Raw genomic sequence first — 144179 nt, forward strand, 5'->3', positions numbered from 1 at the left:
TGTATACATTAAAACCGATTCCTTCCTTCCTCCATCTCCTACGCACTCTTTTATTTACAATTGTCAAACGATCCTTCACACTACTGCCACTCTCCCCGCTCGCCCGTCTCTCTCTCTCTCTCTCTCTCTCTCTCTCTCTCTCTCTCTCTCTCTCTCTCTGTCTGTCTCGTCGACCCGTCCCAGACACGTCCCTCCAGCCGGGCCTCGCAACACCGTCTGAATGTCAACCTCGGTGCAGTAATTAGTCTCGTACATTCTCATGCATTTTTTTAGTCGTCTCCCTCTCCCTCGCACTCCCTTTTTTTTCGCGTTTTTTTTTTTTTTTACACTTCAGCTACCTTACTCCTCTTCTTCCTTGTCTTCTTCTTCTCCTTCTTCGTCCGTCTCTTCCTCCTCTTCCTTTAACTCCTCTTTTTCGTTCTCCTCCTCTTCCTCTTCTCTGTCTGTTCATCCTGTCTCCTCTTTCTCGTCCACTCTCACCATAACTAACACCACCATCACCATCACCACAAACTCCTCCTCCCTTACCGCAACCACCATCATCACCACCACCACCACCATCATCACCACCTTCACCACCAATACTAACACTGCTTTGCCTCAATTCCGATTCACCACCACCTCTACTGCTATTATCACGGCCACAACCACCACCACCATCACCACTACTACCATCACCACCACCACCACATCTTGCATCACAATCATCACCACCACCACTACCATCGTCATCACCATAACCACCACCACCACCAAACCCGACACCAAAACCACAGAAAACTTGCATTACACATAAAAAAAAAAGCGTAAAAAAGAGGCCAGTTTTAAGAGGTAGGAGAAGAGGAAGAAGAGGAGAAGTAGGACAAGAGGAGAGAAGAAGATAAAAGAAGAAAAAAGAAGAGGACAGAGAGAAAAAAAAACAGAAAGAGCAATAATGGTACATAATGATGATCGTAATAACAACAACAACAACAACAACAACGAAACTACGCACGATAAAGACAGCAGTAAAGAAAAAAAACGAAGCACAAAACAAATACAATAAAACGAAACAAAACAAAGGCGTGAGCAGTGTTGAATTAAAGCAGACGATTACGCGCTCCGTTGTGGCGTCCGCGGAATTGAAATGGCAGCGCCGGGCCATAGACGGCGGCTTCGACTGAATTAGCAAAAGAATGTGTTTCATGAAAGTCCACGCGCGAGGGAGACGAAGGGGAGGGAGGGAGAGGAAGGGAGGAGGGGAGGAAGGGTGAGGAGTAATGAGGGAAGGAAGGAAAGAGGGAGAAGGGGAGGGAAGTAAAGAGATGGGAAGGAAAAAAGAAAGTAGAGAGATAATAGAGAGGAGAATAAGGAAAGGGAAGGAGGGAGGGAGAGGTGTGAGGAGGGGAAAAAAGACGGGAAAAGGGAGAGAGAGGGAAGAAGGTAAAAAAAAGGAGAGTGAGGGAGGGAGAGGAATAATGAGGGAAGGAAGGAGGGAGTTTGAAGGGAAAGGAGGGAAGACGTTGAGGAAGGAAGGAGAGGAAAAAAGGGGAGAGAGTAGAGGAAGGAGAAGAGAAGGGCGTGAAGAAGGAAGGAAGGAGAGAGGGAAAGGTGGTGGAAGGGAAGATGGTGATGAAGAGGGAAGGAGAGATACAGGGAGAGGGAAAACAAACAGTAGAGTAGAGGAGGGAGGGGGAGGTGTGAGGAGGGAAGGAAGGAGAGAGGGAAAGGTGGAGGGAGGGAACAAAGTGAGGAAAAAGGAAGGGAGAGAGACACGGGGAGTGGAAGAAGGGGAGAGTAGAGTAGGGATGAAAACAGGCATAAAAAATAAGGCAGACGGGGAGAGGACTCATGGATACAGAAGTAGAGTACGGAGTTGGGGGGGGAGAATGCAATATGTACACACACACACACACACACACACACACACACACACACACACACACGTCTAAGGATGCTTCATAATGCTTGTAAAAAAAAAAAAAAAAAAAAAAAAAAAAAAAAACCTTAACAAAAAAAAAAATAACTCACACACACACACACATAATGCTTAACATGAATAAAAGGAATAAAAGAGGAAGAAACAAAAAAATTAGGCTATAGCTTGTTAAATGTGCTGTGTTATTGGTAAGGAGCGGCGGCAGGGCTGCGTTGGGGGCTGCCGCTCCGCCCACCAACAACACAGTGATATCTCAACGCAAGTAGCAGTGAGGCGAGGTGAGGTGAAGATTAGCGCGTTCCGTTACTTCAGAGCGTGTCACGGAGCTTCAAGGGACAAGGAACACAGCCGCTGAAGGTCCATATTCTTTACGTATCGGGTTCCCATCATGACTATTTTCCAAGGCCATAGAGAAGGTTAACCGGGTTTTCAAGGGTAATTTTTCCCGTTCAAGGTGCAGAAGTCGGGTAAAACTATCACTATCATCACAAAACAGTCCATGAATATCCCAGGAACTTCTTTTTTTTTTTTTTTACAACAAAGGAGACAACTCAAGGGCACACAAAAAAAGGAAACAATAATAAAAAAAAAAGCCCGCTACTCGCTGCTCCTAAAAAGAATCCAAAGAGATGGCCGAGTGGCTTTTCAAACAGGCGAGCTGAGGTAGTAGTGGTAGTAGTAGTAGTAGTAGTAGTAGTAGTAGTATCATTATCCTCCTCATTATCATTTTTAGGGTCTTATCAATGATCGAGTACAGCGCTGAGGTGACACAGTTCAATAATCACAGGGCGCACGGTTAGAGGAGGCTCTGAACACACACACACCTGCCCATCGCGGCGTAGCGCTGAGGGAAGGGGACAGCACAGGTACGCGTCACCCCTCACACGAGAACCACTCACTCCCTGCACGCCGCGACGAAGGTACAGAAAAGCACACCCAGAGAGCTGCTACAACGGCGCGGCATGAAGGAAGAGCCCATTCACCAGATTATCCAACTCTTTATCCCACCTTTTCGACGTCAAAGCCTTTACGTTACATCAGCAAAAAGGTTTCTACTTCCAAACATGTCTTTCCTATGGCTCAGTTGACTTGTATTACTTCCTATATGGGCTGTAATTACCAATGTAGTTATGTAGATCTTAATGTTTTCTTTATTCAGTATTTAAATAGCTTCATATGATTATGTATTAAATGTGTTTCTGCAATATTACTTTTATTATTAGAATTTCTGGTCTGTAAATTTCTCTCTCTATCTCTATCTATCTATCCTTCTATTTATCTATATCTTTATCTATCTATCTGTGTGCGCTAAAAAATGTTGCATGTGTCATCGTATTTTCGTTGCGATGACTACATGAAAGAAAAAAAGAAAGAAAAACATAGCAAGAAAGATAAAGAAAGAAAGAAAGAAAACATAGAATTAAAGATAGATAGAAAGAAGGAAAGAAAAGAGAGAGAATCTGATAAAAAAAAACAAAGGCAGGCTGTTGGATAAAGAAGAAAAGAAGGAATAAAAAAAACGAGAAAAAACATCACCAGAAAGAGATAGGATGGAAGAATACAGGAGATATCGTACAAACAAACACACACACAAAAAAAAACACACCTATAGCGCTACTGTTTTTTTTTCTCTCTCTCTCCTCGATCTCTCCTCTGTCGATCTTTCTTTCCATTTCTCTGTTTCCATACCATTTTCCAGCGCCAGGAGCGTCACACGAAGAACGGGAATTCAGGCCAAGCTGAAAGACACTGAATTAAGCCGTGTCCATCTTCATACAGGCCAGTTTCTTTCCACTTATTCGTTCCTGCCTTTTTTTCCCTCTAAGTCAATCTATTTTTCTCTCCTGCAAAAGCTTATTCTCTCTCTTCCATTTCCTTCTTCCCCCCTTTTCAATTACGGTGCTGGTGTTTTTTTCTTCCTGCGCTGTGCTCCTTTTTCCCCCCCATTCCTTTTTTTCCCCTTTCTTTCTCTAAGTCACTTTAGGCGTATCAATTTCCGTTTTCCTTTCTTTTATGATGCAATGCCCAAGTTTTTGCTGCTGCGATGTTTTACTGGTATGAGAAAAAAGTGAAAAGGAAGGAGTCTAGTCTTTTTTTTATTTTTATGTTCCTTTTATGGTTCGCTTTTTTTTTCTTTGTTTACTCTTCACACTCTCTCCATTTTAGCTATCATCATCACCATCATCATCATCATCATCATCATCACCATCATCATCATCATCACCCAATATTAATTCCCACTTATCACTATCATCACCATTATCATCACCACCATTCACGATTTCCAACACTTTCATCACAACCACCACCCACCATCACCACCACCCACCATCACTTGATATCAGGATCACCACCACCACCACCACCATCATCACCACCACCACCATCACCACCACACACCATCACTTGACATCAGGATCACCACCACCACCACCACCATCATCACCACCACCACCATCACTACCCACCCACCTTACCTACGTGCATCACCACACCCCAATACGAAGAAGAACAGTTTCACCACCATTACGATATCATCACCACAACCTTCATCACCACTCACACACAGACTTCATAACCTACTCACCACCACCACCACCACCTACACCACTATCCACCACCACCACCACCAATCTTCATCAGTCAATGGACGGGGCCCTCCCATCACTCTATCATCCACCTCCACCACCACCACCACCACCAGCTTTATCTCTCCCAACCTCAACAGAAACGCATTAATCGTAATTTGCCAACACCTTTCGCGTCATCCCTTAATCTGGAGCCACACCCTTCCCCTTCCCCTCCACCGTTACGTCCATTCCCTTCCCCTCCTTGGACCCCTTCCCATTCCCCACTTCCCTCCTTCCCTGCCTCCAAGCTTACCTGTCCCTCCCTCTTCCCCTCCTTCTCCTCCTTCCCCTTTCCTTTTCCTCCTTACGCCCATTCCCCTCTCCCTTCCCCTCCTTCCCTGCCTCCAAGCTTACCTGTCCCTCCCTCTTCCCCTTCTCCTTTCCCTTCTCCTTCCCCTTCCCTTCCCTGCCTCCAAGTTTACCTGTCCCCCCTCTTCCTTTCGTGTTCCTGCCTTCCTCTCTCAGTATTAGGAAGTTAAGTGAGCAGGGCTTTGGTTGGCTGGTTGCAGGGAACTGGGTGTTATCTGGCTGTAGGCGTGGGTGGAGGTGTTGTTGGTGATGGTGGTATTGCGGTGGTGGTGGTGGTGATGGTGGTGTTCGAAAGGGCGGTAGGCAAATAGCGATAGTCATGGTGTGTTCAGAGCAAAGGTCTTAGAGGCAAGGAGGAGAGTTGGGAGGGTAGTGATGATTTAGAGGTAAAAAGCAAAGATGTTATGGTGGTAAGGGGAGGGGTGAGAGGGACAAACTGGTTATGATGGTAGCATGAGAGATGGGTTGCTGGTTGAGGTGATGATGGGGTTTTCGAGGATGGAGAAAGTCGAAAGAAAGATAATAGAGGTCAAAAAAAGAAGAGGAATTGGCGGTGGTGGTTGCGTATGAGGGAAGAAAGCAAGCGTACATACACGGAGAATGGAGCCAAAGGAAGGGAAAGGCAAGCGCATAGAATAAAGCAAGCATAAGGAAAAGCAAGAGACGATAAAGGATAGGGGAGGCAAATGATGGAAAGGAAAGGAAAGCGTAAAGAGATAGAACAATCATAAGGAAAAGCAAGAGGCGATAGGGAATAGGGAAGGCAAGTGATGGAAAGGGTTAGGCAACGGGATAAGGATAAAGCAACCATAAAGAAAGGCGAGAGATTACAAAGAAGACAAACAAAGGAAAGAAAAGGCAAGGTCAGGGAAAAGCAAGAGGCGATAGGGAATAGGGAAGGTGAATGATGGAGGGGAAGGCAAGCGTGGAGGCCCAATAGAGCAAGGGAAGGAGGGTAAGGAGAGACACTGAAGGGGATGGTCGATGGTTGTTGGCGCGGTGTGAACGGACGAGGGTGTGCCGACAGACAGCAAGCAGACGCGTATTTGGATCGGCACACTAGATCAGGCCACCCACGCCCCTCTAGAGTGAAACACGGCGCCGGGGCGAGCACGCGAGACTACACAGGTTATACAAACGAGCGGACAGACGGACCTGACCTAAACTATAGTCTTCCAAATATGTCGAGGCCGGTCTGGCGTTGGCTCCCGCGGGTCCTTTCCTCCCCTCTGCTCTGCCACACAGTCCCAACACCTATCTCTACCTCTCATATGTAAGCTATAGGTAACATATGAGAGGAAAAAATAGGTGTTGGGACTGTGTGGCAGAGCAGAGGGGAGAAATGGACCCGCGGGAGCCAACGCCAAAACGGACTCGACAATTTAGTTTCGGTATAGTCCAGCCCAACCTATTCCATCCTGCCCTAGACCAAACCAGACCAGCCCAGTCCAGTTGAGTCCAGTCCATGCAAGCCCAAGCAAAGCAAAGCCATGCCCAGCTAAATCAAGCCCAGCTCAGCCCAAACCAGTCAAGACCAGTCCAATCTAGCCCACCTCAGGTCAGCCCCTCATAGCCTTCCCTAGCCCAGCTTATCCAAGCCCATATTATTCAAGACAAGCCCAATCAAGTTCAGCCTAGTTAAGCCCGGACCAACCCAGCCCAGTCTAGTTAGTTTAGTCCAGACGAAGAGAGGCGAGGCACAGGAAGACCAAGGCTGCTTTAAAACGAGCCTCCCCTTACAAGGCCATATATAAAAAAGGGGAAGAAAACAGGAATGGCCCCCAATTTTCTTAATGTATTTCAAGGTGGAGTGAGAATGGCCCATTGTTCTTGGTAGGCCAGTGGGAAGTAGCGACTGGCCGGCTCTCTCTCTCTCTCTCTCTCTCTCTCTCTCTCTCTCTCTCTCTCTCTCTCTCTCTCTCTCTCTCTCTCTCTCTCTCTCTCTCTCTCTCTCTCTCTCTCTCTCTCTCTCTCTCTCTCTCTCTCTCTCTCTCTCTCTCTCTCTCTCTCTCTCTCTCTCAGGCATCCTAACTCCTGGCGTGTTTTATGGTACGGCTGTAGTGCGTGGCGACCTCCCCCTTCCCTTCCCCTCCTCTTCTACCACCTACCTACCCTCCACTACCTTAGTCTCCCATCCCTTAATTCCCTACCTGCCTTAGACCATTCCTCTCTCCACCTCCACCTTCCCCTCCTCTTCTACCATCTACCTCCCACCCTCTCTTTCCCTTCCTGCCTTGGACCGTTCCTCTCTCCACCTCCACCTTCCCCTCCCCTTCTACCACCTACTTACCCTCTTCTGCCTTACACTCCCCTTCCTTCCCTACCTACGTTGGACAACTCCCCCCCCCTAGTCCGTTCTCACCTTCCATCTACAAACACCACACACGCAACTGGTGACTGCCTGCCTGCCTGCCTGCTTGCGAGAGGCTGCATTGCTTCTGTATCCTCAACGTTACCTCTCCTCACATAAGTAATAAAAACCCTCTAAAAATGATAAAACAAATAGCAAGAAATAAGTATAGACGGACATAATTATATCTAGGCTAGTTATAATATCCTGCTGTTTGTTCATGAAAAGTTCGCCTGCCTCAATCCCCTGCTCGCCGGCCAGATACCTTCGCTCCTCCTCCGCGGCGCCACGCTCGCCACGGACACGAAGCCCAAGAGTTAAACTGGCAGGCGAAGGCGGAGCGAGAGACTACGAGATGCCACGCACCCAACTCCCGCGCTAACTTTTCGAGTGGTCCTCTTGAGAGCGTGAGCGGGGAAGGGCGGGGGGTGGGGGAGAAGGGAAGAAAAAAGGAGGGCATTCAAACACCACCTTCCCCACTACGTATTACTTTTCCAAAACCCAGAGCCTGTTGAAAAACCTGTCTTAAAAGTTGCTGGGATTTTCATGGACTGTTTTGAGATCCTAGTGATAGTTTTATCCGATTATCCGACTCCTGCTTCTTGAAGAGGAAAATCACCCATGAAATCCGGTCAGTCTTCTCTGTGTCTTTGAAAAATAGTCGTAATGGGAGCTTGACGCGTTTAAGAATATGGACCCAGGGCGCTGACAGGACCATCACCCCCAACGCACTCACCAAAAGGCTATATACAACACGTTACAACATGTTACAAGGCCACACCGTTTCTCCCTCCCTCTATTCGTCCATCCTTTCCCTCTGTCATCCCCGGAGATATGGCGAGAAAGGGAGGTAACAACATTACGAGATTAGACGGTCAATAAAACACACCTTTCTCTTTCGGCTTCGCGTGAGCTTCTAAGGCGTGTTAATCCGCCTCCACGTCTTCCTTTCTCCATCTCTTGTCCTCTTCCTTTCATCCCTGAGTCTTCCTCCTCCTCCTCCTCCTTGTCCTCTTCCTCCTCTACTTCAGCCTCGAAGGGAGTCTGTTGGCAGAAAGAAGCTTTACGGCAACCGTTTCATCATCGCCTAAACTGGAGCACATTTTATAAGTGGATGTAACTTCTTCGTCTCTCTTGTAATCAAATAATCCAATTTAGTGATAACCTTCGGCGTAGGGAGAGACTCACGAGGCAGAGAGACGGACACGCCGAGCTACGCCTTCACCCCAACCCACGCCGGCGACAGAGGTGGGAGTCCCGCCTCGACCCTGCCTCCTCCTGCGTCTTTGTGGCCCAGGACGCGAAACTTGGTAAAGGTAGTGGGTAAGTTTCCCGGCGACACCTGAGACGCAAGACTTAATAATTATACAGTACTGATATTTGTTGCGCGCCCTCCACATGGCGAAGTTTGTTCCTCAAGACTGCTCGCTTTCCCTAATTATCGCCAGAACTTGCAGGCCAGGAGCGGCGGCGGAGGCGGGGAGTCTGCCAGATGGTTTTGAGAGTAGCGAGGCATGGCGGAGGCGGAGGAGGAGAAGGAGGAGGAAATTGAATACGAGAAGAAAAGACGGTCAAGTAAAGGGAGTGTGGGAAAGATGTTAAGGAGAAAAAAGACAGAAAGGAAATGATATGGCGGAGGAGGAGAGGAGGGAGGTTACGACTAACTTATAAAGGAAAAAAAAGACCCAAGAAGAGAGAGAGAGAGAGAGAGAGAGAGAGAGAGAGAGAGAGAGAGAGAGAGAGAGAGAGAGAGAGAGAGAGAGAGATTTGAGGATGGATATACTTGCAACACAGAGCACAAAGATGAATAACAAAATAAATAACAAGACATTAAACAGGAAGATAAAATACATGCCAGTGATCCGAGAGCAAAATAAAGAGAAGAAAAATAGAAAACAACCCCCCCAAAAAAAACTGAAAATTGAGGAATAAAAATAAACATAAACTGAGAACGACTCCTACTACCCAAAAGAACAACAACAAAAAAAAGAGAGAGAAAAAAACAAAAACGCACAAACACCAACTCTATTAACATTCACCAACACAAACGACGCAACAACAACAACAAAAACGCACAAACACCAACTCTATTAACATTCACCAACACAAACGACGCAACAACAACAACAAAAACAACAAAAACGCACAAACACCAACTCTATTAACACACATCAACACAAACGACGCAACAACAACAACAACAACAACAATGATGCACAAACACCAACTCTATTAACACAGATCAACACAAACAACAACAACAACATCAACAAGAAGACATCTACACTTAGATAAGCAGACAGGATGATAGTCAAACGTGCATCCGGGATTTGATATTTCTCCTCCCCTCCATCTCAGGTGAATCAAATTTACATTTACACCTGTGCCGGAGGTATGTGCGCAGGTGTACCGGAAGACTCATCCAGCCCGCAGGTGAGATTGACTCTGCGTAATAAGGAACATCTCACTTTCCGCCCTCCAGAGTTGTTGTGTGTCCGTGTGTGAGTGTGCGTTTATGTGTGTGTGTGTGTGTGGGGGGGGGAGTATGAGGTAATTTTTTTTTTGTGTGTGTGTGGGGGGGGGTAGTATGAGGTAATTGTGTGTGTGGGGGAGATAAGTATATGGTTTAAGCAACGCCACTTTCACTTATAAACAATAATCTTCCTAGTATATATTTCAATTTCCTGTGCAACTTAAATATCTCTGGGAGGATTCTGTGCCATAAACTAAGCGAGTTGTTTTGACCTGATACCTAAAATAAGGCGTGAATCAAAGAAACGTATAAGTTGATAGAGTAACAAGTGAATGAAGTAACAACCCAACTAAATAATGAGAAACAATAACGGACACACACACACACACACACACACACACACACACACACACACACACACACACACACACACCGTACAAACAAAACTGCATCATGAGAAGGAGACACGCACAAAACGCATCCCTTCACACCCTGTCATCAATATTTTTCAACAAGCGCTTCAAAAAAATGGACGCACAAAATACAGAGTGATGGAACGGGCGATCAATTAGCAGACGAATGAACATTACAGCGCCACACTGCACGCTGGTTAATTTTGATACGCGTTGAACATACTCTTCAAACCTCATGCAACAAGAGAGATCGTGACAGAGGCAGACAGACAGGCAGGGACACACACACACACACACACACACACACACACACACACACACACACACACACACACACACACACACACACACACACACACAAAAGTTATTATTTTCTATTATCACTAAAAATAAATCAAAATGATCTATGTACTAAAAGTTATATGGTGGAAAGGGTTATGTATAGAATGTAATAATGTACGGAAATATTAAGAAATCAAGATAGAGATAGAAAGAAAAGAAGAAAAGTTGATAAAAAGATAAATCTTTACACACAAAAAAAAAAAAAAAGATAAAGGAGTGATTCTGCTCTTCCTCCTCCTCCTCCTCCTCCTTTGTCTTCATTCTCCTCCACTTCTCTTCCTTTTTTTTATGCTTCTCACGTTTTGCTCTATTCTATTATTTTCCTTCTCTTTTGTAATTTTCTTCTCTCTGTAAAGTGACGTTAGATCTGCAATACCTTCTGTCTGTCTGTGTGTCTGTGTGTGTGTGTGTGTGTCTGTGTGTGTGTCTGTCTGTCTGTCTGTCTGTGTGTCTGCCTGTCTCTGTCTTGATTCGCAGAGGGAGAGCGAAAAAGACGAAGTGGAAAAGATAGCGAGAGAGAAACAAAGATAAAAGGGAAGCAAACGCACGAATAATAGAAGAGAAGGGAAAATAAAAGGAGAGACGAACAGAATGGAGGAAGAGAAGGGAGGGAATACGACAGCAGCGAGAAGACAGGAAGAGAGGGAAGAAAGAGAAGGAAAATGCGACCGTGAAAAGTAGGGGAGAGAGAGAGAGAGAGAGAGAGAGAGAGAGAGAAAGGAAGAAGACGAGTGAAACAAGAAAAAAAAGAGAATGATGAGAGGAAAAAGCAGAGACGGAGGCAGCAAAGGGTGGAAAAGTAAAATGAGGACATGAGAGGAAAATTATTCATGACAGTGCTCGTGGGGGGAGGGAGGGAAGGAAGGAAGGAAGGAGGGAGGGAGGGAAGGAAGGAAGGAGGGGTAGAGGGAGGGAGGAAGGGAGTGGAGTAAGAGAGAAAACGTTATATCTCTCTTTCACTCCTACTTCGTTCAACGGGTGACTTTAAAAAGTACGTGAACTGTGGCTTTTTCCTACTTAACATTGCGATTACGGCGGCCAGGTGAATCTACGTCAAACTAGTGAATAAAAGAGGAGAAATAGCACAGAAGGAGGCTAAAATAAAACCATCACCACCACCACCAACAACAACAACAACAAAAAGAGGAGGGTATCTGGACACCTCTCCTCCCGAAACTGACCTCTCTTTCGGCCACTTCTTTGGATTCTTTTTGGGAGCAGTGAGTAACGGTTTTTTTTTTATTACCGTTTCCTTTTTTTGTGCCCTTGAGCTGTCTCCTTTGCTGTAAAAAAATAATAACAAGGAAAACAAACCCTCGTCGTACTATTATTTTTTAAAGTAGTAAAATCTGAGACAACGAAACACAGACATTACTCGATCAATTTCACGCAGCACCAGCAACAACAAGAACAACAATCATCTCGACAATCAGTTGTAAAGAGCGAAAGCATTTTAAAGTCTATAATGGCATAATGGCCGGAAAAATATGCTCGCTGACTTTTTGAATGATATTTTGAGACTTCGAATTCAAGTCTATATCAGGGACAAGTATCATCACTCTGAAAACAAGGAAAGAGTTCAGCATTACCATAAGTCATAAGCTCCTTGTTGTTAGTCCTAAACTGGCTCACTGCAACGTTCCGGAAATCATATTGAAACGCATCCGTATGAAATGAATTTGGACACACGACGCCGTTATCCGTTAAGTCCGTAAGATATAGGAGGAGCAAGACAAGATTAGCCATTGTGCCGAGCCGTTACGAGCGTCATGAACACAAACAGACGGCTTGATCGCTGACAGGCCCGCCGAGGAGTCACCGTGGGAAGAGACGACGCCAACCCTTCACGCCTCGCCTAGTGTCTTCCCGGCCTCTTTCCTCTTCTTTTCGTCTCTTCCTCAGAATGGCGTCGTTGTGATTCGGGGCGTCACGGAGGATCTAGGAGTGTTTATTTCTTTCCCGGAATTTGCTTTTCGCTGGAATGGTTTAGTTTTCCATTTGTTGCAAGTGTTCCCTCGCATTCCTCCGTTTTACTGCCTCCACTGTGAGCATTGCCCCTTCTATCCCCTCTGTTCCGCTCTCTCCTTCTCCTCCTCCTCTTCCTCCTCTTTCTCCCGGGTCTCCTTCCTCTCCTCTTCCTGACTCGTCTCTGTTTCCCTCTCCTACTCGTATGTTGCCTCCGTCGTGTTTTCTCTCTCTCTCTCTCTCTCTCTCTCTCTCTCTCTCTCTCTCTCTCTCTCTCTCTCTCTCTCTCTCTCTTATTCCCTTTCATCCCTCCCTCCTTCTCTATCCTTCCCCCTCTCTCTCTCTTCCTCTCTAAACACCGAAGTAGCTTTTCTTTCTACCTTGCTCCCGTCACCAACACCTGTTTCAGTATCTCTTCCATCCATACACATCTCTCTCTCTCTCTCTCTCTCTCTCTCTCTCTCTCTCTCTCTCTCTCTCTCAGCATCAACTTGCCGACAAAACTATTCAAAATCACTAACCGGAAACTCGACAACTCCCGACAAGTAAGTTTTAAGGCAGAAAGTAAGGATAGGCGTCTCCCGAAACTCTCTCTCTCTCTCTCTCTCTCTCTCTCTCTCTCTCTCTCTCTCTCTCTCTCTCTCTCTCGTGGGGTCGTTTTCGAGACTTATTTTTACACTTTGCGACCCTCTTGGTGTCTCTCAATGCTTCATCAGGTTCTTTCCACACACTTTCTTGCTAATTGCAGGCGACATGCGTGACGAAACTCCCTCCTTGCTAAAATTCTCCGCAACTCTCCATCTCCTCCTTTACCCTGCAACTTTCCCTTTTCTTTCTCCTTTTCCTGCCATTGGTTCTCGTCCTTCTCCTCCTCCTTCATGCAAGTGACATCTGCTAGAGGGGACAGAAAAGATCGTTTCCAAGTGCATTAACTGAGGACGGAGTGTGTAGGTACAGCGTCGGTCTTCCTGCTTCTCCCGCCACGGCCCTCGCACCTCCAGACCCGCGGCGGCTTCCCCGTCATATTAAGCGTCACAGCTGTCGCACGGGGGCACAAGGCGGCTCTTCTAAGTGACACGGCGGCCGTCAGAAGCACCCCGCGGCACCCGACGTTATGGACGCTCAGTCCGGATGGGTAGGACGAGTGAGACCGCTGGACTCCGCCTCGACCATCATCCCCACACGCTATATGACGTCCTCTCGCTACCTCCTCCTTCTGCCGTCTCTGCCGCCGCCCTCTGCTCCACCTTTATCTTCCACTCTTTCCTTTCTAACAACGCCATAAACATCGCCCACACCAGTGCAAACTTTCAGCTTCGCCTCCACTCCTCTTTCGTAATTCACTTGCCTCCCTCCAACGCGGCCATGTCCATATAAAAAAAGCACCATCGGCTTCCCCTCCACTGTCTTCTATTAGTCTGTTCAAACGTAGGGTTCCTCTGGCGCTTAGGTGGCATTCGTCAAGCCTCTCCATATTGACTAGATTCCTCTCTTGCTCTCATGGAGATTGTTTGTCAACTTCCCATCTGTCTGGCTACGTGTTCCGATATCCTTTGCCTTAGCTCACCTCTTACACGAGATGACCCGTTATGGTTGGCAGCACCGTTAAACTCAGGAGTTATTGTGCGGCTCACGTATGCTTGTCGAAATTCAGTAAAAAAAAAAAAAAAAAAAAAAAAAAAAAAAAAAAAAAATGAGCTCAGAAATATTTATATTACATTTTACGTAGTTATTGAAACAGTAATAAAATAAAACACTTCACCGTTCGTATTCAATAGGAAACAACATTTTAGTTCGCTACGCAAGGTTTTCAACATTTATCTGGAGGCTACACAATACATTTTGTGCTATATATATTGAAAATGTTGTAATTTAATTCAACAACATTGTCTCTGGAAATGTCCTGTCACTTTTAACACGAATAGATTGATCAGCATATTTTTTTTTTCTCTTCCAGCAAGACTTCCTCCTGAACCTCATCAACTTTCCAAGACTCACAAGACAAACAGCGGGTGTTACCTTGGTTACGCGGTGTACTCTAAGGACAAACCCAGCCACGTCCATATTATCCATTGCTTCCGTGATGGACAATTCGAGCACATCGGATATATTCCCCCCAAGAACAGATTTAGTCTACATCACTAAATCAGTCACATGTTAGCAAGAGTGCCTTAACAAACACTGCCAAGGGACCAGAGGAACACTTCGTTTGAATAGACTAAACTCCTCTACCCTTGCTTTCCCCTTTGTTTCCTGAAAAAATCTTACCCTCATAGACTATAGTTTCTTTTTTTTCGACTTTCCTCCACCTAACATCACACATTCCCCATCACTGTTCTCAAGTTAAAGTCATTCGTTCCACTGCCTACCTCTCGCCTCCTCTGATCACCTACCGTTATCTCCACCAGTTCCACCATTAAAGAAACATTCCTCATCGCCATCACCATCTTTACCAGTCCGATCCATCACCTACATACTATACCTAACCATCACCACCATCACTACCCTCGGCTATCTTCTACTATCAGGCACTACCTCATCTGTACCTTTACCTTTCTCAATGTTCTCCTCTATCATATCCTCTCTTAATAACAATACACGTGGTAACTCTGCTCTCCTTTATCACCCCCGCCCCCAAACGTTTCCTTCTATCTGCCATTACGCATACACACACCTAATCAATACCTGACAACAGCCCCCATCCACCTCCTTACCCTTAACATCTAGCAACCTATCTCAACATCAGCTCTCAACCCCTCTTTCACTTCCAACACCATCCTCCTACTTCCCCACGAGTCCCACAACCTCAGATACACGGGACACAACTAATCTCTCCCACTCAACTCTCGTTCGCCCTCCATAGCCAACGACTGTTTCATTCTTCCTGGAAACTTTCATAAGCTAAGTTCCCTTCGGCCCCTCTCTAATACCATAACGGTTGGTGCCTCTGCTCCTTCTGTTTCCATCCCCACTCCTCTCTCCGTTAATGTACAGTCTCCCGCCACTACTAGATTGTTAACTCGTGATACAGACACTCAATCTCACTCATCATCTCATGTAAACACTCGCGCAAACAAACACACAACAATGGTGACGCTCGCATACACACACACAATAATAAGTATATGTATCCTTCAGTCAATATATGCTCTCCGAACGTAAGACATAGGCATAGATGGGATTTTGTATTCGAGTGAAGAAAAAAAGTAGGGTAAACTAAGAAAAAGGGTATCATAAGGGAAGCTAAATATACGTTTTTTTCTATCAAAATATAGAAGAAAATGGGAAGGGTGTTTAATTTATTTGGTAGGGAAGAAAAAAAATAAGGAAGGGGAGGAAGAGGAGGAGGAGGAGGAGGAGGAGGAGGAGGAGGAGAAACATGTTTATTACCCCTGTTCCCCTCTATGCATTATTCTTTTTATCTATATTTATTCCTCTCTATTATCTTTCTAAACTTTTTACTTTTTCGTCCTGCTATATTTTTCTTTACTCTATGCTTGTGTAATTCTCCCTTCTCTCTCCAATTTCTTTACTTATCTTCCCCTATCCCCGTCTCCCTCTTTTAGACATTCATTTATCTTAATCCCATCCCGCTTAAATCTCTCCCGTCTGTTAAATCTCACTCTTCCTATGCCCTTCCCAGCCCTTTAACTCTCCCTTCCCTATTCCTTTCCCTTCTTTTTTAAATGTCTACGCATTCTTCTACGGCTCACCCGCTTCCCACATTCCATTCCAATTAAACATTTTCACTTAACTTCTTAAACTCCACTCTCTTTAATCCCGCTCCTCGTTAGCTCTTTAAATTTCCCTTCCCCCATTCAGTATATCCTTTTCCCTTTCCATTATCCTCAATATCCTACGTATTCTTCTGCGCTTCACCCCTTCCCTATATTCCCATCCTAGTAAGACCCTTCCCTTCACTCTTTTCCTTTAACTTCTTGTCCCTTTACCTCGCGTATCTCCTTCGAACGTAATCCTTTTCATTCCCTGTCCTCCCTCGCTGTTTCTCTTCGTCCGTGCCCACTCGATGCGTTTCACCTCTTCCCTACATTCCTATCCCAGTAAAACCTTTCCCCGCCACTCTCCTCTTTATCGACTTGCTCCGTCTTATCCCCCCCAACAGCACTCTCGACACTTTTCACCTTTTCCCTACATTCCTATCCTAATAAAACCTCTCTCCTTAACTCTCCAAAGCTTCTTATTCCCCCCCTTTTTTCCCCTTTACCACTCCCATCTCTTTCTAACGCTTTCCTTTTCATTCCCCATACTCCCTCGCCCCCCACCCCCATCCTCCCTCTGTTTCTCCTCGGATGGGCCCACTAACAGCCCCCTCGATCGCTGTTTACGGGAAGGGGCTGCTGCATGGGTAGTTCGAAGCGTCCTTGCAGGTAAAGCCGCGATTATTGGATATTATGGTGGCTAACGGGACCCGAGGAAACAATAACACTAGATTCTCAGGTAACGAGCCTGCTTCATTATAGGTGATGTGCTAAGGGAAGGGGAGGAGGAAGGAGAAGGGAGGGAAAGGGGAAGGAAGAGGAGGTGGAGGAGGGAGAGGGAGAGTGGAGGGTAAGGAAGAGGAGGAGGAGAAAGGAGGAGGAGGAGGGTCTCTGTCTTGTTTTATTCTTTCCTGTTTCTCTATTTTCAGTCGATAATAAAATCCCACCAACTTAATCTTCTCCTACGTTCGAAAAGTATTTGATGAATGACGGACACAAACACTCTGTGGTACCACACATTAAAAAAAAATCTTTAAAAAATTATATAGCCCCCCCCAAAATATATTCGTTACAGTCAGTTTGGTTTAACTTAAAATATAGTTCATCAGGTAACATTACTGTAATTTCACGTGCAAAATGGTCGAGTGGTCAGTGTACTAGCAATAACTGTGCCTCTAATGATTTTCGCGGCTAATATCACTCCTCTTGCTTCAGCAGCTGGCGACATTTCATTACGGGGCAAGAGAACGAACGCACTTGGGAGGTTAGTGGAAGGAATTTAACGAAAAAAAAAATAATTGAAAGAAACATGCGGAAACAACTTGTAGAAAATAAAATGAAAACGTCAGGATAAAAACAGACTGAAAATGGAAAAAAATACAAATGAAAATCTGAATAATTAATAACCGGAAAAAAACTGGTATATATAAAACGAACTTGTAGAAAATAAAATGAAAATGTCAGCATAATAAAAGATAAAAAGGGTAAAAATTAACAAAAAACAAACAAATGAAAAACTAATAAAAGCTACAACCTGAAAAATCAATATCAAAACCTCACCATAACGAAAAAAAGGTGAAAAAAAAAACAAATGACAAGGAAAAAAAAAACACTAAAACCTAAAAAATTCAATAACAAAAGATAAAAAAAAACCATTACACACAAAGTATCAGACCTGTAAAGACACGGGAAGAGAAAAAAAATTACCCCACAATCAGATAAAAAAAGAAGCGTGACGAGACTCAAGTATGTATTCACGATTCCATTCTCGGGGCGAAAAAAAAAAAAATATAAAAAAAAACAAGGGCGGTGAACTGATAGGCCCCCTTAACACTGTGCCGACTCAGCATCCGTCGATCGTTTCTAGACCTCTTTCCGACCTTCTGCGACCCTTTCCCATCAATATTTCACACCCAAGAGTCGCTGGGTTGTCGTGGCCCAGAGTCGGCACAGTGTGAACGGGGGTATAAACCTTTCAGGGCGGTACACACACTGCCTCGACCGGCCGGAACAAAGCGGCTCTGGAGGTTGTTCCGTGAGGGGAGAAATAACGACTCTCGCAATCCAGGGAAGGTCAGATCAAATATATATAACTGCCATACTGATGTTCACTTGATCTCTCTAGACCGGGAATAAGAATGCATTTAAAAGTTTAGAGTCATATTTTTATACATTTCGGCGCCACAAGCTCACATATATTTGACAAGGCTTTCACAGGAGTTTTGAGCACTTCCAGGGGTAGTTTTGTGACCCTTCTTCTGTATCTTGAGCCTAAAAAGAACACTCCTTAGAATCTGACTGAACTCCCTTTTGGCCTCTGGAAATAGTTGATGTGAGAGGCGGAAGAATCTAAGAATACCGACATAAAAGCCTACAGTGTGCTTATCGAGGGGACCAGCAGAATATCGGTTCCAGCTATTCTCGAGGCTGTAGTTGGAGCATTCCCATTCCCACATTCTCTTCCTTTTATCTTCCTTCACTTGTATATAGCATTAAATTTTATCGTAAGCTACAGCGGTGGTTAATCATGAACGTTAAGAACAAAAAAAACGAACCTCACGTTGCCAATATCACTTGGTTCAGGTATAGAGCTTGTGTTCTCGTGCCTGAAAATTACGGCCAAGTAAATAAAGATGTTTTTTAAAGTCAGTTTAATGAAGGAACCTTTTTTTCCACCTTCAACTCAAATAAATAAAGGCTGATGTGGCTTAAATAACTTACGACCTCATTTTAACCTCCTTCAGCCCCTCCCCCCCCTTCCCGCCACACACATAAACACACACACAAAAAAAATAATGTACCGATTCTTTCGTGTGTGATTACTTCCCATTCTAAGAACTAATTCCGAAGTATAACACCGTGTTTTTGTAACCACTCGATCCAAACATACAGTCTTATAAAATTCATAACGGCTAGATTTTCAATGCAGAACAAAGAACTTATGAAATTTCGCGTCTACCTTCCGCAAACGTCTCAATGATGAATTTTCGAAGTCTTTGGTATTGGTTTGTGAGCTTATTATTAACCCATCGTGTCGAACTGGGAAATTGGCACTTAAAACGGTGATCCTTTTCGTGTGCGTTGTTTCCGTCCACAGACAGGAGCAACAGGGGGTCACGACTTCCCAGCATTGCTTTTAGCCCTCCCAGCACGCCTCCACCCGAGAATTCCCGCAGCCTCATCAGAAGCGGACGTGTTGACTAAGCGAGACTCATTTTACCACATGAGGGCAGCGGTCTCTAGACTTTCCCTGTCGCTCATACCAAGTGGAGAGTTCTGTAGCCTCTCGTCCTCCCCTCCATCCCAGTCTCCGTCGTCGTCGTCGTCGTCGTCGTCGTCTCTCTCTCTCTCTCTCTCTCTCTCTCTCTCTCTCTCTCTCTCTCTCTCTCTCTCTCTCTCTCTCTCTCTCTCTCTCAGTTCTCAGATTAACAATAGGAAACGCAAAGGAGAAAGTAACGCAAGGATGGAAATGAATGTCAGGAGAAATATTATTATCTTCGACCTCTGTAACGTAAGAGAGTGCAAGCAATCTCCGTACGAGAAAGAGAGAGAGAGAGAGAGAGAGAGAGAGAGAGAGAGAGAGAGAGAGAGAGAGAATTTGCACTTTAACCTGAAATCGTCGTAAATGAACGAATACCTTTTACTTGCAATGGTCTCTCTCTCTCTCTCTCTCTCTCTCTCTCTCTCTCTCTCTCTCTCTCTCTCTCTCTCTCTCTCATTTCAAACACGGCAGGTGTGCCCCGTACCCTCGCTGCACAGATTGCCACCTACACAAGTTTAACTGTTGTCTAATAGCCAAGGGGTGTTGTATTATATCTAAATAAATTATCCCGCCTCCGAGCCACAGTGACCAATCTGCGACGCCCCACTCGTGGAGGAGTCTCGCCTCGTGACAAGGAGGCCGAACGGTTGGGATTCCTGCGTTGCGTTACACGGCCGGTGTGCCTGCCTATGTTTAATTAGTGGTTTCAGGTGTGGAGTCGAGGTTGTGTGGCTCGCCGACCGACTGACCTCGGCAGCTAGTCTCCATCCTGCTCCACGATGCCATCCCGGAGTAAGCTACGGCCCTCAGGCAGGCCACACAAGTAGCATTCTGGTTTTAATAGATAAATAATTGAATTTATATAAGAAAAATGAAGAGAAAATTAAAAAAATAATTAATAATTCCACGATTACGTTGTGGCTACCATCAAGTAAGGCTAGTTTGCGGATTGTAAGTTTAATTAATATCGGTCTTAGTTAAAGGCCCCAGAGCCAGTAAGATGAATATGAGTACCTGGGTCAACTTTCCCTTTTGAAGAGGTGGGTTTTATTTTTTTCGATTCCGATACCCCAAAAGCTCATCTTCAACATTTAATGTGACATATACTTTTCCTTACTATCAGCATATTACTACAGACTTTTTTTAACAAAAAAAAGTATGGTTATGAACACACACACACACACACACACACACACACACACACACACACACACACACACTAGGATGATCCAGGTTACCCCCGGCTATCTATAAACACCACCAATCCGATGATGGATTCTTGTCAGTGACCCCAATTCGTAGTTGTCAGTCACTCACTTCTTGAAGCAACTGGCTAGAATTACCAAACAGTTCAGCGATTGTATTTATTACGCCTTTTTGGATAAAATAACCCGTTCTGATACCCAATGCGGTTATAGAGGTAATATTTTAAAAACATCGGATTAGGAACATTAACATGAACTATACATCATGCAGAGATGAAAAAATGGAAAAATGGTTCGGCTTTCAAGATTCAAGATTTTACGTGATTAAAAGAGTTGACATCAAGAATCTAATCAAAGCACTGGAAAAACAAATTACAGTCAAACTGAAATGGAATGATATCATATTACATATATATATATATATATATATATATATATATATATATATATATATATATATATATATATATATATATATATATATATATATATATATATATATATATATATATATATATATATATATATATATATATATATATATATATATATATATATATATATATATATATATATATATATATATATATATATATATATATATATATATATATATATATATATATATATATATATATATATATATATATATATATATATATATATATATATATATATATATATATATATATATATATATATATATATATATATATATATATATATATATATATATATATATGGTGAGGTGGACATAACCAGTGGTGGGATTCAATTTTTTTAAGAACAGGTTCTCTCTATGAGGGGTTACCAATATAAGTTATAATTAAAATGTGTTCATGGGAGAAAAATTGAGAACCCCTGATTTAAGCTAACAGTAACAACCGGTTCTCGGGATTAAAGAAATTCCAAGGACAGGTTCTTGCGAACCGGTGCGAACCGGCTGCATCCCATCACTGGACAAGTGGACATAACTCGTACACGGGCACGAGACGTACAAAGGTCGTCTTGTCCAAGATCTACAGTACCAGGTCTCCTCATTTCCGACGTATTTTCGCAGATGCTGGCGCACTGACGTCACCAGGCTGTTCGAGGGTAGGTTCAGCGGGGCCGATGGGGTCAGTCGCTCTTCCAACCTCCGTGCAGTAACAGCTAGCTGGCAGTCGCTCCCAGTTTCTCACACACACACACACACACACACACACACACACACACATGTAAGCTAGTAATAAGAATGGAGTAGAGGGTGTCTACTCATAGCCATTGACAAGGCACATTATAAGAATTACATATAGAAAAAATATGAAGTAGGGAGATATACAAAATATTATAGCTGTTATGCGTACATTTGAGTTTGTGAGTAAACACACACCACACACACAATACTACTGCTACTAATAATAATAATGACAGCATCAACATCTGGGGGCAAATATGGGGTATTCTTGAGAGAGAGAGAGAGAGAGAGAGAGAGAGAGAGAGAGAGAGAGAGAGAGAGAGAGAGAGAGAGAGAGAGAGAGAGAACGGCAGCGCAAGGAGAGAACGGGGAATATAGAATAGTTTCCCGTCTTCCTCACTGTCTCACAGCCAGCTGACGTCACAGGCTGCGCAGTGGAGGTAAAGTGAGGAGACCTGTTACTATAGATCTTGGTCTTGTCGAAGCAAAACATCGAGGAAAGTCTCGCTTCCTACAGAAGAAAGAAAACGGGACACCAACAGCTGACACAGCCATGAGCCATCTTGTCCCGCAAGCCTCACGCCTGAAAATGCTAGACGAGTATTTTTTTAAAATTTTTGAGTTGTTTCATGCAATTTTCTCGCCTCATAGTATAGTGTACGGTGATTGTGATATGTCTTGACTTTGCTGGTGAAGATTTCCATGGCGAATATGATCATATTGAAAAGATATTGTTGTGCCGAGTTTTTGTGTTCGTGGGACAAGGCCAAAACACAACTGCACTGGCTAGCTGTCCAGCAGTCCCAGACGTCTGTACTGGTCACACACACACACACACACACACACACACACACACGGCCCAGGAGCTCAGCTGTTTGAGCGCTGGCTTCACAAGCCAGAGGACCGGGGTTCGAGGATCTGTGACCATGCTGTCCCGGTGTGTGGTGTGTGAGTGGTCTCACACTTACCCAAAGATCGGAAATAACAAGCTCTGAGTTCATTCCGTAGGAAAACTGGCCAATTACCCATACCAGGATTTATTTTAGTCAATATTGTAATGCTGACTTGCCTGATGGGCGAGCCTCCCATAACCCACTTTGCCAGGGGGGTACCTTTTTGGCCGACTGGTAAAGTGTCACCTTGCTCCTCAGTGTTTCGACGCTTTGGCTCCTTATCTGCTACCCAGCGGTTCCTGAGGCTGTTCTGTTGCTGTAGTGTGCTGCAGTGACTGAACAACAACTACTACTACCCAACACTCTACTTCTACCCAACACTCTGCTCTGCTAAGTGTTATTTCTGATTCATTACATTCCATCACCCTCACCTTAACACACTTGCTTTCCTTCGCTGTACTAACCCCATACATCTCACAACCTCACAGTGGTGTATACAAGCTCCTTCTAAACGTTCTACACGTATTTTTTTTTTTTCCTATTCATTTTCCAGGAAGTGTTCATATTAGGTGCTGTTTCAGGCTGTGATTTTCCTTGTTAAACGGAAATTTCCAGGCCACCAGATACCCCGCTCGCCGGCCGTATTCCCAGGGGACCCTTTGTTTCACCCGGGACCCTCTGTCTCACTACGCTCCGCGGAAGGATCAGCCAATATGCCCTCAAAATTGAAACGTTGTTCTAACTGTGGCCTTCGCCAAGCTCCGCAGTACTTTAGGACAAGTAACGGGGCAAGCGAGACTTGCCGTTTCTGCATCAAGGCAGAGCAAGATGAAAGAAAAATCAAGCACCTGGAATCCACGATCCACTCGTTAACGTAGGACATGAAATATTTGGCGGAGCGAGTCACAGCGTGTAGCAGGTGTTCCTGCTCATCTACTCGCGGGGGTACCTCACCCCCCCTTCCTTCCACCCCTGTTTCTCCCCATAGAGCAGCCTCCCTTCTCCTGCCTGCCTCCCCCTCCTCGCTAGTGCCTTCTCCCTTCACTTCCCCCTCCTGCATCTCCCTCTTCCCTTCCTCCTCCAACCGCTTCTCTCCTCTCCTCCCTCTCCCTCACCCGCCATCTCCCCACTCCACACCAACCATACTTCCCTTCCCTTCTGCCGCCGTTGACTCTCATTCATCACCCCCCTCTCCCCTTTCCTCCACCTCTTCCCTCCCTTCCGTCTCTTCCTGCTCTTCCTCGCATTCTCTCTCCTTGTCCTCCCCACATCACCTCCCCCTCTCTGCTACCACTACCTCCCTGCCTCCTCCTCCTCCTCCCCTGCATCCTCTCTCCCCTCCTCCCCTGCCTCCACCACCACCTCCGCCACCACCTCAGCCACCTCCTCCTCCCCCCCTCCCCCTTCGACGTCATCCCCTTCCTCTCTCTCCTTCCACTCATCGTCCTCTTCCCCCTCCTCCTCCTCCTCCTTCTCCTCCTCCTCCTCCTCCTCCCCCTCCTCTTCCTCCTCCTCCTCCTCCTCCCACTCCCCTGCTGCCGCCCCTCCCTCTCCTTCTGTAGCGGCTTCCCTTCCGTCTACTGACAAAGTTAATAAGAGGAAAGTACTGGTGGTTGGGGACTCTCAAGTCAGGTTCATTGACAGGTACTTTTGTTCAAGGGATAAGGAAAATAGGCTTCGAGTGTGCTTTCCCGGGGCAGGCATCCAGCACGTATCTGACAGAATGGAGGAAATTTTAGCAGGGGAGGGGACACAGCCAATCGTCTTCTGCAGTTACGGTGGTAATGACATCGGTAAGGTGGGTAGCGAAGAGATATTTCGGCGCTTCAGGGAATCGTTTGCTAAAGTGAGGGACTTCGGGGGGGTGCCGGCTGTTTGTGGGGTTTTGCCGAGGAGGGGGTTGGGAGAGGGATGGCTTTCCAGAGCCTTAGCAGTAAACAGCAGGCTGGCGGCCCACTGTAAGCGAAATGGTTGGCTTTTCCTTGACAATTGGGACCTCTTCTACAATAAAGGCACCTTGTATGCCAAGGATGGCGTGCACCTGTCACTCCAGGGGGTGGAGGTTCTCGCAGACTCCCTCGAGCGATCACTTAGCACCCTACAGGATTTTTTAGAGTAGGCGAGGGGGAGGGCCTATCAGTGCATCGCAGACTGGGACTAAGGGGCGCAGGAGAAATCGAAAGGATATAAGAAAGGATGGGCTAACGGCTTATTACACCAACAGTAGGAGTCTCAGGAACAAGATAGATCTACTGAGGGGGAAAGCTTGTGTCGAGAAATTAGACATTATAGCTATCACGTAAACATGGGTGGATACTGCCAACAAAAACTTCATGTCTGAGTATGAAATAGAGGGTTACCATATGTTTCACAAAGATAGAAAGGAAGAAGGGAGGGGGTGGCACTTTATGTTAAAGACACACTTAAATGTTCCGCTAACTCTATTCAAACAAATGGCGAATCAGAATCAGTTTGGGTGGACGTCCACAAAGGGAAGGACAAACTAATTCTAGGGGTTCTTTACAGGCCACCCAACCTCAGCAGGCAGGACACTGATATATTACTACAAGAGGTAGGCAGGGCGAGCAGGAGCAAAAATGTCTGCATAATGGGGGATTTTAACTATAGGAATATAGATTGGGAAGGCGTGGTGGGTGATCTAGAGTCTGAGGATTTTCTGAAAGTAATACAAGATAATTTTCTCAAGCAGACAGTAACAGAGCCCACCAGGGGTAACAACATTCTGGACTTGGTCTTAACTAACACCGAGTATATGATCAGCGAGCTAGATGTTGGGGGAGAATTAGGTGGCAGTGATCACAAGGAAATTAGGTTTAAATTAGACTGGGCGGTGACCCATGAACTCAACCCGGTGTTGGTGCCCGACTTTAGAAGAGCTGATTATGAGGGGCTCAGAAAACACCTTGAGGAGGTAAATTGGGAAACCTTAGGACTGGATGAGGGCCAGATCTCAGGGCTGGAACCGGAAAGACAGGGGAACCATGTAGAAATGACCTACAATAATTTAGTTAGAGAAATTGCAGAGGATCCCTTACCAAGCACGTAGGAAGGAAAATAACGACCCCAAATGGATGACCCGCAGACTCAAGCATGAAATAGGCTTGAAGAGAGGAATTTATAGGAAAATAAAGAACGGAGAGATCCACCTCAGGGGTAGGTATGTTGAGCTAGCCAGGTCGGTGAAGAAGAACACCCGCCTTGCAAAAAGAAATTATGAGATTAGGGTAGCCAACGAGGCCAAGAGCGATCCCAAGGGCTTCTTCAAATTGTACAGGACGAAAACAAGGGACAGAATTGGACCGTTGAAAAAACAAACACGGGCGAGCTCGTTGAGAATGGAGAAGATATGAGCCAAATGATGAATGACTATTTCCTCTCAGTTTTCACGCAGGAAAATCTAACAACCATTCCGGAGAGAGTTCAGGTATATGAGGGTGACGAGAACGACAAGTTGAGGGATGTGATCATCACTAGGCAAGTAGTCCAGGATGAGATTGGTAGGTTGAAGAAAAACAAATCGCCGGGCCCAGACGAAGTATTCCCAAGGGTTCTGAAAGAGTGCAAGGAAGTCCTTAGTGGCCCTCTTGCCGATATCTTTAGAATGTCGGTAAATTCTGGGTATGTGCCCAATCAATGGAAAGTAGCTAATGTGACGCCGATTTTCAAAAAGGGAGACAAGTCAGCCACCTCAAACTATCGCCCAATTAGCTTAACATCAGTTGTGGGAAAGATGTTAGAGTCGATTATAGCCAGGAGCATTCGGGACCATCTAGAAAAGCATAATTTAATTCATGACTCACAACATGGGTTCACAAAGGGTAGGTCATGCCTTACTAACCTGTTGTCCTTCTACACTAAAGTAATCGAGGCGGTTGACAGAGATGAAAACTATGACATATTATATCTAGATTTCAGTAAAGCGTTCGACAAAGTCCCTCATCACCGGCTATTACTAAAATTACAGGCTCACGGCGTAGATGGGAAAGTTTTGAGCTGGATCAGGGCGTGGCTTAGTGGTAGGAAGCAGAGAGTGCAAATCAATGGTAGGAAATCTGAATGGGGCAGTGTTACGAGTGGAGTCCCACAGGGGTCGGTGCTGGGTCCTCTGCTTGTTATTATTTACATCAATGACTTGGACACAGGAATCAGTAGCGATGTCAGTAAGTTCGCAGATGATACCAAGATCGGTAGAGTAATCCAATCAGACAGCGACGCTACCGTTCTCCAGGATGAGCTTGACAGACTATATGATTGGGCGAGGAAGTGGCAGATGGAATTCAATGTCGGGAAGTGTAGCATTTTGAGTGTAGGTAGGAATAACCCCTTACACAATTACTCCTTAAATGACACTCCTCTAAGCAGGTCTGGGCGGGAGAGAGACTTAGGAGTCCTAGTGAGCGCTGACCTCCGTCCTAGGGCTCAATGCATTCAGGCTAAAAATCGGGCAAACAGAGTACTAGGTTTCATCTCAAGGAGCGTGAGCAATAGGAGCGCTGAAGTCATCCTCAAACTTTACTTAGCACTAATTCGACCTCATCTCGATTATGCAGTTCAGTTCTGGTCCCCCTATTATAGAATGGATATCAAGATGTTAGAATCAGTACAGAGGAGGATGACGAAGATGATTCAGGGGGTGAGGAACTTGCCTTATGAAGACAGGCTAAAGCAGTTAAATCTACACTCTCTAGAAAGGCGAAGGGTGCGAGGAGACTTGATCGAAGTTTATAAATGGATGAAGGGATTTAATAAAGGGGATGTCAATAAAATTTTGAGAGTGAAAGAGCCAGGTAGGACGCGTGGCAATGGTTTTAAGTTAGACAAATTCAGATTCAACAAAGACATAGGCAAGAATTGGTTCACTAATAGAGTGGTGGACGAATGGAACAGGCTTGGGAGCCATGTTGTGGGTGCCAATACCATAGATACATTCAAGAAGAGGTTAGATAAAGCCATGGATGGTGAGGTAAGGTGGGGTTGAGTGTACAGGAGCTGCCTTGTATAGGCCAACCGGCCTCTTGCAGACTCCTTACGTTCTTATGTTCTTATGTTCTTATCCTCTCCTGTGGTTCTGTTGTGTCTCCCCGAAGGGGTAACAGGTAGTGTGATGGCCCATGCTCTCCGAAGTTCATAGAAAACGGGAACTCAATACACAGAAATTAATCTAAATGGAAATGGGGAGACGTGTAATGCTGATTTGCCTGATGGGCGAGCCTCCCATAACCCACTTAGCCAGGGGGGTACCTCTTTGGCCGACTGATAAAGGAGTGGTTCTCCCGTTACGCTGGTCGCGGGTTCGATCCCCGGCGCAGGCAAACCTTTCCTTGTCTGGATTAATTTCTCGTGTGTTTCGTTACACGCAGTGGCGGTGTGGGAGTGTAGTAAAGAGCAAATTCTGGCATTTCAATATGCCAAGAAAATCTATCAAAATTTTAGTCACTTTGGAAACTGTCTGCAATTTTGAGATGATTTCTAAATTGACTGGGTGAACCAGGCAATTTACATACTGCCTAAAATGTTCAGTCACTTTACAAATTGTCCGGATTTAGATATTGACTGTAACATAATACATATATCACCTGCATAATACATTAAAATATAAATGCAGAGTAAAAAGAATTGAGGAGGAAGAACAACTCTCATGTGTCATGATGGAGAGGTGAGGTTCCTTTTCATGCATATTTACTGTATTTTTTTTGTTTATTTTATAATTTAAACATAATACAAGCATATGATTTTTAGTAGCCATGTTCAGAAAGCAAACGTTCCCTGCAAACGATTATTCAAATATTAAAAGAGAGAGAGAGAGAGAGAGAGAGAGAGAGAGAGAGAGAGAGAGAGAGAGAGAGAGAGAGAGAGAGAGAGAGAGAGAGAGAGAGAGAGAGAGAGAGAGAGAGAGAGAGAGAGAGAGAGAGAGAGAGAGAGAGAGAGAGAGAGAGAGAATGTGTATATGTATAAGATATAAAAAAAAAATAGAACCATATAAATATATATATATATATATATATATATATATATATATATATATATATATATATATATATATATATATATATATATATATATATATATATATATATATATATATATATATATATATATATATATATATATATATATATATATATATATATATATATATATATATATATATATATATATATATATATATATATATATATATATATATATATATATATATATATATATATATATATATATATATATATATATATATATATATATATATATATATATATATATATATATATATATATATATATATATATATATATATATATATATATATATATATATATATATATATATATATATCATCCTACACTTTATTTTTAGACATTATGTGATGAAAAAATGCCTGAGCATGGTGATGGAAATCATAAATAATTAAAGCGACAGGATATAAAAGAGTGTTGTAAAAACTGCTAGTTAGTGCAATTTAGCAACAAAAGCTCCCTTCTATATCTTATGTTTCATACCTTTGATGGAACTGTTGTACAGAACGTCAGTGTACTGTACTCTGAGTCTGGGGAAAAAAGAACTTAGTTGTACAATCTCGATGTTTCAAAATATCTAGAAATCCTGACATTGCATTGCAAAAAACTTTTGAAAGTCTCGGCCAATTGTAATACAAGTAGTATAGTGATGAAGCTGTTTATTAAAAACATCTAATGTTCACTCCATTTTTGGTTTGGGGAGAATTAGTTGCTCACCTTCATCAAGGCCATTAGACTTCCAGGCATCTGTTATCATTACTGGCTCATCATATGTTGGTTCACAGCTTGGCCTTGTAGATTCTGTATTTCGGTATGTGTGCACATTTGAAATCAGGGAGGATTGAGGGACTTGAGCTGCTGCTTGTAATTCCTGTGGATTAACACAGAAAAAACATGAATTTGCTTAATACATAATAAAATGTCAATTAAACATGAATAAATTTATCCCAAGACCCTGCTTTAGGAGTCTTTAATTAAATACTGGCACTACACTTTCATGGATTTAGAAAAAGCTTATGACAGAGTCGATTGGATGGCATTGTGGGATGTTTTAAAGATATATGGTGTGGGAGGAAAACTGCTTAGTGCAATAAAGTCTTTCTATGAGGATGCATCTGCATGTGTCAAAATTAGTGGAGAAACAAGTGAACATTTTGAGATAAAAGTGGGCTTAATGCAGGGGTGTGTCATGTCACCATGGTTGTTCAATATTTATATGGATGGTGTTATGAGAGAAATAAAGGGCAAAGTTGGGGAAGTTGGAGCAAAAATGGTGAAGAAATGGAGGAGGTTAATGAGTTTAATTACCTTGGATCAGTTATGTGTAAGCATGGTGGTATGGAGGGAGAGACAAGAGAAAGGGCATTGCAAGGAAGAAGGGTGGTAGGGTCTTTGGGATGTATCATGAATGGTAGAAGTGTGAGCATGGAGGTAAAGAGAGATTTGAGAAATACAATAATAGTACCAACCCTCACATATGCAAGTGAAACATAGGCCTGGAATGAGAGTCAGAGGTCTAGAGTGCAGGCAGTGGAAATGAGTTATTTGAGGAGTGCTTGTGGTGTGAGTAGAATGGATGGAATGAGTAATGATAGTGTGTATGAGTGTATTGGAATGTGTCACGGGGGTGAAGGGAAGAAGTGTGGATTGGTGGAAGAAGTGAAGCGACAGACTTTAAAGTGGTTTGGTCACATGGAGTGAATGGCGGAGAGTAAGATGACCAGAAGGGTGTATGTGAGTGAAATAGAGGGAGGGAATGTTAGAGGATGACCTCCAGTGAAATGGAGAGATAGGGTGCAGGAGTACGTTAGGGAGAGGGGTGAAAGATCCTTGAGAAACTTTGAGCAGGTAAGGAGGGAATGTATGAATAAAGAGAAATGGAAACTCTTCTGCTGTGGCCATCCACTGGTGGGAGGTCCTAGGAGCAGGCGTTGATGAAATGATGATGATTATGATGAGCTTGTAATAAAACACAATAAAAGGAACAATACTGAAAGTGGGGATTATTGCAAGAGGAGGGTGCTCCAGATGAAGTATATGTATTAACATTTTGACTGTAAATGCTGCCATATCATTCTAAATTTTCATTCCATGCGCATTATAGTATTATCACACTTCAAAAAAGACTTAACTTTTGTTTTTCATGACTTGAAAAGCATCCAGTCACCTTAAGGTTCTATTACACTGCATCAGATATCATCTTTACCCTGACAAAAATCATCCTCAACATCAACTACATCACATTTTACACACACACCTGAGTCCCCTGGGGCTTGTTGGTGTTGGCAGCAGGCAGCATATCAAACTCTTCATATAAGGGATCATTTATATGTTGTGCAGGCTGCATCTTGGCAATTAGGGATTGTGGGGCAGAATTAAAGACCTTTGAAGTGGGAGAATGCCCAGGTCCATCCATTGTTTCCTTCTTATTTTGGACAGTCTTGATTGCCTGCAGTATGCCTTCTGCCTGATAACAAGATAAAATGATAAAATGAGTTAAAATAATAAAACTGGGAACATTAGCAACTAATTGCAATAGCATGGCTAATTTCTCAAGATCTGACATAGGAAATTAAAAAAAGAATATCTTTGAAGTTGAATAAAGGAGAGAACTGGGTGAAAGCAATTAGTAGTACCTATGACCTGCTATGCTCCACGTCAGGTGTGTTAAGGACATAAGAAGTTGGCCTCTCACAATGCACTGCATGCATCTCTCAACTTTATACTATTGTTGGAACTATAAGGCATTGTAACGCAAAGTAAAAGGAGCAGCAAAGTGACACTGGTAGTGAATGAAGTTTATACTGTGTGTAGGTCTATAGCACTGGTGGGCCATAATCTTAAATGAGTACTGGTGGTGGGCTTAAGCTTGTTGGTGGCACAGACAGATTAGTAGTATACAGTGAACAGTATATATATATATATATATATATATATATATATATATATATATATATATATATATATATATATATATATATATATATATATATATATATGTATGTATGTGTGTGTGTGTGTGTGTGTGTGTGTGTGTGTGTGTGTATGTATATATATATATATATATATATATATATATATATATATATATATATATATATATATATATATCTATATATATATATATATATATATATATATATATATATATATATCTATATATATATATATATATATATCTATATATATATTTATATGCTTTACATGTAAAAAGTGCATTTTAACTAAAAAATAATTTATGCCAGAGGCTCACATTGTCAATGTGCTGCCATTCATACTGCACCATCTACTTCAGCATTGCACCAAATGACATTCCAATACATAATTTGTACATAATGCTTATATCATTATGCAACGGATTACTTTCGAAACTTGCCCATCACCAAAGTCGACAGTAGTTGAGTTGCATAAATACAAATAATTAAGTCCACTCTTACAGGAACCCAAAGAAATAAATGCCACTTACCCGAAAGGAATATAATTGAAAGTTTTTTCCATCATCTCTTTTTATACTTTGATGCACACTAAGAACCGTGCCAAGCAACAAAGTTGAGTCTAGTGGCAAATATTGTGTAAAAGTATTCACATTACAATGACTGTATTGCAACACTCAAGCAACTCTTCCAAGGTGCCTCCTTTGCAGTAAAAAATAAATAAATAAGAAGACACCAAAATATCAAAGCATTGATGCTGGCATATCAAACAAGGAGCAAGTGAGCTAAGTACGTACCTTGAACAGCTTTTTCCACAGTCAAGTTAACTTTAAGGGAATTATAAACAAATGTACAATATATATATATATATATATATATATATATATATATATATATATATATATATATATATATATATATATATATATATATATATATATTTCAGACTTTATTATGTGACATTCTCTTGTCCCACACCTCTCTGAGATATACGTAATTCATCGTAATTATGGGACTTGACTAAATTCTGGGCTCACACAAAGCTCACACAAAGTGAAATGGAAGACAAAATGAGATAATTTTCTCACATTCATTACCTTGCTTGAAAGATTACCTGTTCAGTGACAAATCTAAAAGTGCCTTCTTTTCTGCTCTGCCTGCCAGCCTCCAAGAAAAAGATGTTTTTATCTTCCCGACCAAAACGTCTTATGTGAGTTAGGGTCCAGGCCGTGAGCATCTTGCCCGGAATACTGCTGATGATGATGCTGCCATTCTCCACCTTCAACTTCACAGTCCCTTTGCACTTCAGCTTGTCTTTTGTGTCTTCATGAATTTTCACAATGAACTCAGTATTCTGCAGTATAACTAAAATATGATTTTGTGAGTATTTTTCTAAATTATACATTTTATATGGTGAGAGAGAGAGAGAGAGAGAGAGGATATATATATATATATATATATATATATATATATATATATATATATATATATATATATATATATATATATATATATATATATATATATATATATATATATATATATATATATATATATATATATATATATATATATATATATATATATATATATATATATATATATATATATATATATATATATATATATATATATATATATATATATATATATATATATATATATATATATATATATATATATATATATATATATATATATATATATATATATATATATATATATATATATATATATATTATATATTCGCACGTCGTCCATGATGCGGGTTCGAATCCACCGCTAACCACCTGGGATTTTTCAGTCACCGCCTAGCGGCCTAGGACTACCCACATGCTGTCCTGAAGACCACCTACAGTATACGTATGTGTACATATCAACCTGGACTCTAGAAGAAGCTGTGCAAGTGAAATCAAGAATGAGCTACGGGGGGCAGCATGAGGCAACAATAATGGCGCCACTATAAACAATTGCCTGCGCCATGATGGGCTCAGGCCGACCATCAGGCCCCTATAGAATAGCCTACCGTCGCTATAGGCCATGTGTAAAAACAAAACAAAACAAACTTTATATATATATATATATATATATATATATATATATATATATATATATATATATATATATATATATATATATATATATATATATATATATATATATATATATATATATATATATATATATATATATGCTTCAGAAAACATGAGCACTACTAGTCAGAGAGGAAAAGATTGCCCATTGAAGTGAGCCATACCAATCATTCACACACCTTTCAACCAATTTTACATTAGCTACGGAAAATGGCTATGGCTCTGCATGTCTCAAATTAAACTGAAAGTTTAAGTAGTGACTAACAAATAAAACCAAAGAGTAACTCTGGTTCATATATTCTTCATCCTCAAATTCTATTCTATCTAGCCAACATTTTAATAGTTCTGCCTTCTCAAATAATGCATTTCCTTCTAGAGTCTTACCAACCAACCTTGATGGTATGAATTCTTCTCATCATTCTAGTCCTCTCCATTTTTTAAATAACATTATACTATCTCAATACATTTCTATTATGTCTTTTACAAGATTTCAACATACTAAATTGATCTCAGAGTACAGTAGTGTTGCCTACTATGCAAGAAAATGGGTGATAGGAACCCTTGCATATGAGAAATTCACATATCAAGTGCCTAAGTAATCCATGTTATAAATGGTATATGGTACAGTATGATAAAGCTCTGTGCCTTACTTCCATCACTGGATTCACAGATGTCATTTTTTGCCTCTTGTGCTCCCAGGAGTAGTATGTTCTGGATATTCTGTGATAAGTAAAAGGGCATCAGTTGATTGGCTTTGGTAAGTGCCTGCATGTTTATGTGCATGATTTTCAAGCTGATGCATCTGCTAGTTAATTGAATAGTATCTAAAGAAGCAGCTCTTGATCATTTAGAGATCAGATAAGTCATTATTTGTCTTCTTAATGGAGATGACAAATAAAATAAACTAACTGAATTGCTGTTTTCTTATTTTCTCCTTAATTTTTCTCAGTGTTCATTACAAGAGGCCGTAGATAGGAACTCACACACACACACTCTCTCTCTCTCTCTCTCTCTCTCTCTCTCTCTCTCTCTCTCTCTCACACACACACACACACACCATAATTTACCTCCACCCATATGGAACAATCAAAAGGACTTTTGGTTAAGAACGTGTAATGGTGATCCTTGGTACTGATCTGTAAGGAGAAGAAAACACGTTTTCACAACAAATAGGCATAATAACTGTGGTGATTACAAGGTGTAATACATGGCAGAAGTGAAGCTAAAGGGCATAAAATATAAAAACATACAAATTTATAATAAACTAATAACTGTTACTTCAAAGTTATGCATTGCCACCTAAAGCTCCAGTTACTTTCTCAAGTGACTTTTTTTTTTTTTTGTCTGAAAACATAGGTACAGAAATCTTGTCATGTGTTCATGCTCTCGTACTCATATGCTATCAAGTAATTTGGATAACTAATTTGGGAATTTAGAGCAGAATGTGTCGATAGTCTGTCAAGTCTCAAGTGTGCAAAATAAAGTATTGCTTTTTTTTTAAGGATTTCACTTTTAACGTATCAAAGTACAGTAATTCTTTGATTTAAAGATAGATTTCCTGAACTGTTCTCCACCTTGTCTAAGAATGACTCACAAAAACGTGCATCTATATACACAAACAAAAGTATGCATACATATGTATCCAGAGTTGGGCACAGACGGTGTTAAATTGTTGATTTCGTCTTGAGATTTTGGGAGTAATGTTATTCATTGGGAAATTTTTAAAAACTAATACTAAACATCAACCCCTTTGACCCGGGGTTATATGTTTATAGGCGCAGTACTGGATCCGGAAGAGATAAATCTCTCTCTCTCTCTCTCTCTCTCTCTCTCTCTCTCTCTCTCTCTCTGCTTCAATCTACATTTCTGTATGCAGAGAGAGAGAGAGAGAGAGAGAGAGAGAGAGAGAGAGAGAGAGAGAGAGAGAGAGAGAGAGAGAGAGAGAGAGAGAGAGAGAGAGAGAGAGAGAGAGAGAGAGAGAGAGAGAGAGAGAGAGAGAGAGAGAGAGAGAATCTTATCTCCCATCCGCATCGTGTAATGATTCGATCCACACAACACTCGCCTCCCGTCATTCCCTAAATCTTGATCTTGATCATTAATGCGCAGGGCACCTATACAGGTGCAGGTTTGTTTAGTCAAGGTGACTAGACCTTGGCTTTTCCCAAAGTCTTGATATTTCACACCTCATCTTGGGATCCTGGGATTCTATTATTATTATTTTTTTGAAGAAATGACACTGGGTTAATGATATGTTTTTAAAGGATAGTGGCATACAAAACAGTTAACATGATATTGGAATTCGAGGTTAACGATATATCAGTTTTAACGAAAGCGGCTGTTAATTGACCTGTAAAATTAACGGTCTAACGTAAAGACCGTTAAGCTATCTGTAAACGATTTAACGGTTAATGGAAGTAATGTTTCAGTTAACGATGCCCAACACTGTATATATCCATGGATGTAGTGCACACACACACACACACACACACACTGCTTTAAAATTGTAATATCTGGGAGACTGCGATTCCCGAGTTTTCCGTGACCATACAAACAATAATGAAATAAATTTGGAAGGGTTTTCTCACTAGGAAGGCATTTTCTTTCCCCTTGTAGTTGACCTTCTCCACTTTGATCACATCCTTGCCTACCACCATGAGTGAGGGCTGCAGGGCAAGGGAGTGATCGTAGTTGTCGTAGAGCTCCAGCCGTGCCACGCCACTCTTCGAGGTAGACATCAGGACGGAGTGATAGGTCTTCACCTGAGAGGTAAAGAAAGTAGTTAGTTGTTCCGTGTAGTTAGTTACTTCAGTAACGGGGTATATTCAGAGTTACCAGCTAGCGGGTGTCGCCAGCGAATGGGTTATTGTGCCCCCAAAAGCTTGAAATGTTCTTTCAGTTATTGTAAATTACCTGAGTTTCTCTGAGACTTGTAACAATTACACCTCAGTACAAGAAGTGACACTAAAAGAAATGTAGCTGATTATTCTCGTTGTTTTATTTATTGGAAAACGAGAAAAATAAATGCCGTCCGGAAGCCTATCCTCATCAAAAATCGTTTTTGCATGAAAAACCTGCAAAATCAAGCAGAAATGGGCTTTTTATTTATTTAATTTTATTTTTTACCAATGTTCCTATTTATTTATTTTTAGATTATTTTAATTTACTTCTTTATTAATATATATTTTTTTATTATTATTTTTAATCTATATTATTTTTTTACTTTATTTATTTATATAATTTTTTTTATCTATTCGTTTATTTATTTATTATTTATTTTTTATGTTTAGATTCCTTTATTTGTTTATTTTAATTTTTATTTTTTTTAGTTAGTTTTATTATTAGTTATTGTTTATTTACTTATATATATTTTTCTTTCTTTCTTTATATATTTATTTCTTTATTTATACATGTATTATTATTATTTTTTCTTCCTGACACTTCTGACTATACTTGGGTGGCTTGAACGACCCACTTTAAATAAATGGTCCCTCTGCTGTACAAAGGTCTCTTCCCTCTGTCACTGCACTGTCTAATTATAATGTTTTACCCTCTTAGAATCCCCTCCGTTCCGCTAGCGTTTCTACTCTTATCCCGGCTGGAACGGACGGGGCCTGCTCAACCAAAATCGTTCCTGTGAAATACCGGATTCAGGCAGCCCGCTTACATTAGCCCGGGTGCCTCACTTCACCCTGATTCGCCGGCTAGTTCTTATGCTTCTCCCACCTAAATGACGTCATCAGCCTCAAACACACACACTTTTTTTTTTATTTTTTTTTTTACATCTTACATATTGTAAATGGGTACATATATGTCGATGAGCGGGCAACGGCCCGCCGCTGGGGGGAGTGTCAGGGCCACCCTGGTGGCTGGTCGGGTCACATCACACACCCTACTCCCTACAGGGGCACACACTCTCTCTCTCTCTCTCTCTCTCTCTCTCTCTCTCTACTTTTTTGTACTACTTTGCATTTCTATATGTAGCTTCAAAGATAGACGAATGTAGACAGATCAACATTGTTGATGATCGATGACACTTTGCGTACGAGGAACAATGCCGTAAAACTCAAATGTAGATGTGGTGCACACACAGACACACACACACACACACACACACACACACACACACACACACACACACACATATTCAATGGCTGACGTGACTCCTACACCAGGTGTGGACTTCACCTGACCGACACACCCAGGCCGGCCACGTGTTCTCCCGGAGGAACAAGACCAGGTGTGGGGATTAGCGCGACCTCACCTGACCGACACACCCAGGCCGAATGGTCAGGACAGCCAGTCAACCTCCAGACACGACGCCGTACACATCTTGCTCCTGTACTTTCTCGCGTCCCGTGTCTGTGTACATATTAGTATTACCACAATAAACCCCAAGACCAGCGCTGCGTATCTTATCCCCGCAATCCCTGGAGCTGGAGCTGGCCCAAAGGCAGTATAGTGCCTTTGACAGAGTTGCTGGCCATCTACGAGGCCATCCGCCACTTTCGTCACTTCTTGGAGGGGCGGGAGTTCTTCGTCTTGACGGATCACAAGCCCCTCACACACGCCATGTCGCAGCCTGGTGACAACCACTCTCCACGGGTAGCCAGGCACCTCGCTTACATCTCTGAGTTCACATCGGACATCCGACATATTAAGGGGGAAAAGAATGCGGTGGCAGACACCCTCTCTAGCGGCGTGCCCACTGTCAGCAGCGTGTTCGTCATCAACATCGACGGCCCCCTTGACCCTGAGTCCATAGCGGCGGCGCAGGAACGCGACGACGAGCTCAAAGCACCGAGAAGGGGACCCACCGCCCTCAAGTTTGTGCAGCACGCCCTGCCAAACTCCCGCCGGGAGTTGTGGTGCGACGTCTCTTCCCCCCCCCCGTCTGTACATCCCGCTACCACTCTGTCGCCGCATCTTCGAGCACTACCATGGCCTTGCTCATCCAGGCATCCGGGTCACACAACGCCTTCTTACTCGTCGTGTCGTGCGGGCAGGTATTAAGCGTGACATCAAGATGTGGACGCGTGCCTGTGCAGCCTGCCAAACGGCCAAAGTTGTCCGCCACACTCGGACCCCTATACAACCTATCCCGATGCCTACCGGTGACCCGGCCGCTTTTCCTTCTGTCGCTGAAAGGGGGGAAGGGGGAGTACTGTGGTGCACACACGCACACACACACACACACACACACACCCCTGACCGACACACCCAGGCCGGCCACGTGTTCTCCCGGAGGAACAAGACCAGGTGTGGGGATTAGCGCGACCTCACCTGACCGACACACCCAGGCCGGATGGTCAGGACTGCCAGTCAACCTGGAGACACGACACCGTACACACCTCGCTCCTGTACTCTCTCGCGTCCCGTGTCTGTGTACATATTATAGTCTGTTCAGAGCATGAAGGCGGTTCAGGGTGGAGCTGGTATCGTCGTTTACCTCTACCCATTCTGCCAAATCAGCCTTCGTACATGCGTCTCTCTCTTATTTCCCATCCATGTGCTATTTGAAAGCGATATTTTATATATTCTGTATATAGTAAAGGAAGCTACATAGTGGCCGAAATCGTGCCAAATCTATTCTCCGACTAACCAAAAATTCTTTCATTTATAGAAAATGTCAAAACCTTGCTTTCTCTAACTCTTCCCGTGACTTCTGGCATCTAGCCAAAAACATCTCCAACTTCACTTCTTCATCTTTCCCTCCACTCCTCAGTCCTGACGGCAACACTGCCGTCTCATCTATCTCTAAGGCTGAACTCTTCTCAAACTTTTTCTAAAAACTCCACTCTGGACGATTCTGGGCATATTCCTCCTACTCATCCCCCCTCTGACTCCTTTATGCCTGTTATAAAGATTCTTCAAAATGATGTTTTCTATGCCCTCTCTGGCCTCAATCCTCAGAAGGCTTATGGACCTGATGGAGTGCCTCCTATTGCCCTTAAAAACTGTGCATCCGTGCTGTCACCCTGCCTGGTCAAACTCTTTCGCCTCTGCCTGTCAACATCTACCTTTCCTTCTTGCTGGAAGTATGCCTTCATACAGCCTGTACCTAAGAAGGGTGACCGCTCCAATCCCTCAAACTACCGTCCTATTGCTTTACTTTCTTGTCTATCTAAAGCTTTTGAATCAATCCTTAACCGGAAGATTCAAAAGCACCTTTCCACTTCTGACCTATCTGATCGCCAGTATGGGTTCCGCAAGGGGCGTTCTACTGGTGATCTCCTAGCCTTCTTAACTGACTCTTGGTCATCCTCTCTTAGCCGTTTCGGTGAAACTTTTGCTATTGCGCTGGACATATCAAAAGCTTTTGATAGGGTCTGGCACAAATCTTTGCTTTCTAAACTACCCTCCTACGGTTTCTATCCTTCTCTCTGTACCTTTATCTCGTTTCCTTTCTGACCGTTCTATTTCTGCCGTGGTAGACGGTCACTGTTCTTCCTCTAAATCTATTAACAGTGGTGTCCCACAGGGTTCTGTCCTATCTCCCACTCTTTTTCTGTTGTTCATTGATGATCTTCTTTCCAAAACGAACTGTCCTATCCATTCCTACGCCGATGATTCCACTCTGCATTATTCAACTTCTTTTAATAGAAGACCCACCCTTCAGGAACTTAACGACTCAAGGCTGGAGGCTGCAGAACGCTTAGCCTCAGACCTTACTATTATTTCCGATTGGGGCAAGAAGAACCTGGTGTCCTTCAACGCCTTAAAAACACAGTTTCTCCACCTATCCACTCGACACAATCTTCCAAACAACTATCCCCTATTCTTTGACAACACCCAGCTATCACCTTCCTCAACACTAAACATCCTCGGTCTATCCTTAACTCAAAATCTCAACTGGAAACTTCATATCTCATCTCTTACTAAATCAGCTTCCTCGAGGCTGGGCGTTCTGTACCGTCTCCGCCAGTTCTTCTCCCCTGCACAGTTGCTGTCCATATACAGGGGCCTTGTCCGCCCTCGTATGGAGTATGCATCTCATGTGTGGGGGCTCCACCACACAGCTCTTCTGGACAGAGTGGAGGCTAAGGCTCTTCGTCTCATCAGCTCTCCTCCTCATACTGATAGTCTTCTACCTCTTAAATTCCACCGCAATGTTGCCTCTCTTTCTATCTTCTATCGATATTTCCACGCTGACTGCTCTTCTGAACTTGCTAACTGCATGCCTCCCCCCCTCCCGCGGCCCCGCTGCACTCGACTTTCTACTCATGCTCATCCCTATACTGTCCAAACCCCTTATGCAAGAGTTAACCAGCATCTTCACTCTTTCATCCCTCACGCTGGTAAACTCTGGAACAATCTTCCTTCATCTGTATTTCCTCCTGCCTACGACTTGAACTCTTTCAAGAGGAGGGTATCAGGACACCTCTCCTCCCGAAACTGACCTATCTTTCGGCCACCTCTTTGGATTCTTTTAGGAGCAGCAAGTAGCGGGCTTTTTTTTTTATTATTAATGTTTACTTTTTTTTGTGCCCTTGAACTGTCTCCTTTGCTGTAAAAAAAAATAAAAATGAGTGTCGATGTTTAGGATTATAACAAGGATTTGTATAAACTCTATGACATGTGGCAGAGATTTTTTCCCATGTTGCCACGTTGTGGTGGTGGTGGTGGTGGTCGGTGTGTCCCCCTAGGTCCCTCCCCCGGGTCGAGAGGGAGAGAGAGAGAGAGATAAACAGGTGGGTTGTGGGTGGGTAGGCCGGGAGAGAGTGCTAATCTGATAATTGGCGGTCGAACTGGCAGCGCTGCACTCATGGGAATTGTGGAATCTGCCACACCTTGAACCGCCTTCATGCTCCGAACAGACTATAGTATTACCACAATAAACCCCAAGACCAGCGCTGCGTATCTTATCCCCGGAATCCCTGAACACCAAACACCACAGTAGACAAGTAAATTCAGACTGCACCAAATTTTTCTTCACTAACGTTGTAGTGCGAGAATGGAATAAGCTCCCACCGTCAGTGGTCCAGTGTAACACGATTGACTCATAAGAACATAAAAAAAAAAACTCGACAAAAACAAGCTCGACCGTCACTTCCATCAACTTGATATCAACTAGAGCTGAAATGCATCGTTTCGGAGCCTTCTGATTAATGTAGAATCATTTAGGTTTAAGGACAGACCACCTAGTCTGGACCATGGGGTCTGTGTGGTCTGATTCTCTCTCTCCTTATTTTTATACTACTTTGAATATTTATATGTAGGGACTTTGCATACATCTTATTTATTCCTAGTTGAGTTATGATTAAGTTTTTTGCAATCAAGTGTTTTCGATCCACAATACTACTCGTGAACACTTGTTAGTCATTCATTTTCTGCCTTTCCTGTATTTAAAACTGTTTAACATTACATTTAAACCTCCAACCGTATCTGTATCAACTCATCTCATTCAACGGGGTGAGGGAGTTAGGGTGAGGTGTGTATTTATTGTAAATGCATTTTTGTTTTTCGATGTAAAAATAACTATTAAAACATAATATGGCGAACAGAAATTAATCAACATACATTTCTGCTTGAAAGTAGGTACCCGGCCCTGAAAGTCAAGATCAAGACCAAGATTGCCCAATGTCCTTCAAACGTAGCATCCCCGTGTGATTAGTGCATGTCATGTTCCCTCAGCAACTCGGCAAAAGTTACCGCCCGAAGGTCTGGGTCCCGAGCAAAGTCGTTCCCATGAAATATACCGGCTTTAATGTAATTTCTCCTTCTGAGTTGCTTTGGAAGGCTGATCAATGTCTCAATGTCGTTTTGAGCTTCAGGCAGGACTACAGGATTGTATAATTTAATCGCCTGCGTAGTTTTTTTTTATGAAATTCATGCTAGAAAACACTTGCTCACACAAATGTTTTTTTTTTTTTTTTTAGGTGCTGCCTGTAGCGCCGGTAGGCTCTCTTGAGGGGCCTTTTGGACGGCCCCAGCCTGATAGTGGTTCAGGCGAATTTTAATTTAGTGGCTGCCGTTATATATGACTCTTGCTTGGCCCATGCAGCCCCCTGGAGCTCCACATGAATGATTAGTGTTGACAGAAGATCTAGGCAGCATGTGGGTAATCTTCCGCCACTCTTTTTTTTTTTCTTTCTTTATTTTTACATCTTACATATTGTAAATGTGTACATATATGTTGATGAGGGCGATGGGTAGGAAAATCAGCGTGTTTTGGTGGGATTCAAACCTGGGTCCACGGGCTCACCACGCCCGTACGCTGACTACTTGGTCACCGTCCTGTATAGAGAGAATGCCAAAAGCATATATTCATGTGTGTGTAAGTGTCTGCTAAGGAATTCCACACTTCATACATAATCTGATTTCGTTTTTGTAGCTCAAGCAGTTCAATCCGTTTGTGTTGGAATACCAGTGCGTGTAGCTTGTTGCTTCTCCAGATTTTCAAGATCGGAAAGCATACCTCTGAATTTTGAAGTCCACAAGTCTTTTTCCTGTAAATCAGCTAATACAAGTTTTAATTATGCTTGTTTCACTCCCGTATAAGCTGAAAAGTTGAATGGAGCTGTAGCTGTGTCAAGCGAGTTAATCACAAATGACAAAGTGGCCTTTTCTTTTCTGAATTCATGGAAACGTCCTTCAAATTAATATTGCATTTTCACCTGTGCAATAATAATTTATCATATCACTACCCAGCTCGAAACCTGCTCCTTCTTCGAATTTCTTTAAAGGGAAATGAAGCAGCGAGCCTCTCTCAAGATCTGACAAACATTGATAACTTTCGTTCAAATGAAAGCACTTCTTCCAAAGGCAACAAAGCAGTGTTTTCCCTTCCTTGTAGTTTCCTGCTAAGTTCATTTAAATGTGAAGTGATATTATATATATATATATATATATATATATATATATATATATAGATATATATATATATATATATATATTTTTTTTTTTTTTACGTTATTGCCTATTGCGCCGGTAGGCATCTTCCCGGTGGGGCCTGATGGTCGGCCCAAGGCTTCTTCCAGGTGGGGCCTGATGGTCGGCCCAAGGCTTCTTCCCGGTGGGGCCTGATGGTCGGCCCAAGGCTTCTTCCCGGTGGGGCCTGATGGTCGGCCCAGCCCGTTCTGGCGCAGGCGAGTGTTTATAGTGGCGCCATATATATATATATATATATATATATATATATATATATATATATATATATATATATATATATATATATATATATATATATATATATATACACACACACACACACACACACACACACACACACACATATATATATATATATATATATATATATATATATATATATATATATATATATATATATATATATATATATATATATGGCAGCCTATTACTTAAAGTTGTGGCCCTTTCTTGCAATAACTTGGGTCTTTGGTGTCTCACATGCACTTGTTTTCTCTTAACATAACACATACAGATGCTATATCATCTCTTGACCAACCAACATCAGCCATTTCTCTTAATTTCACTGAAAGTTACAGGACAAGTTTTGTCCGTTCGGTGGTGTGTGGCGTCGCCTTCTCCATAGTAAACAAAATGCCCTTATACTGGCGTCAAAAGGACGGTCATGAGCGACTTCCCGTTTGCAACGAAGAGATGCCCGTACCGGCATCAGATGGTATGAAAATATTAAAAGATGCCGGAAAAAGTGTCCGCGTTACACGAGCTTAAAGAGGATCCGGGGAGGAGGGGCAAAGGTGCACAAAAAATTAATTATACGTTTCACCGTGGGAGAGAGACAAAAGCAGAAAAAAAGGGGATCAGGGACAGGAAGGGATACGAGGAGGCGGAGAAAATAATGCCGAAAAGGAAAGGAATAGCAGTCAAGTGAGCGGGCATAAAGGAGCGGGACTCCATGTCCGAGTAGTGACCACAAGAACTTATCGCTCATTACGTCCCTTGCGTCAGAAGGAGAACTACAACCATCACATCCTTGGGGGGGAAAGATCACATCCGCTGGGGACAGATACGACTAACACAATTTATCTTCGAGAGTGACGGCTTCGGAAAAGTTACACTGTTAAGTTGTTGTTTTTATTCAACTTCAGTAATGGAAAATCACTGCTACCTATTACATTAAATTTTGGGATATTGGCATAAAACACTGTGATGTCATCTAACTTTCTTTTTGTTGCAACCATTTCTAAACGAATTATGAAACTATATCTTTGCATTAAAAAAGAAATATAAAAAGCAGTCACAATGCTCGGCGATCACACAGGAAAAATCAAAATGACCCAGTAGGCCTATATATATATTTTCAGTAACCAGAGATCAAGCAATCACTTGTGTCCCTTGCAATGTCCAGCCTGCAGGCTAAATGTACTTTTAAAACGCCTATTATAATTTGAATCTCATTATAATTATTTTCCTAAAGCTGAACAATGCCGTAGGGTTGGCAACAGTGTGCCTGGAGCAGAAATGGCTGACAATCCTTGGAGGAGTAGTAATACATGGAGTGGCCCTCAGCGGGCCGCTCTTCACTGTGAGGTGATGCTCAGTTCACTCGCCTCCTATATAATGTTTCACCCCCCAAAAAAATGTTGGTGTGTGTGGGTGTCGCGCGTCCGGCCAGCCGGGCAATGTTATGGGTGTAATTGAGGGAGGGGGCGGAGCAAAGTCAAGGCCAAGACTGCTTCACTTCTGTGACGTCATGCCCTCTCCTTGTATTCTTCCTCCAAATGACAAACCTCCACCCTTGTAGGGTTACCAAGATTCATATACTGGTTGCCTTTATTCATGGACTAGTTTTGCGTCCCGAGTAAGTGTGGAAGTTTTTATATTCATATTTCTATACTTCGCTATATAAGTTGGCAGTGCATTTACCAATGTCATACGAGCGACTCGAATGAGCCTTCACTGTTTTCTTGGGTCACGTGGGTTGTCACTTGGCACAGCGTCACTTCTTTTGATAGCTCGAGCTACTTAATCATAGTTGGGCGTTATCGCGATAAGTTATCGCGATACTTTATCGCTGATAACAAAATCGGGTTATCGGCCATTCGCTACTTATTTATATATATATCGGTATCTTCGTTACTTTTGTAACCAAACCAGCGATAATCGCTACTTTTTTCCGCCTCTCAGAAGAAAAAAAACGTTTGTGTCTCCCTACTGCGCATGCGTGGCCCGATGAAAAAACTTCGGGTTATGAAATATCTTCGGTGAAGAGATTTCATACTTAGATCATCAACATTGAAACACTAGGTTATTTTTTTATGTTACTCAAAAATCAATATATCAAAGAGAAAAATCATTTATCTTTGCCCCAAAAATGATTATTCACTCCCTCAAATTTGATATTCCATATTCGTTTGTGAGCATGCCATGGTATAGAAGGCACCCGGTGTTGTGTTATTTGGTGTCCCATCGTCAAAAGCTGGCGCTTTGTTTACAAACACGTACTGGTCTCTCGTGAACTGCGCATGCTGAGACCAGTAAACGTAGCCCTGTACAGTCTCACAAAGCTTTTTAACACATTAAAAGTTGCTGGAAGGCTGAATCAGACATGCAGTGCCACCATATCCTCCCGGTTTCTAGAACGACACTCTGTACATATAAATACAACTCGTACTGAGTGTCAGTCTAGAAACAGTGAGGATGGTGGTAGTGGTACTGTATGTCTGATTCAGCCTTCCAGCAACTCTTAATTACGGTTAAAAAGCTTTGTGAGACTGTACAGGTCTACGCTTGCTGGTCTGATCATGCTCAGTTCACGAGAGACCAGTGTTTGTAAAGAAAAGCGTCAGCTTTTGACAGTGGGGACGCCAAATAACACAACACCGGTTCAGGCGTTTCTATAGTATTACCGTCCATATGTACGTGTCAACGTGTGGTTTTCAGGTTTTGTAGAATTCATCTATGTTTTTCTATCTGAAATATCAATATAGTATCGTTTTCGCCTATCGGACTTATCGCTAGCTAGTATCGGAATTGTGGATTTATATCGGTATCGGTTATCGCCTATATTTGTGTCTCCAGTTAACGAATATCGGTTATCACCGATAAGGTTTTCCATTATCAGTTATCGGTTATCGGGAATAAGGTTTTCTGTCATCGTGCCCAGCTATGTATTTCATTAAACAAAGACAACTCATGGCTGAATAATAATTAATCCTATTTAATTGGCATAATTATGTGAATCGATCTATGCCACGATACTTTAGCAAAAAAAAAAACAATACAGACATCGCTTTTTAATCGGGAATGCGCTAGTCACAAAGATTATAGCGACGGGCATTGCTGTTCTCTGAAACGAATGACCATATAACACACAATGCGCTGAAAATGATGTGCTGATGTCAACAAAGATGGTTATATAAAACATATACACGAGTCTTTGTGTGCTCATTAGTTATTTATCTGAGACACAGGATGTCCGTTTCCTAACCGGACCCTCAACTCCCAGGGCAAGTCAACAGCGAGCTGGTGTGTGTGTGTGTGTGTGTGTGTGTGTGTGTGTGTGTAATTCACCCACGGCCTGATCACAATCTGGACTCGTCATCGCCAGCAAGTAGGCTATCCTCACGATTAGAGCAAGGATCATTAGTCGATCTCTGAGTACTGCCAGGACCTCACACACCACACACCCCATCCCCCTTGCTCAAGGGGGAACAGTAACCACTACTAGTCAGCGGAAAAAAAAAGTGTGTGTGTGTGTCAAGAATTTAATAAGCTCATTTTCCTCAATGTTGCCTTTCACGTGTCGAGTGGTATTACTCCTTAGCATTTCTAACAAGCCTTCGCTCACACACACACACACACACACACACACACTCATTATTTACAACATTCTCTTCGTACACAAATGTTATCTCTCTCCTTCCTTCCGCTGCTTGAGTTCACATGGAAGTTCCGCTATATTTTCCCATGTACTACTTCCTGACACTGGAATATTTGACAAGTCGTTCGTTGGTTCCACCTCTATGGTTGGCCCACTGTATTATTTCTTGCTTACTTGTAGGGCCTTATATATAATATTTCCTACAGATAAACGTGCTGGGGAAACAAAAGCTCCAGGTTACCATGTAGCATCATAACTGAGAAGATGAATAAAAACTACGAGTCCCATAAAATACGAAATAAAGAGGTCATGAACTGTTTTGTGAGTACAACATAAACGTTCGTAAAATGAACACGAGCCACTTACCTTCTTGAAGTTTCCTTTCAGCACGAGATCCAGAGGTCCGCTCCTTACCTCCCCCTTATAATATCTAGCCATACTTTCAGAAAAGCATTCAACAGGTTGTGTGCTAGGCTAGTTGACACTTCGCTGCTTCTGCAAAGATATGATAGAAAAAGGTTATTGAAAGGCCACAGGTAAGTAAAATTAGAAGTTTGATGCACCAGCATTAGCGTACTTTTTACTTTTCCATATTACTGTGTAATAGATTCATACAGATAATTTTATTTATCTAAGGTCCTTGATCGTGTATGTAAGAGCGTACTTGTAAGAAGTCCTATCATGCCACTCAAGCCTATCCTGTAGTTACGATTGATACTGTATCGTGTAATTCACCCACTGAACAATCTTACACACCTCCCATTCTTAGTTGTGGCACTTGTGGTTTGGTTGTCTCAAGAGTAAATGCATATATAAGTATACCTATAAATGAAAATAAAAATCAATGAGTACCCAAGCAGTGGTGTTCTGTCCTAGAGCTGAACAAGGATCGACAGGGCTGTGGGGCAGTTTTGTTCTTCAGGGGATGTTAGGACTAGCTATCTCAAGGATTGTGACCGTATGCGATATAACAAGAAAGTCAAAATTGACTAGTGCAGACCAGGAGTCGAGAGGAATATCAAAAGACCATACCAGCATTCCCTAAGAATTTTCACACAGCGTTGTGAGTGTTCACTCACCTCTTGGGGCTTCAACAACAGCCTCAGGGAATTGGCAGCTTGGGTGTTGCTCCGACTTTGATGCCGTTGCGGCGCGTCCTGAAGAGTCCAAACCACGGCAATGTAACCAACTACATACGTCCATCCGCACCGGGCGATGACGTACAAATGGTGAACGTGGCGGCGGCTCAGCGATCGGTGACATCACGAGGCGCCGCCCACACCAACCACGGTAATGATGATGAGAGACATATTAGGATAAGTCGCTAATAGAGTCCCTTTATAGAGAGAGCCCCGACATAGGCGACCCTGTGTATAAGGCTGCTGGGCGCCATTTTTGGCCCTTCGAGCACCGCGCCGACTTTGAACTGAGGTAATTTTACCTATTTTGGAAGCTGATTCGGCTGCTTTTTAATGTAACAATGCCTTGCTGCCTAGCCTTCGGCTGTAGCAACATGCCACAGATGGGATACAAATTGTATAATTTAACTGCAAGGCCGCTGAGAAGACAGACAGAGGTGTGCTAACAGTAAGTCGTCTTGGGAGGAAACCATCGGTTATGACAGCAAAACACACACACTGCCATTGTGTGTGTCTTGCTGTCATAACCGCCCTCCCTTTGTACTGTGTATGGAAATCATTGTGAGAGAGGTACAGCTACAAGGACTGAAACAATCGTTCACCACAGGTCCAGCCATCGAAGCTGATGAGGGAAGCTGTGGCCCTTATGGCCAAAATTATTGATGTGATCTCTCCCACAGGGCTCTAGCTGTTATTACAGACTCACAATGGATATTTCACAGACTCATCAAGGCCACAGTCTAATAGACTGGACGTGTTACAAGAGTTTAATGAACAGAAGCTAGCTTTTGGTGAGCCATACCTGTCTTGGTAAAACTCTAGAATCACACCCAACTCACTCTAAAAGTTGACACATTATTTTTTTAGATTGTATTTGCTAATCATCATTCTGGTAACCGTTTCCATTATAATTACTCGTTTATGAGATTTTTAAAATGCGGGGAAATATTACTATTTCAGCGGTGATAGGTTAGGTTACTATTTACTCATGTGAAGGCCGGCTCTTCAGCTAGAAACTCCTCTAGGTTGGGTTATGAGTGCATCTTTATTTAACAGCCTAATATATAAGGTTGCACAGTCTTCATTTTCATGGGTACCAATGTCATTATAATATGCTGAAGACATGTGCATTTTCCTACAGTATTCTCCAAACTTAGCTATTTTGACCCTCCAGCAAAATGAAACACGTTTACATGGCCTTAGTATTTTACTGTATTATTATTTTTAATCAACAATAAGTATTTAAATTAAATTGAATGTTATTGAATTATAATCATTGATGACTTAGGCTATCATCACAATACCTTGGAATCGCACAGAACATTTATTGCAGCAATAGTGTGTGTGTGTGTGTGTGTGTGTGTGTGTGTGTGTTAAGTTATTAACACAATAAAGAGAGCAGCACGGCGAGTAATGGAATCAGGTCCCCCTCCACCCCCAGATATGCTAAAGTTTACTGCAAGCAGGTAATGGAAAGGAAGCAAAATGCCTTTGCATTGATGGAGCTTGGGTAGTGTGTCAGCCACGAGGCCCATGACAAGTATATCAATAATCAAGGCTCATGACGTTCAGGAGGCAGCGTCCCTCCCTGCAGGCGATGAAGGGATATGTAGTAGGGTTTCCTGTTTTGGAGATTTTATAGCATCCCGGGATTCCGGGAAAAAACAAAATATTTCCCGGGATCCCGGGATTTCCCGTAGCAGATAATGTTTGCTAATACCCCTGCTCTATCGTAGTTCATAAATGAACCCCAGTAGTACCTACATCATAATAATTATGTACTTACTTACCCTGTTAAAGTGTGAAATAAGTATTTTTAAATGATATGGAGTTTCCTTATATGTAAAGAATACGAATTTTTGCGTACAATACCATATCCATATGGAAGCTTGGCCAGTGGCACTGGCCACCTCCAGTGACCCCCACCAAGCCACCATGCTCCACAATACTGTAAACTACACAGAATATGAAACTATGGAATAACCTGAGCATATATTCAATAACATATGTAAAATAATTTGGATATCATATTCCGCAAAAGCTAATCAAAACACTGAAAATTCTGAAATGCCCAGAAATAAAAGAATGAGAGTAGATATAATCTGGTATTTTGCCATTGTATTCAAATAAAGCCGAAGAAAACAATGAAAATTCAGCAATGCACATACAAAAACATAAATGGAATAATTGGAATTTAGGCCAAACTCTCCGGACATGGTAAACAAAAAAAGCGAAATGGGAATGAGGATGTTAGCAATTAGCATGAAGCAGGCCACAGCAACTCAGTTCATATTACACAACACACGTTACACACCTTCACCCAGGGTCCCAGGGGTAGAATAGAAAAGACTAACCTGACTCAGAGCAAGAAGCCCACCAAAGCAAAAGTGTATGGGAACTGTAGCCTATGCGTGTCGTCGACTCGTCGCTCGTCAGCTGATTCAGCTCATAGCTCATAATTATTGCCTCATACTGCTCGCTCCCAGGCATCTCTCTCTCTCTCTCTCTCTCTCTCTCTCTCTCTCTCATACATTTTCATTTTTTGTAGCAGATCTAAGAGAAAAGTAATAAAAATAAGTATTCCGGGATTTCACAAATTTCCCGGGAAGGAAAAAACAAACATTTATGGCCGGGATCCCGGGAAGGAAACCCTAATTATTATGTAGGTAATAGAAATACTTCCCCAACTGCTGCCGATAATGTTTTACAGCGATAAGTATTGTTAAATCCATCCATCACAGCAGCAGCACTCAAAAAAGAAGCACCCAGACTTGTGTGAAGTCTCTCCGTACCCTCTGAGCGCTGCCGCCTCTCAAGGTCGTCAGCAGCCCGCCGTGACACTCCTATATGACCACCGGCGTATATAGGGGGGGGCCACTCGGCCATGGCCCCCCCCTTTGGTTCAGTTTTTTTTATTTTTTTTATCCTGTTAAAATTTGGCGATTTTTTTTTTTTTTATTGATATTGATTATTAGTTCTCCAAGTCTTCAACATCAGTAATGTGCCCTTCAGAGCCCCCTTCTTACATTAAACTCATATTTAGGCTGATGGGGACCTATTTATAATAGCTAAATTATTTAGCTATTATAAATAGAATAGATCCCCATAGAGCCCCTACAATTTTCCGTCCTCTTTCCTGCATTACTTCTCCATACGTTTTCTATCATAAGAAAACCAGCCCATAAAACAGTGTTCTCATTACATACTACATTAGTTAATTCCGTTCTTAAACTGATAGAAGAAAATAATAATAGACTGGAGAAATGTGTTTTCCTGATCTAAAAATGAGTGAAGAGAAGAGCGAAGAGGTGGGATCCGATGACAGTTTGCTGACATCGGCTGACTTTTATGAAAGCTCTAGTTTCTAGGAATGGAAGGCCTGGGGAGGAGCACGAGCCAATCAGAATTCAGAGATTACCAGATTTTCATGTTCCTATTGGCTGGTCGGTTTCAGGAGCGGGCCGCCGGAGGAGCTAAGTCAGTGTTGCCACGCGTAGGGGAAAATCCCTACGGTAGGGGATTTCAGGGCTTTGTAGGGAGTAGGGGGCACCTACGGTGAAAATCATTCAAATGATTCTCTCTCTCTCTCTCTCTCTCTCTCTCTCTCTCTCTCTCTCTCTCTCTCTCTCTCTCTCTCTCTCTCTCAATTCCTTAATCAGGTGAAATTTAGTTTTATATATGAGCTGATTTATATTGAAACTTCATATTATCTCCTCAGGAGATATGAAGTTTCCAGTTGAGATTTTAGTGAAGGACAGTCCTAGGATGTCTAGGGTAGAGGAAGAAGACATATATATATATATATATATATATATATATATATATATATATATATATATATATATATATATATATATATATATATATATATATATATATATATATATATATATATATATATATATATATATATATATATATATATATATATATATATATATATATATATATATATATATATATATATATTTTGTGTGTGTTTCCCCAAATACAAATTGTTCAAAAACTGTAATTCTTATTTTACCCGGTATGTATAGGTATACGTAAGCTTCTTTAAATTGGTTTACCATTAATATATATTAATTGTGCAATATACCGATCTTGAGACTACAAAGTAACCCTTAAAATGCTTCATTTTAAAAAATATTCACCAAACCCCCAACTCTAGAGGCTCGTTTTGGTCGCTGCTCACACATTGAAAAATCCTAGATTTATTCCTATGGGCCGGGTGACTGTGGCCCCCCCCTCTCCATGGATCTATATACGCCACTGCCTATATCAGGCTACGTGGGTTACTGAGTGCCTATATTGAGACAGTGTCTGATCGTAAGGCTAATAATAATCTCCTGCCACCTTACAGCACATTACAACGGCTGGTGACCAAATTGTGGTAAAGTATAAGGGCGTATTGGTAGGCTGGCGATACCTGTTGGTGTAGACACAAAATGTCTCTTATTTACTTTCCCAGAGCTCGCTGGCTGCTGGCTGTTAGAGGAAGGTGTGTAGGTCTGACACAAGTGTGCTCAGTTTCATTGCACGACCCGTATGGCTGTAAAACAGAAATACAAGAGAGAGCGTGTGCTAGCGTTTGAAAAGCGCGGCGAAAACAGGGCCAATAATGGCGTCCAAATCTAAGGTTGTCGGGACTCTATCAAGGGACTCTACTCCCTAAGCACTTGTTTTCCCACAATGCACCGCGCTCGTGACGTCACATGTTAACAGAGACGTCACTGGAGACCCACACGTGTGGCCGCGGCGCCACTGGATTGAAGTTTCTTGCTATGAACAATGACAAGGTGTTCTGTTTACGGCTGTAATAACAATAACAGTTGTAAGAAGCAAGGAAAGCTTCATTTTTATCGTTTTCCGAAGACAAAGCCCTTAGTTAGGCAGTGGATGCATGCGTGTAGTCGTAAAGATAATTTAAATCCAGATACTGCCCGAGTTTGTTCAAGTCATTTCAAAGCGACAGACTACACACAACACTACATTATCAAGAGGAAGCTGAGCAACAGTCTCCACAGGCAACAAGATCACTAAAGGCCGATGCTGTACCTTCCCTTTTCCTCCCAAAACAGGAAAATGATCCAGGTAAGCAATATGATCCACATCGCTCCAGTGCAGTTTTTTTTTCTTATTTTACGTTATTTAGGAGGGTATTTAACTATGTAGAAGGTATATAAAAGATTAAGGAAGGTTTGTATTGTCTTAAATAGTTGAAAACAAAAGTAACTAACGAGGAATCAACAAAAATAATTAACCATTCTGAGAGGAGTGATGTCTTATTTGTACGTGCCGTGCTTGGCGGGTTGTTACAATATATCCCAGGCTTTATGAAGGAAAATACCTGAAAAGATCCAACCAGAAGCTAGGTATGGCTTTAGCAGTTGTTAACCAGCTTAAAAATGTGTATAAAGTGTCAATCGGTCCACCACTACCACCCGCCTTCTCTCAGGGTTTTGACAAAGATCTATAAAATTCTTGTCTAATATTAATACCACATCATATTAAAACTACCTGTACAACTATTATCTGTTTCAGAGAACACCACACTTCATATATGATGTGTAAATCCTTGAATAAAACAAAGATTCGAATGAGATTCTTGCTGGCGAGGGTCTCCAGCGCGCGTCACCGCCGTGACGTCATAGAACACGTGGCTGAGTTGATAACGTTTCACTGAACTATGCTTAGTAATTAGTTACCCACTCATTCTGACTCACACCCTTTGAGTTAAGTTCAAAGGCATACTTAAAGGCTGTGTGTATGTATCGAGGCTCCACAAACTTAGCCGAGAAAATCCGTAACATTTTTTTTTGGTGTGTAGGTTCGATCATTGTGCCTGTTTATTCTATTATGGTAGGCAGGGGCGTAGCCAGGGGGGGGGGCACAGGGGGCACGTGCCCCCCCTTCAGGAACTCCTTCTTTGTGGGTTTGTTGGAAGTTCTCGAGAATGACATGCCGTGCATGGCTGTGACCGCCCAAATAGTGCAGATCGGCGGTTCTTAACCTGGGGGTCGTGACCCCCTGGGGGGTCATTTGGGGTTTCTCGAGGGGTTGCGGAGGGTTTGGGAGAAAATAATTTATTTCATGTATGTGAAGCGGCCAGGTGCTGAAAACATCAACCTTGGTTGCGCCAAGGTTTTGAGTCTTGAAAGTATGAGGCCAAGCAAACTGAAGGTTCATTTTGAGTCTTACCATAGCCAACTGGTGGACAAAAGCTTGGACTACTTCAAGCGAAAAGAAGCTGCTCTGAAGGCCAGTCGCATCGATTCCACTGGTCAGTTCGCTCAACAGAACAAAGCAGCGCTGGAGGCTTCATACAGAATTGCTCTAAAAAATCGCGCAGACCAAGAAGCCTCATGAGTACCATTGGTGAAAATCTGATTAAAAGCCTTGCCTACTGGAAACAACGAAGGTGATTCATGTAGAACAGCAGACACACAAGTTGAGGGCAATTTCCCTTTCAAATGATAGTCAAAAGTAGGATCTCGGACATGAGTGAGAATAATCTCCTGCAAGAAGTGAGTGCTGTGAAGAGTAGTCCTGTTTATTCCTTGCAACTGGATGAGTCGACAGATGTTGCCTCATGTTCCCAACTTATTATGTTCGCTACCTTGACAAGGAAGGTATGAAGGATGAGTACTTGTACTCTGAGCCAGTGGCCACAACAACTCGTGGAGAAGATATTTTCAAAATACTAGAAGCCTTTCTCCTTATTAAACATGGGCTGAGTAGGGAAGCACTTGTCGGTCTGTGTACAGATGGGGCTCCTTCCATGATTCGTGAAGAATGTCGCTCCGTATGTCTCCTTCACTCATTGAATGATTCATTTTTATGCTTTGGCGATGAAGACTAGCCCACCTGGACTTCAAGAAGTGCTCACAGACGTTGTGAAGATTGTGAACCATATCCGAGGGAGCGCAACAACTTCAAGGATTTTTAAAGTGCTTTGTGAAGAAATGGGTTCTGACTTCTTTGTTCTCCTGTTTCACACGGAGGTACGTTGGCTCTCACGTGGCAAAGTTCTGAATCGCGTGCTACAACTTCGAGAGGAAATAACGATGCTGTTGCAACAAGGTCGTACCTCGAAAGAAAATATTCTTCACGAAATGATGCAATATGACTGTTTCATAACAAAAGTTGCCACTTGGCTGATTTCTTCTCTGAAGTGAATTCCCTGAATATTTGACTCCAAGGAAACCTTGCAATGCTGCACACAGTTCGTGACAAAGTGGCAGTATTCAAGTGTAAGATTCAACTTTACGTGAAAAGAGTTCAGGACAGTGACACAACTTTCTTCCCTCACATGACAAGTATCCTAGATTCCAGGGTTGGCGGTTTAAACCATGGTTTAAACCAATAAAAAAAAACAGTGGTTTAAACCAACTAATAAAACCATTTTTTTTTCTTTTGTGTGTATCTTTGTTAGTTTCATCAGTATTGTGGTTTTAATACTATGTAAGATTTTAATTATGTACAGCAGGGTTGGCGGTTTAAACCAGGGGTGTCAGACTCAAAACCGTTCGAGAGCCAATTCATACTCTGAAGTGCCGTCATGGGGGCCAACAAAGGTAGAAAATACATTGACAAGATTGAAGTTACCGTGATACCGCGGGCCATTTATGACTATCCCGCGGGCCATGAGTTTGACACCCCTGATTTAAACCAAAACCCATCAATAAAACCAGTGTTTTTTGTGAATCTTTTTTAGTTTCATCAGGTATTGTGGTTTTAATTATATGTGGTTTTAAATTTTTTATTATGCACAGTCATTTTACTAACACCAGGATGAAAACGTCAGTTGGTAAACTCAAATCTCTATTCAAATGCTGTTACTTCAAAGTAACTGAAAACATAATTTTGGTATATATATATATATATATATATATATATATATATATATATATATATATATATATATATATATTTATATATATATATATATATTTGCCACTTCACTAAACAGCAGATAAATTGTTTAAAAAATCTCACTCTCACATCACCTTCGCTGTATGGCACTGTTCAAGCACTGGAATGGAAGACACACGCACACGTTGCATTATTTCACCACTTTAAGACTTGCACATTTTTCAAATGCGTATTATCTTAGCCTTTTCTTGGGAGTTACAAGCCAAGACCCCTTACATAGGACCCGTTTTCGCGCCAAACTTGCGCGTCCCTCACAGCGGCCTCCCTCACTCTAGCTTAGTTAAAACACAATTTTGGTCTTTCATATCTTGTTTCCAATCAAGCACTGTCCACTCCCTCCACATTCCACACCATCGCATCACCGACGCCCCTGTAACTAATGTGTGCAGCAGTAGATTACAAGGATGCAGAGGAGTTCTTTGAATCAGAAACCGACTCCTATCAGCACATTTTAAAGATTTCTGGCTTCCTTTCTTTGATGCCACACTGTGAGGGGAGAATACGATACGAACGGCTTTATTTACTCCTAAAATCACGTTAAAATGGCTTCTCAGGGTCTTTATAAGCACATAAAAATGTGATGCCGCAGCGTTTCCGCCATATTCGTCGATGCCTCCGAGGAACACGCCACAAATACTTCCAAGTTTTTGCGACTCATAGCCTTTACTGCGGGTCAGGAACGGATCCTAGCACACTCTGATACTTAAGTCCACTTGTAAGACACAATAACACAGCTGGGATAGCGTAAGTCCTCGTAAAGTAGCGTACAATCCTGGGCACTGCTGGGCAGCGGAGGCCACTTTCTCCTTTCCCGCACAGACCCGCAGACTAGTAACCGAACACGAACAATACGCGTTCTGCGGTGATCAGGAACTTTAGGTCCTGAAACGGTACCAAGAGGAACGATACCCTCATTTGATGTGTATAATACTTTTTTTCTGATGTTTTATTCACTAGATATATTATATAATCGGTCAACGTCTTTGACTTCCAGCACCTTATTATGAATATAAATGAAATAATATGAAAAACACCCCAGAATATACCAAAAATTATGCCAAATGAGGTAAGGCATAAAACTAAATTTCCAGAAGGGAAAGAGTGACTCACGATTCTAGTCATTCAAAGCTGCGAGCTGCGGTCGGGAGCAAGGTGCAAAGTGATAGTGTTGTGTACCGGTAGTGTATTACTGTAGCAGCGAGGTATAGTGTAACTAGGTATTGTAGGGGGGGCATCGTGAATGCAGTCATCACCGAAGGGGGGAGCACTGTCCTGGAAGCTGCAATGGTAATCGTCGCCTGAATAATTGCCAGGACCACTATTCTAATGGTTTTCAGTCCTAGTGACTCTATTCTCATTAATAACTCAGAATAAGTATCACTTAGGTTCTAGCACAGTAGATATTAGATGCATGCTGTCCATGTTGCATGGTGACACTGGCGTCTGTGGACTGTAAATTGTACATACGTACAGTCTGTGTATGCTAAGACGGCCATTGTTGTTCTGAGTCATCATAACAGCGCCCCTAACTCCAGGGAGCGCGATGCAGCGGCAGTATGCGGTGCGGGATATAGCCAGGAAAGAGCCCCCCCCCCCCCTCTCTCTCTCTCTCTCTCTCTCTCTCTCTCTCTCTCTCTCTCTCTCACTTACAACTGTTTTGTAGCATGCTACTGGAAAATTAGAAGAGGTCTTTCATGTTTTACTACTCTTTAACATGGCAATTAAAAAGCATGTTAGAGAAGCTGCATTTTGCCTCTTTTACAGATTGTATGAAGATCAAATGAATATATTGCTAAATCCATCTCTAAATCTATCTATAATTCCTTTTCAAACTCATATATGTATATACGGATAGAATTACTGGAATAAAAATACTGAAAAAAAAAATCTATGTGGTTTAAACCAAAAAAAACATGGTTTAAACAAAAAAAAAAAATTTAAACCAAAAAAAAAAAAAACATGGTTTTTGTTTGAAAAAAAAAAAAAAAAACATTGGTTTTTGCCAACCCTGCTAGATTCTATGGCAGAAGCTGAATGCAGTTTCCATGAGGAGATCTCAGCTCATCTTCTGGCAGTGAATGACGCCATCGAAAGTTACTTTCCAGGACTGGATGACCGCTGTACTGATGCGTGGATCTCCAGACCCTGCTCAGTGAAGGACAGTGCCATCTGTGATACTGATGTTGCTGCGAAGGTAGAATTTCTTCAAATTCGTGAGGATACTTAGTTGAAAGTCAATTTTTCTGGACAAGAGCTTCCGACATTTTGGGCGACACTGAATGACAACTATCCTCTTCTTTCGGTGCGTGCACTGATCATACTAGCCCTCGACCTATCGCTGCGAGGCTGGATTTTCATCAACGATGGCACTGAAAACGAAGGCACGCAGTAGACTTGTGACTGACAGCGACATGAGGTGTTGCCTGTTGAGCACTGCTCCTCGCTTTGATGTACTTATGGCTGCAAAACAATGACGTCAATCCTCCCACTGATTGAATAAGTAGGGTTTATTTTATGTGCATTAGTTCCATGGACTTTGAAATAGCACTTGTAGGGGATCTGTGGCATTTTTCAAGGTCTTTTATTTGTAATATTTTCTATAAATTAGGATCTTCATATAGTTTTGTTTTACCTTACCTTTGCACAAAGGTCACCATTACAAAATTTATTATAGGGGTCACGGCAATACCCTAGAGAGTCTCAGGGGGTCATACGATGAAAAAGGTTAAGAACCACTGATGTAAATTCTTATCAGTATGAGACAGACTGGTAAAGATTGTGCCCCCCCCTAACTGAAATCCTGGCTACGCCCCTGATGGTAGGTATTGGTTGTCCTGCCCACTGATTATCAAACATTACCTTCGTCTTCTTCATACTCATCATTTGACCTAATTTCAGACTCCTGTGTCTAGTTTCTCAATAATTCCTTGCAATTTTTCCTTGAATCAATTGTGAAAATAGGGTTGATAAAGTATTCACCGTCTATCTTGATTCTTATGTAGTTCCACTCTTTATTAAATACTTCTAAGCAAACCATGAATAAATTTGGCTATAATGAGTCACTTTTCCTCATACCTTTCTTAATTGGGATTTACTAGCTTTCACTTCCGAAACCTGTACCGTTCATTTTCACCTTGCCTACTGAGTACCTGTATGACTGCTGAGGTTAAAAGTTTGTAAGTTTACATACATGTGCTCAGTGAGTGTCCTGCATTTGCCCCTAGATTGTAGTTCATATGTTCAGTCCCTTATGTCTGCTCCCTTGACTAAATCAAGGCCTTTATATATTTTTTTTTAGCACTTGTCCCCTACCATTGTATCTTTTTAGTTTCCTGGTGCTACTTCTATATGTATCCTTAGCTGTATAATCACACTCTTTACTGCCTGGGGGTTGGGATGGCATGCTCCTCCCTTCTCCTTTGTTGTTTACTTGCAACAATAAACTATCAATCAATCAATCAATCATCATACAATTATAAGACTATAGAAGTTGGTATAGTTCTTGTAAATAATTTGTCACCTTTGTGTTTTTATACAATGGTGCCATTTTTCCATGTTCTATGGATTTTGAATGCAAGCATTTTCTTTATATTTCAAGTAGTTTTTAAATATGAAATCACATCAATCTTTGATTAAGACTGTTGTTACCCCATCTGCTTTCCCCCTACACATCCTTATCAAAGCTTTATTTGCCTCATCCGTGGGAACGCAGGAAACTGCCAAGTTCAGTTCCCCTCACCACCGTCCTCATGGTGTAGATTTATTTCTGCAATCCTACAAGTTTCTCCAGAGTATGCATGCCATTGCCATCTTAATCTTTTGGGGTAAACAACAAGTGTCTGCTCATGCCCAGTCATCTGTTGGTTCATGAGAAAGGAGGTGTGGCTAATATCACTTTTATAAATTGATACAGATGAAAAGGGCAGACTCCAACAAAACATTTATAAGGGTGTGAGAGAAGGAATAGGGGATGTGGGGAAGGCATGGAGGTGGTGATATGGATGTAAGGGAAGGTACTACGAGGAAAGACAGGGTAAATAGATGTAATAAAGGTTTATGGGTCCTCCTTTCTATGTTTTATGAGGCACAGCAAACACACGTCTCTCTATATGTATTCAGCCTCAACCATTTTTAAGTTCCTTCAATCTTGTCGATGTTAAATATAAATTTCCTGTTGTTAAAATGTTTAGTCAGTTCTGCCAACTCTATCTGATCCCTCCTAGTTCTGACTTTCATATATTTGCCCTTCTTTAAGAGGTATTTTTTTTCCTTTGTCAGTTTGCTGCCACTGTTCACTGGTGCCTTTCCTCCTAAACTCAGTGCTGTTTCCATTATAATCTTAGTTCATTTGTACTTGCTTCCTCTATCTCCAACCTCAATGAACAGATTAAAGAATTTGTTCTGAATTTATAAACAAGTAAATTCTTTCTTCAGCCTTCACCATGAATGCAAGAATGTTTGGTTATTCCTTATTCATCAAATTTCTCTTTGTCTGTGGCAGTGATGATGGGGAGGCAGGTGTGTTGTCGGGGAAGTGAGGCAGCATGAGGTGGTGGCGGGCAGGCGAGTGATCGAGGTAGGCCCAACTTGGACCATCTCCAACTCGGACCATTCTGAAATACCAACTCGGACCGTCATCTCAACCAACTCGGACCATTCTGAACGACCAACTCTGGCCAATTTTATTACAAACTTGAACTATCGTTTATTCCAACTCGAACTCAAGATCCAAACCTTAGATGAATCATTCGAGTCATCTTCTCACCCTCACTCATGTCCAGCCCAGGTTTCATTTCTAGACCGTAGTAATCACTAAGCTCATCATGGACATGTGTTTGGTGTGCCTAAACATAGTGCGTCCCCAACAGGTGAGATTACAGCTTTCTGTGCAGTTTTCCTGATTTATTAATATATTACAGAAGTTTAACATATAAGTGCAAATTACTGAACTCCATACAAATTGTGTTCGAGCGTCCAGCGATTTCATCACATAAACCTTTTGTATACCTTAGTCTATATTTAGTAGTACTATTCTTGAAGGCAAAGGATGCAGTACAATAAATTAAACGAAATATCAGGTAGTGATAAGTGGTCTAATTGGCTTTACTATAAATTAATTTAATAATTTGTAGAAGGCATTGCTGTGTGATGGATGCAGTTTTTGGCAACATACATGTAGAGCTTGTGAGGCTGACATTAGAAGGGAGGAGTATAGAAGAGCAGTAAGGGAGGGTCTAGAAGTAAACTGGAGGTGTGCCACATGCTCTTCTGCACAAGAAGACCATAATTGTGAAGTTCTCAATGAGCATGACTCATTGAACATCAGTGCTGACTGCTCTATTGAGGATCACCCACCTGATCAGGCACAAGCGTTGGTAGAAGATATTACGTATGAAAAGGTACTATCTTCATCTTCACAGAGGGAAGCATAAGCTTATAGACAGTCTTGGTTATTCATACACGTTTAAAAGGAAAACAAGTGTTGGTGTTCATTGGCGATGTGCAGTGCGCAATAATACTGTTAACTGTGAAATGACAATCAAGGAAGTGTACAATATGTTTATCAGAGGACCCAATGAACATTCCCACCCACCGGAATCATGCCCTGTGACCACAAGTATGGTGTCAAAGTTAATTGAAGGAAAAGCAGTTGGGGATGTGTTTTGGCTAGCATCAGAAATTGTGTAGGAAGTGATGCTTGAAAACATTGATCCAACCATGCCCACTGCTTCGCTACCTGCCCCTGTAAATTCAACAGGCAAACATAAACCGGCGAGCTAACAGACCTGTGGAGCCAGTTAACCTGACCTTTGAAATAAATGAGGAACACATACCACTTAACTTTCTTCAATATGAAATAAGTGTAGGGGACAGACGTCACTTACTATTTGCAACACAAAAACAGCTTCAGTTACTTGCTAAATCAAAAAGGTGGTATGTTGGTGGAACATTCAAAGTTGTGAGGCGGCCCTTCACACAGCTTTTTAGCATTCACACATTCATGCAATGTGATGGAAACGTAAAACAAATGTCCCTTTTATTTGCTTTAATGTCTGGTAAGAGTCGCAGAGACTACAAGAAAGTATTCAGTAAGACTAAAGAAATCCTTGGAGAGAAGAATTAAAAGTTCAAGAAGTAATACTTGATTCTGAGGCAAGTGTTTGGCAGGCTATCCCAGACATTTTCCCAGATGTGGTTATGTGTGGTTGTGCCTTTCACTGGGGAGAGGCAGTGGAGGAAAGTCCGAGAACTCGGCCTTCAGTCTGCCTACACAAACGACAATGAAACATACAAATTTTTAAGACAATTGCTTTTGTTACCATACCTGCCTGCTGAACTTAATATTATAGAAGGACAATTTTTAAGATTTTACAGAAAAGCAAATGAGTCACAACCACTATTAATCTTTTAGAGTACGTAAACACTATGTGGATGAGGTCTGAGATTTGGCCTCCCACCGCTTGGTGTGTGTTTGCAAGGAGTGTCAGAACAAATAATGATGTTGAAGGTTGGCACTATAGACTTAATTAGAAAGCATGTAAAGGCCAACTTAATTTCTATTCACTCACAACAGTACTGTATAATGAGGCAAGGCTCGTAACACTAAAAGTGCATTTATTAAATGATGGAAAGGTGTTGCGACACCAAAAAACAAAATATGCCAAGCATCATGGACAACTTGTAAAAGTTTGGGACCAATTTTCTAATGGCCATAGATCAGCTAAAAACTTAGTGAAGGCAATTTCTCATTACATTGCCGTGAATGCGTGAATGTTATTGTCTTAATGTTATGCGTAAATTTTAGTGTTTGAAAGCTTTTATACTTTTCTTTTTCAACTACTACATTTTAATTTTTAATTTCTTAACCTTGTTTTACGTTTTTGTAATTTTAGGTTTGTTAACCCGTAAACTGTTACTGGGCTATGGCGAGCTATCCTTGTGGTGCGGCAGTATTAAAAAAAAAGGTCGCGATTACAGTACAGATTATAAGGAAAGCATTCCAGTGTCTTAGAAGGATGACACTGCATCTACTTGCAAAATAAAGGTGTAGTAGGTCTTTTTGTTTTCGTATAATTGCTTTCCAAAGTTGTATTTCGGCACGAATAGAAGCTCCTCTGTCAGTGCGGGAGGGAGGGGAAGGGGATAAGGAGGGACAGGTGGGGGGACTAGTTGCCATGGAGACGGGAGAGACAGCAGCTTTGTCAACGCCAGCAACACAAGTGGCGGTGTGGTAATTCATGTCATACAAATGCGCATGCGTGTGTGTGTGTGTGTGTGTACACACACACACACAATATATATATATATATATATATATATATATATATATATATATATATATATATATATATATATATATATATATATATATATAATAAGCTTGCACAAGGTATTTTGAACTGCCACAGGGCTTCACTGTGAGACTCATGTGAATGTTATGAGATTCATCACCTCAGTGGTAAGACATTAAGTAATATGTATGAGACTGCCATATGAAAACTTACTTTACAGCACTGGGAAAAGAGGGAGAGGCTTACAGATATATCAAAACTGAACAGACTGTAGGTGAGATTAAGTGATATTTAATAAAAATATAATACATTTCAACATGAAAGATATGCAAACAAAACAATAAAATATATAGTGTTAACATATTTACTAGTCACATTTTCAAGTTATGATGAATGCTATAAATGCATAAATGTTGTGCGAGTCTGCTGAGCAATTTTCATTTTGATTTTCCATGATAGTTATTTTGGTTTAAGGTTGGTGAATACCTTGTTGCACCTCAGCTGAAGTGCCAGGTCATATATGAAGTCTCTAATATAACTATCTTTCTCTGATTTCTTGGTGTCAAACACAACAACAATGGTTATCTTGGGATCAACTCTGCACAGGAAGTAAGTGGAGCCAATCTGGAACAAAGGTGGACAAAAGGTCTGAGACTGATGTGAAGAACTGGTAAATAGGTTGCTAGGCAGACAACTGGATAAACAGACATAGATGATAGAAACAGTAATGTGAAGGACAGGCAAATAGGTTGCTAGGCAGACTACTGGATAAACAGACATAGATGGTAGAAACAGTAAAAGTCCAATCCAAAAATTCCAATACTCCACTTGTTTAACCCGTACAGTGTTTAGTACGTATATGTACGTACCTCTTAGGGAAGTGTTTAGTACGTATATATACGCATGCTCTTTTGAGGATATACGCCCTTTATTTTTGTTTGTGTATGTAACACTGTTCATTGACAGTAAAGAGGAATAATTTGACAAGTCTTTGTATTTTTAAATGGATGTTAAAGGGCCTTTCTGGACATTTGTCCACATTCCACCAAAAATCATTATATAAGAAGGTAAGTTACTTTCTTCTACGTAAATTACGGTTCAGAGTAATTGGAAATGAAAACTGATCGTTGGAAGGTTCATAGTATTATGTTGAGCTTTGAGAACTACAGTTGTAGTACACATGGTCTTTAAACGAGCGGTGTTGCCTGATGTGCATTCAACCATTTTGTTGTACTTACAATTCCTGTTTATTTTTTTAGGTTTTTGTGATGTAAAGAAGTACTTATACATTACTCACACTTTAGGGTTGTGAAGAATATAGGCTCTAAAAAATTTTAAGATAAATTTAACTTTCCTGGTATGACATCGTTAGCTCTGAGACAGAGAAAAATAAGAGGACGAACACTCAAGTGCAGCCGCGCTTCCATTCCTCACATATATATATATATATATATATATATATATATATATATATATATATATATATATATATATATATATATATATATATATATATATATATATATATATATATATATATATATATATATATATATATATATATATATATGAAAAAAGTGCAACCTGGCATGACCCCTATCTATGACAAAAGACGACACTGTACGGGTTAAGGTAGCTGACAAAAATCCCCCACCTCCCCCCAAAAATACCAAGTGCCAAATGTGGTGAACAGCACCAAGCAGAGGTAACATTAAATTTAGTCTAGACCCAGGTTCAGTAGGTGGCTATGATGAGCTACACGTACTACTTAGTGTGGAAAAATGGTGTCAAAAGGCTGCCAGACTCGGAGGTACTGTGTGCAGTCCATGCTACAAGTAAATACAGAACGAATATGGCTGACAAGGACCCTCCCTCCCTTCTTTCAATGTTGGAAGTGTGCTTGGTACTTGGACACCATCTATGATGCCAAGTTTCACCACCAACAATGATGTGAGTAGTACTGTCTTTGTAGACTAAAAAACTCGAGTAGTAAAATGAAAATGGCCGAATACACTGATGAAAAATAGTATGGGCATTATCACTTCCAAATAATCCCTCACTTTCACAGGCCTGTCTTCTTCTGCGTCCTTCTGCTGCGACAATTGCGTTTCCTTCTCACAAGGGGTTGCTTGCATGCTTGTTTAGCATAAATTGTGGGCCTGCCTGGATGTTGTGGTCCACCATTTATATGTGGTGCATTAGTTGGGCACCCCCTTACAACTCCCCCACACACTCCCTACACCCCCTTGTGCTTTCCCCACACCCCATTATACCCTTCCCACACCCCCTTACACCCTCCCTACACCCCCTTACACCCTCCCCACACCCCTTTACACCCTCCCTACACCTTATACCCTCCCAAAACCCCCTTACCATCTTAGTGAATAAGAAAAAAATAAATGCAGCTAAGACTCGTGTATATGACCCCACACCCCCTTACACCCTCCCCACATCCCCCTACACACTCCCAATTCAGAAGTGAAGGAAAGATAGTGATGATGATGATGATGATGATGATGATGAATATATTGATATATTAAACAAATAAGCTTAAGGTTGAAGTGACTAACCTGTTGGTCAAAGAAGCAGACAACACCATCAAGCAGAGCCGCCTCATTGCTGCGGTCTGTTATCCTCATCACGATGCTTGGCCACCTGTCTTGACACTTGTTCTGTGACAGGGAAGAAGAATGAATGAAAATATTTCTTAATCATCACCATACCCAATGCCTTTGCCTTCTTCATAAGAAGGGTTAGCCGAGCTTGAAGAAACATGAAAATACTTATCAAATTTCATTCACAAATCATTCAAATGAGGCTGTCCAGACCCTTATTTCTCACCTTATTTCTGGTATCATGTGAACCCTCAGAGTCCATTTGAAAAACAGGGCTGAAGCTACAGCTATTGCATTTTTCTACATCCTTGAAATTGTTTTCAAGATCAAGAAAGATACAGAACAATTTGCCAACTATGTACTTCAAAACTACTTATTTGCAGGAATATGGCCTACACATCTTTCCTTATTTCTAAAGCTCTATTTACAATACAAAATAAGTTATTAATATCTGTTGATTTTCTGTTCCTTGTCTGTTACATATATGCTGTTAGTTTTCAATCATATACACGAGTCTTAGCTGCATTTATTTTTTTCTTATTCACTAAGACTTACTTACAAGTGACACTATTTGATTTTTCCTAATCCAGAATTCCTAAACTGCCCTAGTGGTACATAGCTTTTGAAAAGAAATGCGCAAGAAATGAACTCTATTCTATATTTAAATATTTCTAATAGCTGTCTGTCTACCATTCCTGCCTTCCCATTATAGACTGACTGATGAAACACAGTAATTCAACTCATGGATATGTCACTAGCAATACAGCTATGACAATTTGTATTAAGTGAAGGGTTTAAACTTGTATAAATATGTATGCAACAACTCTATCAGGTAACAAACTCAAAGAACTTACACTCGGGTAGGAAAAGATTGCTGGATAGCTGTCTAGGCCCTTTGGTGCTGGCAGCAACTCCTGTGGGTGGTGGTAGCCAGCACCCTGGTAGTCCTCTATTCCTGCTGCCTCAAACACTAGACACACGCTCACAGCATCACTCTTTCGTTGAAAACTTTGAATCCTGAAGAGAAATAGTTTTATAATTGCTGCATCTTTACGAAAATTACCAATATACAGTATCATTCTTCCCTGGTATAGTACTAGCAACTCTAGCTGCAAATCTTCAGGCCTCATTTTAAATTTATGTTCAAGAACCTACATTACATCACCACCACTTCAAATGCCCTATCACTCACCTGTACATCCTATTTCCTTCCTTTTCACTTACATTACCCTTTCCTCAATTTACTCTTTTGTATCTGCACTGGCACACTATCATAAAACTTTCAGGCATTTTCTTTGCAAGCCCTTCTCAAACACACAGACTAAAAAAACATTTATCCACTTACTTGGAAACATAATCACAAGCCTGCCCCTGCCTGGAGATAAGAGCCTTCATCTCTGCTGGTGAGCTTTGTGCTGCCAAAGTCTCATGAAAGTACAAGGAGAACTTGGAAACAAAGGCTGCCTTTGTCTGCCACAACCATTGATACAGAACAGGGAGAGGAGACGACTTGAGAAAGCTTGACCCAAAACCATATTTTTTTGTCTGAAAGAGATTAACATGGTTCTGGAGGGTATTTGACAACTAGCACTTCAAAAACATTATTGTTTGAATGGTATACATCCGTACAAGCAATTATATATATACAGTTGTCCCTCAAATAGTACGGTTTCCAATAGTTCGGATTCGTTTTTATACGGATGGTCATGGAAGATTTTTATAAGATTTTTAAATTTCCTGCTTGTCGCACCAAGTAGCAATGGCATGAGTGGCAACACTGCTCTACCAAAACACCTGCTGAAAACACCCCAATATGTTCGAGAAAAGTGTTCACCTTGAAGAAGAATTCCGATTTAGGAGAAGTTACGTTGCTGTAAGGAGAGCATACCACGTGAATGAGAGCAGTGTTCGCTGTATCTATCATCTTGGGTTTTGGTCTTAGTTCGGGAGGTAGTTGTCCCTTTCGGTCCCAACTACAGCCTTTGAAACGGCCTACTCCTTCAGGGCCAACACCCTGAAAATCATAGTGAAAAAGAAATTCTTGCCGCAGTAACTGCCAGTGCTCCAAGAGTGGAGATAAAGGCTGTCCTTTTATTAAGCCTCATCGTTGTTATCGTAATGGCATCTCACTCGTAGCAAAATGACGTACGCTGATATTCCTGGCGATGTTTAACATGCATTACTAGCTGTCCTGACTGATGAGCTCCTTACAACAGAAGATGAAAAGGAGTCTGCAGTGGTTATGGTGGCACAGAGAGGTGAAATGCAGTGGAAACACTTATATGTGTTTGTTTTGGCCGCCATATTTGCTGATGATGTCATTACAGCACGAAGGCGCTTCAACACTCAAAGCCAGCAGACGTGCCGAGTTGGCAACTCATGCTGCCACGTCACGCGTCTGAGATCACGCGGGACGTTCCGAGAGTCCCGATTCCTTCTTTCAAATGCAGCCCAGGAGTGTTTCTATGGGGGGCACTAATTTTATATGGATTTTCGAAAAGTATGGGGATCCTGGGTCCCTAACCCCTGTACTATTTGAGGGACGACTCTCTCTCTCTCTCTCTGTGCGTGCGTGCGTGCGTGCGTGTGTGTGTGTGTGTGTGTGTATATATATATATATATATATATATATATATATATATATATATATATATATATATATATATATATATATATATATATATATATATATATATATATATATTTGGATTCTTTTTAGGAGCAGCGAGTAGCGGGCTTTTTTTTTTTATTAATGTTTACTTTTTTGTGCCCTTGAGCTGTCTCCTTTGCTGTAAAAAAAAAAATATATATATATATATATATATATATATATATATATATATATATATATATATATATATATATATATATATATATATATATATATAAAGAAAGAAAGAAAGAAAGAAAGAAAGAAAGAAAGAAAGAAAGAAAGAAAGAAAGAAAGAAAGAAAGAAAAATAATAATAATAAATAAATAAATCCCCTTCAGACTGCCCCCCAAATGCTGGAAAGTAGATATGGGTGTGAGTGTCATTTCTGGCCCCTGATAGATGATGTATGGCTATGTAGCTGTGGTTAGCATGGACAGAAGGGGGGAGGAGGAGGGAGGGTGGTGGTGGGTGAAGAATGAATGTAGTCCAACAGCATACTGCTTTTCTATTATGCACAATATGTCAAGATTGAATATATCTAAGATTTCTGTAATATGATCTCCTTTATTAAGCAGGGAATGGACATTAAGCTGACCTTGTTTCACCTGGTCCCGTGGGGTTGTTTTCAGCTTTTTGGGCATATGAAGTAATTTACTAGGCTATCATAAGAGAAAAGTCTCAGCTTGTTGACAAATGAATAGATGGCTCAGAAAGTGATATGGAATTAGCATAATTCATGCATCAAGGAGAGGTATTGCGCTGAAGTTCTGTGATTCATTTTCACCTGTCAGAAACTACATTTGCATTTAGACATGAAAGTACATGAGAAAATTACTAGCAATACACAGTGGCTTTGGTAGGTTATATTGTGGACAACATTGACAATATGAATATTAATGTTGACAATGACAAGTTTGGATAATGAAATATAAGCTAGACAGATACATATAATGACAGAAAAAAAAGTCACTTATATGAACAACTTGGGAGTAGAGATTAGCTGAGAAAATTGGAAGGATTTGTCTAGCAACAGACCATTAATGGTGCTGCACACAATGATGATGGAGGAGGAGGAGGAGCATTCCTGTACACCTGGCAGCATGACTTTGCTGTATGAAATCATTTATTCATGACACCATATACTGAATTAGCTAATGAAAGCACATTCTGAACCTGTTCTATAACTGCACTTTGTACTTGTACAAACAAAAAGGCATACCTCCTTGGGTTGGATAGCACTATGCCAGCTATTCAGTTTGGAGTGAGCATCGTGAAGGTGAATCAGAGACGGTAGGAAGCGCCAGTGTTGCATTTCTAGCTGGCTCCGCAGTAAATGTATCAATATATCACACTCATATCTTGTAAATAAAAATTATCAGCAAATTATTAATGGTATTTCATGACAAGAAAATAAATAATGATTATATCTATCTATCTATCAATATAATTTTTAACTACACCTAATATATTTCATGTAAAACAGTTCACAACCTTAGAGCATAAGAAGAACTGAACACACACTGATTTTCTTAATCATTGTTTCTCAATCCATGATGCACTACTTCTTGTGTTAGTTTGGCAGAGAGATACAAAGATTTATGTGAATACAAAGACTTACGTGAAGTTTGTTTTAATGGGAGTAAGGATTGGGTGGTGGAAGTTTCTGCTATTCTTCTGACCAATTTCTGTCACCTGAGATAACAGCTCCTCAAAGTTCATTAACCGACACATAGATGCTTCGAGCAATTTTTCATAGCTGATGTTTATGTTAAGGATGCCTTTGTATTTTGTATAGTTCAACATGCCTCAACTCCAGGCAGTAATCTTTGCACAGCCACAACTATTCCTGTTACCAATTTTATCATGATTATTGGTACATTAAAGTCTCACTATATTGAAGTACTTTATTTTTCTTAGGTATCACAATTAAAAATGTTGATTTAGTATGAAATCTATATAATGCAAACTTTTAAAGAATTAATCTACAAAAGTTTTCTAGCATAGGCTACTATGAATACTGATGTTTTGATGATTCTAGTACATATAATTAGTCCTTTCCTGCACACATATAGCAGTATCAAGTAAAAAGAAAATGATAATTGGAGGGGTTTTAAGTCCTCTTATTTTGGGGGGGTAATTTTATTCATTTATGTGTAAAGAATAATCAGAAATGCATACTAGATCCCAAGGTTCCAAGGAAAAATCAAGAACAGGTTCCTCTCAGTTTATGCAAGTAAACTGAATGGTGGTGAGTTCAAGTACTGCAAATTTTGCATAATGTAAACATGGTGCAGGTCAGGGTTGCCAACCCCTCCATAGCACTTCTCATGAAACTCCAAGCCCCAAACTGCCTAAGCAGCACAGAGAGTGCAGGAAAAACACCTCCCCTGCATTCAGCTGACACGTTAGCCACTCAGTGTTGTGCAAGGTTAAACAACAAAGTCAGCAAGCTATCCCAAGATGACGGCATTAACCAAATGCCCCACCCCAGTGGTTATGTGGGTTAGGGAGGCAGAGTTTGTAAACATAGGAAATGCAGTTATATGAGTGTAGCCAATGTCATCTCTTCTGCATCTTCTTACCTTCTATGAATACTTTGTTCAACTACGATTACTGTTTCCAACAAAGGGTCACCTGTAAGAGATGATGTGGGAATATTGTGAGGGAGCTGTTAGGTGGGACATCACTTTTATTGCACTCAGCTGATCCATGTCCTGTTCAGCTCATCTCCTTACCTGCGGGGAGTTGTGCAGCTAACAGGTCCACAGAACGCAGTTCAGTGTGGCTGTGCTGCTGTGTGGGTAGGGGAGGCAGTTTTTGTAAACAAAGGAGACATAGTTCAATGACTTTCTGCATCTTCTTGTCTTCTCCAAATGTTCTGTTCAACTAAGATTGCTGTTTCCAGTACAGAGTCACTTGTAAAAGCTGCTTTGGGAATACTGTGGGAACCCTTGTGTGGGACACCTTTTTGTTGTTGCCCTCAGCTAATCCACTCTCCAATTAGACTCACCCCTCTTCCTGAAGGGAGTTGTGCAGCTAATGGGTCCAGTGATCACAGCCTGGAATCTGGCGACCATTCTGACCTAAACTCCTACCATGAATTTTGATTTGGGTCACAATCAATCATGCAAGTAACTAAAAAAAATATTTGCCTTTTTGACATAATACTTAACCAAATTTGCTTATTTTAAACTCAAGCAGAATGAAAGGTACGTACCTGTATATGGCTAAATATTAACTGGCAAAAATAAACACTATCCAAAGGATCAAGAAGTAAATATGTTTGTGTCACTACCAACTGCACAAATAATTTTGTTGAAAGGATACAAGGCAATCATCTGCAGCCTGGCTTTGATGAAGAGCACCAGGTGGGAACAAAGGTGCCTTAGAATGCCATCACAGCAAGGGCTTCCAGGGGCACCACTGCTTGTTGGTGGAGGGTTGCCATTGGTACCCAGGCCTCTCCGTCTCTCTGAACCAAGCTCACTCAGTTCTAAGTTCAGTGATTCATAACTTGCACGGACTGAACTCTGCAATATAGGTCACTGACTCACTATGTAGATCCTTTCCTGATGCTTTCATAAATAGTAAATGTAGTGCCTAAATTATGATTTTGTATTTATCATAAATTCATAACATTCAGTTTAAATGAGAAGAGCTCTGGAATCATGGAAAGCAACTGTTTTGTTTGACTAAATAAAGTCACTAATTTCTATCAGTAGTAAGCCCTCCAATTAAAATGCATGAAAACTTAAAAGTTTGCTACTCAAGGCCAAATGACCATCTATCAATATCTCCAACGTACTGTTCCCTTTCAGGAATTTCCCTCCAGGGTGGGACTATGGCAGAAGTGTCTCCATCTCTACCTGAGCACACTCAATCCTGCTATTTCCATCATTCTTGCTCCAATACTTGTCCACCCTATTGATCCACTTCACAGATGGTCTTCCCCTGAAGCCCCCTCCCTTAATTCTTCCCCCATACACTCTCCATAAATTAATTCTCATCCTGTGTCCAAACCATCTCAGCATACCATGCTTCACCCATTTGACCACTCCATAATCCTAATGCCTGATGAATTCCTCTTATAATTAGGAGCAAGTGAGTTTATGATATCCATTGCTGGATCTCAACTTGCCATGGTGGACGTACTTCTTTCTCAAATAACAGTACAATAGTTACAATCTTTGAAGCAGGCAGATGAAATAAAACACCACACTGCACATGGCAAACAACCGACTGAAGACATTCTAGAAGCAGCAATAAAGTATGGATCAAATCATATAATAAAAGTACTGCAAGCACCCATCAGTGTTGTGATATTCATGTCAATGGCAATAAATTAGTTATGAATGATTGGTTTTCACTCAAATTTCCATAATTTAATCATGTATCATACTTATAAAATGAACATGGTTTGTTAATTCTACTTATACAAACCTCTTTTCTCAAAAAACCCTTTGCTGTTAGGAAAGAGAGGTTCATGTAGAGTTTCTCAACAGAGGCAAGCTGGGCCACACATGAGAGAAGTGATTGCCAAACTGGTGATCCACTGAACCGGCTCAAGTCACGCTCCTTGTCCTAAAATTATTTTTTTAATATTATTTCTCACGACAAATCTCCCCCCCCCCCCCCCAATATATCTATGCATATATAGTATGGACTGATTTATGACTCATGACTCAAAGGTAATATATTAAACTGTAACAATAGTGTGAAAAAAATACTACAAAATCAGCTTACTGCTTGCTCCTTTGCTTTGTCATAGCTGAATTTTGAGAAATAAACCAGAAGTCCCTGAAGGATGCTTTCTTCATTGTCTGCCATCTGCCTGGTTACTCCAGTCATATCATGAAGAACCCTGATGGAAATTAAAATGATAAACTACAAAATGTCTAAATTAGATACATAAGCCTAACACACACACACACACACACACACACACAAGAACTTTTTTTGAAAATGCAAATTGGAGCGGGCTGTACAAAGCCAAGAGTTCACAGGATAAGTGGGAGGAGTTTTTAAAGCTATACAAGGAAGTCGAAACTAGATATGTCCCCAAGGTAACCAAAAAGGATGTTGGTAAAATGGAGTGGTTTAACAAGAGATGCGATACAGCTAGAAAGGGATGGAGGAGATGAAGAAGAATCAACTCGTGGAATGATTTCAAACAAGCAAGGAATGAATATACATAGATTAAAAGAGAAGAAAAACGGAAATATGAAAAAGATATAATCGACAAGTGCAAAGACCAACCCAAACTATTCTTTAGACATGTGAACGGCAAATTAAAGAATAGAGAAACAATTGATAAACTGAAAATGGATGAAACTACATATGAGGACCCAGCAGAGATGGCAGAGATGATGAATAACAGCTTCCATAGAGTTTTCACAAAAGAAGATGAATTTGTACAACCACTGTGCCAGGAAAGAGGAAGGGTTATGTAAGAGATACAGTTAACGGTGCAGGAGGTCAAGGAAAGTTTGAACAAGCTGGATATAAGAAAGGCGACAGGGCCGGATGGAGTATCAGGGTGGATCTTGAAAGAATGTAGTGAGCAACTTGCACAGACACTGGTCTCCATAATGAGCGCCTCCCTAAGTGAAGGAAAGGTACCACAAGATTGGAAAAGGGCAAACATAGTACCAATTTTTAAGGGAGGCAAGAGAGAGGACCCATTAAATTACAGACTGGTATCACTCACTAGTGTGGTTGCGAAGATAGGCGAGAGGCTGGCTAAAAACAGATGGTCGGATTTCTTAGTAAGTGAGAAAATTATCTCGGACTGCCAGTTTGGATTCAGGAGAGGGAGATCTTGCGTCACCAACTTGTTGTGTTATTACTCAAGGGTGACAGATTTAATGCAAGAAAGAGAACGCTGGGCAGATGGAGTGTACCTGGATTTGAAAAAGGCATTTGACAAATTACCGCACTGAAAACTGATTTGGAAAATTAAAAATAGGGGTGAAGTGGGTGATGGACTGATTAAGTGGCTGGAGGACTTCCTAACTAACAGAGAAATGAGGACGATAATCAGGGACAGGGTTTCCAACTGGTGCCCTGTGATGAGTGGAGTTTTCTAAAAGCTAACACTGGCACACACTGACCAAAAATTCGTCAAGAGAGCATGGTTGGGTATTGTTTGAAAGAAAACGACATGCTTACTCAACTTCACCACAACCAAATTAAATTTGACAGCGCGCTAAGTGAAAAAATGGCTTGTCAACTATTGTCGACACCCGCGGTTTGAGCCCAGGCACCAGCCGTCGACAATAAGCCATTGACAATTGTCGACACTCGCGTTTTAAGGGTTAAGGGGGGAAAAAAAGAAGTGCAGAAAAAAGCCCACTAATCGCTGCTCCTAAAAAGATAAAAGTAAAGTGGCCAAAAGAGAGGTCAACTTCGGGTGGAGAGGTATCCTGATGCTCTCCTTTTGAAAGAGTTCAAGTCATAGGCAGGAAATACAGATGAAGGAAGGCTGTTCCAGAGTTTACCAGTGATTGGGATGAAAGAATGAAGATGCTGGTTAACTCTTGCATAAGGGATTTTGGCAGTATAGGGATGAACTACAGTAGAAAGTTCCGTGCAGCAGGGCAGCAGGACAAGGGGAGGCATGCAATTAGCAAGTTCAGAAGAGCAGTCAGCATGAAAATATTGATAGAAAATAGAAAGAGCTGCAACATGATGGTGGAATTTAAGAGATAGAAGATTGCCAGTAAGAGGGTAGTTGGTGAGATGAAGAGAGGTGTTGTTCTACAGAATGGAAATTAGAACGAAGACCACAAAGTTGCAGAAGTTGGTAACAAAAAGTTTGAAGAAGTATCAATACACCTCTTGGGTTGAGAGCCAAAAGTAGAATCTGCTCTAGGGGTATTTGTGGTCCCCCACCAGACGGGGATTCCGAGGCATTTTGTATACTAGCCATATTAAATTTTGATGAATTTTGAGGAAGTGGTGTGTGTGTAGTGTGGTGTGAAAAGCAAGAGAATCGGTCTTTAGAGAGCATGCTGAAGTACTCTCTGGTGTTAATGAGACAATAAGAAAATGGAAAGTGAGGACACAGGAAGAGTCTTTGGTGGGCTTGCAGCACCCACCTTGCTTCCTGTATATGGCTCACTGGGAGTGGTTTATGCCCGTTTCAGTAGGTGCCCTCCTACCTACTCTACTTCATTAATGCTTTAACATACAGACACACACTCTCTTGTTGCACCAAAAAGAATAGCTATGTTGGAAATGGCGGAAGTTTTTCTGGCCACGCAGTAAAGAGGAGCCCTACTTATTTGTGGTAGAGTAAAATGAGTGTGTGTGGCAGTTGTATCTAAAATTAAAAAAAACATGTGTATACAGTAGTGGTGGTAATAAAATGAGTGTGTGTGGCGGTTGTATCTAAAATTTAAAAAAACGTGTATACAGTAGTGGTGGTTTGATTTTTGTAATGAACCTTTGCCATAGTGGAGGATGGCAGCAGCAAAGTGTTTACATCTGAGGAATTTTCCAGTGATGACCTATGTACAAGTAACTCTCGATTTATGCGAGTTTGGTTAACGCGTTTTTTAAATAACGAGGGGTCCAAAATCCAAATAGATAAATGTTTAATTTACACGTTTTTTTTCACTTATACGCGATATTTTATGGAGTGGCCACCAGATGTCTCATGCAACTGGACTCACATGGTGCCGCGGCCACACAGCTGAGGTCAGTTCTTCCCGCACGGCACTTTTTTTTTTTTTTTTTCTTTTTTTTTTACAGCTAAGGAGACAAGGGCCCGCTACTCACTGCTCCCGAACAGAGGTTAAAGGAGTGTCCAAAATCAGAGGTTAATTTTGGGAGGAGAGGTGTCCTGATACCCTCCTCTTGAAAGAGTTCAAGTCGTAGGCAGGAGGAAATACAGATGAAGGAAGATTGTTCCAGAGTTTACCAGCGTGAGGGATGAAAGAGTGAAGATGCTGGTTAACTCTTGCATAAGGGGTTTGGACAGTATAGGGATGAGCATGAGTAGAAAGTCGAGTGCAGCGGGGCCACGGGAGGGGGGGAGGCATGCAGTTAGCAAGTTCAGAAGAGCAGTCAGCATGGAAATATCGATAGAAGATAGAGAGGCAACATTGCGGCGGAATTTAAGAGGTAGAAGACTATCAGTATGAGGAGGAGAGCTGATGAGACGAAGAGCCTTAGCCTCCACTCTGTCTAGAAGAGCTGTGTGAGTGGAGCCCCCCCACACGAGATGCATACTCCATACGAGGGCGGACAAGGCCCCTGTATATGGACAGCAACTGTGCAGGGGAGAAGAACTGGCGGAGACGGTACAGAACACCCAGCCTCGAGGAAACTGATTTAGTAAGAGATGAGATATGAAGTTTCCAGTTGAGATTTTGAGTTAAGGATAGACCGAGGATGTTTAGTGTTGAGGAAGGTGATAGCTGGGTGTTGTCAAAGAATAGGGGATAGTTGTTTGGAAGATTGTGTCGAGTGGATAGGTGGAGAAACTGTGTTTTTGAGGCGTTGAAGGACACCAGGTTCTTCTTGCCCCACACTGCCACGCTACTCAACAACAACAACACCCTCGCTGCTGTGCTACCACGAGGGGAAGGGCAGCCAGAGGAGGAACCACGAGAGGGAGAGGAGTCAAGAGTGATACAGTAGGCAATAAAGGTACAAACCTACCTCTTGTTTGATTTACATTGTTTTTGATTTACGAGACCTCTTCAAGGACACAATACTCGCATAAATCGAGAGTTACCTGTATAGGATAGTGTCTACCAAGACTATATCTGAGAGTATCAAGACTCTACAAGAGTCTATCACTGCCTCCATAGTCTTGTGGTTAGCATGCCTAGCTAACCACTATGTCTAGCTAGGTTCCAATCCCAGTATGGGAAGTCGGCACACACCCCACCAACTATTCATCCTCAATTTGGGGCTGGTCAATAAACAGGTAGAAATCTGGGGAAACCTGGGGAATATAAACTGTGATGATCCACATATTACACTTGCTGTGAGTCCCAGTGTAACGAGTGACAACCATTATGCTGGGCTCATGACACCAATGAGACAAAGCTGAGCAGCAAGGCCATGCACAGATATAACGTATGAACCAACTTTACGTTCACTTATGAAGACTAATACTCAGGAACTACTAAAGGTATGATGGGTCTTAGGAAGTTAAAGGCTTAGAATATATACAGCTTGCGTGGATGATTTCTGTGCCAGAGTCCACGCATCGAGACATGCAGTGCAACTGCATATCTGCCTCCCGTATCATCATTAAAATGCAAGTGACATTAATTGTGTGTCTGGCAGTTATGTACATCATTTTCTCCACTCATTGGTGTGGGGGAAGTAGGGTCCCCCTCCCTCCTTTCTCTCCTGTGGGGGTTGACAGTTTGTATGGCTTTGAACAATTTAGCCTGAAATTTCACCTACATCCTTGTGTTTCTGCCCGTTTTTGCTGGATTCCATAATGGATGGAAAACATACAGGTGGCAAAACAATGCCAGGAATATCTGATCTTTACATTGCTGGGCACAGTAATAAGGAAATTTGCAAGCTCAAAAGATTGAAGCTTAGAATAGTGCAATACTTGATCAACTGCTTTAAGGCTGGCAGAGAGGGGATGGTCACACTCATAAAGAAACAGCCAGGGAAACCCAAACAAATTTTTTTATAGAAGCAGGAATGTGTTAAGATGATAGCTTGACATCAATCCTTGCCTTAAAACCAGGAAATTGAAAGAAGGAACCTATATTCTTTTTGGTGATGTGTCGCTCCAAACAGTGCAAGAAACTTTGCAACATGACCTTGGTTGCAAGTGTTATTGCGCGTGGAAGAAGTCACTAATAAATGACCTAAGGAAGAGGAAGCTTAATTTTGCCCAGCAATGTAAAGATCAGTAATTGCTGGTATTGTTTTGCCTCCTGTAAGTTTTTCATCCGTAACACACACAAGGATGTAGGTGAAATTTCACGCTTAATTGTTCAAGGCCATATAAACTGTCAACTCCCACAGGAGGGTGGGGAAAGATGGAGACTGTCCTTCCCTCACACCAGTGAGTGGAGAAAATGATGTAAGTCACTGCCAGAGAGACGATTAATGCTTCTTGCATTTTAATGACGGTATGGGAAGCAAATATGAAGTTGCGCGGCAAATCTTGATACGCGGACTCTGGCGCAGAAATCATCCGCTTAAGATGTAACAAGACAGATGAGGAAGCCAAGGTTATAACTGATGACTATAACTACATGCACTTCTGGCCAAGACTAAGAGGTGGCAGCTGATGTTGAGTAAAAAATCAGCACAAATGAAATAAAACACATTATAAGAAGGAAAATAGAAGGCTAGGAGCTAAAGGAAAGGAGCAAGATGAACACAACTTGGAGAATGCCATTAAATTGAAGATAGGAGAAAACAAAAAAATAAACTGAAAGAGCAAAAAGATTAGAAAGAAAACTTCAGGAAGGATTAATATATAAACCTATGATAGAATTTAGAACAGCAATAGAAGGAAGGAAGGAAGGAAGGAGAAAATAGAGAGGGCAGTGCAATACAGATGGTTTCAAGAGGAAGAAAGAAACCTAAAACAACCAGCTAGCTGTCGTGAGAAAGTGAAGGATAAACATTTTACATTGCTTAAATGAGCAATTTCTAACAAAAATGTCTGAAAAGAAGGTAAGGATTCATTTTAGTACCGTGCCAGTATCTCATTACCTACCTTATGAAACATCACTATCTCTTCATATATCTTTACTACAAACCTTCAACAGTCATGGAAATGCTTTGAAAATCCAATTCAAGGAATTTTTTTTTACTCTTGAAAATAGGGGATAATGTTTACGAAAGCGCGTCGCCTCCTCTGGTGGCGGCCGCGGCGACGCTGCAGTCACCGCAGCCGCAAAATAGCTTGCAGAGGGTTTAGGGTCCTGGAGCATATTTAAACTACTCCAACCGAACTTTACGACCTACTAACGGGGGGGCTGTGACCCCCTCGACCACCCTTCCAACCAGGGGGGGCTTCCCTCCCCCCTGGAACCCCCCCACATGTATATGTGACTTATTTCAGCAAGGAGGTATTTCTCACAACACCGGCTGCAGCATTGCCGCACCCGTCGCCAGAGGAGGCGACGCTTTCGTAAACATTATTCCCTATTTTCAAGAGTAAAAAAAAAGTCCTTGAATTGGATTTTCAAAGCATTTCCAAGACTATTGAAGGTTTGTAGAAAAGAAATATGAAGAGATAGTGATGTTTCATAAGGTAGGTAATGAGATACTGGCACGGTACTAAAATGAATCTTAACCAAAAAGAAAGGTGAATAGCATAATAAGATCTATAAGAAAATAAGGGTAAGTTTGATTTTATAATGTATGCCAAGCCAATGTAATAATCCTTGACAATACAATGAGGCTTACAATCCCACATTATCCTAACACATATTCCAGCATATACTGCACACACACACACACACACACATATATATATATATATATATATATATATATATATATATATATATATATATATATATATATATATATATATATATATATATATATATATATATATATATATATATATATATATATATATATATATATATATATATATATATATATATATAATAAACAACTAAACACTGGTTACCACTGCTTTGGAAATAAAGAAGACTGGGGCCACACCCCACCAAGCTCCACGGTAACATTGTCATCACCCACCAATGCATAACATAGCACACAAACAGCCTGCTGTGAGGTGAGCGAATACTGACCTGTTTGTGCTGCTATAATTACCCATAACGATGAGGTGCTGGACGCTCCGGGAAGATAGCGAGTGATAAATGGCGCTTATCTGACTACCAAACCTTCATGCGGGGTTTTGTATGAAGTTCTCGACATAGCTACAGGATGGGTCTGTCATGTTAACTATTACACAAAAATGGATACCTCGTTACATTACTATCTGAGCTCAGCACAACAGCTCACCATAACGATGACGGAGGCGCGGCGCTGTAATAAGTTGTTAGTTGTCGTGTTTACATCGTGTTCGGCCCGGGTCGTGTTCGGCCCCAGGCAGGGGCGGCTGGCGGGCGGCATTAACCACTGTTGATGTTGTCACCACAACACACCAACACTAACAATTGCACTTGATTCACTTCCCTCCCCTGCACACTCGGCTCCCCCGTCCCCCAACTGCCAACACATATATGCGTGTTATGAACCTGAATAGGTGCCCTGCGCATCATAAATCCAGATCCAGATCCACTGTCAATCCTTTTTGGCTTGAACCACGGAGACTATCTAAAGGTAATCAGAGCAACTGCACACATATTGTATACAGTCACCAAGGAGACAACCATCAATCTAATCGTCATCGACAACGAGAACGAAGTGTTCCGATGGCTCGCTGCAATAAGGCCAAATGACTGGCAAATACTACAGTGCACAACCGAAATTTATGGAAAAGCTGCTGCATCATCGTAGAGATCGGTTTGGCGGTATTTACACATTACATGAATATATTTGTAAGAACTTCCATACTTAACGATCAGACATGAAGTCTTTCAGGCAGCCCTAGAGATTCGCAGGGTTACTTTCACTCTTCTTAATTCCCTCGTTTATCTTTGCTTGTCCCTGCTATAGGTCTCTCTCTCTCTCTCTCTCTCTCTCTCTCTCTCTCTCTCTCTCTCTCTCTCTCTCTCTATATATATATATATATATATATATATATATAAACATAGATACAAATATAATATGTACACATACTCAAAAAAACTATCGTTACACATTCAGCACGATATAAACTGACACCAGGGACGAAGCCATTGAAAACGGGCTACTCATGTTGGCATCACTGCGTGTGTTGGGTGTGGGTTCACTTGCCTGAACCAAGCAGCGGGACTCGTAAATGAAGCAGCAGAATTTGAGCTGGCACAGTAACGCTTCATGAAACACACAGGTGGAGTCTTAGTCGAAGTTAATTGATCTGTGTTCTATGTAGCTATAATATTGTAGTGTTTGGGGTGATGAAATTATGCTTTAACACTTCACACACAAGTGAAGAGTTAAAATTTCGTCCATTTAGGAAACAATATGATAAACACCTTGCGGTGATAAGTCACTCAGGATTCGATATCAGAGTGAATCCCACTGACTGATCGCCACATACGGCTCCACTGAGCCTAGGAGGTTACGTAAAACTTAACTAACCCTTATGATAGATTTATAGTGTAGTGGATTATAAACTTGACTTATCGCCCAAAATTCAGATAACGTTGGCATTGGTTTCACTAGTATAGCATGCACTACTCGAATCACGGTATTCGCTTGTCTCGAAACAATCATGGAATGCACCCAATACGATTAACTCTCTAGGTAATAATCATCGGCGAGTCTTTATACCAGCATGTTATACAAAATAACTCCTGCATGCAAGCTATTTAATAAATTACTCTTCTACAGAGACGGCTAATTTCGGCAATTCAAAACGCCCGCGCCGAATTCCTTATTCGTCAACTTAAAAAGCGCGCAAAGTTCCTACTTTTTATTAGGCAATGAGGCAGCACAAGAGAAAAGGGTAGCCCAGGAGTAGATTGAAACAACCTGTAGAATTCTATACAACTCTGTTTAAACTTTATCTTTCTTACCAGCAATGCTTTTAGCGTTGCAATTTGAAGTTGTGTTTTTTACAGATGCTCACTTGTTCATGAAAGAAAAGACACGTTCAGTGGAAGCATTAGTTCCAGGATGGCACATTATGAACTGAACTATATCTGACATGCGTTGATGGTTGTTTTTGTCTTTGACATGGGAGAATATACTTCTACCCATCGCTGTCACGTATATCATATAAGCATTATTGTTTAATAATTTGTGAATATAAAGCTTAAACAAGTAGCACTCAAATCACTCCGTTAATATTATGGTGATATCTGGTATCTCTGTGTCTCCCTTCCTCTCTATCCCTCCCTTACGGGGGTCCTGTCCTGCTCCCCCCAGCAGAGCTGAGGTGGTGGGGGTGATCGCACTCTTACCAACCCTACGGAGATTACCGGGTTGCTCAGTGTGAAATTCGTCGGACCCCACTGTAACGATGGCTTTTTGAATGTGTGTACAGACCCAAAGGTGCCCTGTCGTGTGCTGCCTATTCAAAGGGCAGAATAAAATCTATATAAAAAAATAACTACATAAACTATAAAAAAATATTGTTACGCCACCCCCCGCATTATATCATTATGTCTACATACCTATAAAAAAATAAATCTATATCCTCTTGGGTTGCTGAAGGTGTTGAACACTAACGAAGTACATGGCAGAACAAAAATGTAACGCCTTACGACACTATTAATTTTATTTCCACAATGTATAGAACAAAAATACCATATCTATTTAGTCCCAGATCTAGTGGAAGTCGTACTTTGTACAACGAAAAATACCAAATCTGGTACGTTCGTACCAATAACGGCAACACTGGCTGCGGGCTGCTCACCAGTCGTGCCACGCCTGTCGCTTATAGTGTGGACGATCACCCCCTCGTCAGTCCGCCTGATTCCGCGACTGCCCACCCATAGTGTGGACGGCGCTTATAATAAACGCAAGCGCAAACACGAGCATTGACTCAGCCCAATCATGCGTCTTCCTCTCTCTCGCTCCCGCTCGCCACTGCCCCGCTGCCACCGAGGCGCTCCCCTCTGTGGAGTGAGGAGTGAGGCCCTCCAGTGGTGGGCCGACTGTTTTATTTTTTGGGTGTTCATCTCTCGGATGTTTGGGACACTGGCCGTGAACATGTTCCACATCCGACAGACTCTTCCCGCAGAGGTGCGTTGGCGCTGGCTGGTACGGGAACGCGGCACCTCCACTGCGTCACCACGGGATAGCACCGTTCTCGTGTCCCGCGTGGTGACTCTCGAAGGTTGGCGTAGGCCCGCCAGGTGTGGCACTCCTTGCACTTGTGCCTTATGAAACAACACAAGAGCAGCTACGTCCCTGCGGTGTTCCAGGGAGTCGACGAAGCTGAGAGTTTCCGGCCCGGTTTGGGGTTCTGCAGCATCCACCAGTCGCAGTGCCCGTCGCTGGATGGCGTCGAGTCTCCCGCTGTGCGACACGACATCCAGGAGAGGGCAGCATACTCTAAGTAAGGCCGTATCTGGGCCTAGTAGAGCAACAGCCTCCCTTTTCTGTCGAGGAAACTTGCCACCGTTCACAGGCAGTCGACTCTGTGGGAGGCCTTTTGGGCAATGTGTTTGATGTGGCTGTCAAACCGTAGCCCTCGATCCACTTCCACTCTCCGAATCTTGACGGATTCCTGGAATGGGAGGGGGACGCCACCAAAGCTTAGCTTCCCCTTTACTGTTGGCCCGGCAGTGCGGGATCGAGAGACCACCATTGCCTGGGTCTTCTCTGGGGCAAAGGTCACCTGCCAGCGCGCGCATCCCACTCCTGTAGCACCCTCAGCTGCTGATTGATCTCGTCAGCAGCTCGCCCACTGTCTTGTCGGGGGTAGGTGCAGAAGAGAGTGCAGTCATTAGCGTAAGCTGAGACTGCTGGCAGCTGCCGGAGAAGGTCGTCCATCCATATGTTCCACAGAACTGCCCCCAGCACTGAGCCCTGTGGCACTGATGCCTCCACTGGCAGGGACTCGGACGCCTGCCCGTTGACGACAACCTGGAGGGTCCTTCCTTGAAGATAGTCTCCCAGGAGCTGAAGGAGGTCGCCTTAAATGCCCTTAGCACGGAGTTTCTCAAGGAGGCCTCCGTGCCACACCCTGCCAAAGGCACCCGCTATGTCCAGGGCTCCCACGACAGTGTCCAAGGCCGTCGTCAAGGGCGTCCTGCCAGCTCTTGGTGAGCAGCATCAACAGATCGGAGGTCAACCGGCCAGATCTGAACCCATACTGCTGGTCCGAGAGGAGGTAGTTGTCCTTGAGGTGGCGACAGACTACGTCTGCCACGACCCTCTCAAACACTTTACCCACCACAGACAGCGGGGAGATGGGCCGGTAGTTTTGGGGGTCAGACCTGGAGCTCCTTTTGTGGACGGGAACCACCCGAGCCTCTTTAGGTACATTTCTATAATGGATAATATTGTGTGGCAAATACTTAAGTAAACAGTGCTTGATACAGTGACATACACTATATACAGCGGAAAATTTACATTGATGCGTGGCGATGTTTGTTTCGCGCTCAACTCGTCCCGTCACCTGTGGGCGGAGCTTAGGAGACCTCGTTAGAATAAACTGCTTTTATTTTCTTTATTCTCCTCCTGTTCCATGAGACATCTCTTTCTCCCTTCGTTATTTCTCCCTTGTAAAAATATTTTTAACTAGTTTTAGAGCCCCTATCAGTGGGTGGAAAATGGTATCATCTATGTGTTGCTGAGCTTTGCTTAAGCTCCACCCACAGGTGACGTCACGAGTTTGGAGATTGGCTGTGGGAAGCCCAGCACGGAGTAGCTACCACATGTCACCACATACTCATACGGACTTTGGAAACACGCGCCCGGAGGCCGAAGCCTGTCAGTCCGTCACTTTAAAATTCATCCCAGAAATCTTCATGATTATGGTTCGAAGTGCCAGCCCTACAATCACTCAAAAAGAGAACTGTTGTGAATAGTTGAGACTAAAGGGCGGGGCGTACTGGTTGAGAGGTGTGTTCCACTGTTGGCTTAAATTATCATAGGAACCGTGAAGTCTTGAATAAATAGAAAAATAACGTTTCTCGCATTGTATGACTTTTTATATAAGGCCTAAAAAATTGAAATTGTTCTTATATCCAATTAACAATACAGCAATATGGAAAAATGTTGCAATAAAGCATTAAATGTGCGAAGATATTGGCGAAGAGCTGGCCTTCACCTCTTCGTCAAGAGAGAAAATTAGTTCATTTCTTTCCCGCTAGCCGCTTCGCGCGCTGCATCAAAGACACTCCTCGTCAATGATAATACCGTTTGGTCCACGAAGCCTTGTTTCCTCGCGGGAAGGGGGAAGATATAGATTGAGAATTCCGGCGTTAATGGCTTTGCGAGTGTGGACAAATCAAAACAGTCTAAAATCGATGACACTTTTCGAACGAGAAATAATGGCACAAAACTTCTTTGTAAACAAGTAAACTCATACTGCACCAAATTTTTCTTCAACAACTTTGTAATGCGAGAATGGGGTAGGTTCCCACATTCACTGGTCCGACCGACACTTCCTTCAACTTGATATTTTCTGAAGTAGAAATGCAAAGTTTTGCTGCAATTTGATTATTATAATTTCACTTAGGTTTAAGGACAGACCACCAAGCCTGGACTAACCATAGGGCGTGTGGTCTGAATATCTATGTAAATCTCTCTCTCTCTCTCTCTCTCTCTCTCTCTCTCTCTCTCTCTCTCTCTCTCTCTCTCTCTCTCTCTCTCTCTCTCTCTCTCTCTCTTCCATTTCAATCGTTTATGCCGTCCCCTAGAATTCTTGCATGCTTTCCATCGAGGGCAGCATGAACCAAGCAAGAATGGAGCCACTAAAAAATACTTGCCTTCCCTGCGCACCCTACGGGCTGGGGCCAACCAACAAGCACCATCGTGAAAGCCAAATGTAAAGGCAAATGTAAAAATAAATAAATAAACAATTAATTAGTTAAATGTAAAATAAATACCTCTGATTAAAGAGCGTGAATAGCTATCTATTTTTGCGTCCCAGCTCCTTTATTCAAACTGGCTGTCTGAAAGACTGTAGCCTTTCAGAATCTGCTTCTTTCTTCATATTTCAATATTTTAATGCTTAAGGTTCTTATGAAATTGCTACCTACATACTCTTCTCTCTGGCGGCTTTAATATATATTGCCTTTCAGTCATTTTCAGCTTTAGGCACTCCACTCGTTATTGGCAAAATTGACAAGTATCTCGACCCCACTGTTTGTTTCGTTGGTAAGGTCAAAAGCAGTGTCACACTGATCTTCCACCCTCCTATGAGCAACATTTTTCCACGATATCATAAAATCTCTCATATTAAAAAGATTGCATTTTTCAATTCCTGCCCTTTTCTAGGAGCATCTTGTGGTGACTACTTATATTTTTTTTGACAGATAGTATCGATATTTCTATAGTAAATAAAATGAAGGAGAAGTAGTAAGGGTCATGGTGGTAGTATATGGACACAAAAGAGGATAAAAAAAGCTGAATAAATATTTCTTTTAAACTATATTTATCGATTTCATAAAGTTTGAGCCAATCTCATCTCTGCTGAACAAGGCCCACTGGAGAGAGTTGGCCACGAGTAGGTACCGCAGCATGATCATGTTGAGGCATGTCGTCTACTCAGCACGCAGGGGAGCTCCTTGCAGGCGCTTCTGTGTTCAGGCGCAAGGCTGTATGCAAGGGCCATTTTCGGCACAATCATGCATGTCAGGATCGAAATTACTACCGCTTGGACACTCGCCGTGGGTAGTCTCGTCCGGGATCCCCGCCACCATACAGAGGTAATATCTGGTACAGTCGTGAAAGTCTGGGACAAGGACGTGATTGATCGCATCATCCCGAGTGCAGTATGACTTGCAAGTGCAGCAGTTGCTTTTCTCTACCTGACAAACGTCACCATTGAAATATGGCGCATCAGGGGAACATGTGGTCCACTCACTTGTGCTGCATGTAAAGTAAACACCACAGTCGAGTGTGCTCGCTCTTTTATCCAGGACAGGTTCGGCACAATCGAAAGAACATTTTTCACATTCAGGAGTGCAAGTGTACGCAGAATCTTTACAGGAGTAGGATACAATGTCGAAGAACTGGTTGCCGTCGCAAGTGAAGGGATATTCACTATGGTCATATAAATCATAGCAAATATAATAGTTTTTGCAGTTGACGGGATCTGCAGTGAAACTGTGTCCGTGTGTGCAGTCTATGGCGCACAGCTCCATTCCAATGACGCTGCCGATTCCCGCCTGGAAGATTAAAATTAATATTAAATCATCTCAAAAGAATCTGACGTGAGTTGGCATCAAACTCGCAACCTTTCGGTCTCGAATCGGACACCATACCCGTGAAAATAAAAAGTCATTTAAAGAATCTCACCACAAAATTGCTGAGCTGGGATTGAACTCGGAACCTTTCGATTTCAGAAACTTGGATTTAAAAGAAGCTTAACTGACATTCGTTGCGATGATGTGGAGGACACGATGAAGTGACTGAACTGTTCATTCTAGGTGACACTGATTAAATTCATAAAGATGAAAAAAAAAAAGTTTGGCGCAAGCAACGATGAGAGCAAGATAAATTTTTCCTAAATAAAAGATCAACTAAAAGTTAATTTACAAATAGAGTTGTGGATCTATGAAAATAAAAATATAGGAGCAACGTTGATATAGAAAGACGATGAAATAATTATGAAAAAAAAAATTGTCCTATTGTGGCTATTGCGCCCTATTATTGGCTATAGTGATAATTTGTAATCCTTGTGTGATGTATTTTGTTAAGCAGTAAATAAATGTGATAGAACCTTGAATTGTGAAGAATAGTAATTGGAACACATTGATAGATTAGGAAAATTTTATACCGCAGTAAAAAGTACTACATAAAAAAGTAAACGTTACAGACAAGAAAAGCTACAAAGACCTTCAGTACTCTTGTTTTCACTGACAGGGCCACTCACCACCAGAAGGGCGATGATGACGCAAGGACTCATGTTTTAGGACTGGACCAACAGGGAAGTAAGGAAAGGAACCACTGGTCAGGAGTCTCCGTTCAAGTCTTCCGCTGCCTCTGTATATATATAGTCAAACAACCTGGGACATCTAATCAGATGCCCTAAGACCTCCGCATGTAATCGGCTCGCACCTGGAGTCGCCCACGCTTCTATTACACTTCGCGGAAAGAATATTTAGTTCAAGTAGATACTGACAAAAAACAACAACAACCGTTGTTTGTCAATTCTTACTCGTACTCAAATTCTCGAAAGCTAACAATAAAGAAAATGATAACAATTCCATTCTAATATAAAAGTATAGTGGTTCCACGACACGATTGGTCGTTGCGAAAGGGCAATCTGACGCCAAATCCCTCCACGGCGGTGAGATCTTGAGTGTCGAGGACCAGATGTCTTGTGTTAGAAAGAACAATACATGCGCTCTCGAGATAATGATATTGCATACGAACTATATATATATATATATATATATATATATATATATATATATATATATATATATATATATATATCTATATATATATATATATATATATATATATATATATATATATATATATATATATATATATATATATATATATATATATATATATATATATACACATATATGTGTGTGTGTGTGTGTGTGTGTGTGTGTGTGTGTGTGTCAGTGGTGGGCACCGATCACTTTTTTGTTGTTCCGATCCCCGATCATCCGATCAGTTTGGTCAACTGATCCGATTCCGATCATCCGATCATTTTTTAAGTACTGCTGTTCCGATCACCATTTCGATCATCCGATCATTAAAACTTATTATAATTACTATTTTTTTTAATAATAATTACAAGAAACACCTATTTTAGGCGTTCTTTAAGTAATAATTTCAAATAAGTAATAACAATTATTTGCTTATAAATATCTTTATTTTTCCTCTTTCTTTAGGTATATATGACATGGTAAGGAAAAAATGTTATCTTAACTTCTTATTTTAGGCATATATATATATATATATATATATATATATATATATATATATATATATATATATATATATATATATCAAGGAACTGTCTTTAACCTCCAGAAAAACATCTCAACAAACCACTTGTGCCAGGAATCGAACCCGTACTTTCTGAATAGAAATCAAGGCGCATACCAACCATGCCACCTGATGAGCTAAAAAGACTTCACGCCAGCCAACCTGACGCCCCCACCCTCTTACGAGGAATGAAAGGTAAAGAAGTCCCGCTCACGCTCGCGGCAGTCGGAAAGAATTTTAATCAATCCCAGACGACACAACGCCGTGGTATATATATCAAGGAACTGTCTTTAACCTCCAGAAAAACATCTCAACAAACCACTTGTGCCATGAATCGAACCTGTATTTTTTGTGAATAGAAATCAAGGCGCATACCAACCATGCCACCTGATGAGCTAAAAGACTTCACGCCAGAGGTTGCATTTAAGCAGCCAACCTGACGCCTGATATATATACCACGGCGTTGTGTCGTCTGGGAAAGATTAAAATTCTTTCTGACTGCCCCGAGCGTGAGCGGGACTTCTTTACCTTTCATTCCTCGTAAGAGGGTGGGGGCGTCAGGTTGGCTGCTTAAATGCAACCTCTGGCGTGAAGTCTTTTAGCTCATCAGGTGGCATGATATATATATATATATATATATATATATATATATATATATATATATATATATATATATATATATATATATATATATATATATATATATATATATATATATATATATATATATATATATATATATATATATATATATATATATATATATATATATATATATATATATATATATATATATATATATATATATATATATATATATATATATATATATATATATATATATATTTTGTATATATATATATATATATATATATATATATATATATATATATATATATATATATATATATATATATATATATATATATATATTTTTTTTTTAAAAAAAAAATATATAAAAAATAATCCAAAGAGGTGGCCGAAGAAGAGGTCAATTTCGGAAGGAGAGGTGTCCAGATACCCTCCTCTTGAAAGAGTTCAAGTCGTAGGCAGGAGGAAATACAGATAAAGGAAGATTGTTCCAGAGTTTACCAGCGTGAGGGATGAAAGAGTGAATATGCTGGTTAACTCTTGCATAAGGGGTTTGGACAGTATAGGGATGAGTATGAGTAGATAGTCGCGTGCAGCGGGGCCGCGGGAGGGGGGAAGGCATGCAGTTAGCAAGTTCAGAAGAGCAGTCAGCGTGAAAATATCGATAGAAGATAGAAAGAGAGGCAACATGGCGGCAGAAATTAAGAGGTAGAAGACTATCAGTACTAATAGAAATACAAGAACAGTCTAGTGCGAGAAAAAAAACTAAGATTTATGAAATATTATAAAAAAAAACATAAGTAGTTTAAAAATGGTGTTTCTTTCAATCAACTGTTACACACTGTATCTTTTTATAGGTCTGATGATGGAACATGTTAGTTCCGAAACGTTACAGGAATAAATTACGAAAAAGATATCAGGGATATTTCTACAAGCTCTGGTATTTTTCTTCATTGTATAATATTGTTACAAATGCAGCTTGGGGCCAGCTCAGAAACCACCTTGTCTCTGTTCGTCGACTCCAACTCCCGCAACAGACAACACCTCAGTCAATGCCAGTGGTGTCCAACGCCTTTGTCCAGGCTCTCTGAGAGGGGACGAGATTATTTCCTGTTCTTTTCTCTTGTATAGCAGACGAGACTAGTAACTGCCCGCCTGCTCACGTGTAGGGCATAATTATAGCCTCGCTCGTCTATATGAAGGAGTCTAGAAACGTCTTCCCTCACAATCCGCGCCATTCTCTCCCTACATCATCCCTGACGCTCGTTGCCAGGTCACTGGGAAAATGCCGCCCTAAGACGTATAACTGGATCACCTCCCACCTTTCTTTTGCGACTTGGGCGGGGGTAGGCTCGCCAAGAAAGGACAACTGAATCCGCTGCTCTCTCTCTCTCTCAGTAAAGTGTAAGGGCTGTGGGTATGTGTAGGCGTGTGTGAATGTAACCAGCAAGCCGGGAACCGTTGTCCTCTCCCTCCTACGAGCCCTTTCCCCGCAATGATAAAAAGATGTTAAGACATGGAAGTACTCAACACTGGCAGGGGGCTGATCCCTTCACCAGCTCCCTAACTTGAATATTACTATCTAAAACTGAGCGTGCATTCAGGCGAATGCCCCCCCCCCCCCCCCGTAGTGTGCCTAGTTACTAATCATGCTGGTATAATAGTAAAACCATTGACTTATGACTACCTGCTAAGTGAAACTGCATTAACGCAGTTCACCACAAGCTAAAATACGCTGAGTTAATATGATGCAAGCAAACTGTACCGTCCCCGCCAGTTTTCTCCTACGCACAGATGCTGTCCATTTACAGGGGCCTTGTCCGCCCTCGTATGGATTAAGCATCATATGTGTGTGGGGGCTCCACTCACACAGCTCTCGTGGACAAAGTGGAGTCAAAGGCTCTTTGTCAAATCAACCCCCCTCCTCATACTGACAGTCTTTTACCTCTTAAATTCCGCCTCCATGTTGCCTATCTTTCTATCTTCTATCGATATTATCATGCTGACTGCTCTTCTGGAAAGGGGTAAGCAAGCAGTTAACAAGTTCAGAAGAGCGGTCAGCATGAAAATATCGATAGAAGAAGGAAAGAGGTACACCATTGCGGCGGAATTTAAGAGGTAGAAATCTGCTAGTAATAGGAGGAGAGTTGATGAGACGAAGAGCCTTTGACTCCACCCTGTCTAGTGGGGCTGTTTGTGTGGAGTCCCCCAACACCTGAGATGCATACTCCATATGAGGACGGACAAGGCCCCTGTATATGGACAACATCTGTGCGTGGGAGAAGAACTGGTGGAGACGATACAGAATGCCCAACCTCGAGGAAGCTGATTTAGCGAGAGAAGAAGAGATGGGAAGTTTGCAATTAAGATTTTGAGTTAAGGATCGACCGAGGATGTTTAGTGTAGAAGAAAGTGATAACTGAGTGGTGTTGAAAAACAGGGTGTTTGGAAGATTGTGTCGAGTTGATAGGTGGAGAAAATGGGGTTTTGAGGAATTGAAGGACACCAGGTTCCTTTTACCGCTACCGGAAATAAGAGCAAGATCTGAGGTCAAGCGTTTTGCAGGCTCTAGCCTGGAATCACGTAATTCCTGTGGGGAAGGTCTACTGTTTAATGATGTTGGGTAATCAAGAGTATAGTCATCAGCATAGGAATACATAGGAAAGTTTGTTATTGAAAAAAAGATCATTAATGAACAACAAAAAGAGAGTGGGAGATAGGACAGAGCCCTGTGGGACACCACTGTTTATAGGATTAGGGGTAGAACAGTGATCGTCTACCACAGCAGAGATAGAACGGCCAGAAAGGAAACTGGAGATGAAAGTACAGAGAGAGGGATAGAAACCCTAAGAGGGAGGTTTAGAAAGCAAAGATTTGTGCCAGACCTTGTCGAATGCTTTCGAAATGTCTAGCGCGACAGTGAAAGTTTCACCGAAACGGCTAAGAGAGGATGACCAAGAGTCAGTTAGGAGAGCAAGAAGATCACCAGTAGAACCCCCCTTGCAGATCCCGTTCTGGCGATCGGATAGAAAGTCAGAGGTGGATAGATGCTTATGAATCTTCCGGTTAAGGATATACTCAAAAGCTTGAGAGAGACAGAAAAGTAAAGCTATAGGACGGTATTTTGAGGGATTGGAACGGTCACCCTTCTTAGACACAGGTTATATGTAGGCGTACTTCCAGGAGAATGGAAAGGGAGATTTTGACAGGCAGAGGCAAAAGAGTTTGACCAGGCAGGGTGTCAGCACAGCAGCACAGTTTTTAAGGACAATAGGAGGCACTCCATCAGGCTCATAAGCCTTCTGAGTGTTGAGACCAGAGAGGGCATAGTTTTACATAAAGTTTGAGCGATGAGTTCAGCCTTAGAGATAGATGAGACGGCGGTGCTGCCGTCAGGATTAAGGAGACGAGGGAAACATGAATAAGTGAAATTGGAGGATATATATATATATATATATATATATATATATATATATATATATATATATATATATATATATATATATATATATATATATATATATATATATATATATATATATATATATATATATATATATATATATATATATATATATATATATATATATATATATATATATATATATATATATATATATATATATATATATATATATATATATATATATATATATATATATATATATATATATATAGTTTATACCAGAAATATTTAACACGGATACTTGCAATCACCTTCTATCCGCCATTTTCAGGTATTATTCATAACACCGTACTCTATACCATAAATAGAGGTTACGTAAATTTCCGGTTAAGACATTTTAATATGTGAACAATATCGTAATCACCCACAATTTTGGGGCATGGAAGGCAATGGTATACGTCCTCTCACATTAATTTCCAGAAAGAACGATGAAAATCGATGCATTAGTGTCAGAAGAGTTCCGCGTTAAAAATAAAAAGTACAAGTTTTCAAGAGAGCCGATCTTGTGTTGACATCCGGGTTACTTTCGTAGACCTTTCTTTCCCTCCCTTTGTAACGCTATTTATATGTTATCATAAAACTAATACACTGTCATCTATGTCTTTTCTAAGGCTAGTCATGTAAATGGTCCTATCTTTTACCAATTCCATGCCGTGGAACACGCGGCTGCCTGAACTATAGAGCATGGTGCTGGGTATTGCGTTGGTTTCTGGCCCCCTTTTGTGTTTGTACTGATGACTTCGATAAGTGGATATCAGTACACACACATAATACTGTCCCCTCAGTGGGAGGGGTATCATAGTAACATTTTTACTCATTGCCGATGGGTTCAGCAAAACGCACCTGCGCTGCAGTGGTTATCACCTTCCTCTTTCTCCTCTTCTTTCCCTCATCTCTTGATGATAATCTATTCGTCCCAAACTTTTTCTTTGAATTTACAGCTTTAATTGTGAGAAGGATGCTCTCCCAATGCCCCTCACCAGGGCGTGGTACACTGTACCCAAATTTGCGTGGCCCAAGCCCTCCACTTGCTTAACAGAAAAGTCCTTTATTGCAGTGCAGTCTCTGCACCGTAGAACCACTCTGGCACCGGCGTACATTGTAAAAATCTCCTCATGGTAGGGCTGCCCCCATATGGTGCACTTTGCGTAGCTCATCAAGGCCTTTATCGCAGTCACAATAAAGGTCGCCAGCTCTCTCTTCTTCCATGGGCATTCTGATGTCTAAACTTTTGCGAATAAGTGTAGATGCAGATAAATCCTTGACTGATGATGTAGATGGCTGTGGAAGGCGTGAAGTGCATGGGAGCTGCGGCGGGTCGTGGCGGTAACAGAGGTGTTGGTTGACGCGGAGGTGGCAGCGGCGGGTGGTGATGTTGATCTGTTCTGAAAAGTTTCAAGGGCTTTCTTCCCTCTTTTTCTGAAATAGCTTGGCTTTCTTGGAAGGTGGAGGTATTTTTTTTCTTTTTACATTATTAGGCGCTTCAAATTATTACGGACTCGAAGAAAAAGCGAAGAGCATGGAGCGAAACTGTATGTGTACCACCTCTCCTACAGGACTCCACCCACTGCTTCATCCACGTGTTCATCCCTACCATAGTAAAACCATCTTGTCCAGAAACTTTTGGTGTTGGCTCCAGCGGGTTAGCCCTGCCCCGGCACGCTGCCCATTTATGTCTCCAATTATCGGATTAGATCCTATGTGCGAAGTACAGGGTTTCCATGGTCTCTCTCTCTCTCTCTCTCTCTCTCTCTCTCTCTCTCTCTCTCTCTCTCGCTCTCTCTCTCTCTCTCTCTCTCTCTCTCTCTCTCTCTCTCTCTCTCTCTCTTAGAAAATTATTTATTTTGCGCAGGTATATTTATTTTTATAATAAGGGTTGATCGTTTATAGCAGCGTGCCTGTCCACCACGAAAACCTAAATTGAAGTTCCGATATCATTTTACAAAGTCAACGTAAATAATCGCCCATAAAATGATGAAAAAGTAGAATAACCAACAACACTATGTTTACCGTCGAGTGGGTGCACCCTGGGGAGATGGGGGATAATTAACTGGGGATTTAAATACGCAAGTACGCTCGCTAGCGCTTTATAGCAGCTGCTGAGGCCTTGCAAATCCCAGGAGAATTCAAGACGAGAGTTTCACTTTTGACGGTTATTGATCATTAAATCGGTTCTTCCCTTTCAATCCCCCTTATAAAAGACTGTTGTACGCTGTATTTCAAGCATAGAAAGATCGTCGTAAAAAGAAGATATTGTCTCTTCAAATGGCACGACACTCGTTGGTGTTATAAAGACGTTATGTGTTACGCATGACAAAGCGTCTTTCCCTCCATCCGGGCAGAGCACAGTCCTCGCGGGGTTATAGAGAAATGAAGCATTCCAAGAAAAGGCTTCCCGGCAGGAGCTTGAGTCCGAAGTTATATATATGCTGCAGACAGTAACTATTAAATATTTATTGTTTTGGTCTTATCGAAAACTTTAAAGTCTTCGAAGTTTTGCCGTAGCAATAAATGATTTCCATCATGAATTCCTTCCAATGAATATATTTCTGCGCAGTTCATTTGGAGTTGTAAGCGTGTTTGTGCACTGCTGTGTTCAAGGCAAAGCGTGGGCAGCGCCAGGTGCGGCCCGGTTACCGGCCGTGTGGTCCCAGGGTGGCCGACGATGCATATATATAGAGAGAGATAGAGAGAGAGAGAAAAGAGAGCAAGAGAGGTAGCAGAATACTGACAAACGACCCCTGGCCAGTGGATCTTCTCGTCACTCGCCAGTTCGTCCAGCCTTAAAGAATGGGTCCCTCCGTCATCGTGGCCCTGCTGGTGATAATTAGTTAGAAAATTTTAGTGGGGTTTTAATTTTCGTGTACAAAAATTATCAATTTCACTGTTATTGCCAGACACCTTATTTACAGTTTGTTCTCTTGACTAGTTACAAAAGAAATTATGCACTTTTTGCACTTATCCATGACCGTAATACACAAAATTAATTCTGCATACTCTATGAACACGGAGAGGAATTGATCCACAAGTCAATGTTTACTTTGATTACAGGTAGGCATCAGCCATGCTGCAGGGTTGGCGCCGTGCGCGGTAGACTGTTCTCAGCAAACTGGTGAGCACTTAACTGCAGACCCGGTTAACTGCAAAAATTATTATATTTGCTTTGATTCTGTGGATCACAGCACATTTTCATTTACCTGCGAGGGTGACATGTTTTTTGATACAACTACAAATACCTGTCGCGAATATGACTTCACCTGCTCTCCTGAATGTGAAAAATGTTCTTTTGATTGTTCTGATCCAGTTTTGGGGAAAATATCAAGCCCAGTTGACTGTGGTGTTTACTATACATGCAACACTGGTGAATGGCATGTGTGCCCTTCTGAAACACCCTATTTCAATGGAGACGTTTGTCAGTTAGACGAGAAGAGTTGCTGTACCTGCAAGTCCCACTGCAGCCAGAGTGACGTGGATGCCCACGCCATGATCCCGGACTATTACAACTGTACCAACTATTACCTATGCATACAAACAGGAATCCCTGAAGAGATTACTCACGGCCACTGTCCAACGGGTAATTTTGATATAATATTAGCAACGTGTGACGACGAGGCTCCTTGCTTACAGCGCTGTGCTTGAGGTCTCAAGTGTCGCACTGTTTTCGATACCATCAGCAGCTCTCCTCAGGGCTGTCCAGTGGCCATTGTGTCAGGACAGGATGACGTCCGTATCTCATATAAATATACTTATAAATATACTTAGTTTGTTTTGTGTTATCCTTCTTATCGCCATGAAAAAACACTGTCAAATAGGCGCCTTAGTCCACAATTCTGTTGCGAATAAATGAATGTGTAAAAAGGAATGATTATTACTTTCCCTCAGAATCATGGAACACACACACACACACACACACACACACACACACACACACACACACACACACACACACACACACACACACATTCATTAGGACCTATGTAATATTTCATAATTTAGCTCTTCTTGGATCAGTTTCGCTTTCCTTCACTCGTATGCCCCTCCCAATCGTCTGCCTTGGGATGGAATACGATATTTTTTGAGAGGGTCATCAGAGTAGATTTAATGTTTATTTGCAGTCTCAGATCCTTTATTTCAAACTGGCTGTGTTGAGCATGCTTAAATTTTCTTTCTTTGCCATAATTATTTTCCATATTAACACCTCCGTGATGTGGTCAGCAATCCTAGCTACGAATCTGCGGCCCTGGGCTCGAATCCCGGCCCAAGCACATACTCCCAATCTCTCTGCGGGTATGTGGGACCTGAGTATAGACGCTCGGCTGTAGGCTCAAAACTAACCATTGGGTGTTCTGGAAAATAATCTCATTGTGATTCCCACACAAAATCAGCTATCACCTCCTTCAACACTAAACATCCTCGGTCTATCCTTAACTCAAAATCTCAACTGGAAACTTCATATCTCACCTCTTACTAAATCAGCTTCCTCGAGGCTGGGCGTTCTGTACAGTCTCCGCCAGTTCTTCTCCCCCGCACAGATGCTTTCCATTTATAGGTGCCTTGTCTGCCCTCGTATGGAGCATGTATCTCACGTGTGGGGGGGGCTCCACTCACACAGCTCTCCTAGACAGAGTGGAGTCTAAGGCTCTTCGTCTCATCAGCCCTTTGACTTTCAGAAAGCCTTTGACAAAGTGCCACACGAAAGACTCCTCAAGAAACTCAAGTCGGCGGGATTAGGCTGCAATCTGACAGCGTGGATCAAGGACTGGCTCACTGGAAGAAAACAACGAGTTGTACTCAACGGACAGGCCTCCGAGTGGCTCCCGGTCACAAGTGGAGTGCCACAGGGGTCAGTGCTGGGACCCATACTTTTCATCATATATATCAACGACCTGGAACTAGGATTGAAATCCAATCTTTCAAAATTTGCCGACGACACAAAGGTGGGTGGGAAGGCCCTCACAACGGCAGACTGCGATATTATCCAGAGAGACCTGGACCAGATCACTCGGTGGTCAGAAAAATGGCAGATGTCCTTCAACACTGCCAAATGTAAAGTAATGCATATCGGATCCAGAAACAGCAACCACACATACCACATGGGTGGCGAACCACTACATGTTGTGCAAGAGGAAAGAGACCTCGGGGTCACCATCAGCAGTGACTTGAAACAAATAAAACACTGCAAGTCCGCCTGTAAGAAAGCCAATACAATGCTTGGGTTCATATCGAGGAACTTCGAATACAAGACGCCGGGAGTTATGTTATCCTTGTACAATTCGCTGGTAAGGCCCCACCTGGAATACGCCGTGCAATTCTGGTCTCCTAATTACAGGAAAGACATTGAATTACTTGAGAGAGTACAGCGCCGCGCCACGAAGATGATACCATCACTGAGGACGAAGCCCTATGAAGAGCGACTCGAGCGACTCAACCTCTTCACGTTGGAAAAGAGACGCCTGCGGGGAGACATGATACAAGTCTTTAAGTACCTGAACAAGCTCAGCAACGTTGATCACTCCAAACTCTTCACGCTACAAACCAACCTGAGAACAAGAAACAACGGAAAAACAATTCAAGCAAGGCGATGCAATACCGACATCGGCAGGAGTTATTTCTCGAACAGAGTTGTTCGCCACTGGAACAGCCTTCCTGCTGAAGTGGTTAGCGCAGAGACCATCAACTCCTTCAAGAAACGCATTGATCGCCACTTTGCTGCATCGGGAGTGAACTGAACGCTCCCAAGAGTAGATACACAAGTGCTTTAATCCTTCCCTGCAAGCCACTCCTATGGCAAACGGATTGATTGAATCACTGAACGCAGGCAGCCTAGTAATGAGCCAACAGGCTTTCTGCTGCCTGCTAGTCCATGTTTCCATGTTTCCTCTTACTGATAGTCTTATACCTCTAAAATTCCGCCGCCATGTTGCCTGTCTTTCTATCTTCTATCGATATTTTCATGCTGACTGCTCTTCTGAACTTGCTAACTGCTTGCATCCCCCTCTCCCGCGGCTCCGCTGCACACGACTTTCTACTCATCCTCATCCCTATACTGTCCAAACCCCTTTTGCAAGAGTTAACCAGCATCTTCATTCTTTCATCCCCTTCACTGGTAAACTCTGGAACAGCCTTCCTTCGTCTGTATTTCCTCCTGCCTATGACTTGACCTCTTTCAAGAAGAGTGTATCAAGACACCTCTCCATCTGAAATTGACCTCTCTTTTGGCTACTCTTTACTTTTATCTTTTATAGGAGCGGCGAGTAGCGTTTTTTTTTTTGTACTCTTTTTATTGCCCTTGAACCGTGTCCTCTGATGTAAAAAAAAAAAAAAAAAAAAAAAAAAAGGAATTACATGGCTCCAGACTGGAGGCTGCAGAATGCTTAACCTCAGACCTTGCTATCATTTACGATTGGGGTAAAAGAAACCTTGTGTACGTCAATGCCTCAAAAACCCAATTTTTCCACTTATCAACCCGACACAATCTCCCAAACACCTATCCTCTATTCTTCGACAACACTCAGCTGTCACCTTCAACACAAGACATCCTCGGTCTATCCTTAACTCAAAATCTTAACTGGTAACTTCACATCTCCTCTCTCACTTAATCAGCTTCTTCGAGGTTGGGCTTTCTGTATCGTCTCCGCCAATTCTTCTCCCCCACACAGTTGCTATCCATATACAGGGGCCTTGTCCACCCTCGTATGGAGTATGCATCTCACGTGTTGGGGGGCTCCACTTACACAGCTCTCTTCGACAGAGTGGAGTCTATGGGCCGCTTTCACATTAATTTTGTTCTTTTTGATCGTTACCAATAGCGGCGATCGCCGCTATAGTATTTCCATGTAAAACTGGCCGATGGGGTAGTGGCGGCTGCGGGGTTAGCCTAGCCCCGCACCTTGCCACACACTCTCAACACCTCTCGCTTCCTTTGCAGCCACCACTACCCCATAGCCCAGTTTCACGTGGGAAATTATAGCGTCGATCGCCGCCATTGGTAACGATCAAAACAAACAAAATGACTGTGAAAGCGGCCCAAAGGCTCTTCCTCTCATCAGCTCTCCTCCTCTTACTGATAGTTTTCTACTCTTAAATTCCACCGCCATGTTGCCTCTCTTTCTATCTTCTATCGATATTTTCACGCAGACTGCTCTTCTATGCTAACTGCATGCCTCCCCTCCTCCCGCGGTCTCGCCGCACACGACTTTCTACTCAAGCTCATCCCTTACTGTCCAAATCCCTTACGCGCGAGTTAACCAGCATATTCACTCTTTCATCCCTCACTCTGGTAAACTCTGGAACAATCTTCCTTCATCTGTATTTCGTCCTGCCTACGACTTGAACTCTTTCAAGAGGAGGGTATCAGGACACCTCCCCTCCCGAAATTGACCTATCTTTCGGTCACTCCTATGGACTCTTTTTAGGAGTGGGTAGCGGGCTTTTTTTTCATTATTATTTCCTTTTTTTGCCCTTGAACTGTCTCCTTTGGTTACTATATATATATATATATATATATATATATATATATATATATATATATATATATATATATATATATATATATATATATATATATTCTATTATTCCTTAATTAAGTGAACATTTCATATGCCATTTTATTATTGTAAAAACTGTCCTCAAGGTTAAAATTGATTTTTTGTTGTTGAGAGGTTTCATATCTTCATGATTTAATGCTAAACCTTGTCAATGCAGTTCCGTCGTTCTCATCTTCTGCATGTGTCATTTATTTTATTATTTTTCCATGTACTATAACCACTGATCTCACATTTCAAGAACATGCATGTATCTTACGTATTTCAGGCAATGTATTAACAATGTATAATTCTTTAAATTCTATGAATGCCGTATTTCCATAATTCTATTTCAATATGCTCAATATTACTTTTATTATTTTCGTGCACACATATTGCAGTAGTTTTTTTTCAACTTGTTATTATTTGATATTCTTAATTTGAGAGCAAACTATCCGCAACGATGAACAAGTCTGTGCACGGAAAGTTACCTATCATGTGAGTGTTATCCGTGTCGTTTCCTGTATTGTCCGCAAGGTTGAAACCTAGACGAAAAATCCTTGATATTGTATTCCTTCCCGATTGCCTCTTCGGAGACATTGTGTTCTTTATCTGATAAAAGGAACGGCCAGTTGGTTCTCACAAGACCCTCACCCGTGACAAGAGCGTTCGTATGCAATCGTCTTCAAGCTGGCTCGAGTTACCGACTAAACCTTTTATTGCTTCTTGTGGAAATAGACTATACTTTTGGAAGAAGTTCTTTCATTACAATCCACCACGTTGTATCACAGCGTTATGAAATCTCTCAAATTATAAGGAATGATTTTTATTTTACTCCTGTCCTTTTTTTAAGGAGAACCTTGTGGTGACTACGTATGTTTTTCTTTGATAGATAGCCTAGATAAAAAAAAATATTAAAGAAGGAGCAAAAGGTAATGGTGGTAGTAGATAAACACAATAGAGGAGCAAGAAAGACAAATGAGTATTCTTGTTAAATATATTTATTCATTTTCATAAAGTTTAAGCCTCCCTCATTTCTGTACATTCAGTTATTCATAAGGACAGTTTACAGCAACTTCACGAAGAACATATCTGTTGAACAAGGCCCACTGGAGAGAGTTAGTCGTGAGGAGGATCCGCAGCATGGTCATGTTGAGGCCTGTCGTTCACTCACCACGCAGAGGCGCTTCTGTGTTCAGGCGCAAGGCTGTATGCAGGGACCATTTTCGACGCAATTACGCGCTTCAGGATCGTAATTACCGCTTGGGCAATGGCCGTGAGAAGTTTCGTCTGGGATCCCCTCCTTCAGACAAAGGTAATAGTTGGTACAGTTGCGTAAGTCTGCGACAAGGACGTGATTGTCCGCATAAACCTGAGTGCAGTATGACTTGCAAGTGCAGCAGTTGTTTTGGTCTGTCTGACAAACGTCACCATTGAAATATGGCGCATCAGAGGGACACGTGGTCCACTCACCTGTGCTGCACGTAAAGTAAACACCACAGTCGACTGAGCTCGCTCTTTTATCCAGGACAGGTGTTTCACAATCGAAGGAGCATTTTTCACATTCAGGAGTGCAAGTGTAACCAGAATCTTTACAGGAGTGGGATATAATGTCGAAAAACATGTTGCCTTCGCATGTAAACGGATACTCACTATGGTTCATTAAATCAAAGCATATATAGTAGCCTTTACAGTCGACGGGATTAGCTGTGAGCTCGTTTCCATGTGAGCAGTCTACGGCACATATTTCCAATCCCGCGACGCTGCCGATTCCCGCCTGTAAAGTAATAGTAGATTCAATGAAGTGATAATTCGTACACCTCGATTTTCCACGAGGATTACCAGGGAAAAAACATTAGAAGAAATTTCTTTTGGAAACTCAATAATATTCATGATAACATAGGGAGAAGGTATACAGTGAGCATTGGGAGAAGTTACAGTAAGATGACTGCAATGATATATTTCTTTGTGTCCAATACGTTAAGGCCACTTACCACCAGCAGGGCCAAGATGATGCACGGACTCATCGTTTGAGGCTAGACCAACAGCTAGTAAGGATAAGATCTACCGGGCCAGTAGTGCTCTGTCGAAACTTTTGCTGCGTCCGTATTTATATACTACCACCGCCGATAGTCGACCTGCACCTGGCGCATCCACAGCCTTTCCCCTGACCCAGTAGCGTTCGGCCTTGCTCCCAAGTTATCTAACTTCACAGAAAATATTTCTTAATTGGGGCATTACGAAAATTTATACATACAGCAAATACTCAAATGGTTCGGAAAACCTATACATATGCATTGGCTAAGGACATACAAACATATTTGAAAAGGGAAGTATAATGAATCACTTCACTATCACGGTTTAATCTATTTAAAAAAAAATCTTGTTTTCATAGAACTTGTAAATTGTGAAAATATTTCAAGATTTTATTTTTCAAAAGTTAGTGATTTTTCCGGTGCATGCTAAAAAGCTGAAAATGGAAATTCGTGAAATATTCAATGGTACGCAGTGCTTCAGCGCTCATCTCCGTCCCTTCAGACTATGACTCTATGGCGGATGTGTTATCCTTATCCAGGGTAGGAGATTATTATTATTCTTTTTTACAACATAGGAGACAGCTCAAGGGCACAAAAAAAGGAAACAATAATGAAAAAAAGCCCGCTACTCGCTGCTCCTATAAAAAGAATCAAAAGAGGTGGCCGAGAGAGAAGTCAGTTTCTGGAGGAGAGGTGGCCCGACACCCTCCCCTTGAAAGAGTTTAAGTCGCAGGCAGGAGGAAATACAGATGAAGGAAGATTGTTTCAGAGTTTACCAGCGTGAGGGATGAAAGAGAGAAGATGCTGGTTAACTCTTGCATAAGGGGTTTGGACAGTATAGGGATGACCATGAGTAGAAAGTCGTGTGCAGCGGGGCCGCGGGAGGGGGGGAGGCATGCAGTTAGCAAGTTCAGAAGAGCAGTCAGCGTGAAAATAGCGATAGAAGATAAAAGAGAGGCAACATCGCGACGGAATTTTAGAGGTAGAAGACTATCAGTATGAGGAGGACAGCTGATGAGACGAAGAGCCTTAGATTCCACTCTGTCCAGAAGAGTTGTGTGAGTGGAGCCCCTCCACACGTGAGATGCATACTCCATACGAGGGCGGACAAGGCCCCTGTATATGGATAGCAACTGTACGGGGGAGAAGAACTGGTGGAGACGATACAGAACGCCCAACCTCGAGGAAGCTGATTTAGCGAGAGAGGAGATATGAAGTTTCCAGTTGAGATTTTGAGTTAAGGATAGACCGAGAATATTTAGTGTTGAAAAAGGTGACAGCTGAGTGTTGTCGAAGAATAGGGGATAGGTGTTTGGAAGATTGTGTCGAGTTGATAGGTGGAGAAATTGAGTTTTTGAGGCATTGAAGGACACAAAGTTCCTTCTGCCCCAATCGGAAATGATAGCAAGGTCTGAGGTTAAGCGTTCTGCAGCTTCCAGTCTGGAGTCGTGTACTTCCTGTTGGGATATCCTTCTTTTGAAAGAAGTTGATTAATGCAGAGTGGAGTCGTCGGCGTATGAGTGGACAGGACAGTTTGTTATGGAAAGAAGATCATTGATGAATAACAGGAATAGAGTGAGTGATAGGACAGAGCCCTGTGGAACACCACTGTTGATAGGTTTAGGGGAAGAACAGTGACCGTCTACCACCGCAGAGATAGAACGGCCGGAAAGGAAACTGGAGATAAAAGAACAGAGAGAGAGGGATAGAATCCGAAAGAGGGCAGTTTAGAAAGCAAATACTTGTACCAGACTCTATCGAAGGCTTTTGATATGCCTAGCGCAACTGAGAAAGTTTCACCGAAACGGCTAAGAGAGGATGACCAAGAGTCAGTTAAGAGAGCAAGAAGATCGCAAGTAGAACGCCCCTTGCGGAACCCATACTGGCGATCAGATAGAAGGTTAGAAGTGGAAAGGTGCTTTTGAATCTTCCTGTTAAGGATTGATTCTAAGGCTTTAGATAGACAGGAAAGTAAAGCTATGGGGCGGTAGTTTGAGGGATTGGAACAGTCACCCTTCTTAGGCACAGGCTGCAATATCAGTAATGCCTTAATCAGTGTCGCCTTAGCCTCCTTTACCCCTGCACCCACATGTGAACTATTCAAAACGGAGTATTCGTCGAATGTTCAGCTGGATTCCATTTGAACCCCTCAAGATATGATAAGCCAGGCTAAACACAATACCAAGGAGTTGCAATCAAAACGGAACGGATACCGATAAATGAATCAAAATCATATATTACTGCTGGTCTCATTTCTTTTAGGAAATAGAGAAACTTCAGATGCGGTGTTCCCATCCCTCTGCCTTTCATAATTTAATTTAGTGTTCTTTAACAACACATAAATCCCGACAGTTATTTTTTTAAAATAGCAAATAAAGGCGAAAGTAACATTGGGGACAGAAGCTACAGTTACACGTGTCTTCGGTTCCATTGCTTATTGGACCGAGGACCAGAGGTGGGTGAGAAGTCACTGTTCGGGTAAACTGGGAAGCAGGGATTAGCTGTAAATGCACCTTATTAATAATATCACCATCTCCACCATGCTTTATTATTTCAAAACTGGACCAAAGACGCACCACCAAAACTGAGATTCCTTAGAGTACCATCCACCCATCTCTTAAGGAAACATTGCCATTGGCGTAATATGAGCCCTTCACATCTGCCCCCAAAATGTTTTGTCTTTAAATTCAATTAATCATATATATATATATATATATATATATATATATATATATATATATATATATATATATATATATATATATATATATATATATATATATATATATATATATATATATATATATATATATATATATATATATATATATATATATATATATATATATATATATATATATATATATATATATATATATATATATATATATATATATATATATATATATATATATATATATATATATATATATATTAGGGGGAGGCGGTGGCTGACCGGATAGCGAGACGGCCCCGCATTCAGGAGGTAGCAAGTTCAATCCCCGACCGGTGCCACCAAGCTCGGATTTTTGAGCCGCCGCTGAGTGGCTTAAAACTACCCACATGCTGTCCAGAAGACCACCTATCAGCCCGGACTCTAGATTCTAGGATCAAAGATGAGCTCCGGGAGGGCAGCATGAGCCAATGCAAGATGGCGCCACTATAAACACTCGCCTGCGCCAGAACGGGCTGGGCTGACCATCAGGACCCACCGGAAAGAAGCCTTGGACCGACCATCAGGATCCACCGGGAAGAAGCCTACCGGCGCAATAGACCGCAACGTAAAAAAAATAAAAAATAAAAAAAAAAAAAAATAATATATATATATATATATATATATATATATATATATATATATATATATATATATATATATATATATATATATATATATATATATATATATATATATATATACATATATATATATATATATATATATATATATATATATATATATATATATATATATATATATATATATATATATATATATATATATATATATATATATTTTTTTTTTTTTTACAGCTAAGGAGACAGCTCAAGGGCGCAAAGAAAAAAAAAAAGAAAAAAAGGCCCGCTACTCACTGCTCCCGAACAGAGGTTAAAGGAGTGTCCAAAATCAGAGGTTAATTTCGGGAGGAGAGGTGTCCTGATACCCTCCTCTTGAAAGAGTTCAAGTCGTAGGCAGGAGGAAATACAGATGAAGGAAGATTGTTCCAGAGTTTACCAGCGTGAGGGATGAAAGAGTGAAGGTGCTGGTTAACTCTTGCATAAGGGGTTTGGACAGTATAGGGATGAGCATGAGTAGAAAGTCGAGTGCAGCGGGGCCGCGGGAGGGGGGGAGGCATGCAGTTAGCAAGTTCAGAAGAGCAGTCAGCGTGGAAATATCGATAGAAGATAGAAAGAGAGGCAACATTGCGGCGGAATTTAAGAGGTAGAAGACTATCAGTATGAGGAGGAGAGCTGATGAGACGAAGAGCCTTAGCCTCCACTCTGTCCAGAAGAGCTGTGTGGTGGAGCCCCCACACATGAGATGCATACTCCATATGAGGGCGGACAAGGCCCCTGTATATGGACAGCAACTGTGCAGGGGAGAAGAACTGGCGGAGACGGTACAGAACGCCCAGCCTCGAGGAAGCTGATTTAGTAAGAGATGAGATATGAAGTTTCCAGTCAAGATTTTGAGTTAAGGATAGACCGAGGATGTTTAGTGTTGAGGAAGGTGATAGCTGGGTGTTGTCAAAGAATAGGGGGTAGTTGTTTGGAAGATTGTGTCGAGTGGATAGGTGGAGAAACTGTGTTTTTGAGGCGTTGAAGGACACCAGGTTCTTCTTGCCCCAATCGGAAATAATAGTAAGGTCTGAGGCTAAGCGTTCTGCAGCCTCCAGCCTTGAGTCGTTAAGTTCCTGAAGGGTGGGTCTTCTATTAAAAGAAGTTGAATAATGCAGAGTGGAATCATCGGCGTAGGAATGGATAGGACAGTTCGTTTTGGAAAGAAGATCATCAATGAACAACAGAAAAAGAGTGGGAGATAGGACAGAGCCCTGTGGGACACCACTGTTAATAGATTTAGGGAAAGAACAGTGACCGTCTACCACGGCAGAAATAGAACGGTCAGAAAGGAAACTGGAGATAAAGGTACAGAGAGAAGGATAGAAACCGTAGGAGGGTAGTTTAGAAAGCAAGATTTGTGCCAGACCCTATCAAAAAGCTTTTGATATGTCCAGCGCAATAGCAAAAGTTTCACCGAAACGGGTAAGAGAGGATGACCAAGAGTCAGTTAAGACGGCTAGGAGATCACCAGTAGAACGCCCTTGCGGAACCCATACTGGCGATCAGATAGAAGGTCAGAAGTGGAAGGTGCTTATGAATCTTCCGGTTAAGGATTGATTCAAGAGCTTTAGAAATACAGGAAATTAAAGCTATAGTACGGTAGTCTGAGGAATTGGAGAGGTCACCCTTCTTAGGCACAGGCTGTACGTTGGCATACTTTCATCAGGAAGGAAAGGTAGATGTTGAAAGGCAGGGGCGAAAGAGTTTGACCACGTAGGGAATCAGCACGGAAACATTTCAAGGACACTAGGAGGCACTCCATCGGGTCCATAATCCTTCTCAGGATTGAGGCTAGAGAGGGCATAGAGAAAATTAATTCTTAAGAATCTTAATAATAGACATAGAGGAGTCAGGCGAGAGGATGAGTGGGAGGAATAATGCCCTGAATGGTCCCGAGTGGAGTTTTTAGAGAAAGTTTGAGCGAAGGGTTCAGCCTAAGAGATAGATGTGACAGCAGTGCTGCCACCAGGACTGAGAGTGGAGGAAAGATGAAAGAAGTAAGTTATATATATATATATATATATATATATATATATATATATATATATATATATATATATATATATATATATATATATATATATATATATATATATATATATATATATATATATATATATATATATATATATATATATATAGGGTTCAGCACCCAACACGTATTCCCGACCGTCTTGGAGACCGGCCCAACATACTAGATCTGTTCCTTACTTCTAACCCTTGTGCTTACTCTGTCAAACTGTTCTCTCCGTTGGGCTCCTCCGATCACAATCATATTTCTGTATCCTGTCCTTTCGCTCCTTTATATTCTCTGGACCCACCGAAGAGGCGATGCTTTTGGCATTTTGCTTCAGCTCGGTGGGACGACCTGAGGCTGTACTTTTCCGATTTCCCGAGGAATGATTATTGCTTCCAAGAGAGAGACCCCTTTGTGTGTGCCCAGAGCATCACAGAGGTGATTTTCTGGAATAGAGGCATACATTCCTCGTTCTTTCTCTACTCCTCATGCTCAAAAGCCTTGGTTTAATCTGGCTTGTTTTCGTGCTATTAAAGATAGAGAGGCAGTTCACAAAAGGTTCCAGAGCCTTCGCACTCCTACAAACCATGATCTTTATATTTCTGCCCGGAATCGTGCGAAATCTATTCTCCGACTTACCAAAAACTCCTTCATCAATAGAAAATGTCAAAACCTTGCTTTCTCTAATTCCTCCCGTGACTTCTGGCATCTAGCCAAAAATATTTCCTCCAATTTCACTTCTTCTTCTTCTTTCCCTCCACTCCTTAACCATGATGGCAGCACCGCCGTCTCATCCATCTCTAAGGCTGAACTCTTCACTCAAACTTTCTGTAACAATTCCATTCTGGACGATTCTGGGCATATTCCTCCTACTCATTCCCCCTTTTGACTCCTTCATGCCTGTTATTAAGATTCTTAAAAATGATGTTTTCCATGCCCTCTCTGGCCTCAACTCTCAGAAGGCTTATGGACCTGATGGAGTGCCTCCTTTTGTCCTTAAAAATTGTGCTTCCGTGCTGACACCCTGCCTGGTCAAACTCTTTCGTGTCTGCCTATCAACATCTACCTTTCCTTCCTGCTGGAAGTATGCCTTTGTACAGCCTGTGCCTAAGAAGGGTGACCGTTCCAATCCCTCAAACTACCGCCCTATAGCTTTACTTTCTTGTCTGTCTAAAGCTTTTGAATCAATCCTTAACCGGAAGATTCAAAAGCACCTTTCCACTTCTAATTTTCTATCTGATCGCCAGTATGGGTTCCGCAAGGGGCGTTCTGCTGGCGATCTTCTTGCTCTCTTAACTGACTCTTGGTCATCCTTTCTTAGCCTTTTCGGTAAAACTTTCTCAGTTGCGCTAGACATATCGAAAGCTTTCGATAGAGTCTGGCACAACTCGTTGCTTTCTAAACTGCCCTTTTTCGGATTCTATCCTACTCTCTGTTCCTTTATATCTAGTTTCCTTTCCGGCCGTTCTATCTCTGCTGTAGTTGACGGTCACTGTTCTTCCCCTAAACCTATTACCAGCGGTGTTCCACAGGGCTCTGTCCTATCACCCACTCTCTTCCTGTTATTCATCAATGAAATTCTTTCCATAACAAACTGTTCTGTCCACTCATGCGCCGACGATTCCACTCTGCATTTTTCAAATTCTTTCAATAGAAGACCATCCCAACAAGAAGTACATGACTCCAGACTGGAGGCTGCAGAACTCTTAACCTCAGACCTTGCTATCATTTCCGATTGGGGTAGAAGGAACCATATATATATATATATATATATATATATATATATATATATATATATATATATATATATATATATATATATATATATATATATATATATATATAAATGAATATATATACAGCTTCTTCAGATGAATGAATACACCAGTGAAAGCATACTATATTTATACACAAAGACAAATCCCTAACTGGTAACTTCCTAGGCTTTCTCTTCGGTGGTCAGGTCGGGTCATGTGGACCTCGCTTGGGTGAGTGAGGTCTAGGGTGTGGTGGTAGCCGTTGGTGGCCCGCCCCTTTAATCGCCTGCCTTGCCGTGACTGCCGCTGTGATCCTTGCCCATTTTGTATCACCTGTTGTCTGGTTAATATTTTCATTCACTGATATATGTAGCGCTTCCAGTACCTTCCTCCGTAGCACGGGCTCTCACCACCGCGCTACGTTCAACAGGCACTGTGGTGGTGTGTGACAGCGCGAAAAAGATCGGTGAATTAGTGACATCTAAGAGGAATGACCGTGATAATGAAGATAGTGTTGTATACAGAATACCTTGTAATGGTTGCGACAGTGCATACTATGGCGAGACATACAGAGGCCTGGGCAAAAGGATAAGAGAACATAAAGTAGACGCACGCCACCACCGACACACGAGCGCACTAGTGAATCATACTGACGAGAGGGGGCATTTACCTAATTGGGAAGGGGCGGTGATTTTGGAGAAAGGAATAAGCAAACTACGGAGGAAGGTACTGGAAGCGCTACATATATCAGTGAATGAAAATATTAACCAGAGAACAGGTGATATAAAATGGGCAAGGATCACAGCGGCAGTCACGGCAAGGCAGGCGATTAAAGGGGCGGGCCACCAACGGCTACCACCACACCCTAGACCTCACTGACCCAAGCGAGGTCCACATGACCCGACCTGACCACCGAAGCGGAAGCCTAGGAAGTTACCAGTTAGGGATTTGTCTTTGTGTATAAATATAGCATGCTTTCACTAGTGTATTCATTCATCTGAAGAAGCTGTACCAAGCGAAACTAGTCAGGAATAAACTTCTGATTTGACCCTTGATTTTCCCTACTCACCTTCACCAACTTGTCAAAATCTCTCTCTCTCTCTCTCTCTCTCTCTCTCTCTCTCTCTCTCTCTCTCTCTCTCTCTCTCTCTCTCTCTCTCTCTCTCTCCACCAGAGCTGGGCACCCACTAATCGGTAATCCAATATTTTTTTTCATTAGCTCGTTAATCACTAATACGCTAATTTTCCAGGTTTTTTTGTTAAATCCGCAAAAACATAATTTCCAATGAATAATAATGGACTAAGTAATATAACAACTATCTAATAGATTATTCACTGGGAGCAAATAGTTAACTAACCTGTAACGTCCAGTGACGTCCACTATGGGAAGGCAGACCATCCCACAATGAGCAATATTTTGATTCCCTCTCTTTCCCTAGTTGCTAAGTGTAACCAGATGAGTGGCGCGGACGAAACTAAAGATGAATTGATTGAGTATATTATAGGACTTATCCAGTACTGATAAATTTTAGAGGCAAGTATGGTTCCTCCTTAAGCAACTTAGGTGAAAAATTACTATCTTCTACGTTCGTATGCTGAACATATAATTATTATCCTTTTAATTAACGCTAGGCATCTTAAGGTTACAGGAAGTGACATCCGGACCAACACGCAGCGTGGGTGTCTGTTTGTATGTATGTCTGTAGCGGGTGCTTCTTAGTTCAGGAGAGGGAGAACCAAACACGGTAATGTTCTGACAGCGACTGATTTACTAGTGAAATATATATACAGCTATTTACAGGGTGCTACAGGATCAGCATGGATTTAGCGCATAGACTCCACGTCTCATGCGTCGTGATTGTGTTTGTAGCGAAGCCCGCTACAAAATTCCCCCCTCAGCAAAAACGTCCCGTTGTACATGAGAGGGGACGGCCCGCCCTGAAGAGTCGTAGAGGAGGGGGGTTGTCGTCTCGAAGGTATGCTGGGTTGAGTCGGTTGATGGACCCCCAGTCGTGGTTGTCGTAGACATGGCGCCATTTCAAAAATTGACTCGTCTTGAGAATAGTTGGCAGCATGTCGCAGACATACTGCCAACTAGTTGGCCGAATGTCCCAGACAGTCGAAAATTATGGTAGCTGACACCAAGACGCCAAAAAATTCTTGGAGCGTGAGAGCCGACTTGTCAGATGCAGAAGTCGCTGGGTTGTCGTGGCCCAGAGTCGGCACAGTGTGAACGGGGCTTAACACTGCCGCCATCAAAAAATTAATATTTTTATTTTGCAATCACAAGCACAGTAACAACTTCTGGGCATGGTTACGTTTCGCTGGCACAAACTTTGGAGCCGCACAGTACGCACACACTCCTTTTGCCTCGATCTCCCTTGTGTTGAATGACACAATTAGGGTTGCCACCTGAGGTCAGAAAAATGTGGAATACAACATCTCACTCTCTAATACGGAATGGATCCATATTTAAAGGAACGGGTGGCAACCCTAAAATTTATCGAACATGCAATGAGCAAGGATTATATACTATAAGGGTAGCTCACTGAAACGTCATCGATGGCGTCATGACTGCGGTAGGTCATCTGGTTCACTCTCAACCTGCTCTCACGGTATAAAATGTACTAGAAAACCCTTATTTATTCATATTCATGGTCAGATTTTGCGCTTTTTTGATTGCTAATGATATGCAATCAAATTAGGCAGCTGTTGAGTTGGCAAAGAGTACACAGCAACATAATTATTTGAGAAATATGTTAGAAAAAAGGTACCGAGAAACACTGCTGTCCACCACACATCGACGCTTACGCTCTCTCAAATTTCACCAACACCCACCCTCTACAACTTTACAGGGGTAACCAATCCTGTCATCAATATCGTTATAGATAATATAGAAGTTGGTATAGTCTTTGTGTATTCTTACATATACATTGATCCCTTTATACATTATTTATATTAACCATTTTACATAATTTTCCTGATCCCACAGTAATACTTCAGTTAATATATATCTATGTTAGCTATTTTGATGACAGGATTAGTTACCCCTACAAAGTTGCAGAAAACGAACGTTAACGAAACGCAAGCACCGATACATGGCAGACAGCAACATTTCCCAGCAACCCCTTATAACATATTTCTCAAATATCTCCACCACTGCACACCACTGGCCAACTCAACAACTGCCCAATTCAACCACATATCCCCAGCAACCAAAAACAAGCGCAAAATCTGACTAGGAATGAGTGACAAGATCAATAAGTAATGGCCCCCAATACACTTTATATGGAGAAAGTGAACCAGATTGCATACGCGGTGCATTGTGGGTAAAAAAAAAAGCTTAGTAAGGTATCCTTATTATACAGGTTGAGCCACTGTAACGCTTATATACAGCACAAATCACCATTTTCACTGTGCACGCTGCGGTGAGAACACAGAGAAGTAAACAACCAGTTTCTCGCCCAGCACCATTTGTGTACATGTGTGACGTCATCCGCGGTGCATTGTGGGTAAGACAAATGCTTAGTGAGCTATCCTTATAGTATATGATCCTTGGCAATGAGCAAGGATTATATACTGTAAGGATAGCTCACTGAAACGTCATCGATGACGTCATGACTGCGGTACGTCATCTGGTTCACTCTCATCCTGCTCTCACGGTATAAAATGTACTAGAAAACCATTATTTATTCATCTTCATGGTCAGATTTTGCGATTTTTTTATTGCTATTGATATGCAATCAAATTAGGCAGCTGTTGAGTTGGCAAACAGTACAGACCAACAGAATCATTTGATAAATATGTTAGAAAAAAGGTACCGAGTAACACTGCTGTCCACCACATATCGACGCTTACGTTTTCCCAAATTTCACCAACACCCACCCTCTACAACTTTACAGGGGTAACCAATCCTGACATCAATATCGTTATAGATAGTATAGAAGTTGATATAGTCCTTGTGTATTCTTACATATACATTGATCCCTTTATACATTATTTATATTAACCATTTGATATAATTTTCCTGATCCAACAGTAATATTTCAATTAAAATATATGTCTATGTTAGCTATTTTGATGACAGGATGAGTTACCCCTGCAAAGTTGCAGAAAACGAACGCTAACGAAACTTGAGAAAATGCAAGCACCGATACATGGCAGACAGCAACATGTCCCAGCAACCCCCATTTAACATATGTCTCAAATATCTCCACCACTGCCCACCACTGGCCAGGTCAACAGCTTCCCAATTCAACCACATATCCCCAGCAACCAAAAAAAAGTGCAAAATCTGACTAGGAATGAGTGACAAGATCAATAAGAAATGGCCCCCCAATACACTTTATATGGAGAGAGTGAACCAGATTGCATACGCGGTGCATTGTGGGTAAAAGAAATGCTTAGTAAGCTATCCTTATTATATAGGTTGAGCCACTGTAACACCCATATACAGCACAAATCACCATTTTCACTGAGCACGCTGCGGTAAGGACACAGTGAAGTGAACCAGTTTCTCGCCCAGCACCATTTGTGTACATGTGTGACGTCATCCGCGGTGCATTGTGGGTAAAACAAATGCTTAGTGAGCTATCCTTATAGTATATAATCCTTGGTCCGAGGCATGGAGTCGACACGGCCCGCTAATCCCATTCATTGAGGTGAAGCAGCCGAACTGCCGCAAGATGAGAGATACCCGGGTGAGAGCTCACGTCCACTACCTTAGTTGTTAACTCCAGACCCCGTCTGGAGTTAACAACCTGCTCATATGCCACGTTTAGGATGGGGGAAAACCTTTATACAGAAAACGCGCCTTGATTTTTACCTCAATGGTGGTGTGGAACAGAAGTTAGAATAATTTCGGAAATAACTTCGGAAATACACCAATTTATATAGAAACAGAGAGAGAGAGAGAGAGAGAGAGAGAGAGAGAGAGAGAGAGAGAGAGAGAGAGAGAGAGAGAAGGAGGGACAGAGACAGAGGGTAAGGAGTTGGAGCGGGGTTGGAGAAGGAAGGCAGGCCGGTGACCTGTGGAGAGTGGCAGCAGTGGGGGAATCCCGGTGCCACACCCCATAGTCCATTTCTCGCTACGCTGAGTATAGTTCATACAGTTTGCTATTCTGTCCTCCCTTACATGCTCCATAGTTTCTAATCTTTTTCTCCTAAAATATAGTGGTTCATTGTGATTATTTGTGATGTGAATGTCTTATTTCTTACCAGCAATACTAGCCTGATGGATATAGCTTAATGAGACTTATGTTGCAAAACTTTTACCAGGGGTCATAAACACATTTGGATTCATTACAGTAACGGAAAACTGACCACACAAAATCTCTTGCTTTGCATATTTTATTCGTAATGTGTAATACATAGTTTATAAATATTAATACTTGTCATAAATCCTGAAGTGGATATAGAATGTCCTTCATATAAATAGGCTATATAAACTAAAGGGTGAAAAGGGGTAGAAACAGGCAAATGTTTCCAAGTACTTGAAAGCGAAAACGGAGGGACAAAATAAGGATAATATTTGACTTTATCCACCAACACAAGATCAGGGGGACGGCAGAGACTTTGAACTAGTTTGGTAATAGAAAGTTCAAGAGCAGACATTAAGTAGCACACACTTTCCTTAAAGAGAAAAATAGCATATAACATAAAGCCAAACATTTATTCGGCAGGAGAGTTGAGGTAAAGTTTCAGTCATGTCGTGGAACAAGAGGGAGGGCTTAGATATCCTTCTTTGACAAACAAGCCCGGCATTAGAAGAAATCATCAGCATCAAAGAGGAGCGAGAGAGAGAGAGAGAGAGAGAGAGAGAGAGAGAGAGAGAGAGAGAGAGAGAGAGAGAGAGAGAGAGAGAGAGAGAGAGAGAGAGAGAGAGAGAGAGAGAGAGAGAGAGAGAGAATCAATAAAACAAATCAAGAAATGGCGATGGTCAGGGCACATATTTAGAAGAGGAGAACAGATGGACAAAAAGTGTAAAAAGTATCCTGATATAAAAACTGTCATAAGAGACCAAAAGGGAAGCCTCTTAGCAACTGGTGGACTTTAATGAAGGAGTTCCCGGAATGTTTACACTGAAATCGGACACTAGAGGCGCAGGACACACGAATGGAAACGCTTGGAAATGATACTGGCTGATAATGATGATGAGGAAAAGAATACATATATGCACCGAGTTTTTTTTATCTATTCTTAACAGACGTTACTACTCTGATATAGGTATGTTTCTTTCTTCCTTCATCAGTTAGGTTCGCCAACATGTGGTAAAGTTCGCTCGATTATTTCGTCTTATCGTCAATGTTCTAGGAGCTTCTTTTATTTTTTTGTACTGATGCCCCTTAACATAATTCACCAATAGTCGGACATTATTCGTGGTGTGTTACCCAAGGTTGTTTTCGGAAATCGGTGGATGCCTCACCTTTCTATCATTGCACCACCTGCCGGAAAGGTTTTTATTTCCCACTGATGACTGGGTTGAGAACACGCGCACGAGACTTCATCTGAAATTGTAAACAGGGAACAGATAATAATTATTGTCATGAATAATATTGAGGAGGTAGGTGGAACTGCGGAAAAATTCTACACGTATTTGTATAGTGATCAAAGGTAAAGGTAAAGTTGAGGACAATCGATATAGTTGCGTGTGGCCTCGGTGTTCATCTCCGTCGCATAGTCCCTTGAGCCAGCGGTGCGTATGAACCCATAATCGCGGGACACAGGGCCAGTGTGACATCCAGGTTAACACAGTTTACCTTCCCCAGTTTTCCCCTGATATCCATTTATCGACCAGCCCGAAAGGAAGGTTGAACAGCCGGTTGAGCTGCCCACCGATTGTCCGGGCCGGAATTCGAATCCGGTGTGACGTCAGGCGCAGTCCCTTTGTCGGAAGTTGTCCTAACCTGATTTGCTCATGTGCGGGTTTTGTTTACAAACACAGGGTTGATAAATTTTGATACGGTGTGGTGTCGTCAGCCATCCCGTATCGTGAGACATCCCATCCTGAATACATACATGAATTTCGACACGGTACCGTGTCTTTTGTCGACTGCTTGTCGGAATCTGTCCCACCGAAGTTTATTTATATTATTATAAAAGCAAATGATGACATAAGTATGTATATAACTAGGATATCAACAATCACTCTTCTTCTTCTTGTGGCCTGTTCCGTTTTGTATCGCTTTTTAGGTCCTCCTTGATACTTTTTTGCTCTTAGATGTTCAGGATGAGATGTCTCACGCCACGGGATGGCAAACGACACCACAACGGCACCGTGTAGGCAACCGCCTGGCTGTCAGGAGCGGTCCCACCCAATATATATATATATATATATATATATATATATATATATATATATATATATATATATATATATATATATATATATATATATATATATATATATATATATATATATATATATATATATATATATATATATATATATATATATATATATATATATATATATATATATATGTATGTATATATATATATATATATATATATATATATATATATATATATATATATATATATATATATATATTTTTTTTTTTTTTTTTTTTACAGAAGTACATGAAAGGAAAAGGTTGAACAACTCTTTATCTGATGACATATATTTTGAATTTGAAAAATGCATGATATATGAGTTTGTTCCTGCACCCTTAGTATGTTAGTAATTGTGATAAATGTGATAACCTGCACCGATTTCATGTCAGTAAATGTGATAAATAAGATAACCTGCATCACTTGTATGCCAGTAAATGTGATAAATAAGATAATCTGCAACACGTGTATGCCAGTAAATGTGAAAAATAAGATAACCTGAACCACTTGTATGTCGTTAATTGTCATAAATAAGATAACCTCCAACACTTGTAAATGTGACAAATGAGATAACCTTATGTCAATAAATGTGGCTGCACAGTATAGTTATTTGTTGTGGAGGCATCATCTGCATCTGCTGTCAATAATGTCTGAATATTAGGTTCCTTATCCGCCTTGAATTTTGACATTTTCTCATAAAAACTGGTATGAAGTATTGCCGCCATCTTGCCGGGGACAAGGGCGGACATGCTCTGTTTACCAACACCCTGCTAGTCAACAATGGGTTCTGCGAATAAGCAGATCAGGGTGGGACAACTCGTGAGAGTAGAACGGCGCCCGACGCTATTTACCAGGTCCGCAGATTCCTAGCTAGGCATGGTAACCACTGCATCACGTAGACCAACAGTGATCAAGGGTGGGTAGTAAAATGGTGAGAATGATAAATCGCTGATCTTGGAAGATGCCAGTGTTACAGTGAATGGAATATACAAGGCATTGTAAGGAATGAGTAGGGGCAAACCAGGATGGTCTAACTATAGCGCTAATCAAAGGATGAGACGGTTTCATTTTCATAAAACTAGCTCAATTACATGGAAAAAAGCTTAAAGACACAGAGCCTGGGAAAATGTCATCCTTAGATTATTTCACCCAAAAGGCGACTTTCCACTAGGGCCATAACAAACAGAATGAAAACAACACTTGACTCACAGGCTGAATTTCCTAGCGGGTACTCAACACTTGACCGCATATGATATCGGTAAGGATGTCAACAACAACAATAACAAAAAAGACAAATACAATAGATGAAAATTATGATGTAATCTATCTTGATTTTAGTAAAGCGTTTGACAAAGTTCCTCACCAACGACTGCTGCTTAAATTACAGGCTCACGGAGTAGAGGGTAAAGTTTTGAACTGGGTCAAGGCGTGGCTTAGCAATAGGAAGGAAGCAGCAAAAATCAATGGTAAAAAAAGATCTGGGGGGGGATTACGAGTGGGGTCCCACAAGGTTCGGTATTAGGTCCACTTTTGTTTATTATTTATATCAATGACTTAGACACAGGAATTAGTAGTGATGTTAGTAAATTTGCAGATGATACCAAGATCGGTAGAGTAATTGAGTCGGATCAGGACGCTAGTATTCTCCAAGGTGAACTCAATAGATTATATGACTGGGCGGATAAATGGCAGATGGAGTTCAATGTAGGGAAGTGCAGTATTCTGAGTGTAGGTAGGAACAACCCCTCACATAACTATTGCTTAAATGACACTCTCATAAGTAGGTCTGGGTAAGGAGAGGGATTGGGGTCTTAGTGAGCTGCTCCGTCTCCCCACAAGCACAATGCATTCAGTCTCTAGTGAGTCTGATCTCCGTCCAAGGGCACAATGCATTCAAGCTAGCTAGAAATCGAGCTAATAGGGTACTGGGATTTATTTCAAGGAGCGTAAGCAACAAGCCCTGAAGTCTTCCTCAAACTATATTTAGCATTAGTTAGACCTCATCTTGACTATGCGGTTCAGTTCTGGTCACCTTACTATAGAATGGATATCAAAATGTTAGAATCGTGCAGAGGATGACTAAACTAAGATAAGATGGTTGAGAAACTTGCCATACGAGTTGAAAGACTCAAACAGTTAAACTTGCATTCTCTAGAAAGGCGAAGGGTGCGTGGAGACATGATCGAGGTTTATAAATGGATGAAGGGCTTTAATAAGGGAGACATTCATAAGGTTTTGTTGGTAAGAGAACCGGGTAGGACACGAAGTAACGGGTTTAAACTGGATAAATTCAGATTCAACAGGGACATAGGCAAAAATTGGTTTACTAATAGGGTGGTGGATGAGTGGAATAGGCTTATGAAATGTGGTGAGTGCCAATACAATTGTCACATTCAAAAATAGACTAGATAAATTCATGGACAGCGATATTAGGTGGGGTTAGATACACGGGAGCTTAGGGTCAAAGGAGCTGCCTCGTACAGGCCTACCGGCCTCTTGCAGACTCCTGCGTTCTTATGTTCTTATGTTCTTAATAAATCACTGTGCATGGCATTCAAAAATTACATTTGACCCGGCTAAAACTTCAGGAATCAAGCAGAAACTGAGTAGGCATGGCGTACATGAACCATACTTAAAGGTTTTGTATGATGAAGAAGGATGAAGAAGGAAATTGTTGATTAACTGACTGAACTTAAAAGAAATTGTTAGGCATGGTGACATGATCTCATAAATCATTCACGGCTTGCTTATATAAGAATTTCGAGTGAGACAGCAAAAGAAACAAGATAAAATAAATACCTGACACCATCAGATTTGCGGATTACAGAGTTATTAAGAGACTGAGGGAAAAAAAATACAAAAAACGGTCGAGGAAATTAGCATCTGAATTTTTTTTCTTTTTCAAGATGAACATGAAGAAAACAATGGTAGTATTTAAAAATCTGCTGGCAGGCCAACAAATATTGATAAGGTATGAAACGTTTGAGGGTAGATGATACACATATCTTGTGACAAACAATTAGTGCAAACCCAGCATCCAAGAAAAATACATCAGGAAGAAGAGAGGAGTGAGATGGAGCGCTCTTGGTACACATAGTATTGTCATGAACAGCAACTTGCAACTCTTCCTGGAGAGAGAGGTCGTCAATCAATGTATCCTGCCAGTTCAAGCATACGGTTCAAAGACTTGGCATTTCAGAAATATATAGAAAAAGTAAAGAGGAGCACAAATAGGAATGTAGAGAATAGTGCTGCAGGTATAACAGACGTGCTAACCAATACACCACGGAATCCCTAGACCCATAAGCTGTTACACCCCCATTCCTGAGTGAGTGACATACGCCCACGCTCACTAGAGCCCAGACCTACTTCCAAAAGTGGGTTTTGTACGTCACCTATCAACTACTTATCGCCATCTTCGAGTCAGTCACGACGGCGGCTACAAAGTTGAGTTCTGAAGGGAAAGACGCACAAGGAAAATTAAATTAAAAAATAAATGCTGCACTCGAAGGTAGCATGTATGACTGAGCGTAAATCCCACCCCCGTTCAGCTATCAGGAGTATAAGCTTGCACAACATTCACAGACAAGCGGGATGGAAAATACCAGGAAAATTCAAGTAAAGCACTTGTTATTTTCTCATTAACCAAGAACAAAAAAGTGTTGCGACTCATAGCTCATCACGTAGCCCTTGGGAATACGAACAACTGGTCATGTGACTCGAACGATGGCGCCAAGGGTGTAGTGTCTACTTTTTTCCTGCGTTGCAGCTTCAGTGCGCTGATGTGAATGATGGCGCGTGTATAGCGATTATAAAGAGCTACATTTTAAGATCCCTGTAACCTCCCTTCGATCTATCACGTTGTAGGGGGACCGCAAAGACGTGATTTTAGCGATTAGGTATCTTAAAAATTCTTCAGGCCTTCGGGGGACTCCATGGCGCGGGTGATCCTGGTGGTGGTGGTGGTGTTACCGGTGGTTATGGTGGTAGTGGTGGTTGTGGTAGTGGTGGTGATAGTGCAGTTGGTGGTAGTGGTAGTTGGTGGAGATGGTGATAGTTTTGGCGGTGGTATTGGTGGTGGTATTGGTGGTTGTTGTGGTGGTTGCGAAGATTGAAGTACATATTGGAAATGACGACTGTGATGGTGACAATGATGGATGAGGGGAGGGGGCATTGGTGTGATGGTGATGAGGATGGTAAGGACAGTTGGGGAAATGGTGGTGGTGGTGGTAGTGGTGGTAGTGATGATAGAGGATAAGGTAGGAGTGGCAAAGGGATGTCTGGCGGCCGCGGGGTCATCCTAGTTGTGTAAAAATGTGGTTATGTGGCAGTGGTAATTAGGGCGGCAATGGTGGTGAAACTAATATTGACTGTATTGTGGTGGTGATGGTGATGAAACAGGGGTAAGAGTGGTTGTTGTGGTAGTGACGATGGTGGTGATGACCTGTGGCTGTACGAGTGATGGTGGGAGGATAAGCTTGAATACATAATTTATTTTAAAGTAAAGGAAGCAGCTCAAGGAAAAAACCCGCCAATCGCTGCCCCTTTAAAAGAGTGTGTAGATGAGTGGCCAAAAAAAGAGGTTAATTTCGGGTGGAGAGATGTCTCGATGCTCTCCTCTTGAATAAGGTCAAGTCGTTGGCGGGAGAAAGTACAGACGAAGGAAGGCTGTTCCAGAGTTTAACAGGGAAGGGGATGAAATAATGAAGTTGCTGGTTAACTCTTGCATAAGGGATGTAGACAGTATAGGGATGAGCTAAAGTAGAATGTTGAGTTCAGGGGGCCGCGGGAGGGGGAGAGGCACGCAGTTAGCAAGTTCAGAAGAGCAGTCAGCACGAAAATATCGATAGAAAATAGAAAGAGATGCAACATGGCTGCATAATTTAAGAGATAAAAGACTGTCAGCAAGAGGAGGGGAATTAATGAAACGAAGAGCGTAAGACTCCACTCTGTTCAAGAGAGCTGGGTGTGTAGAGCACCCCACACGTGAGAATTGGTGTTGTGTGCTAGGTCTGTCCCCTCAAACGGCTTAGAGTCAACTCTCCCCATACATTATGGCCTCACTTCTGAGTAATGAGACGGAAGACAAATATGAGATCACTTCCCCAGGATGCGCGCCGCAACATCTGGCTTATACAGGCTTACCGCTCTCTATTCTTACTAAGCAGGAGCTCGCGGCAAAAAAAAAAGAAAAAAAAAAAGATAAAGCCCGCTATGCTCTGTTCCTGCAAATAGAGGACCAGATGTAAACGGTTTAAACTAAAACTCAGCAAGATTATGTTCAGAGCTGCGTATCCTTATTACTATGTCAGTGCAGAGACCAACAGAGTGTAATATGATATTCATTAATATCTCTTGGAGAAGCAGCAAGAGTGGATGAATATAATTAAAACTCACATGAAGCATGTTAATAACATATACATATACTATCTGAATTTTATCTACTCAGGTAAGATTGTTGTTCTGAAAAAAGTGCAGCTACTGAAAGCGAGTTTCTAAAAACTGTATCAACGGCTAGGAGGGAAAAAGGGCAGCTGTGTGCCGGGAATTGCGACGCTACCTGTCTCCGGTGGCCATTGTTAATAATAATTAGTGTGTGTGTGTGTGTGTGTGTGTGTGTGTGTGTGTGTGTGTGTGTGTGTGTGTGTGTGTGTGTGTGTGTGTGTGTGTGTGTGTGTGTGTGTGTGTGTGTGTGTGTGTGTGTGTGTGTGTGTGTGTGCGTGCGTGCGTGCGTGCGTGCGTGTGTGTGTGTGTGTGTGTGTGTGTGTGTGTGTGTGTGTGTGTGTGTGTGTGTGCCTTATTATTTCGTCTTTATTCTCTGACAGTCATCATACCAGTTTCAGTAAAACTGTCCTCAAAAGAAAATCTTCCCTAGAACCATCCTTGTCTCATAACAGTCAGCCAACTTGTGCACCTTTGGGTCTCTGAGTTCAATAACAAAGCCGTTAAACGTTGAAGCAATAGGCACAAACAGAACTTTCTTAAGACGGTTCATTGCAGGCAATACAAAAGTCTTTCCTTGAACAACATAGCGAAGGGGATATAAGCGTGCCTAATGAGTACATTAAATCCCGACCTAGAGAGAGGGATAGAACTATAAGAAAACACTTGGTACTTCATTCTACTTAACAACGTCATAGTGCAAATTTTGAAAACAAGTAAATTCTACGAAGCAAAATAAAAACAAGAAAATTCTACGAAGCAAATTAAATACAGAGAAAAAAATATAACCTTGTAGACAGCATTCCCATTCTCTCTTTCTCTGTTATCTGCCCCTTCCCTCCCTGGGCGCCTATCTCCATGCACTTTGATATAAATACAAACAGGTGTAGTAGTCCCAAGCCCCTCACTCACCCGTTGTTTCGCCACGCATTTACTCTTCTCCCCCGCCTCTTCCCGTCTTCAACAATGATCCTTCACGTTTTAGGACCCATCTGGACCATTCTCGTTCTGGTCAGTGTGGTCTGGGAGGGAATATAATGTGTTTTAACTGCCATTACTTCGTCTTGATTCTCTAAAGTCACTAACCGTGTTGCTTCATATAATGTGTCGGGACAGTCGAACACTTCATTTTGCTAGCATCAACAACGTGACTGCTATAATGCCCTTTATTACTACAATACCCCTTTTTTTGGGCATTATTTGGTATGTTGCAGGTTCAGACCTCGGGCACGGTGGGAGCGCTGGAGCCTTGCAAAGTAGACTGCTCGCACTATGGCTCGGCCCTCGGAACCTTGGCCGACGACCCCTTCCATTGTAACAAGTACTACTTGTGCTTCAGCGGTTATGAATGGAGCGACTACCCTTTCACTTGTCCTGATGGCGAGATGTTCGACACCGTCACCAAACAATGCATGGCGGACGGCTACGTGTGCAGTGAAGTTTGTCAAAAATGTTCTTATTCCTGCTCGAATTCAATAATCGGACAGGCATCGAACTTCAGCAGCTGTAGTAGTTACATAAGATGTGACGGAGGCGATGGAACTCTTGCCCAATGTCCAGAAGACAAACCTTACTTTGACGGCAACATGTGCCAGAATGACGTCAATAAATGCTGCTCGTGCAGACCTGAGTGCAGTGAATCTGACGCAGAGAACCACGTCCATCTCCCCGACTACTCAAACTGTACAAATTTTTACCTTTGCGTTGCGGAAGGAGTTCCTGATCAGACAAGTCACGGGCACTGTCCCAGTGGAAACTTTAACCCAAATACGGGCTCTTGCGACGATGCGGCAACTTGCCTCTTCACCTGTACCAATGATATCCCAGACAAAGGTTGCAATGACAATTTCATCTGCCCGTCGGAAGGCTTTTTCCCGAGATGCACTGAAATATGTGACCCAATCTACTACTACTGCACTGCTGAGAACATAGGTTCATCGCCGCAGGTAATCCCGTGCTCCAATGACTTAGTAGTCGATCCCATCATGGTGATATGCATCCCCCCCGAAGACTGTCCATTGTAGTCTCCCTGTCCGCAGGGTTTTTTGTTACCTGTACTTAATGTGCCTGTCGACTGCCGTGTGCCTTGTGCACCGCTTTAAAACAAAATAAAGCAACTAATTAGTTTGGTTTCGGATCTCTCCTCTTTTCTCCCTTTCTCTCCTCTCCTCTTTCACCTTCGATTATAAAACCACATGATCAGTTTGTCCTGAGGTCATGCTATTCACAACGTCGTCCTATGGTCTCGATATGGTGTCTATCACATGACATTAAACGTTTAATGAAAAAATAAGTGAAAATGTGTAAACTATTACTTAGATGTGGTTATAGTCAACATTTTACCTACACAGTAAAAACGTTTGAATAAAACAAACACAAAGTAAGCCATCACTTAACAAAAACAGAAAAAGAATAATAAACTAAAATATAAGCTCATGAAGTTTCTATAGGCCACACACACACACACACACACACACACACACACACACACACACACAGCAACAACAACAACAACAACAACAACAACAACAACAACATCAACAGCAACAACAGCAACAAGAACAACAGAAATTAAACGAAAAATATATGAAACGCACTTCAAAACAATCAATTTGTCTTCTCACCACCCACAGTAGTCCACTCCTCTCATCGGGCCTTTCCTCAATGTTCATCGCGAAATATCTTGTTGAGGTTGAGGTAGCTAAAATGTGGTGTTGCAGCATGTTCCAATATTCATAGCTAACGTAATTAACAAAAAGTGTCTAAATGGCAACACTGAGCACAATTTTCGCAGAGGGGCACGTGAATGCGACTGTGACTTAAAAAAATAGAGTTTCGTAAATCTGGCAGTTCATGCACGGCCTATCTACGGAAATTCATGTAAACAACTATCCCAAAATGGAAAATCTCACACAAAGTCGACCTCTGTAAGTCGTTTCCCCCCCAAAGCTTCCACTCTTTCGGACACGGTCAAGGCAACATCGGATGGGTGCGGGGCTAAAGGTCTTTGCCCAGCTATGTGCTACTTTGCTCTGGTGTCACGGCGCTGCTGCTATCGTCAGTGTCGTCTCTCGCCAGCGAAGGGCCGGTGGAGCTGAGGGACGGAGCTGCGGCGAGACCAACAACGTATCCCCCGCACAGCACAACGCCACAGTGACATCTTTTGCTAATATTGAAGAGGCAAGTAGTGCATACACATTCTACCAGTTGAGGGGAAAGTGCATATGGATTATTGGGATGAATGCGATACTAAGTTAACTGTGTGGATGAAAATTTGAAGATGCATAAGGAAGGAAAAAACAAGCTAGTGAATGGAGTGATCGCAGGTAAAGAATAAGTGTTACGGGATATTTCTCTGTGGGTAGAAGACGTGTAAGATTACTGGAAACCTGGGTGTTTTTTTTTGTTTGTTGTTGTTGAGTTGATGGTGCATGTTAGTGTTAGTGTTAGTGTGTGTGTGTGTGTGTGTGTGTGTGTGTGTGTGTGTGTGAGAGAGAGAGAGAGAGAGAGAGAGAGAGAGAGAGAGAGAGAGAGAGAGAATTCTAAAAACAGCCAAACGTGATATCACAAAAGCCAATAACACTTCAGTCTTAATAAGTTCGCCCTCTAAAGCGTCCTCCTTCAAAACACAAACACGTATCTTAGATAATCCAGATAGCGGGGACCAAACCTACTCGATAAGGGCAAGGTGATAAGGCATTGGTTATACGGGACATCGGTGTGGTGGCTCCTCATACCTCCCCCGCCCTGTTGACGACCTTGATCCGTGTTGAAGCTGGTGACGTAAGCGAGAGACAAGTCACACCTCCCTGCTTACCTACCTGTCTTAGAAGGGGGACTAAAGGAAAAGCTCAAGTATAATAGGCACACACTCTTATCTTAGGGAAACTGCGATAACACAGTGAAAATATCCCGTAATGAACACCACTGAGTGCCGGGGATCGAACCCGGGCTTTCTGAGTAGTCAGGGCAGCATACCAACAACGCCACCGATAAGCTAAAAGGTCAGCGCGCCAGAGGTATAGGCCGCAGAAGTGGCCTTTGGCGCGGTGACCTTTTATCTTATCGGTGGCTTAGTTGGTATGCTGCCCTGACTTCTACTCAAAAGGCCCTGGTTCTATCCCCGGAACTCAGTGGTGTTCATTACGGGACACACTCTTATCGTCAGCTGTAGTGTATTATCTCCCCGGTCACATGGGATTGGCTTATCGGTGGTCGTAAAGGGTAAAGGATCCATACAAGTGCACGGAGGTTACCAGTGTTTTTTTTTTTTTTTTTGACGCATTTACAGGTCTTTCATTGTGTGAATGTGTACGACTATCATCGCCACTACCATCTTTGCATCACCATCTTTACCCTCATCACCAACAGCAACAGCAGCTGAAGACGCACTTGGCTCATCGGAGTTTCTTGGTGTGGTGGTGGTGGTGACGGACGAGGTGGTGCTGGAAGTTAGGTTATAAGGAGTCACTACCGAGGCGCCATGGCCCTGTCCGCGGCGATGGGCAAGGTGGCGAGGGGATTGGGCACCCTCGTCTACGTGGCGAGCCCCAACGAAACAACCTTCCGTCACGTCCACGAGGTGCCCGACTACACTAACGGGGTACGTGTGTGTGTGTGTGTGTGTGTGTGTGTGTGTGTGTGTGTGTGTGTGTAAATTTCGTCTGCCTTTACTTCTTAAGTCAATGATGATTTTTAAATTGAAATATTGCATCTTGTCCATTTTTTCGTCGCCTTACATATATGTGTAAATTTTCAATTTTGATCAGAAAATTATAAATTAGGTGCCATCCATGGATCCCACCAGCTCCTCCGCCACAAAAAAAAAAAAAAAAAAAAATACCTTGTTTATTTATTATCTTTGTTTTGCGTCAGGCGGTTCCTTTCTTCATCGCCTTCATCCTGCTGGAGCTGGTCGTGACGCGGCTGAAGGGCGGCAACATACGTTTCAACGACCTCTTCACTTCAGTACTTCACGGGATGGTCTACGATGTGCTGGGGTGAGTAGAGGCTTGCGTTTTGTCGTTTAGGGGACAAGTTCATTTTCTTGAAAAGTATAAGCAATCTTTCGTTATCATGTAATTATGTCATTAAGTTTTTGATATAGAGAACTGTATTTTCCACGAGTGAAGTGTTATAACAGAGTTGCGGCGAAAACCGACTGTCAAGAGCATTCACTTTCTTGCTTTGCCGAGATGAAGTTACATAACCACGTTACTCGGAGGCTGTTTTAATGGATCGAAATGATGCAGTTACTACAAATCCTGGCGCCTGTTTCACACCCGTCACGTGTCTGCAATACCGGAAAGGGATGGGGTTAGGTAACAATGTATACATGGACGGTATCTGGCATCGGTCCCAGACTTCCAGTGCAGCTGTCCGGGCCTCTCCCGCTTAGACGCGGGCAGTACTCTTACACCAAACTAGTGATGCCCATTTGTTCCCGTGATGAGCACTTGTACCCCCAGAATGTTAGTCACGGCTGCCATTAATGGTACTCGTTCAGTATTGCTCAGCTGAGTTGTCGCATTTGTTTGAGGACCGTTTACGTTTTTTTTGCCATGCTTGTGTTCATGGTATTCACAGCAAACTCAGCGTGAAGGACTCTATGGGCTTCTCAGTATTGTTACGTATTGTTGTCACAAGCAAATGGTCGGATGTCCACTCCTGAGACATTTGCAGTCAAGTCAGTGATAAAGACAGCCAAGTTTTGAGGTTGGTCAGAGAAACTCTTGTACATTTAGATTTCTTTCAGTTAATAACGCATACTTAAAATCTTATCCGAACGTCGGTTAAATTCTACTGTTCGCAATTTCTTTAGGGTCCTACGCCTCAGCCTGCGTGTCTTTGTGTCCCTTTCACAGTGTGGTTGTCGTTACCTTCTACCTCTGTGGCTACGAGTGGCTTTACGAGCGTCGCCTCCTTGACCTCGACTGGTCCTCGCCGATCACCTGGTGGGTCGCCGCTTTCGGAGTCGACCTCGGCTACTACTGGTTCCACAGAGCAACACACGGTGGGACGAAAGCTGTCTGTTCCCCCCCCCCATTCTCTCTCTCTCTCTCTCTCTCTCTCTCTCTCTCTCTCTCTCTCTCTCTCTCTCTCTCTCTCTCTCTCTCTCTCTCTCTGACTCATTTTGTCCTCATTCTCACTTCTACAGTCATGTAAAATTAGAGTTATCTAGGATTATAATTTGATGGTTAATACATTACTTAAATTTTGTGTAACACAATTTGTGACTCAACTGTATGCTTTCAGATAGTAACACTGCCCTTCTGAGGAATTCAACGCTGATAATCTAAAGCTCATACTACAGAAGGATGGAGGATGGAGCTTTTTATTAATGTTCCGTTTTGTACTCCTCTCACACATAAATACTTGCATACCAACTCACCTGCTCACATCTTAGGGTGTGTTCGTTAATATGTACGCACACCTCCATGGCAGGGAAAATCAACACAATATTGAGCTGAGGTGAAACAGCACACTAGTGTCAGAGTAAAGAATGTTTACCAATCTTTATTAAGACAATAGTCCATTTATCGATTTAGGTTCACATGTATACAGTGTGTTTTATTTCCTGATATGGATACTGATTGGAATGGTGCGTACAAATTAGCGACCATAACCTCTAGGCATGGACTGGGACCCTCGGCCTGACGGACGTTTGATCCTCAGAGATCAACCTGGTGTGGGCGAGCCACCAGGTGCACCACTCGTCCGAGGAATACAACCTCAGCACGGCTCTCAGACAGTCCATGTTCCAGCGCTACTTTTCCATCGGTTTCTACCAGCCCTTGGCCCTCCTCGGAGTCCCGCTTCCCGCTCTCCTCGTCCACCTCCAGTTTAATTTGATTTTCCAGTTCTGGATTCACACGGAGGTGATTGACAACTGCGGCCCTTTGGAGTGGGTTCTCAACACGCCGTCTCACCATCGAGTCCACCATGGTTAGTTTGTCTTGTGTCGCCCTAATGATGGCTGGACACCATCGAGTACTGTCATATAGTTTCGGAAAAATGCGTGAAGAATTCAACAATCTTCAGGTTACGACGTATTTTGAAAAGAAAACTGAATTGCAAAATATAAGCGTACCAACATCATTGTGAAATATCTAATAGCTCAGAAGAGGAAAAGTAATATGTATAGGGAAAGTAATCTGGAGATATACAGGATCAGTAATTCATTGAGTCGCATACGCACTTTTGGGAGCATATAGGCTACAATCAATGGTCTGCTTGACTGACTGACTGAGTGACTGACTCATTTTTCCAGGCGCGAACAAGTGGTGTCTCGACAAGAATTACGCGGGCGTCCTCATCATCTGGGACCGTCTGTTCGGTACCTTCCAGGCGGAGCGGCGCGACGAGAAGATCGCCTACGGCCTGGTGGATCAGCCGCAGTCCTTCAACGTGCTCTGGCTGCAGGTGAGCGGCGTCTCCTGGCTTCTGGCCGCTCATGAGAAAACATGGCAATGAAAACCGTAGGTGATAATGTAGCATCATAAATGAACGAAGTACTGATTTTTTAGTATGGTTCGTGAGCATATTTTTTTTCTCAACTATAAAATTGTTTCTAGATGCATTGGACACGCTAAAATTCCAAGTATTTATGGAATCTTCTCGGAATTAAATATGTAAAGTTTTCAGTAAGAATTCCTGACTAGCTCTTCATCTGTTTCTTCTCATTTGAGTTAACAGATGCATCAGTTAATGCTCGTCTTTGACAACTTTACAATGTTGATTAGTTCCTAACCATTCAACAACTGAATTTATGATCAAGTGAAAAAGACGGGACTGCATAAAGAAACTTTTTGCTCGGGATTTCACATAATGTGTCAAGGTTGTAAAAAAAACCTGTTACACAAGAAGCGTTTGTCCTGATCTGCCCCAGATCTTCTACTTCGGGGCGGTGTTCCGTAAGGCGCGGAGTATGACCACTTGGGGGGACTCCCTGAGGGCGCTCTTTTACGGCCCTGGCTGGTTCCCTGGAACGCCGCGCCTTGGAGACCCCGACACCTTCCCTGACGTCAAGGCCCCCAGGGTGAAATACAACCCACAGCTTCCCCTGTGGCAGGAGGCATACGTGTTGGTGCACTTCGCCATCCTCATCCTGGTGCAGCAAGCGTGGATCCCCAAGGTTGCCGTGAGTATACAATGATGCTGCCTTGTTCATGCTGCCCTTCTTTTCATGAAGCGGAGGTCATCTTCGTTCTGTTACCATGTATTGTTAAAGGAAATCCTAATTTTTCATAGGTACACAATCTTATAAATCTGTGTGTCCCTTTGCAGTAAAAGATAAGGTCCGTTAGTACATGATAGGTCAGTCTAAACATACAAGTCTTTGATTGAAAGTTCTGTACTTTTCTACTTTACAGCTTTAAAATAATAAAATATTATGTCGATGATGAGGTAGGTAAATAAATACTCTTTATCGCCCGTTTCCGTGGCTCAAGTAAGTAAGGAGTCAAAAGTATCCCCCGCCATAACTGTCCTCAGCACGATGTCGTGCAGTGAACATGACGTGAGTAACTGCAGGACCAGCCACCCTCCACACTGTTATTTCCCATTGACAGAGCTTCTCGTGGGTGTCTGCCCTCGTGTTCACGGCGTTCATCTTCGTGTCTGCGGGCATCGTCGGGGCCATGTACGACGGGTGGTGGTGGGCGCCCCTGGTGGAGGCCGCCCGATGCATTGCCTACGTAGCCTACGCCCGCAGCAACCCAGTCACCGGGTGCCAGGCTATGGACGCCGCCATCCTCTTCTACTTTGCGGCTTCTGCCTTCATCTGGACTTCGCACAGCCTCGCCGTGGTGAAGGCCTCCGTCAAGGCTGCCAAGCTGGAATAATCACCCTGTTCTGGACACACTCCTTCCCTGTACAGCCACATATGATGCTGTTGCCTGAAATGCTCCAGTCTCCGTGCTGCCTTATCAAAGCTCCCTGTGATTTTCTGTCATTGACACCAACGCCTAAGCTGTCCATCTTTTCTTGTAGGTTGCTAAAAGCGAACACTTTTACCTATCTCTTCTGTACTACCTCCATCCCGTCTTACACGAGGGTGGTTTAACTCCACACCTCATGCAAAACATACGTATTTACCTTGTTGCAAGTAACTACCTCGTCGAAGTCTTGGGTAGTTATGGATTAGTTTATGGCTTTTTACGAGGAGAAGCATCTTACTAAAATTTGCCGATTGTTTTATATTCAGTGTGTGTAAGTGTGTGTGTGTGTGTGTGTGTGTGTGTGTGTGTGTGTGTGTGTATTCTTTGTTTTTTATTTGCTTCTCTTTTCTTTTAATGCTGGTACTATTATAGTCAAATATACCAAATACACGCAGATATCTTTCCAGTTTTTTAATATCCAATACGTGAAAATGAATTTACATTATTGCCTCAGCGTCAAGAAGCAGTAAAGAACAGGCGCGGCAACCAAATGGATGGGGTTCAATGCATGCGTAGTCAATGTTATATTTTTTTTGTACGTGTATGTATGTGTCCTTGTGACAGATGCCATGTAAGAAACGGATCGACACTCCAGCTTTGAGACATACTGAACGTTGTGGTTACGTTACCATTGTCATTGAACGAGGATGAGGAGGAGAAAGAAGAGTAAGAGAAGGTAGACGAAGAACAAAAGTAATATGAGGAGGAGTAAAAAGGTGGAGGTGCTGTTGGAGGCCACGTCAATCCAAACATTCCTCTCCCATGCACGCCGTCGCCACCTTGCCACAGATGGTGCGGGACGCGATCGTGGCGCGGCTCGAAAGTTGTCACGGGATAGAAAACTAATAAAAGCAGTTCAACGTATGGCCTTTTGAGGCTCCGTGTCTTAAGATAACGACTTTGATACCCAAGAAATAGCATAAATGTTTACACAAATTATCAGGTCAAAAAGAAAATCAATAGCTAAAGGCATGCATTAACTTTTTAAATCACAAAAATACATCCAAGTAAATTGTTCATTAGATATTATGAATACGTTTTTGGTGTTAGTAGAAGTAACCGAAGTATACAAAATCTCTACCCTTTTTTGCTTTCATTACATATTTTAGATGGCGTTTTAGTGACCAGCTGATTCCCTCAGTGCCTAAATGCACGTTCAGGTGTTTCGTGATACTCATACAAAACCGACTCGTTCATATAACCTTACCAGTTACGTTATATAGCCCATGATTGACGATGAGACGGAGAAGCAACTATAATATACGACTTTCCAATTAGGGAAAATATTTTCTCAGGTTGTTTTAAATGAACCACAACTATTTGCCACGCCAAATTTGGAAAATAAACATATTTTTCCTCGAAGGTAAAAGCGAAGACACAGGGTAGACCTTGCCTTCCCTTCGTCTCTCCTACAAACTTTCGTTCCAAAAATGATAGTGACTCTCAGTACGGATCATCCTTCCCTCTGACCGTCGCTAAACCTTCATGACTCTTGGTACAAGCCTTACTGTGGTGGTATGTAACAGGGGAAGAACATTCTGAGCAGCAGGAGAGTGACCCAACGGGACATAAGAATCCTCGTGAGATCATGGACATGTGGGTCACAATAGCAGCCGGTTAGTTCATACAGTTTGCTATTCTGTCTTCCCTTACATGCTCCATAGTTTCTAATCTTTCTGTCGTAGAAGTTAGTGGTTCGTTGTGGTTATTTGTGATGTGATTTTCTTATTCCTTACCAGCAATACTAGCCTGATGGATATAGCTTAATGAGACTGATGTTGCAAAACTTTTACTAGGGGTCATAAATACATTTGGATTCATTACAGTAACGGAAAACTGACCACACAAAATCTCTTGCTCTGCATATTTTATTCGTAATGTGTAATACATAGTTTATACAAATTGTTTCTTGTCATAAATCCAGAAGTGGATATAGAATGTCCTTCATATAGAAAATCTAAATAGGGTATAAAAACTAAAGGGTGAAAAGGAGTAGAAGCAGGCAAATGTTTCTAAGTACTTGAAAGCGAAAACGGAGGGACAAAAAAGGTTAATATTTGACTTTATCCACCAACACAAGATCAGGGGGACGGCAGAGACTTTGAACTAGTTTGGTAATAGAAAGTTCAAGAGCAGACATTAAGTAGCACACACTTTCCTTAAAGAGAAAAATAGCATATAACATAAAGCCAAACATTTATTCGGCAGGAGAGTTGAGGTAAAGTTTCAGTCATGTCGTGGAACAAGAGGGAGGGCTTAGATATCCTTCTTTGACAAACAAGCCCGGCATTAGAAGAAATCATCAGCATCAAAGAGGAGCGAGAGAGAGAGAGAGAGAGATATGAAGCGCCAGAATTTCCTCTTTACTACACTTCCACACGAACACAGCGAGTAACGAAACACACGATACATTAATCCAGACAAGAAAAGGTTTTGGCGGCGCCGTGGATCGAACCCGCGACCAGGGAGATGGGAGAGCCACCCTTTAACAAGTCGGCCAAAGAGGTACCCCCCTCGCAGAGAGAGTTATGGGAGGCCTGCGTATCAGGCAAGTCGCTGCACTACACGGCTTCCCATTCCTATTTAGATTAAGTTCTGTGTGTTGAGATTTCCCATTTTCTATGAACTTCGGAGAGCATGGGCATCACTCTACCTGTTACCCACTCGGGGTGACACAACAATCACAGGAGAGGATGCCACCGCCTTGCCACCAATGAAACGCCAGAATTTTTCTATTTACTACACTCCAACACGACCTCTGCGTGTAACGAAACACGCGAGAAATTAATCCAGACAAGGAAAGGTTTGCCGGCGCCGGGGATCGAGCCCGCGACCAGCGAGACGGGAGAGCCACTCCTTAACCAGTCGGCCAAAGAGGTACCCCACTCGCAGAGTGAGTAAGGGAGGCTCGCCCATCAGGCAAGTCGTGGCACTACAGAGAGAGAGAGAGAGAGAGAGAGAGAGAGAGAGAGAGAGAGAGAGAGAGAGAGAGAGACGCGATCATGGATATAGACTTCGCCACACGACAAGTTTTACTTTTATGCTTCGTAGCCAACTCATGTCGCGCATTACATAATTGCCTTTTTCATCATTGGACAGGAGAAATATTGCAGATTATGACTGTGTTGAAAACAACTCAAACTGGCTAAAAATAAAGGAAATAATGCGAGTTGAAGTCAAAGACGGGTTATAAAGGTTTATACCACTTTTTATTCCATGTCAATTTTCCATAGAATTATTAAGCTACTGTAAAGACAAACAGTGCCACTTGATAAAGAAAATTATCCTGAATATGATGGTGTCAACAGATTATTGATGCGTTAGAAAGGAAGGGAGGTAAGCAAATTTTTATACGAACTTATTAAATTGTAAAATTAGGCTATATGAGCTTTAACGCTACGAAGCCACTCGTCCATCGCTTACAATTTTGGATAAAAGCTTGCTTACCTCCCTTCCTTTCTAACTTACCAAAAATCTGTTGATACCATAATCTTCAGGAGAATTTTCTTTGTCAAGTGGCATTGTTTCTTTTAAGAGTAGCTTAATAATATTATGAAACAATCGCCATGGAATAAAAAGCTATTGGTGGAGTGGTGGTGGTGGTGGGGGGGGGGGGGTTCCGAAGCGGCCTACAATCTTCCTTGCCCAACCTGGAGGTTACGCTATTATTGTGTCCGAGTGTACATGGCAACTTTATACTCTTCATCATCATTAAATTTTTAACAGAGATGTCTTTGGCTTCTAAAGCTTAAGAAAATGCATTAAAAAGTATTTTTTAACTACTCCTTTTTGGACTATTGCTACTCATACAATGTTGTTAATAATAAGGCAACAATACATTGATTTGATATATTTGTTACATATAAACTGTTTATGACGTCATTGTCCAAGTCCTTCCTGCGTCGTGACTGGCTCGGTCTGGCTGACACATCTGACTTTTGAATGGCTGGTTGTGGGTAAGGGACCGAGCCAGTATACAGTTCCGAATAATGCCCACGGGAGGGGGAGAGGCACCCTGTTAGCAAGTTCAGAAGAACAGTCAACATGAAAATATCGATAGAATTAAGAAAGAGATGCAACATGGCTGCATTATTTATGAGATAAAAGACTGTCAGTAAGGGGAGCTGGGTGTGTAGAGCACCCCACACGTGAGAATTGGTGTTATGTGCGAAGTCTGTCCCCTCAGATGACTCAAGGGGCTATTACACTGGGCAAATTTTCCGTGGATCTGCAGTCAAACCACGATTTCCGATTGCGTGGTTCTCATTTCTGTGTTTTTCTGATGTGTCCACGATCTTCCGTAGCTACGGTAGATTTCACCGAAGGGCGACGGTATTCACAATCATCATCATCAGCAATTACAAGAAACAAGAAGAGGAAGAAGCTACACCCTACTGTCCCCATACATTCGCTCAGCTATGAGTGTTGTTGCCTGGACCAAGGCCTCCGAGGCCACTTTAATTGAGAAAATACGGGACATGCCAGATTTGTGGGATCCTAGGCATGATTTGTATGCAAAAAAACTGCATAGAAGGAAGTGCTTGAAGGAAGGAATATTTCACAAAATTGGTCCTTGCTGACCCTCATCCACTGCCTGTAGCCTTCCTCGTCTTCTAGATGTAGTTCTTGCAACAGCTGCATCACTTCACTGCGCTCCTCTCTTCTTGCAAGGCATTACCGCCTCCACATTCTTTTCTTTTTCCGTTGCTTGCGTAAATTGAGTGTCACTAGAGCCAAAGCAACGGCACTTTGAGTGAAAACGGGGGTGCAAACAGGGACGTTTGCCATACTTGTTGTGAAAATGTGTCGGTCAAGACCACGGAACGCTAAAAGAGTGCGAGGCAAGTGTGATAGGAAGACGACGGTAGTATGTCCACGTAGACAAAAATCCACGATTTTATGACTGAAGATCCACGGAAAATTTGCCCAGTGTAATATCCCCTTTAGAGTCAACTCTCCCCACACATTATGACCTCACTTCTGAGTAATAAACGGAAGACAAATATATATGAGATCACTTAACCAGGATACCCGCCGCAACATCTGGCTTATATAGGTTACCTAAAACTAGGTAAGACAGGCAAGGGTGTGAGGGGACCACCCATCCGTCTCCACTCCGCTTCAGCTTTCACAATATCCGGAATGAAAATGGATTGTACTGTATATATCGAACTTCAGAGTCAACTTACCCACTTTATGAATGCGACTGTGACTTAAAAAATAAAGTTTCGTAAATCTGGCAGCTCATGCACGGTCTATCTACTGAAATTCATGTAAACAACTATCCCGCAATGGAAAATCTCACACAAAGTCGACCTTTCCAAATCGTTTCCCCCCCAAAGCTTGAACCCTTTCGGACACGGTCAAGGTAACACCGGATGGTTGCGGGGCTAAAGGTCTTTGCCCTGCTATGTGCGACTTTGCCCTGCCCCACGCTGGCTGTAACGGCGCTGCTGCTATCGTCAGTGTCGTTTCTCCCCAGCGAAGAGGACGGTGGAGCTAAGGGACGGAGCTGCGGCGAGACCAACAACGTATCCCCAGCACAGCACAGCGTCACAGTGACATCTTTTGCAAATATTGAAGAGGTAGGTAGTACATACACATTCTACCAGTTGAGGGGAAAGACCATATGGATGACTGGGATGAAGCAATACAAGGTTAACTGTGTGGACGAATAATTTGAAGATGCAAAAAGAAGGAAGAAACAAGTGAATGGAGCGATCGCAGGTAATTAACATAGGAGTGAGGGAAGATCGAGGGTAAAGAATAAGTGTTACGGGATATTTCTCTGTGGGTAGAAGACATCTAAGATTACTGGAACCTTTTATTGTTGTTGTTGTTGAGTTGATGGTGCGTGTTAGTATGTGTGTGTATGTGTGTTTCTGTGTGTGTGTATGTGTGTGTGTGTGTGTGTGTGTGTGTGTGTGTGTGTGTGTGTGTGTGTGTGTGTGTGTGTGTGTGTGTGTGTGTGTGTGTGTGTGTGTGTGTGTGTGTGTGTAATTTTACAGGGCCTGGGCTTACGCTCCTGTAGTCCCGTCTCCATATCCGTACTTGTCCAGTTTTCCCTTAAAGTTGTGCACACACTTCGCCGATACTACCTCCTCACTTAGTTTGTTCCAAAGCTTTATGTTTCTTTGCAGGAAGCTATATTTTTTTGTGTCTCAAGCATCTTCCTTTTCTCAGTTTTTTTTTCCTGTCTCCTCGTGTGTTGCTGGTGTTTCTCAGTTCTCTTAGTAGCAACTCCTCGTTATCTACTTCTTCCAGTTTATTCCACAATATGTAAATTAATATTTAGTCTCCCCTTTCTCTTCTTTGTTGCAATGTTGGCAGGTCCATTTCCATTAACCTTTCTTCATGTGACAATCCCTCCAGTTCTGGAACCATCTTCTTTGTCATCCTTTGTATTCTTTCTAGTTTTTTCACGTGTTTCTTCTTATGGGAAGACCACACATTTTCCGCATATTCCAACTTTGGTCTAATCATAGTGGTAATCATCTTCTTCATCATATCTTTATCCATGTGGTGGAATGCTATTCCTATATTTCTTACCATTCTATACGTATCTCCGAATATATTTAAGTCTTCTTGCAGAATTTCAGTCTTTACTATTTCTTATGTGTCTCAGCAATTTCGCATCGTCTGCAAACAAGTTCATGTTACTATTTACCTTCTCCGGCATATCATTTATATATACTAGGGAAAGTATCGGTGCCAGTACCGATCTTTGAGGCACCACACTCTACATTTTTCCATTCCAAGTGAGATGTGAGTGCCCTCTACCTCCCATAGCTCTGTCCTCTACTTTTTCTTTTGTGGTGGTACCCCTCGCTCTTTATTCTTATTTTTTTTCTCCCATTCACAGGGAGTGGAGTTTTATAGTTGGGCCACAGTGAAGTGCCTCTCATTCCCCAACTACACTGCTCGTCTTCATCTGGGGTCATTTCCCAGTTTTTCTGTTCCCAGGGTCATGCCTATCCCATGCTGAGCTGACAAGGCATTAGGATGTATGATGGCGGCTGGATCCTGTTGTTTTTTGCCATCATTTTGTCAGCTTTTTATGCATGTTTCTTGTACCAATGGCCCCTAGTCCGGAGCAGACCTCAAGTGGTCGGGGGTGCGAAGAATGTCTCCGCCTCTGTTGTTTTGTTTTAAATCAGTTTTCTTTTATTGTTGTTACCTTTTTACGTCTTTGTTTTTGTTGATGGGATTTTTCTATCAATTTTACTTGTTTTATTTATTCTGTTGGCCGGTGATATCGAAAGTAATCCTGGCCCACGCCGACAACCTGCGAAAAGTTGCCGTGTCCTTTACTCCAATATTCGTGGGCTTCATAAGAATTTAAAGGATCTTACAATAGCTGCTGTCAACCATGACATTGTTTTCTGTGCAGAAACTCTTGTTTCTAACATTATAAATATTTCAGAGCTTCTTATTCCTAATTTTAATAAACCTGTTCTAATTAGACGGGATTCCTTTCCTCGTGCTCGTGGCATGGGTTTGTATATTAGATCTGGTTACAGTGCACAACACTTAACTAAATTTGTATGTCACTGCCATGAGATGCAGCTTGTCAAAGTCTCTAGCAAATACAATAATCATTATATTTTCAGCCTATATAGGAATTCAGATGCTAATAATGACTTGTATGATTGCCTTTTAACTGCTATGGCTTCAATACAGTCAGTTGATGTCAAAGCATCTTTTATATTTGTTGGAGACTTGAATGGACATCACCAAGAATGGTTGGGTTCTGTATCTCCAACCAATAGTAATGGTCTTGCTGCTCTGGATTTCTTTAATCTGTCTGGTTGTGAGCAGCTGATTCATGGACCTACACACAGTTCTGGGAACTGCCTGGATTTGGCTTTAACTGACATTCCTGGTGTTGTAGTGGCTTCTGTCCTTGCTCCCATAGGTACTTCTGATCACAATCACTGTAAGATCTGTTTAGACTTCACTGTGCCTAATATCACCATTTCCCGTCAGGTCTATCTTAAATCTCGAGTCAACTGTTTGTTCTGAAATTAATAATATTCAGTGGCATACTATTTTTCGATCCAATGACCCAGTCTCTGCTCTCAATACTTGTCTATTAGATATTTTACGCAGAAGAGTTCCATCTAAGATAATCAAATCTCGTATGAGAGACAAAGCCTGGTTTAATGATGACTGTAACCGGGCCTATGATGATAAGCAGGCTGCTTATCACCTATGGAGACAGAATCGATGCCAGTTGCTATGGGATAATTATGTTGCTCTTAATGTTGATGCTCAGAGAATCTATAATGCAGCTGAAGTTACTTATAATTCTCATATACAGGAGGTTCTTGCAGGAACTACTCAACCACATAAATGGTGGGCTTCTCTTAAATCCTCCTTGTTTGGTGTCGATTCTAGCATGCCTCCATTATGCGAGTCTGATGGTTCAATGTCCTTTGATCCTTTAAGAAAGGCTAATTTACTTTCTGATATTTTTATAAACAAACAGTGTGATGATGAATTATCACTACCTTTGACTTGTTTCTCCTTTCCAAAACTTAGCTCAGTTGCATTTAGATCCAGTGAATTGAAAAAGTACCTTCTAGATCTTGATATATATGGTGGAACGGATCCAGATGGGTTTTTTTCCTCTATTCTTTAAGAAGATTGCTACGTTCTTAGCACCAAAACTTGCTGTAGTATTTAGGTTACTGCTGAAAGCTGGTAGTTTTCCTTCTTGTAGGCGCAAGGCCAACATCACCCCCATCCCTAAAGAAGCCTCAGCTTCAACTTTTCCTACTGAGTACCGCCCAATTTCTATGACTCTTATCCTCTCTAAGATCTTTGAGAGGCTTTTGGCTAAACGGCTTTCCATATACTGTGATAAATTCAATCAGTTACCTGATTCTCAGTTCGGATTCCATAAGGGTTTGGGAACATGTGACGCTCTCTTGACTGAGTCATGACCTGCAGTCTTCTTTGAATCGTGGACATGAGTCTCGAGTTGTTGCTATTGATTTTAGTTCTGCTTTTGATGTTGTGAATCATAGGGCTCAAATTTATAAACTACAACTCCTTGGTATTGGTGGAAGTCTTATCAGTATTTCTAAAGAATTTTTAACTAATCGATTACAGTGTGTGGTTGTTGATGGTGCCTACTTTGCTTCTCCGCCTGTTGTTTCTGGTGTTCCTCAGGGCAGTGTCCTTGGACCTTTATTTTTTTACATTTTTTATTTTTGACTTGGGAATTAACCTCGCAAACAAGCTTATTTCATATGCTGATGATGCAACTCTATACTCCTCTGTTCATTCTCCTAGCAACAGAGGTGAAATTGCTGCATCTCTGAATAGGGGCCTGGCAATGATCACTGCTTGGTGTCAACTTTGGGGCAAGAAGCTTAATGCTAATAAAACGCACTCCATTACCATCAGTAGATCCCGTACCTTGAATCCACCTCATCCTTGTTTATATATTTTTGGTGAACAGATTAAGGATGTTTCTAGCATTCGTTTGTTGGGAGTCACCCTTGATTTGAAACTGACATTTGAGAAGCACATCCGTTCCATGTCTTCCACTATTGCACAGAAGACAGGCTTACTTCGTAAGAGCTTCAAAATATTTGCTTGTGACTCAACTGTAATCCACTTTTTTATGCATTCATTTTGCCTCACTTTGAGTATTGCGCTCCTGTTTGGAGGTCTGCTGCCAGTTGCCATTTAAAGTAACTTGACAGAGCTATCAATTAAATTAAATTTGATTTCTCCAGCACTTGTTCTTGATCTTGATCATCGGCGTCAAGTTGGTGCCCCTAACATTTTATTTACTTTTTTAAGAATAACTGGCATCCCTTACACAATGCTTTGCCTAATCCTTTTATTCCTGCCCGGGTCAAGAGGTTTGCTCTTCGTCAAAACGATCTTGCTCTTAATCCTATGAATTTTTGTACGACACAATTCTCACGATGTTTTCTTCCGTCGTTGACAAGTTTATGGAATCAGTTACCCAATGAGATTGTCCTTTCTGCAGACATTTCTGCATTTAAGTCTCGTGTGAATGTCTTTTTGAAACAGTAATTTTATTTTTCCTCCTTTTGGCTTTGACTGGCCAGTTTCTTAACTAGTCGTTGCCTTTGCTTTTCTCCAGTGCCTTTTGGTATTTTGTGTGGTTCAACGTTTTGTATCTGCACCCTGAAGGGAGGCTTTGGTAGCTTATAATGATAATAATAATAATAATATTTCGATTTCATGTCCTTTACCACTGTTTTCATTTCCCTTCCCTTTAAGTAACTTTCCATCCAGTTTTTGATTTTCCCTTACAATCCTCTATTTTCCATCTTCCATAATAGTCTTGTATGTAGAACTTTGTCGAAAGTGTGTGTGTGTGTGTGTGTGTGTGTGTGAGAGAGAGAGAGAGAGAGAGAGAGAGAGAGAGAGAGAGAGAGAGAGAGAGAGCCAAACGTGATATCATAAGAGCCAATAACACTTAAATCTTAAAAAGTTCGCCGTCTAAAGCTCCCTCCTTCAAAACACAAACACGTATCTAAGATAATCCAGATAGCGGGGACCAAGCCTACGCGATAAGGCCAAAGCTGAGAGATGTTACGTAGTGTTGTAGCAGTAACCCCTACAAACAGCCGTGTGCTCTTCTCCCCGGTGACTAAAAGAAAATGGTGTGGCAGCACACACTAATTATTTTGTCATCAATGTTCTAATTGTTGTGCCCCGTGTTTTTTGGCGTCTTCATTGTTAACTTTTCTTGTTAATCGTTTATCTTCAACTGTCTGTCCACGTCCTCCTATTGTTCTCTTATACATTTTGTACATCACATACACCAACACTTCAATGTCATTTACACTACACAACATTCACATACACGCATATACACTTAACCACGTCTTTTATGTATTTTGTCTGTCTTAATGACTTCCGTAAGTTTTTGTGAATAAATAACCTTGACGGGGAACAACTAGCAGTTTGAGCACTCACCTACCACCAACAGTGTTAAGGCATTGGTTACGGGACATCTGTGTGGTGGCTCCTCATACCTCCCCCGCCCTGTTGACGACCTTGATCAGTGTTGAAGCTGGTGACGTGAGCGGGAGATATGGCACACCTCCTCCTTGATTACCTATCTGTCTTAGAAGGGGGACTCAAGGAAAAGCACTAGTAAAATAGGCACACACTATTATCGTCAGCTGTAGTGTCTTATCTCCTCGGTCACATGGAATTGGCTTATCGGTGGTCGTAAAGGGTAAAGGATCCATACAAGTGCACGGAGGTCACCAGTGTGTGTTTTTATGACGCATTTACAGGTCTTTCATTGTGTGGAAGTGTACGACTATCACCGCCACTACCATCTTTGCATCACCATCTTTATCCTCATCACCAACAGCAACAGCAGCTGAAGACGCACTTGGCTCATCGGAGTTTCTTGGTGTGGTGGTGGTGGTGACGGCCGAGGTGGTGCTGGAAGTTAGGTTATAAGGAGTCACCACCGAGGCGCCATGGCCCTGTCCGCGGCGATGGGCAAGGTGGCGAGGGGATTGAGCACCCTCTTCTACGTGGCGAGCCCCAACGAAACAACCTTCCGTCAAGTCCACGAGGTGCCCGACTACATTAACGGGGTACGTGTGTGTGTGTGTGTGTGTGTGTGTGTGTGTGTGTGTGTGTGTAAATTTCGACTGCCTATACTTTCTTATCTCATAGCAACCTTTTCTTCAAAATATTTTCATAAGTCAATGATGATTTTTAAATTGGAATACTGCATCTTGTCTATTTTTTCGTCGCCGTACATATGTGTGAATTTTCAATTTTAATCAGAAAATTATAAATTAGGTACCATCCATGGATCCCACCAGCTCCCACGCCAAAAAAAATCGAAGTCTACCTTGTTTATATATTATCTTTATGTCTCTGTTTTGCGTCAGGCGGTTCCTTTCTTCACCGCCTTCATC

General features: G+C 42.0%; 4 protein-coding genes and 3 long non-coding RNA genes across 16 annotated transcripts in view; 3 read left to right on the plus strand and 4 right to left on the minus strand.

The window, feature by feature from the left end:
• Positions 1-29064: 29064 nt before the first annotated feature.
• LOC126996536 (docking protein 2-like) lies at positions 29065-48732 on the minus strand. Of its 3 annotated transcripts, none has more exons than XM_050857083.1 (9): positions 48565-48732; positions 47852-47980; positions 36303-36476; positions 34785-34853; positions 34368-34437; positions 32739-32989; positions 30949-31158; positions 29409-29562; positions 29065-29221 (listed from the first exon to the last, which is right to left on the minus strand). In XM_050857083.1, the coding sequence occupies exons 2-9, from the start codon at positions 47921-47923 to the stop codon at positions 29169-29171; spliced, it is 1053 nt and encodes a 350-aa protein (XP_050713040.1). In that variant the 5' UTR covers positions 47924-47980; positions 48565-48732; the 3' UTR covers positions 29065-29168. The 3 variants fall into 3 exon arrangements, 2 of the variants coding, with proteins under 2 accessions (XP_050713040.1, XP_050713041.1); XR_007751244.1 differs by having other exon boundaries at positions 29175-29221; positions 32722-32989; XM_050857084.1 differs by lacking the exon at positions 36303-36476.
• Positions 48733-58211: 9479 nt separating this feature from the next.
• On the minus strand, positions 58212-81264 carry LOC126996538 (KICSTOR subunit 2-like). 6 transcript variants are annotated; one of them, XM_050857086.1, is made up of 11 exons: positions 80876-81081; positions 73860-73977; positions 73557-73697; positions 72444-72646; positions 70735-70872; positions 70336-70474; positions 68298-68477; positions 67809-68008; positions 67318-67480; positions 66419-66520; positions 58212-61169 (listed from the first exon to the last, which is right to left on the minus strand). In XM_050857086.1, exons 1-11 carry the CDS (start codon positions 80899-80901, stop codon positions 61026-61028), a joined length of 1554 nt encoding a protein of 517 aa, XP_050713043.1. In that variant the 5' UTR covers positions 80902-81081; the 3' UTR covers positions 58212-61025. The 6 variants fall into 6 exon arrangements, with proteins under 6 accessions (XP_050713043.1, XP_050713044.1, XP_050713045.1 ...); XM_050857087.1 differs by lacking the exons at positions 58212-61169; positions 80876-81081 and adding exons at positions 62588-64472; positions 81090-81264; XM_050857088.1 differs by lacking the exon at positions 58212-61169 and adding an exon at positions 62588-64472 and having other exon boundaries at positions 80898-81078.
• Positions 81265-87264: 6000 nt separating this feature from the next.
• On the minus strand, positions 87265-89147 carry LOC126996539 (uncharacterized). Its single transcript, XR_007751245.1, has 2 exons — positions 88729-89147; positions 87265-88021 (listed from the first exon to the last, which is right to left on the minus strand). It is a non-coding gene; the product is annotated as an uncharacterized LOC126996539 (long non-coding RNA).
• A 6605-nt stretch (positions 89148-95752) lies between these two features.
• LOC126996541 (uncharacterized) lies at positions 95753-97618 on the plus strand. Its single transcript, XR_007751247.1, has 2 exons — positions 95753-96681; positions 96913-97618. It is a non-coding gene; the product is annotated as an uncharacterized LOC126996541 (long non-coding RNA).
• Positions 97619-102367: 4749 nt separating this feature from the next.
• LOC126996540 (uncharacterized) lies at positions 102368-103662 on the minus strand. The gene is made up of 2 exons (XR_007751246.1): positions 103379-103662; positions 102368-103161 (listed from the first exon to the last, which is right to left on the minus strand). It is a non-coding gene; the product is annotated as an uncharacterized LOC126996540 (long non-coding RNA).
• A 21678-nt stretch (positions 103663-125340) lies between these two features.
• LOC126996542 (alkylglycerol monooxygenase-like) lies at positions 125341-132648 on the plus strand. Of its 2 annotated transcripts, none has more exons than XM_050857092.1 (8): positions 125341-126487; positions 127679-127910; positions 128183-128307; positions 129172-129320; positions 129983-130252; positions 130578-130729; positions 131196-131447; positions 131878-132648. In XM_050857092.1, the coding sequence occupies exons 2-8, from the start codon at positions 127791-127793 to the stop codon at positions 132148-132150; spliced, it is 1341 nt and encodes a 446-aa protein (XP_050713049.1). In that variant the 5' UTR covers positions 125341-126487; positions 127679-127790; the 3' UTR covers positions 132151-132648. The 2 variants fall into 2 exon arrangements, with proteins under 2 accessions (XP_050713049.1, XP_050713050.1); XM_050857093.1 differs by lacking the exon at positions 125341-126487 and adding an exon at positions 127508-127531.
• A 5017-nt stretch (positions 132649-137665) lies between these two features.
• The window catches only part of LOC126996543 (alkylglycerol monooxygenase-like), an 11307-nt gene continuing 4793 nt past the window's right edge, over positions 137666-144179 (plus strand). The window contains exons 1-3 of one of the 2 annotated variants that reach the window (XM_050857094.1): positions 137666-137831; positions 143618-143849; positions 144153-144179. The exon at positions 144153-144179 is cut by the window's right edge and continues 98 nt beyond it. In XM_050857094.1, coding sequence (XP_050713051.1) covers positions 143730-143849; positions 144153-144179 — 147 coding nt within the window. In that variant the 5' untranslated portion in view covers positions 137666-137831; positions 143618-143729. Of the gene's footprint in view, positions 137832-142832; positions 142896-143617; positions 143850-144152 lie in introns of those variants that run through there. The other variant, XM_050857095.1, reaches the window with a different exon arrangement.

Source organism: Eriocheir sinensis, chromosome 10 (genome assembly GCF_024679095.1).
Source record: "Eriocheir sinensis breed Jianghai 21 chromosome 10, ASM2467909v1, whole genome shotgun sequence".
Classification (NCBI taxonomy): Eukaryota; Metazoa; Arthropoda; class Malacostraca; order Decapoda; family Varunidae; genus Eriocheir; species Eriocheir sinensis.

What these genes read in the sequence shown, in the direction of transcription:
- LOC126996536 (XM_050857083.1), bottom strand. Translation starts at nt 47,923, where the DNA reads ATGGCTAGATATTATAAGGGGGAGGTAAGGAGCGGACCTCTGGATCTC. An exon ending in ATTGTTCCATATGGGTGGAG is followed by an intron (nt 34,438 to 34,784) that starts GTAAATTATGGT and finishes TACTTATCACAG; the next exon opens with AATATCCAGAACATACTACT. An exon ending in ACAAGCCCCAGGGGACTCAG is followed by an intron (nt 29,563 to 30,948) that starts GTGTGTGTGTAA and finishes GTTAATCCACAG; the next exon opens with GAATTACAAGCAGCAGCTCA.
- LOC126996538 (XM_050857085.1), bottom strand. Translation starts at nt 80,901, where the DNA reads ATGGGTAATTATAGCAGCACAAACAG. An exon ending in AATCGGAATTCTTCTTCAAG is followed by an intron (nt 68,009 to 68,297) that starts GTGAACACTTTT and finishes AATCTCTTTCAG; the next exon opens with ACAAAAAAATATGGTTTTGG. An exon ending in TCTGCTTCTTTGACCAACAG is followed by an intron (nt 64,473 to 66,418) that starts GTTAGTCACTTC and finishes CCTTTGTTCCAG; the next exon opens with ATTGGCTCCACTTACTTCCT.
- LOC126996542 (XM_050857092.1), top strand. Translation starts at nt 127,791, where the DNA reads ATGGCCCTGTCCGCGGCGATGGGCAAGGTGGCGAGGGGATTGGGCACC. An exon ending in TGCCCGACTACACTAACGGG is followed by an intron (nt 127,911 to 128,182) that starts GTACGTGTGTGT and finishes GTTTTGCGTCAG; the next exon opens with GCGGTTCCTTTCTTCATCGC. An exon ending in ATGGTCTACGATGTGCTGGG is followed by an intron (nt 128,308 to 129,171) that starts GTGAGTAGAGGC and finishes TCCCTTTCACAG; the next exon opens with TGTGGTTGTCGTTACCTTCT.